This window comes from Eptesicus fuscus, chromosome 6 (genome assembly GCF_027574615.1).
Source record: "Eptesicus fuscus isolate TK198812 chromosome 6, DD_ASM_mEF_20220401, whole genome shotgun sequence".
NCBI classification, from domain to species: Eukaryota; Metazoa; Chordata; class Mammalia; order Chiroptera; family Vespertilionidae; genus Eptesicus; species Eptesicus fuscus.
Genome location: NC_072478.1, coordinates 75167260 through 75310458, shown reverse-complemented (window position 1 = coordinate 75310458; position 143199 = coordinate 75167260). Strand labels below are relative to the sequence as shown.

The 143199-nt window shown below is 48.4% G+C and overlaps 3 protein-coding genes and 1 pseudogene across 10 annotated transcripts; 2 read left to right on the top strand and 2 right to left on the bottom strand.

The window, feature by feature from the left end:
• Window positions 1-36560: 36560 nt before the first annotated feature.
• Window positions 36561-48181, top strand: PITX1 (paired like homeodomain 1). Of its 2 annotated transcripts, XM_028148215.2 has the most exons (4): window positions 36561-36619; window positions 42108-42344; window positions 44555-44787; window positions 46720-48181. In XM_028148215.2, the coding sequence occupies exons 2-4, from the start codon at window positions 42176-42178 to the stop codon at window positions 47260-47262; spliced, it is 945 nt and encodes a 314-aa protein (XP_028004016.1). In that variant the 5' UTR covers window positions 36561-36619; window positions 42108-42175; the 3' UTR covers window positions 47263-48181. The 2 variants fall into 2 exon arrangements, with proteins under 2 accessions (XP_028004016.1, XP_054572972.1); XM_054716997.1 differs by lacking the exon at window positions 36561-36619 and having other exon boundaries at window positions 41755-42344.
• Window positions 48182-61507: 13326 nt separating this feature from the next.
• CATSPER3 (cation channel sperm associated 3) lies at window positions 61508-79770 on the bottom strand. 2 transcript variants are annotated; one of them, XM_008142142.3, is made up of 8 exons: window positions 79555-79770; window positions 77679-77832; window positions 68722-68961; window positions 64785-64967; window positions 64002-64142; window positions 63572-63691; window positions 62576-62733; window positions 61508-61682 (listed from the first exon to the last, which is right to left on the bottom strand). In XM_008142142.3, exons 1-8 carry the CDS (start codon window positions 79650-79652, stop codon window positions 61577-61579), a joined length of 1200 nt encoding a protein of 399 aa, XP_008140364.2. In that variant the 5' UTR covers window positions 79653-79770; the 3' UTR covers window positions 61508-61576. The 2 variants fall into 2 exon arrangements, with proteins under 2 accessions (XP_008140364.2, XP_054572971.1); XM_054716996.1 differs by lacking the exon at window positions 79555-79770 and adding an exon at window positions 79410-79427.
• Window positions 79771-83649: 3879 nt separating this feature from the next.
• Window positions 83650-142244, bottom strand: PCBD2 (pterin-4 alpha-carbinolamine dehydratase 2). 6 transcript variants are annotated; one of them, XM_028148331.2, is made up of 5 exons: window positions 131238-131298; window positions 127551-127565; window positions 110360-110463; window positions 86355-86435; window positions 83650-85167 (listed from the first exon to the last, which is right to left on the bottom strand). In XM_028148331.2, exons 1-5 carry the CDS (start codon window positions 131281-131283, stop codon window positions 85072-85074), a joined length of 342 nt encoding a protein of 113 aa, XP_028004132.2. In that variant the 5' UTR covers window positions 131284-131298; the 3' UTR covers window positions 83650-85071. The 6 variants fall into 6 exon arrangements, with proteins under 6 accessions (XP_028004132.2, XP_054573837.1, XP_028004121.1 ...); XM_054717862.1 differs by lacking the exons at window positions 110360-110463; window positions 127551-127565; window positions 131238-131298 and adding exons at window positions 138546-138677; window positions 142099-142244; XM_028148320.2 differs by lacking the exons at window positions 110360-110463; window positions 131238-131298 and adding an exon at window positions 138546-138611.
• On the top strand, window positions 129583-130435 carry LOC103290012 (60S ribosomal protein L6-like; annotated as a pseudogene).
• Window positions 142245-143199: the final 955 nt, after the last annotated feature.

The following is a 143199-nucleotide window of genomic DNA, read 5'->3' as shown; positions in this document are numbered from 1 at the left end:
AGCTGCAGTGCTGATGTACAAGGTTGTCCAGGATACATTAGTAGAACAATCACTCTTCATATTTTCATGAAAATTATGAATCAACTTGTATTAAAATGATAGCACCCACATCTGTTCTAGAAAAATACCTAAGAAGTTGTTCATGGTGGTCATTTTTAAGTTTTCACTATATCCCCTCCTGCACTCTTTAAACGTTTTACCATGAATGTGGTAACTTTAAAAGCATTCATATAATTTAACCCAGAAAATCCACTTCTAAGAATTTCCCACAACAAAAATGTGCCTTGCACTCGACAAATATTTGTTGAATGATAAATGTGGGCGGAGACTGAGCTCTGAGGATGCTCGCTCATGCCGAAGCGAACACAAAGGTGGAAGCAGCCGTACATCCGTCCGCAGAGAACAGTTCCAACCAGGGCAGGACGATCTGCAGCCCCAGAGAAGATGTCTCTGGATTGGCCAGCGACAGCCACAGGCATTCACAATAAAATCAGAGGAAAACTGGGTTACGAAAATGTCGTGGCGATAGCATGGTCCCATCTTGCTTTATATGCCGAGGGGTGAGATGATTAAACTGTTTTCCTCCTTTGTAATTTATGACTTCCTTCAATAATTATGTACTGCTTTTTAATTAGAAAAAAAAACTTTTATCTTATAAATAAATACTAAATCTAGGACAAAAGCTTGGATGGGATGCTCACCTCTGTAGAACCCTAATGGTTTCCATAATCTCAGTAGTGATGAAAGACTTAATCCTGGAACGCAATCAGATTTGAATCACTACCGACATGTTCCACAGCACCGAGGGAGTGACGGATGCCCTAGCTTTGACAATGGGGCGTGCCCGCACTTGGATGTGGCCTCGAAATACAGGCTCCACATCTCAGGAGTCCCTGCCTCCCTGCCCCTTGAGCTTCCCGGTGGCCAGCCCTCCTCTGGCACATGGGAGGGCCTGGTGGGGCCACATCCCCTCGCTGACTCTTTACGTGTGACCATCACTCCTGCCCCGCTGATGGAAAGAGCAAATGAGAGGCCTACTATGTGCCAGGAGCTGGTGGAGTGCTACGTGAGTGTGAAGTTACACCTTGTCCATGTCACACCCCACTCTCACAGAGTCAGGATGGACATCTGACGATGACCCCAGGAACGTGATGGGGTGGGTTTCCAGCCAGCCCCACACTCCCAGCCCTGCACCCCTCGCCCTGCCCCGCCCCCTCCCGAGCACTCAGCCACACACACCTGCCGTCCCCTCCCCGATGTGTCTTTCAAGGAAGTCAGAGTCCCAAAGAAAAGCAAACCCCTTGGGCGGCTGCTGGAAGCAACAGTAGCCCTACTGTCCCAGTTAGAAGAATCCCTTTGCAAAGAAAGTTTTTACAAAGAGAAAGGCAAAGAGAAAAGGGGGGGTTATGACAACAGAAGGGCAGAGCAAACCATTTCAAGTCCTGACACAGGCAAACTGGTTCTTAAAGTCACCTGTTTCTGAGCAGGAACACAAAGCTCTGCCCTGTCATGCCACACAGCTGGGGTGCTGTGCACTGCCAACTGACTTATATAAGCTCGTGAAAACCCCATTCGTTTGAGTTCCCTGGTTGTGCAAATAGTGTCAGGGGCGCATCCGAGCACCCTGGCCATCCATCATCGCCAGTGCGTTTCCCAGGCTGGCGATGACTCACCTGGGCCCGAGCCCACGCTGTGTACACACCACCGCGCGGTGCGCTCTGCAGGCAGTTTCTGTCACCACCAGGCCTGGCAGCCTGGCGATGCCTCTTCCCCATTTATCAGACCCACAATAGCCGTATTAATGGTGATGAAACCCCAAGCATTCCGTGGGAGAGGAAAAGGGCCCTGGTGACAAGAGCATGTGCTGTGTGTTCATTCTGATTGATCAGCCCAGCCAAGGGTCTTGAGATATCTTTGCAGGAAGCCCCCCACCAGCCCAGACCAAGAACCTTGAAGGGGGAGAAGGCTTGGGGGCCTTAAGTCTGCTCTCAGGGTACATGGGGCAGTGGGACCCCAAAAACCCAGGGCCAGAGCTCCCAACTAGCTTTGAGCTGCCCTCCTGGTGAGTGCGAGGGTGGAGGAGCCTGGTTCAAAGCCTCCCAGAAACTCCCATGTCCAGACCTAGGGTCAGCCACACCCACAGGAGACCTCGTCTGCCCCGACCGATCGATGCCAAGCCAGTTGTTTAACCCTCAAACAGGAATTCTTCTCTAGAAGTCCATTTAAAAAAGAAAATACACACACACACACCCATTTGCAACCTCAGAGCACAAATCCCATGGGACAAGCAGGGTTCAACCGCTTGCATGCCCCATAGCCCGTATTCAGGAGTTTGATTTACGGCCGTATGATTCAATGCCTTGACTTTACACAGCAACGAACAACAGGCAAGGCCCATTTGCGTTCCTGAAAACGAGGTACATTCACTTAGTTACATATTTGACATGAGCTCAGATGAGCAAACAGTACAATACATCCCCCTATGATGCTTAGAAAAATGTATGCTTTAAATGCACAGCGTGTATTGATCGCTGCTATTTATGTACATAAACAAATACAGACACATTGAGACATACATGACTAGCATACAAACTCTGGCTAATGTTAACATTAACCAACTGATGCTAACACTACCCAGAGACTGGAAAGTACTAAACCAAAATCTACAACACGGTTCCCACTAAATCGGCCCCTGAAAATCACCGCAGGCTGCTCTGCGAGTTCCTGAGCAACAAGCCTCCTTAGCCTCCTTGGTAAGGACAGGCACTGTGGGTCTCTTTTCCCCAAAAGGAAGTCTTTCCCAGGAGGCCTTGGACCCTAACCACCTGTCCATCACATCCCATTCTGGCAGGAGAGACTTAAGGAAGCCCAGGCATTCTTGAGGAGAGCCTTTCTGACTAAGCATTTATATGATTTAAATCCTGTTGGACCATCCTTAATCCCATGGAACTCACATTCTAGTAAGGAATTTTGCTTTTGCTGATATGTTTCTTAATCGAGGTGACAAAGCCCTTTAAAATTCACACTTTTATCAGGAGTTTTGTTTTTCTTGAATATTTAAACCTCGGCTCCAATCAATATTTCTACTGGAAGGGCCACATGATGCTGAAGCTGGTGCTGTTGAGAAAAAAGACCCATGAATGATAGCACTGGGTTCTCACTTCTCTGAGTCACCCCACACAGGTCAGTCAGTCTATGCTCAGTCTTTCTGAATTCCTTACCATCCAGCTGTGGGAAAACCGAGCATCAGACCACCCACCAAGAATTCAGAGAGTTCTCAAAACCTCTAGCAAGTCCTGAGCTGTTTCCGTGGCGCCCTCCAGAACGTCGTACCCAAGAGTTAAAAGTGTCTCTTAGATAAACACAGCACTGGATAGAGAGAACGCATTTCATGAGATCTGTCTGTGGGTTCCAGAGTACGTTCCAGGGACCATACCACAAGAAGGAAGCGTGTGCTCACCTGGGCCCGTAGCACCCGCAGGAGACCTGGAGCCCAACGGAGGCTCCAAATGTGGGGCCGCTCCAGACCCTCAAAGACAGAACTCGGCCGGTTCAACGGGGACGGGTGCAGGCTACACACCGCCCCTCCCGAGGGGCACAGGTGGAGGAGGGGGAAAGGAGGGCACCACCTGAGCCCCTCACTTGCCTGACTTCCGAGGGAGCGCCCTGCCCACGAGGAGGTCAGGGTCAGCCTCGGCAGGCCAGGTGGGTGGGAGCTTCCAGGTGTTTAATCTTGCTCGGATTCACCTCCCTGAGGGACAGGAGGCCCAGCACAGTTTGCTCAAAACTGAGACCAGAAAATACACCTCAGCTAGTTACCACCTCATTCACTTTTCCAGGGTGGTTATAATTATAGTATTTGTTCCATAATTGCTGCCTACTTGCACATACAAAATCCCTGAATCTTAGAATAAATTACAGCTCCCTTTTTCATTTAACAGCCATTGTGCTGCTGGTTTACAAAGAGGAGGAGATACCTCCGAGTATTATTGTAATAACAAGCCTACGGTGAGCAAAGCGTGCGTTTTCAGCAGGTGACGTGACTTATTAGTACAAAAGAGAATTATTGAAAATAATTTTTATTGAACAGCTTAATTATGGATTTCTCAATTCTAGGCTCAGGGGCCGGCGAGAACAGACTTTGATCTGCCCTTTTTCTGGCTTGCTGCTGACCTCGGCACAAATGATGAGGAACTGCAAGCTGCGGCGGTCAGTGGCCCCCAGGGCGCATTCGGTGTAATGACTTCACCCGGTGATGCTCCTTCCTCAAGTCCTATGCAAAGAGGACTTCTCTGGAGAAAAGGATGTGTGCGGGGTGTTCGTCTGTGTCTGGAGATATCCAGGAACTGATGAGCTGGGCTTGGGCCCTGGCGCTGAGGCGAGCCGAGAGGACAGACGTGCAGCTGGGGCCGGGGCAGTGGGACCTGGACAGGCAGGAAGGCAGCAGGCAACAGGTTTCAACCTCATTGTCAACGTGCCTTTTGCCTCTGAGTGAGGCCAGAAGCTGACACAGCTGTCAGAGCCCCAAAGAGGAGGTTTGAAATGGCTCCGTGCTGCTATGCAGGGAGGAGGGACTGACAGAGTCACTCCCATCCCCTGAGATGTTTGAGCCAGGTGTGCGCAACAAAAGGCCACACCACCGCCCTGCTACCTGCAGAGCCTGTGTTTGTTCACCGCGGCGGGAGGGGCCTCCAGGCCCGTGAGGAGCCCACAAACGGCTCTTCACTCCAGACTGCAGGGAAAACAAAACCTTTCCCCTGAGACAGGCGCCTCCTCTCCTTTCCCGCCGGGGCTGCCATGGAAGTCCCCAGCCCCAGATCCCAGAGGCCGTTCCCAGACAGAGCTGCTCTCACACCAAGGTGAGCTCAGGCCCCATCAGAAGGAAAGCCCCCACAGGCCGGAAACAAACAGGAGCGTGGGTCTTCCCTCTACCTCCCCCCTCCTCTCAACACACACACACACACACACACACACACACACACACACACTGCTGCCCTGCCTGCAAGGCCCTAGCTATCTGAGAGCCATCAACCCAAACACCTGTTTGCAGAGGCTCCTGGTTGGGAGGCCCAGGTCCCGGTGCTGGGAGGGGGGATGTGCTGTGGCAGGTGACAGAAAACTCACGGGACGTCACTCCTGGAGATGAGTACCTTCTACGCCCGAGGCTCCAAGTCAGAAGCTGGTGACACACAGAAGAGCGAAGTGGCCAGTCTCTGCCCTCAAGGAGCTGTGGTCTAGCGTGGACTGAAGCCGCCCACTTCCTGCCACGGGACCTTAGCCAAGCCCCTTCACCCTGTAGCCTCAGCCCTTACGGCGAAGGGGGCTGACTATTTTGTAAAATGAGACAATACTGATCAAACACGTCCAGATGCCGCCCATGGGAGGCAGCCTGCACCGTGGTTAAGAGTAGCCCAGACCGCAGACTGCCAGGGCTGGGATCCCAGCTCCAGCCCTTACTACCTATATAACCGCCCTTTGTGCCTGATGGCACCTGCCCCCGGGGCTGACATGAGAAGTAAATCAGTAAACCTGTCAAATGCCGTGAACTGTGCCTGGCACGGAGCTGACGTTTATTGGGGCTTATTACCACCAGTACCGTTACTGTCACTCATTATTATGATCACACGGGACAGGCCGGGGCTCAACAGTGAAGACAAGACACTTGGCACTGAGGAAGCTGTAACTGCCCACTTGCCTGTGACATTGGTTCCTTGAGAGCCCAGAGGAGGGTCCCTATCCACACGTGGTGGGGATCAGAGAAAGCCCTGGGAGGAGGAGTCATCCCATTTGAGACCTGAAGGCCCAGTAGGTGTTAGCCAGGCCAGGCCAAGGAGGGGGCAGGGGGCAGTCCAGGCAGAGGCAACAGCATGTGCAAAGGTGCAGAGGCCAGAAGAGCAGCATGGGCCGGCGAGGGACATGTGATCAGGGAACTCTTGCTGGACCACTGTGACGATGAAGGGGATCTGCCCCCCAAAGGGCACTGAGAACTTAGGCCCTATACAAGTATAGGGGTTGTGCATAGGTGTGTGTGTTTTCCATTAACCCCAAAATAAACATCTAGAAACAAGTGTTTACTGCGGTCCAAGGAGGCTCTGGGATGGGTCCTGTGGGCAGATGGACTGAGTAAGATGCTCTGCCTGGCTCAGCGATACCAGGGCCCCACCCAGAACCAGGATGCGGGCAGAGCCTGCCTGCTTCAGCACAGATGTTCAGGGATGCAGGCCCAGAGCTCTTGGGGCTGCCTGTGGGGCCTGCCCTGTGCCCGTGACCGCTCTTCTCTGAGACACAACAGCAGCCCCCTGTCCCGGTGTCATCCGCAGGCAGGTTGCTGACACCCCATAAAAAGGAAAACCTATAAGGGCCCAACCACTCTCGGTTGGATTGAAGTTTGGGGTTTATAATTTTAAAACAGGATAGTTTCTCCTCTAAAGCCCTTTCTCCGAATAGGTGAACTGCCCTACCGCACCTGATTTTGCAGGAGGCAGACGGCCAGGGGACGGGGCAGGAGAGCTGGGCCTGGTTGGCAGGCGGATCGCAGGGTAAAGAGGTTGTGGAGACGACAAGGGGGTCTGCTTGGCAGATATGGCCCCGGGCCATGCCCTGTGTGACTCAGAAAACAGGACAAGCCAGTGGGGATGCCGGGCAGCCCTTCCCGTGGAGAGGCTGTGGCAGCTGGCAGCCCACCTCCCAGTCCTGGACCATCACCCTCACTGTGCTCGGAGGCGTGCCATTACCCGCTCTGTGCCTCAGCCGCCTCACCTATAAACAGGTTTCCTAACAGCCCCTGACCCAAGAGGTTGTCTGAGGATTAAAATAATGAACATCGAGGGCCCGGGAGACCTGGCACAGTCTGGCTCTCAGCAATGGCAGCTGTGATTACTCCAGTGCTTTCCTGGAGGGAAAGGGCCAAGGGAGAAGCTGCCATTGGCCTCGCCAAGCCGCGTTTCCTACCCCCCACCACTCCGGCCACGCTCAGAACCGCAGCTGGGAGCCAGGGAGCTGTTCCTGGTGGCATGTGTGCACTTGTCGTCCCGGGGCCCAGGGTAGACCCACAGTGAGTGTGGGCAGTGGGTCCGCGCTCCACTGTGAAGCTGGGCTCCACCTCTGACTCTGTAATTCACCGTGACGGGGGCTTGGTGGGCTTTTCCTCCATGATGTGAGGTTGATCAAGGGCCTAATGTTTGACCCCTCAGCGTTGGCCTCTGGGGAAGAACGAAGTCCCCTCCGCAGCCTGCGCACCGGGACACAAAGCCCCAAGCAGACCAGCTCAGCATGGCCACCAGGCCCCCAACCGCCCCAGAGCCCACACCTTATCATTAGTCCACGGGCCTGGGCCGGGGACAATGGCCTGGAAAAGCCAGCACATGGGATACGTGCCTTCAAACCAGGTCTCCGTGCCAAGTGTGCAACTTAATTACATAGCCCAGGTTCTCTCCTCTCGGGTGAACTCTCACCCCAGCCTGTGACGACACAAAGGAGGGGCTGAAGACTGCCTGCCCCTGCCCGCGCGGCCAGGTCCGCATCCTGAAAGCAGGGAGCACCACAAGCAAGACCCAGAGCTCAGAGGCAGGACAAGTGGAGGCGGCAGGAATTCAGCACCATGACTGCGGGAAGTCCTGAGTCTACAACCCCTCGTCACGACGAGGCTGCGAGCACAGGGAAGAAGCCGGGCCCCGGGATGGCCCCCGCACCCTCGCCCCCCTCTTGCTTGGCTCAGGCCTCCTTGCATGATGACCATGGCCCCAGAAGATGGCCACACACCTCACCTGCATCCTCTCTGCAGCCAAGGCCAGGTCATGGGGACAGAGTAAGTCACCAGGCTGACACAGGGGGGCAGGGCCAGGCCTGGTGACCAAACGGGGCTCAGCTGGGCCTCTGCCCTGAGACGCACCTGACAGGGTGGTTCTCACCCTAAGCTGATCACTGTGCCTCGCGCTCCCGCTCTGGGTGGGTCATGGCCCTCCCAAACCACAACTGGAAGAACCCTGGTCGAGCCCTGAAGATATTGAGTAACAAGCCTCCGAGCCACCCAGGCATGCCGGAGTGTGCCTCTCCGGAGCCCCTCTGCCCAGGTGTGCCGGCTCCAGGAGCTGACGGGGGCTGTCACTGTGGACTGGTATTCTGAGCAATTTCACCCCAACGCTCTAGAATGCCGCCCAACCCCAGCCCATGTGCCTAGAAGGAAACACTGGGGTCCCAGGCTCTGGCCCCGGTGGGAGTTGTAGAAGTCCAATGCTCCAACGCACAGCAATAGCAGCACAGTTTCTCAAACAGAGATGGGTGGTCCCAACAGTCTGTGTTAGCAGAGGGGCGGGATCAGGCCAGACCAGTCAACGAAGGTCCTGCCAAGGGGAAGGGCCTGCCAGCCTGGCTCCTGCCCTGCCAAGAAGCAGCAGGCTGGGCCAGGAGGACAGGAGAGGCAGCATCAGACGCACGCCTCACCCCTCCACCCTGCAGCCCCACAAACCTGGTGCGCCTGCACACCCGCCAGCCTCGAGGATGGACAGCCGCAGAGCCTGGTCTCCAGATCTGAGCAAGAGGCATCTGGACCAACAGCAGGGTCCCTGGAGTGGGGAGAACCCCCACGTTGAGGGGGCTCAGACCCCTTAGTCCCTAAGCCCTCCTTGAGGCCCTCGCCCATGCTGCCTTTGATGTGCCTGCCAACGCAGCCGCCTGCAGACCCTCTCCGAATTCCTGGCCCCGCTGCGGTCCCAGCACCACACCTGTTCTGTCTGTCACCGTGGTCAGGGCCTGGTGCCCCCAGTCAGACCCCCTCAGGCTGTGATGGACATAAGCCCGAGGGGCCGAGACTGGCCAGGGCCACACAGCCAGCACGTCTCACGGCCCCAAACACCCACAGCTGGCCCTGCTGGCGGACACCACAGCAGGGAGGGGAGCTCTGGGCTGGCGGCCTCTTGCCTGTGGTCCAGGCCACTGTGAGAGCCAAGGGAACACCAGAAACACCAAGTAACTCCATCCGCTGGAGAGTGTGGCAAAGCATCATTGTAACCATAGCAATAAGCAGCCTCCTCGGGGCCTCAGTTTTCTCCTCTGTGAAGGTCACTGCTGTCACCCCCACCTCAAAGGGAAAGGAGGAGGCTGTGCGGGGAGGGCACAGCACCCCCCAGAACCCACACGTGGCTTTCTCTCTAGGCACCTTTGAATCAGTAGGCTCTGGTTCTCCTATATGTGTCTTCCAATCTGTAACTAAGATTAAGTACCAAAAGTTGAGCACAACTTACCATTTCTATAGATTGAGAGGTTTAAGGAGGCTCCCGCAACGGCATCCCTTTCATCGCTGGCTTTCCGATTTGCCTTCCTGGGTGGCGAGGAAAAGGCAGGGCATCGAGGGAGCAGGGATGGTGGGAGTACCAGGGGAACCAGCCCGGAGCTGCACGGCCAGCACGCAGCCTCCAGCTCCCCGCAGCAGCAGGGCGGCCCCGTGGTGAGGAGCTGGCCTGGGCTCAGGCCACCCTGGCTGTAAACTCCAGTCCCACGGCATCCTCGTTGCCAGCTGCTAAACCTCCCTGCCTCGGTGCTCCCGTTTCTAAAATGGGAATCACAATAGCACCTGTCTCTTGGGGATGTATATGTATAAAGAGAGAGAGTGTGTAGAGCCCATGGCCCAGAGTCTGGCTCACACTCAGCCCAGTGAATGCTGCCTGTCAATCAGCCTCCCCATCACCATCGTCACCACACCACCCACAGTGGGGTCTGTGCTGGAGCAGCCGGTCCCCGGGGGCGGGGGGGGGGGGGTGGCCATAGGAAGGCTCCTGGGATGTAGGCCTACTGTCAGGTGAGGATGAAGATGCTGCCTCCACTCTGCCACCCCATTCCCTAAACATGCCGTAGCTCACCAAATGCCACAGACTTCGTTTAACAAAGGTTCAAACACGCACTTGCTGTAACTCCCTGGGTCTGTTCTTCCCCACAACCAGAAGAGGGAAGGAGCAAGACGGGCCCTCGCCATCTCTCCGGGACCTGAAGAGGCATGTGTCTCGAGTTGCGGAGCAGTTGCCTCCACACAGCTGTGAGGTTTCAGGGAGGCCGTGCCCTCTCCAGCTTGGGTCTCCCTCTCTGTAAAACAGCGGCCGGCTGTGCCAGGGGCACGGGAGCCCAAGGGCTTCCGGCCTGCCCTTCCCAGAGGAAGGCGGAGCTGTCCAACTAAAATATAATGCAGGCCACCAATGTAAGCCACATGTGTAATTTTAAGTTTCCTAGTAGCCACATTAAAAAAGTAGTAAAAAGAAACATGTGAAACTAAATTTAATAATGTATTTTATTTAATCCAAGATATAGAGAATATCATTTCAACATGTAATCAATATTTTTAAAATTATTAATGAGATATTTTAGAGCCTTTTGTGCATACTAAGTATTTGAAATCCCAGGTGTGTCTCACGGTACAACTCAGTTCAATAGCCATTGTGTGGCTAGTGGCTCCCAAACTGGATAGTCCAGGCCCGACAGAAGCCATGGGAGTCCTTTACCCTGCACCTAATTTTCCAAGGTTGGAATTATGAATGCCTTGCTCTTTATTAAAAATACTTATAATTATTGAGCATTAGATAATAATTATGACCCTTTATTGAGTCCTTCCAATGTGCTGGGCACACGCTTCCTGGCAATCATATGAGATAGAAGCTTACAAAGGAGACAGCTAAAGCACAGAGAGGGCAAGTCATGTGCCCAAGGTCACACAGCTACTAAGTGGCAGATGTGGGAATAGAACCCAGGCAGTCTGACCTCGGAACCCTCGCTCTAAATCACTGCTCTACACTGTCTTCTCAACACCACCCTTTCTGCCCACCACCTTGGCCGCACCTCGAACTATCCAGGAGAGCAGGGAGGTGCCGGGGGAACAGCTTCAGCCTGCTCCCTTCCTGCTTCCCCTGGCTCCCCAGACATCCGCAGGCTCCACTCCAGCCCACTCTCACCCACCACTGGCTGGGAGAGCTGGCAGGCTCAGGCCTGGGATGAACGACTTCATCCAGAGGCTGGTAAAGGGGCTAATTAAATACCGGCCCACGCCCCCTCCGTGACTGGGGAACCCAGCCACCTCACCGCCCTGCTGCCAGCCAACAGGCCCAGAGGAATGCCACACAGAATTCGGCAGCGGGCAGAGCCAGGCGAAATCCCTCTTTATAGAGTTATTTTTGCTGTGGAATTTTCACTGGCCTGTAAAATATTTTTATATTTATTACACGTTTAATGGGAGCTCCTAGAATCAACAGGGTGTAAATAATGAAAACTAGGGCAGTAAAGGTCTCAATAAACCTCGCACCAGCCCTTTGATGCTCCCTGTGAGCTCCAGTTTCTCCTTCCTCCCAGACCTCATCCCCTTGTCCCAAAGCAAGCCCAGAAGGCCCGGGGACCCTCCACAAGCCCATCTTTGGCTCCCAGAAATCAGGCTAACCGTTGGCAGCCAGGGCTGTGCCATTAGCAGATCCCACTGAACATGCTGACCGAGAAAGGGCCTACTATGTGCTCGGCCAATGCCAGCACTCATGGGAGCTAGGCCAGGAGAAGGCCTGATTGGGGGCGGGGGGGGGTCCCTCTCCCCCTCTCCTTTCCTATAGGCCCCAGATCACTCCTATGCCTAGGTCCCGACACCGCAGCACAGACTGGTGTGAAATGTCCCATTCCCAAGGCCACAGCATCCAAGTCTCAGGAGAAAGTGCTCCATCCACAAATACTAACCCCCACGAGTCCCACCGCACCCTGGCCCAGCGTGCCTGTGTCCCGGCCCACAGGACAAGATCGAGAGGAATCAGGACCTTACATCCTGTCCCAGGTGGGAACACAGAGACACAAAGAAGGAACGAGACGGACCCACAAGTGGATGCCAGTCGGACCCACAGGGTGGATGCCAGTTAGTGGCAGAGCCAAGACTAGCCTCAGGGCCAAAGACCCTGTGCCCAGGGAAAGAGACCCAGCCTGAGCCCCTCCCCAGGCGGGAACGGTTCTCTCCACAGGTCATAGGTCAACTACCCTACCTCTGCCTGTCAGAGACCACGACAACTGGGGACTCAGTCCTGACAATCGCCCTCTCCATTCTGAATCATCTGATTGTCAGCAGCTGGGCAATCCATACTGAGCCCAAATCTTTTTCCCCAGAGCTAAGCCATGTTATCTGCTGCCTCCTCCTCACACATGCCCTCAGACACCAAGACGCAGGTAAGCACCCCTTCCCAATGCATTCCCAGATCTCAGAGCATCCCCGTATGACCAGGTACCCAACTCCTCATGATCCCAGGGTGCCCAAGCCTCTTACAATGAGGCACCCACCCCCACGAGGACACACGGTCCCCTCACCCAACCGGGACACTAAACATCTATTCGTGCGTTTGGAGGTGGCTTTCCTAGATGTTTATTAAGCAACCATAGCATGTGACGGGTAGACTCCAACTCTGTAGGCAGAATCCCTGCCACTGAGTCTGGTCTGTCCTACCACCAACAGAAACCAGGGTCCTGCCTCTAACTGCAGCACCGCATCTACCCTGAGAGAGCCCCGCGCCCTGGCCTGGCCACCCGGCGGGCGCCCAGGCTCCTCGGGTTGTGGCCACAGGCTGCCCCTTCCCAGCTCTGCAGCCTCGCAGGCCGTCGGCAAGACCACACAAGGTGCCTATCCTGCTCAGACACTCACGGTGACGCCCAGCCACACTCCGTCTGAGTAACATCCACGGGTCTGCCCCACTGAGGGGGCAGTACCCTCGGGGCTACGGCCAGACTAACTCCGGGTGAAGGGTCTGAACCCGGCGGCTCTTCAGACACAAGTCGGACTGGAGCGCTCCTCTCTGGGGACAGATCCGTGGTGGCTCCGGCGGCAGCTGCGACCACCGGGAGAGTCTTGTCTCTCAACCCTGATAATTACAGTCCCTGGTGCTCGGTTAACACCCGTGTCATTGCAGGGCGTGGAACAAGCAGAGTCTGAGCGAGGAAAATTAAACAACAGCATTTGACAGTGGCCCATCCCCTGGGACTCCGTGCTGAGCCCGGCCGAAGGGACGTGGCAAGGCCTTGCTGGCCCACTCGGGAGGAGCCCTCGCCTCCGGGCAAGAGGCACATGATGAGTAGGACAACAGCCTACTTGGGGGAAGCCAGGAGTGGGTGAAGGGAAACGACAAGGGCCCCAGAAAGGGGGGCAGGGCCTGAGCAGGCCACAGGGGAGGTTCAGGGGCACAGCATCCCCGAGGGGCCTGAGCGAGTAAGGAACACCCTCACTGGGGGGAAGAAGCACCCCACTTCCCCCATGCTTCTACAGGGAGTCTGTAGGCCAGGGAGACAATGAGGACCACAGAGGACTGCCCCCAAGGGCTTCCCAAGCCTCAGTGTCTCAACCCCTCAGCTTTCCCACATCCCAGGGAGCTGCAACCCAAGATATCGGTGCTGAGCCCCACATGCACAGGCTGCCGAGGGGACCTCGCCCAGGCCACCGCGTCCCCAACAGGCCTCAACACCTCGCACCCAGCCTCCATCCGCTGCCCAGGAAAGCTCCCAGTGTCATAGTCAGTCCGCACAGTAATGGGTGCCAGAGCCCTGGGCAACTTGCCGCGGGCAGAGGGTCTGCAGAATCCTGGCACCAGATACCCGTGGGGCCTGCTCCTCACCATCCCCCACCCCACAGGACCACACTCAGGCCTCACCCTGAGGACAGAGGCACGGCGGGCGACCGAGCTGCACCACCAGCAGTGTCCTCTCTCCTCGGTTCCAGCCCCTCTGTGCCCACGTGTGGCTGCTCTCATTTAAGCCTGCCTAACAGCTACTACAACTGTCCCATTTCATCCGTGAGGAAACCGAGGAGGCCCCGAGAGGCTCAGTGACTTGTCTGAAGTGGTAGATTCAGGATTTAAAGCCAAGTCTGAATATCTCCAAATCCCAGAGGACATCTGAGGACAGTCTGGCTTTTTGTTTTTAAGGGCAGTGCAAGGAGACCCCCGGACAGCTCTCCCCGAGCCTCAGTTCCCAGGGCAGGCCCCAGCTGCTTGCTTATCCCAGCCAAGCTGGGGGAAGGGGGGTGGCTCCCCCAAATCCCACCCAAAGAGAGGTGCTAAACAGACTTCAGCTTCCGGGCACCCGCCATGAGACAGAACACATGTTTTCTGAGTGCCTCCCTCCCGGGGCTCCCCCAACATGCTGGAGATATTATTATTATTTATTATTTGCTGAGTGCTGACAGCGTGCTGAGCATCAGGCCTGGGAGCCCAGGCCCTGCCCACACGGCTTGCAGTCACACAGCCGGCGACATGGCTGCTCAGAGACACAGATACACCGCCAGCTGCGGCCTGGGTGCTCGGGACCCAGCCTCCCTGGGCCTCCTCTCTTGTCCTCGGCCCCAGCCGCCCTCGCCCTGGGCCTCTCGCACGCCCCAGGAGGAAGATGTCTTTGGTCCAGGCAGCGGATGTTCCAGAGGCTGGGCCTCCAACCCCACAGGAAGTGGGACGGTTCGCTCGGTGCCAAGCTGGGGAGGACCCAAGAGAAACCCCTGCCATCCTTGGCTCAGCCCACATTCATGCCTGCTGGTGGCCATGGCAGATCCTAAGACTAGCCGAGATGGCCATGTTCCAGCACCCCCTCTCCTGGGCACCCCGCTCATGCTCGCCTTCTTCCTCGGAGAGAAGACTCGAGGTTTCTGTGGATTCAGAGAGCAGCAGGACCCCATCCTGGAGGCTGGGTGATGGAGGCACAACATTTAAGGGGCATAAAACGTAAGGAGAAAGGGGGTAAAAACCTAGGGATCAAATGAACAATATTCCCATGCAATATTTTTAAAAAGCAAAATTGAGGCAAAACTTCATCCTGTATAATAAAGAGGTGATATGCAAATTGACCCTCATACCCTCACACAAGATGGCCGCCCCCATGTGGTCAAAGATGGCTGCCACAAGATGGCCAGCAGGGGAGGCTAGTTGTGGGCGACCAGGCTTTCAGGGGAGGGCAGTTGTGGGGGACTGGGCCTGCAGGGGAGGGAAGGCAGTTGTGGGGGACCGGGCCGGCAGAGGAGGGCAGTTGGGGGCGATCAGGCCAGCAGGAGAGGGCAGTTGAGGGGGACCAGGCCTGCAGGGGAGGGCAGTTGGGGGCAATTGGGCCAGCAGGGGAGCAGTTAGGCATCGATCAGGCTGGCAGGGGAGTGGTTAGGGGGTGATCAGGCTGGCAGGCAGGCAAGCGGTTGGGAGCCAGCAGTCCTGGATTGTGAGAGGGATGTCCCAGATTAGAGAGGGTGCAGGCTGGGCTGAGGGACACCCCTCCCCCTCCCCCAGTGCATGAATTTCGTGCACTTGGGCCTCTAGTGATGAATAAAATAACAAAATTTTAAGTAAAAACAGAACTGGTTTTATTTATTTTTCCTTTGCCTCCAGCTGTAATATGGCTGGAAATGGCATTGCTAGGAAGGCCACTCAGCCCAGGGATGGGGCACGGGGCTCCCCCAGCCCAACCTCTGCATTGGAGGAGCTTCCATCACCCCGCGGCAGTGTCTCCCTGTGAGAGAACTCACAGAGAAGGGCCACCCCTGGGGGCCTTCCTGGAGAAGGAAGCAGCCAGAGGTCTGGGAGCCGGCAGCATCTGGGAGCAGGACAGGGAGAAGATGGGCCTTGGAGCACCTGTGCTGCTCTGCCCTCTCAGATATGGGTTCCCAGCCCAGAAGCTCAGAAGCCACTGTCCCCTGTTCCTCAGTGCCTATGTCATTTAGCTTCCTCCCCACTGGTGTCTGGCCCCACGCTCAGACATGCTGCAGAGAAAGCCTGAGGAGAAGTCTGCTCTCGAGGGTGGGACAAGCCCAGGAAAGGCAGGCCTCACACTCAGGATGCCCTCACCAGACCCCTGAGCGCGGGGCCATGTTCAAGCTGCCCAAAGCCCCCAGCATGCATACCATGTCACTGAGGCCGCATGGACCCAGGCCCGAGGGAGACCTCCCAGCCCACCTCTCCTGCTGCCCCGCCTACCCATGCACCTCATGCAGCTGGAAGGGCCACAGGTGAACCAGCCACAGTCCCCACCCTGGGCAGCAGTGGGGACCCACCCCACCCACCTGTCATCATCATTCCTGATATCCCCAGCCTCATTTCTTTCTTTCTTCCCCTTCTGCTGAATCGTTCTCTTATTCATTTCCTTCACAAAGCTCCTCCGTCACAGGCTCAGGGCCAGGGCCAGTCTGGCCTGAGACGGAACAGTCCTGCGTCCCCCCAGGAGCCCCCAGTCAGAAGGGGAGGTGAAGACAAGCTGAGACCTGGACAACACAGGGAGGGGACATGGGAGCCGCCTAACCCAGCCAGACACAGAGGTGGGGAAGCAAGGAGGCAGGGTGGCTTTCCAGGGGGTCAGCCATGGGGACACAGGTTTTCACCAGTGTGGGTGAGGACAGAGTGGAAGGAAGAGGGGGTTCCAGGCAGGGCAAACATGTGTAAAGTCCAGAAGCAAAAGGAAGCCTGGCGCATGCGGGGAACAGCAGGCAGCAGAGTCTGGGCGTGGGAGGAGAGGCGGGTGAGGTGTGGTGGAGTGGCCATCTGGGAAGAGGATCCACCATGGTTGTGGGGTTTGTGAGGACTCCCACCTTGGAAGCCAAAGAGAAGTCACATGCTTCCTTGTTCCTGGCTGTGGAGATCCCTGAGTCTCTGTGGAGGGAGCAATGATGCCCACTCCCCCAAAAATGTGCTGACCCCCAGAACCTGCGATTCCATCACTTCCGTGGCAAAGGGGGCTCCCACAGAGGTGATTAAGATGAAGGGTCTTGAAATGTGGGGAAATCATCCTGGATTGCCAGGGTGGCCCCGATCTAACCAGGAGCGCTTAAAAGTGGGAAACATGCCCTGGCCCGTGTGGCTCAGTTGGTTGGAGCGTCGTCCTGTGCACTGAAAAGTCGGGGTTCAATTCCCAGTCAGTGCACATGCTCAGGTTGTGGGCTCAGTCCTTGGTGAGAGTGCATGCAGGAGGCAGCCAATGACTGTTTCTCTCTCTCTCACCAATGTTTCTCTCTCCCTCCTCCTCCCTCTTCCTTCTCTCTCCAAAAAAAAAAAAAAAAATCAATAAAAGCATATTAAAAAAAAAAAAAACACGTGGGAGACATTTCCCAGCTGTGCTCAGAGAGAGGAATGACCATGGAAGGGGGGCCAGAGAAACGTGATGTTGCTGGCTCTGCAGATACAGGAAGGGGCCACGAGCCAAGAAATGCCGGCGGCGGCGACCTCTAGAAGCTGGAAAAGGCGAGAAAACAGATCCTCCCCTGGAGCCTCCCGATGGAATGAGGCCTGCTGACACCTTGATCTTAACCCAGAGAGACCTCATCCACTCCTGACTTGCAGAATTGTAAGATGATAAATTTGTGTTGTTTTAAGCCCCTAAATCCGCAGTAATTTGTTACAGCAGCCGTAGAAAACTCATACAGCCCAGAGCCCTCCCCCGCCCTGCCTGTCCACCTCCCACGCCCCTCCGAGGAGGGCCAGCTCCTGGGAGGCTGCTTGAGGAGCTCAGCTCTGTGACTGCCGCGGCCGCTCCATAGCATACCCTTCTCCCATCAGCCGGCTCAGTCTCCTCACATCCCGCACGAGGCTGCCGGGGCCTGGGCGACCCAACCTGTCATCACTGCCACAGTCCGTCTCAGATGGCCCTGCCATGTGCATCTTCCTGAAACAGCATTCCAACGCCTCATTGCCCTGCTGCTCCCCAATGCCTACAGCAGTGATGTCCGAACTGTGTTCCCGGAGGCCACTGAAGACTGGGCAAGTGGATGGGGATCTGGAATGCCCCTTGTTAGTCACTTTAACAATGGGGGTTTCATACAACTGAGAAGCGTGAATGTTCTGGTATGAAAGAAAGTCACCAACCAGTGACAAAACTCAGCATAGAGGCCCCTCCCCGCAGCAGCATCAGTACTGTTGTGTCTATTGGTGTGGCTGTTGAGGGCACATCTGTCTCCCTCCGTAGACTGTGAGCTCCATGAGCGTAGGGACCATGTCAGTTTTGTTCCCACCTTGGAACCCAGAGTCAAACATGGTGGCTGGAACTTCTGACTGAATAATTGGATGAATGACTCCATGAATTAGTGAATACTCTCTACCTACACACACACACACACACACACACACACACACACACACACACAGTGTAGCCCCAAGTCACCTCCCCGGCCTCAGCACACTGCCCAGAGCACGCATCCCAGAGGTGCACTTTCTGGGGCCCCGCCACACCCACACTGGACATGTTCTGGGGAATCCTGGAATGGGGAGGACTCACTCATCTCCTCTCCTCAGATCCTACCAGCTCGAGGCTGAACTTGGCCTAGGGGCTAACAACACCTACCAGGCATCCACCATCAGAGCCAATGTGCAGGGTGGAGGTGGGGGCTCCCCAGAGTCTGTGTGTCCGTAAGCCCCTGCTCAGCAGCCTCTCTGCTCGCTGCTGCCTGCCTGCTCTCACAGCCCACAGGTCTGGCCAGGGGAGGGGATCCACATGCACTTCCACAGCATGAGGCCATGGGCATTTCCACGCACCCAGCACCATCCTGGGCAGAGGAGCCCCGTGAGCTCTGAGCACCTCGCGCCCTGTAAGCCACTGTGAGGGGATGAGGGAAGCACTGGGGCCTCACATGGGTTTGGGCAAAACATCTGAGGCTCCTCCCCTGAGCCTTCACGCTCCCACTCAACAGACATCTACCAAACACCTACTATGCACCAGCCACTCTCTGTCCAGCCCCTAGAGGGTGCCTGTGCACAGTAGGCACTCAATTCTCCTGCCAGCGGCAGCAGCTGCTCCCCAGAAACCTTCCGTGGGCCAGAAAAGTGCACCTGGGCACCCTGACAACCAGCTCAGCTCAAGTCTTTGCACACATGAGCGTCTTCGTGCGCCAGCGAGAGGCTCGGAGGGCCTGGGAGATAGCATCAGGGAGACACTCCAATCTGTGTAGTGCACAGTGATTCACAGCCAGAGACATCCCTCCCGGGGCTACCGCGGAATTATCAGCCCCACCATCTTCAATTAAGAGGCTTGTCACTCATCCCCAGCCATCAGAAGGAAGTGCGTGAGGAGATTAATGTCTTTTTAAAAACTGCTTTCATCCCTTAAAAGGATTCCTCCACAGATGCTATTGGCATTTCTCAGAGGAAGGGCTCCCATCCCCTGGGCCATCTTTGATCATTTTGTCTCTCCCATGGCCTTCCCAGGGTGTGAGGTGGGAAACCCTTCAGCTGAGGCCCGGGTGGGCTCTGGACCAGCACCCGCTGCCCCAGGTCCCCAGCAGCCCCGCAAGCATCAGACCTCTGGATGCCCCTCAGGAAAAGGGGGTGCCCCCACACAGTGCTCAAGTCCAGCAACTCCACACAGCAGCTCCCAAGTATTTCACTCGGGGAGTCTGTTATAAATTGAATTGTGTTTTCCAAAAAGACATGCTGAAACCCTAACCCCGTGTACCTGAGAACGTGACCTTATTTGGAAATGGGGTCACTGCAAATGTAATTAGTTAAGATGAGGTCACACTGAAGTAGGTGGGCCCTGAATCCAAAATGACTGGTGGCCTTGTAGGAAGAGGGAAGTCTGGACACAGACACAGGGAGGATGCCACGTGAAGACAGAAGCACAGACTGGCATGATGCAAATACCAGCCAGGCAATGCCCGTCGTCACCAGAAGCTCAGAGAAAGGCCTGGAACAGATTCTCCCTCAAAGCCGCTAAAACGAGCCAACCCTGGCAACACCCTAACTTCGGACTTCTGGCCTCCTGCACTATGAGAGAATGAAATTCTGTTGTGTTAAGCCAACCCGTTTGTGGTACTTTGTTATAGCTGCCCTAGTCCACAGCCACTGCCAACTCCTTCATCTAAGGCGTCTCCACTCTGGCTCAGGTCAGGGAGTGAGTATGGAGGACTGGGCACAGAGAAGCTAATGGCTGGTCTCAATGACCAGAAAGGTCCCTCCTCTCACCAACATGCTCCCAACTACTCAGGCTAACTCGCTAAAGAATTGCCGTCACCCGCTGTGCCCTCCACCACAGTATTAGAATATGTCCTCCGGATAGTTAATGCTGAGTATGTCACCAAGCTAGAAGTCCGACCTCCTGGTCGGTCTGTCCAGACACCATGCAAACAGAAGCCTGGACAGATAGAAGATGAGGATGGTGTGGGGTCCTCAGAAATGCCCTAGGCCATCCCAGGGCTCAAGGTAAATGCAAGTAGGGGTGGGCACCACCTGGGACTTGTGCCTGCAATGGAGGACTAGACATGAAAACCATGCCAGTTGACTTGACCATGCTCCATTGGGGCAGGGACTGCTATACCCCCCGTGCCTAGCAGGAGCCTGACAGGCAGTAAGAGCTGCATAAATGTATAGACGATGAATGTCATTTGCTGAAGGACAGGCAGAGAAGAAAGCGCTCCTGTCCCCTTACATGCAAGACAGTGGGGGAGAGGGAAGGAGACAAAAAACACCTGCCCAGATGTGTCACTACGAAAGTTGGGAGAGCCCTCGCCCACCAGCCATGCATCCATACGAGGTTGCCAACAGCCATCAGCACCAGGACCCAACAGGTATGGAGCTGCCCTTCCCTTCCCAGCGGGCAAACAGTACTTCCAGGCCTGGGAAGAAAAAAGCAATAATGTGCTAGTGTGATGTTCATGTCTCCATGCAAGTCCCCAACGGACAGATGGCATTGGACTGACAAGACACGTTCCAGCCATACATTGGAAACCCCTGATGGCAGGCTGGCTTCCGGAATTCCCGAGAACTGACTTTTCGGCACTTGGGGCCTGCAGCTCTTTCATCGCCCTCTCTGTATACTAGTAGGGTCAAACCCCACCTCATCTTGCTTACTTGCTGTGTGATCCTGAACAAGTGACTTGCCTTTTCTGTGCTTCAGTTTTCTCACCAGTAACATGAGAGGGTGACCGCTTCTATCTCATGTGTTGTGGGAGGATTCGGTGGGCTAGCACAGGGGAGGCACTCAGTTCAGTACCTGGCACATGGTACGTGCTTGGTAAGTGTAAGCTGACACTATTTGCTATCATCACCTCCAGGGAATAGATCCTCCCACTTGCTTTGTTGGCATTCACTAATGGCTCCTCTCTGTATGACAACACCCAACAACTATTTACAGAGAAGTATGCCTTGTGCCAGGGACACAGAGGAAAGTCACCAAGGCCCAGTGGGGAAAGTGGACACAGCACTCTGAGAATACGGGACCCAAGACATCATCATCGGTGGAGAGAGAGTGACCTGAGAGGTCATGCTGGTGAAGGTATATCAGACCATAAGACATTTGGGTTTTGAGGGTTGAATAGGAGTTTATCAGGTGACCCTTACCCAGCCCATAGCAGGTGTTCTATAAATAACTAGTAATTAAATGAGGCAGAGTAAAATAAGAGCATCACAGCCCGCAGGAACTGAGGATTTGTAGTGTGTTCAAGGCTAGAGAAGGGACATACATGGTTTACCTAAGTAAAGAAGGAAGTGTGTGGGCATAAAAGCAGAAAAATAAGTTGAGACCAAGTTGGGGAAAGGTCTTGAAAGTCATACTCAGGGGTCTGGGCTTTCTTCACAGACTCCACAGAACCCAGTCAGGAAGAGTGACAAACCAGAGCTGGGTTTAGAAAGATGGCTTGACTTACAAAGCAGGTGGCACAAGACCAGGGAGGTCACGGCAGCCCCGTCTTCCCTCATCAACTGAGCCCTGCTCTCCCTTTGCCCTTGAACTTTCTTCCTGGAGGAGATATTTTCAAGTTCACACCCCCAGAGACCCCACACTCCCAGCTATTCTGGTTAAGGTCACAGAACCACAGCTGCCTGCTATAAGAAGAGGCCCTGAGCCAAGGCCTTTTGGGGCAATGTTCGTGTCTCCATGCAAGTCCCCAACTGACAGATGGCGTTGGGCTGAGAGACAATTTCTAGCCATACATTGGAAACCCCTGATGGCAGGCTGGCCTCCGGAACTCCAGAGAACTGACTTTCCAGCACGTGGGGCCTGCAGCCCTCTCTTCTCCCTCACCCCTTCCCCTCCGCTCAGTCCAGGGATCCTGGCTAGTGGGTTTCTTCCAAAACAAAGGTGGCGATGTTCTGTGTCATGGACACTCGAGAATCCCCTGTGACTCTGACTTACCCGGCCCAGGTCTCAAGCTGTGCTCTGACCTTACCCGCCTGGCAGAGATGCTGCCAACACGGCCGACACCACCCTGACCATCTGCCTGGCAACTGGGGCCACACTTAGGCAGCTGCCCCAGCGGGCACTAAAATTAGGTGCCCCGTCAGACCTAGGACACAGTGATCACGGCAGGCTGCCACAGCCGCCCGGTGGGCCATTCCTCCCAGCCCAGGACTCAAGTCAGCAGCCCTTTCATGTGCAGGGAAACTGAGGCCTGGAGAAGGGCAGGCGTTGCCAACGGGGTGAAAACTTGGGATTTTGTTTATTCTCTTGGTAATTGTCCCTGAGGATAAAAATCAATCCATAACCTTTAATAGAAACGTAAAGCATATCCCTTGAGGAGATAAGAGAGTTTTAAAAATCACCTGAGCTAACCTCCACGTACATTCTGGTGTATTTCCCTTCTTTGCAGACTGTTTTACAAACAGAAAACACAACTTTACAGTCTATTGTAAAATGTTCCCTTCCGCTGCTTAGACTTATTTTGACAAATCATTAAAAATTCTTCATAACTCTTTGGAAACATATATCATCAATTGGAAGCAATGTACAATATTCCATTGTATGAACACGCCATAATTAGTAAAATAGCATCCCCTACGGCTGAAGTTGTTTCCCCTGTGTGCTATGATGAGTGACACCGCAGTGACCATCGAAGACACCGCATGAATGCTCGCCCCATCGATGACCACCTCCTCAGAATGGATTCCCAGCAGCGGAATAAATGGGTCACGTGAGAAGCACGTTAGGGTCCTTGACACAGGCTGCCTCCTCTTTCCCAGAAGGCCACCCACCCATAGCTCTGCCAGCTCTGGCCACGGCGCCTTCCACGCGCAGTTTGCTCATTCCTGGGATAATTTCTCTCCAAGGGAATTTTGTGTCTGCAAGGCATGCCTGTGTAGCATCGCAGACAAACGCATCTCTTCATCGCCACACTCACCCACGGTCCCTTTCTCCAAAACTAACCATCCAGGGGACACAGGATGTTATCAAGGCCCCAGACACAGAGACTCAGAGTTGCTACTCCTGAATATGTGAGCCTTAACTTAGGGGTCAAAGTGAAACCCATGGATCAGGTCCTTCCAAGGGCCTCTCCTGGCCCAGCTGACCCGCTGCACACACCCAGGAAATGACTGCCCTCAGCGGTCTGTCCTTCCCCCACAAGGTTAACTGACGCCCCAAATTATGACACCAGACCTAAGCCAGAACCCATAAAGCAACGTGGCCAAGAATCGAATTGCCTTCGCATTTCCCAGCAGAGAAACTAAACTCCAGCTCTGTGTAAATAGGCTGTCTCGGGCCCGACGTCAGCCTCGCGGCCGGCGAGTTATGGATGGCGCTGCCGTTTCGCTCATCATAAATACAGGCCCTCGGCTAAACAAAGTCGACAGTTTTGCACCAATAACCTTTGAACCACTCAAGCCCAGTGTCAATTGTATTTGTCTTCAAGCTGAGGTTTACTCTAGACCGTTTGGTAAATCAGGGCTCATCTGCGGAGATAACTCAAATATATTACAGGCACCGGGCAGATAGGGGGGCCTCCCCCACATGGCCTCCCAGGGGTTCCCACCACGGCAGCCTTCACGCTGCCTGTCCCCCCCGAACACTCAGCATGTTTTTCATTCTATAATGGTAAGCCTCCCAGGGGCTGAGGCAGGGACTGCACCACCATCACCACCACCACCACCACCCCCGAACTTGCCAGGATTATATGATGGTCCAGGAAAGAACAAGACCCGGGGACAACAAGTGACACTGAGGTCAGGACTGTTACCCTGGCTCTGCCGCCGGCCCTCTGTGCCACCCAGCAAAGCCACCCAGCCTAGGAGGCCTGTTCCCTCCTGAACAAAGGGCGTACCTTCTCTCCTGAAACATGGCGTGCCTATTTTTGGACGGCTGTTTATGTATCAACTCAGACCACAGAATCAGCTCCAGGAAGTGACAACCAGCAAGTGCACAGATGCAGGGTGCTCCCATGTAAGACATGGACAGGGGACAGCAACACCCCCCCCCCCCGCCCCCCAGTCCCGCTGAGCTGAGGAGCAGCCAATGTGGGAAAACTCTAACCTGACTGGGATGGGGGCGGGGTGTTCTAAACAGATACAATATAATGCACAGATCTGTAATAATACAGAGACACATTTCAACAGAAACAGATATAACAGAAAGAAAGCCACTCTGGTCAAGGCAGGTGCGGCTCCCTGGGCCATGCCAGGCTGGGCTAATTTGTGCAATTAGCATTTCCTGAGTGCATGCGTTCGGTATGCTAAGCCCTGGGCTGCTGCCAGGGAAACAGGAACGCCAGCAGGGCTCCCACTCCCACAGCCAGGGCCCCTCCCACCCCCACTCGGACCACCCCCACCACCCACTTTTGAAATCTGGGGCCCTCTCGGCCATGCCCCGGAGTCCCCAATGCCCCTCACCATTTGGGGGGCTGTGCCCAGCCCCAGCCACAAGCCTCCCGGCTGGCAGGAACCAGGTCACCCCAGGGGAGAAGGGGGAAGGCCCGGGCCTACCTCATTCTGCTTCATCTCGTGGCTGCGAAGCTGGAAGCCTGACAGGCCGAGAGGCCGGACGGGAGGTCTGGGAAGTGGAGGGCTGTGTTTAGATGATCTCCCGTGAACTTCTCTTGAAATTGAATGAGAAGACGCTCAACAAGGAAACCTCTGTGAGGGATGGAAGGGGCAAAGAGAGAACACAGCTGTGTTGTCATTAGCAGAGCCCCCACCCAGCCTGCCGCTGTGAGCACCCATTCCCTAATCTGAAAAATGCAAATACTACCCTCTGCCCAGAGTCACTGCAAGGATCAGACACCCGGGCCCTGGCAGCCCCTCGCATCCCGAAACAGGCTCCACGGGGAGAAGGGGCTGTTGCTGACGTGGTTGGAGGGGAGAAGGCGGTGCCCCCTCCACCCCGCGGAGGAGGCAGAGATGCCCGCCGCTCCTGGCCCTCCTGGCCCTCCTGGCCCCGCCGCAGTCTTGCTGGGAGGCCTCCGGCACTTAGGAGAGCCTGGACCAGGCACTCTCCAGAGTCCTCTCAGCTCTGGCCAAGGATTGCCTCCGTGTGAGGCTCGGCCACCGCGGCCAGCCCGTGGCCAGGAGCCCCTTCCCCAGCAGAACCTCAGCATCAGGGGAGTCCAGGAGAGGCTGCTGGCAGGACCCGGGTCAAAGATGTCACCATCACTCACTTTTAGGAGCCTCGCCCCTAGGTGGCCATGCGGGGAGCCCTCCGCTGCCACTTCTCTCTGCCGGCACCGCACCAGGAGGAGGGCGTGCCGGCACCATCTCCTGACCATCTCTGGGCGCAGGACCAGGAAGAGCAAGCGGCAGCGCCTGTGCGGAGGGGAAGGCAGAGACATTTATAAATGACCCTCTTAGCTGTTTACGAGACACCTTCTGAGAGAAAGCAGAGGAGAAATAAACTTGAAGTAGGGAGACCTGGCTGGTGTCCGAGATGTGCTTTGATAAGCCAGCTGCGCCAGCATTTCTTCTGCTTTTATGACCACCTTTACGGCCCTGTGTTTGGGACTCTTTATCAGGGGCCGGAAGGAGAGAGCAAGATCCAAGGCAGAGAGCCTCCCCAGCGCCTCCACGCGCAGACACACCTCATCTGGAGATCAAGATAACCCCGGTTTCCCTCCCCGTCCAGGCAGCTGTCCCTCAGACGCCCAGACCTGGCGGACAAGGGCTTCCTGAGCACGGCAGTACGTTTGCCGAGCCAGGCGCTCCCGGCAGCCCTGACGGGGCTACAGGGACACAAAAGCAGGGCCGGGCCTGGGGTTCTCCTGCGACCAGTAAGCAACCCCCATCGAGACACTCTGGACCCCTTGTCCCAAAACCCACCGACGTGGGCAGGGTGTCTCCGGGCTCCCTCCCCCAGTATAACCTGGTGCTGCCTGCTGGGCCTGGGGCCAGGGTAGCCTCCTGGGGGCTAAGGCTGGGACTGTACCACCTCCCCTCCCCCCCCAAACATGCCAGGATTATATAATGGTCAAAAGCATGGGGGGGGACTCAGGGGAAGGGGGAGCTCTTCCGCCAAGCAACCTAGGTCTGAATCCCAGCTTCTCCCTCGCTGCCCGCGGCAGTAACATCCTCTGGGCCTCGGTTTTCTCATGTGGAAAATGGCCCATGCAAACAGTCCCTACCCTTGCCAGATGGGACACACGGAAGGAGCATAGCAAATGCGAAATTTCATATTGGTGACTGGGCATCCCAGCAGCAAAAGGACCTGAGATGCCAGTATTCGCTGCTCATTTTTCCAGACTGGCGGTGCCCTGGGCGCCTGACACCTTCCTGCCAGCCTCACCTGCAGGATGGTGGTCCTGTCCCAGCCCCACAGTGTGCCAAACCTTCCTGCGCTCCTAACCCGGGCCCCTGTGCTTGAGGGGAAGGGCAGTTACAGACATGGTCCTGGTCCCCAAGGAGCCCCATGGTCTGCGGCCAAAAATAAACCTAAATGCAACACTTGGGGATTGTGCCAAAGCAGCAGGACCGTGGATACAAGCGTGGTCAGAGGAGGCGGCTGCAGAAGCTGCTCAGAAGAGGGGTTTCTGGGCTGGGCCTGGAAGGGTGAGTAGGAGTTGGCCAAAAGAAAGAGGGGGAGGGGGCCATTCCCTGCAGTCAGGTAACGGCTGGCGGTGGGTAGCTGGTGAGCCCTGGGAGGGGCTGAGAGGGCAGCGGAGGGTGAGAGGCATCAGTGGACAGGCATCCAGTTAGCAATGAGTGGAGGCTGAGCAGCCCCTGCCTGGTGCTGAGGATGCTGCACATGGGATCCAGGGCAGGGAAGGGGGGCGGGGCAAGACGGCATCAGTTTAGTCCAGTGATGGCGAACCTATGACACGCGTGTCAGCACTGACACGCGTAGCCATTTCTGATGACACACGGCCGCTGAGGCAGCCGCATGCCGAGGATGAAACATTTGCTGCTCCTGAGGATGAAACATTTGCTGCTCCTGAGGATGAAACATTTGCGAAATAATGTTTTTTCCTCAAAGTGACACACTACCCAAGTTATGCTCAGTTTTTTGGCGAAGTTGGACACACCAAGCTCAAAAGGTTGCCCATCACTGGTTTAGTCAGTGGTCGCCAACCGGTGGTCCGCAGATCACTGGTGGTCCGTGAGGTCCGAAAGGTTGGCGACCGCTGGTTTAGATGACTTGGCGGGAATTTCTCTTGGGCCACAGTGGAGGGTGACAGGTAGGGGAGGGTCCCTGGAGAGGAGACAAGGAAGCAGGTGACGAGCCCGCCGCTGTGGGAATGCCCAGGGATCTGTCCTGGGTGTCAGCGGTGTGGAGCCAGAGACTCCGCCCTCCAGGACACGCATGTGGCCAGATCATGGTACCCCTGCCTGTGCTTCCTCCAGCAGACCTACTTCTCAGCCTGCTTCTCAGTGGCAACGGAAAGACGGACTCCGAGACGCACCACACAGGCCCCGTAGCAGCCACCTGCGGCTGGGTGACCCAGACGCCCGCACGTGCCTCTCCTCGGCTCGGACAACACCTACAGCCTGGGCTTTTGGGGTGCCTGCTCCTCCCTGGGCACAGCTCATCCCAGCTGCAATGCTCCCCCTCGGGTCCATCCCATCGGCCACAACCTGGAAGGGCTCCTGTACAATTGATTCAGAACGCGCTCCTAGCTCCTCGCCCCAGCAACCGCCCTGGCCCCTCACTCGCCTTCCTTTCCAAGGGCCCCCCAACAGCTCCTATTGTTCTTTGTGAGGACATGCTCCCCACCCCCAAGCAGAACCCCAAAATGACTTCTTTATTTTAACATTTTATTTTGAAATAATATAGATTGACAGGAAGTTGCTAAGATAGTACAGACAGGCCTGGCCACCCTTCCCCAGTCTCTCCCAAGGGTTACATCTTACATGACTGCAGTACCATTTCCAGGAAACTGACAGGGGTATAAAGTGTGCATATAATGCTGTCACCGTTCTATCAACCCGATATTTGAGATGGCCTTTTTTTTAAATTACGTATAGTAACACTAAAATAAAAATTAAATCGGGATAGAAAATGGACACTGTACTCAAGAGACAACATCAGGAGCACTGGCCAACCCGTCCACACACCTGCACAAAGAGGCGGGTGAGGGAACCTTGCTTCCCTCGTCCCACTCTCCCACCACCCAGCCCCACCCCAGGCTGACCAGAGAATGGGGAGCAAAACAGAAGGGGAACCCAGGCACATGGGCCCAGAACCCAGCTCCACGTAAGCCAGAGCCCTGCATTTCTCTATCCCCCAAACAGGGTGAGCCACCAGCCTTCTGGGTGGCCCCCACCCCACCCTTCCCCATGAAGCAGTTCCCCCCATATGTGCGCTCAGCTCCTACCCAAGTCCCTTCTTCCCCTCCTTGAAGACTGAGGAAACTGAGGCCCAAAGAGGGGAAGCGTCTCACCCTGCCATCCTCTACCTCTTCTATTCTGTCCCCTTCCCGAGTAGAAGCGGGGGGCCATGTCTGTCTGGACTGTAGGCAGAGACAGGGAGGTCACCTTGCACCCTTGGGTGGAGGGGGTTCACCTGGGTGTACCCAGGGCCACAGGTCCCAGGGCCTAGTGCCAGGAGCTCTGCCTCTTCGGAAGCTTTGCCACTGTTGACTAGAGCCAAACGTCCTTTTTCCTACAGAAAGAGGGACCTTGGGATGGACTGGTCACACTGACCCTCCAGCCTCCCAGGCCCTCCAGATGACCCAGCACCCAAGGGCTCCCAGGGAGATGAGGCTCAAGGTCCAGGCCCGCGGCCAGCCAGTCCAAAGCATGCGGAGGAGGGGGAATCCTTCAACAGAGGACGCGAGCCTAGGACAGGGCCCGTGGAGCCTCCGGCTGCTCCTCCTTCCTGGCTGTTTGCGGCCGGCCCTCCGGAGGCTGCTCTCCCCTTTGTTCTGCCAAACAAGCTGGCTCCTGACTTCCAAGTCAGCCAGGGACTTGGCAAACATTTGTCAAGACTCGTCCCCTCACTCTGTGTTTGTCTACTCAGCAGGGCTCTGGGCTCTGTGCAGAGACAGGCGTTGCCCCCGAGGCTCATGGGAGCCCCCTTCCACTGCAGCCCCGAGGCCCCACCTGCAGGTACACCAGGGTGGGAGTCTCTCCATCCACCCGAAGTCCAGCCTCCCTCTACCCTGCGACCTCAGGCACACAGTCCCTCCAGGGCCAGAATCCCCTTGCAGGCACTGTCAGTCAGCAGACACACCATGGATAAGGGAGGCAGGGGGACCTGTGAGGACTCAAGATTTGTGGTGTGGGGCTGAGGGTGAGGAGGAGAGGGAAGGGAGGCAGGAGCAGCCACCACTGGCTCACCAGCACCCCCCGATCTGGCCTCCAGGTGTCCCGAACTCCTCAGGATGGTGCCGCCCAGTGCCCAGCCAGCCGAGGTCAGTGTGCCCTGATCAACGCTGCCGGATGGGCGGGTAGTCTGCCAGACTCTGACTTCATCGTCAATGCCAGGGAGCAGACAGCTGGAGGCCTGTGCCAGATGGAGGCCCCAGAGGGTGGAGATGTTCTGAGGGAGTGCGTCTCTGAGCCTCAGTTTCCCTCCATGCACAGTGGGAACAGGGGAGGCAGCTCATCCGCCTGTAGCTGCCTCAGACCCCTCAGCACAGGGCAGGACCAGGACAGAGGGAGGGGCCCTGGCAGATACAGGGCCAGGGGCCCAGCCGACTGCACCTCTCTGGACCTGTACTCCTTTGATCCTTGGGGATGGAAATGGCGACCACTTTACAGGTTTGCACTGAGAACTAAAGGAGCTCATGCACAGGAGGATATCAGCCAAGGCCTGTAGGAGCTGGTGTTGTTACTATTATTCGTGATCTTGGCCATGTCCCTGAGCCCCCCCCTCCCCCACCCCACCCCCCCCCCACCTCGCCGCCCCAGCTCTCCTCTCCCTCATCTGTAAAATGGGCTGGCAGCTGGTTGTGATGAGGAAATGGCCTGATACAAAGAGCCGGCACAGACCCAACATACAGCTGGTGCTCAGAACACCTCAGCCCCTGCGCATGCATCCATGGGTATGTATTAGTGCTTGTGAACTTGAATCACAAGTGGTACCGAGAAGCGTAAAAAAGAACAAGCAGCAGCAAGCCATAGGGGTCCTTCCATAGGATGGAAGGGGACACTTTGTCCATCCCTTGGGGACTGGGGCTGGACCGCCTACGGAGAAGCTCCTTCCCCTGCAGCTTTCAAACTGTGGCCCAGGGAGCCCTGGGGCTCCTCGGGGGACCTGTAGGGCCAGAAGGGATGTGGGGGAAGGGCAGATGAGCTCACATCTGCACCCTCAGCCACAGTAGCGCTGCATTTAACGAGTTAGGGGTCCTGGTAAAGTTCCATTTGAAAAACATGCCCTGCTGCTAGAAGTAACCCAACTTCTGGTTTCTCAAGTGAAGAATATGAAGCCCAGAGAGGCCCAGGGCGAGGAAGCCAGCCTGGGAGCTGCAGAGGCCCTTCATTCCTCTTTAGGGTGCTCCCCAAGGCGTCGGGTGAGGAGGCCACGGTGGGAGGGGGTGCTCCATCTTCCAGAATAAGAACATCCAGACTGAACTTCACTACCTTTGTCATGATGCTGCCCCCACCCCAGCTGCAGGGCAAACTCCTGCTATCCCCACAGCTCAGGGGGAAGGTCACTTCCTCCGGGAAGTCTGCCCTGACCCCCAGCTTAAGTTTGCTGCCCCTGTTCTGTCTCCCACATCTCCTAACCTGCCCCACGTTTAAAATATGCATCATCTTTAGATCCAATCACTCATGAAGGATTGCCCTGGAACTGTCCATCATCCCTGAGTCCCTGGCACCCCACCCAGTGCCAGCACACAGAGTGAATGCTTGATAACTGCCTGTTAAAAGAAGGAATGAAGTACCGCCTCCATTTTCCTCATCTGTAAAATGGGTAAATACCACCTCCCAGGATCAGAAAAGTAAGCCACTCACTATGGCTAGCAAGTCAAGGACTCACAGAGCAGGGTCCCTTTCCTGCTGTCCAGGGCAGGTTCTGAAGGCAGCCAGCCAGCCAGCCATTACCCACCAGCTTCCTCAGCCATGGCAGAGCCTCATCTCAATGGCCAGAGACCTGGGCGGGCGATGTGGGGTCCCAAGACCCCCAGGCACCTCACCCAGCAGAGGTGACTCCCAGGCAGCATACTTTCCCAGCACTAACATTTACTTAGGATTTGCAGAGAAGGGGGAAGCACAAAGCACTCTGAGGGGCAGAAGGGACCTCGAAGCCCTGGGGATGCGGTCAGGCTTCCCATAGCTGGCCCTGAGCTGGCCCAGGACCTACCACGGGCTGCTACTATGGCTGAGGCCAGGCCCGGCACATGTGGGCACCCAGGTAGAGGGGAGGTAGGAACTCTCGGACCACCCCCCCCCCCCATTGGAGCAGCTGAGAGCACGAGGTTCACGATGACAGGGGGCAGAGCTGGGGTTCCCACCCAGCGTGACTCCAGAGCAGCCCTGAGTGCCAACAAGAACCTGAGCCAAATGTGAACACACATGTCAAGTCCCCCAGTTCTGTCCCGCTCAGCCCTGCTAGTGGGCTGGAGTGCGGGAGAGCACAGCTTGGAGGGAGGCACGAGGGGTGCAGGTCCCCAAACCATCTTCACAGCTCTGCTCAGGAACACACCGTCCTACAGGGCAGCCAGCCGAGGGCCCGGGAGAAGCCACAGTCCCTGTGCGGCCACCAGCCCTGTGCACCAGGGCTCCCTGCTGGGCGGGGGGTGGGGGGGGGGCACCGCCACACACGACACGAAGGAAACATCAATATTTCATGGGCAGCTCCCTCCTGGCCTCCAATTTTGTTCTCAATTGTCATGAAACAATTCAGAATTTCCAACTCAGGGCTAATAGGCTGCTGTCAGCCAGTCAGCCAGAGCAGGCGGGGTAATTATTTTAAAAGCTTCCGACGGGGCTGTTCACTGCACTGGCTCCCCAAACTGTCCGTCTGCGGTAGCGGCTGTGCTTCTTCAGGCTCTGAGCACCCTGTCTCCCCGCACAGCAAGCGGACATCTGGAAGGCTGCTGAGGCACCCACCCGAGAACCTGAGAGGATGGGAGGGACACACCAGGCTCACCGAAGGGTAAACTGAGGCCCTCTGCGGGGCACCTCTAGAAAGGCGGGGGCCGTAACTTCTCACGTTCGTATTTCCCATGCTAAATGTGGCCTCCTGTGCTCATGGTGGATGGGTGCACTCACAGACAAAGAACAGGATGGGTGCAGTGGCTGAGTAATGATGTCACAACAATCTGCTCCTCTCTCACCTCCTCAAATCCATCCTCCACTATCCAGGCAGAGGGTCTTTCTAAAATATACATATGAGCAGACCCCTCACTGTTTAAACCCTCCGCCTGCTCCTCTCTGCCTTCAGGACAATGTCCCACGCTCCTAACCAGGATTGTGAAGCCCTGTAGTATCTGGTTCCCACTTAGTTCGCCACCTTCCTCTGCCCCCGTTCTCTGCCTTTCCCACCTGTCCCAGTGCTATCCCAGGGAGCGGGGTGGGGTTCCAGGCAAACTTAAGGCCTGTCTGTGACTCAAGGCCCTTCAGCACCAGGTTTCAGATTTCCTCTTCAACACTGTGCTCCACATATGTGTATGGGTTGGTGTGTCTGCCTCCCTGACTCAACCTAAATGAGCAGGAGCCAACCACTGTTGTCTATCTGCCATCACAGGCACAGAATATGTTCTGTCTTTTTCCTGACCTGATAGAGGCCAGTCCAACAAGGCCCCAGACCAGGGCTCTTTCCACTATTTCAATGAAAAAAATACTTGCGATACTCGACTGGTTTCTATTTTTGCTTTGGCTGCTGGGAAGCTCAGAGTACAATACAAAAATTATGAAATACATTAACTCCTTACCTGATCCTGCGGGTTCCTCTCTAACCTTAGGGCCTCTAACTCCCTCCTCACAGGTGAAAGAGGGAGTACAAACAGAAGCCCTCCCTTGCTCTGTGAGTCCATCCCTATCTGTGAGTCAACAGACTCCGGACCACCCCTCAGACTTTCTAGCAGCCCTTCTCCCCACAGAGGGGGCAGGAACAGTCCTGAAGGACTTCAGGCTCTCCCCGCAGAACCAATGCTTCCCCATCACTGTGGAGTGGCCTCTCTGCCAACACCTTCAGGACCTGTTGTTCTGAGAACCGTCACAGGGCAGGGACTTCTCTGCAGCTCGCAGACCTGGTTCCAGGGCAGCAGCCAGTATTCCTGAGGAGGTGCGGTGAGTATTCCTGAGAACGGTGAAGCTGCCGCTTTCACCCTTCGGGGGGTGGAGCCTGTGACTCTGGCCCGTCCAACCGTAGCCCTGAGTCACTCTTCCCCACAAAGTGAGGGTCAGCAGGGGGGCATGTGAGCTGCACCCAGCCAATCAGCGTAACCAAGTCCCTTTGCCCACCCTAGAGAGGGTCCTATGGTTGGCAAGAGAGGCTGGAGGCCCTGCTATCAAGCTTACAAGTGATGGGGTAACAGGTTTTAATCAATCATTACACAAATATTGATTTCAATGCTATTGCAATAAGAGCTATAAAGGGAAAGGACAATCTCCCTCCCTACTTTTACTGGATATTGAGATTTTTTTTTAAATGCTGCTTGAAGAATTGATAACAATGCCTTTCTGCGTAACTATAGCTGAGGACATGTGTCCATTCATTATGTTTTGTGTGAACTCATGGTACAAATTCATCTCAGAGTTCTGTACCCGGGAGAGCAACTTCTAATTAGAGGAAGGATGGCCGTTTGGAAGGAATGATAAAGCAAATGTAACACCCAACTTTGCTGACCTTTTCTGATCAGTAACCTGGAAGCCAAAGTGATATTCCAGAACTGCGTTACTTCTGTTCCTGGGAGATTCAGCTCCAACCTTCCTCCTTCTGATGCCTGATCTCACTCACTGCCTTCCACGTGGGAATGTATGCGCCCCAAGATGTCAAAATCTAAAGGGAAATTGTAAAAATTCTTTTTGAAAGGAGCAAAAATAAGATCATAAAAAGTTTGTTTGACCCACCTCAGTTCACCAAGAACTTCCAGGCCTTGGGCCCTGGTCCCACCCCACTGGCCTGCCCAGCTTCCCTGGTCTGAAACTTCCTAGCAGCCAAGCAGGAGATGAGGGGCAGATCCATGAATCAGAGGAGGGGCCTGCTCCTACTTGACCAAACCACTGCGACCCCCCTGGAGAAAGCAGGAAACAAAACTGAGAGCAAATTGTTTTAAAGAACAAAGCAGCCTGGCAGGTATCACCATGAACATTCAGCCCAGCGGCCCACCCCCACACCGGGCCACACCCCTCACCTCCAACATCTCATAGCTTTCCCAATGCTTACAAACTCTTACTATTTTCCCATTTCCCAGGCAGGGAAGCTGAGGCTGGGAGAGCTCATGTGATCTACCCAAGGCCACACAGCTAGTAAAAGACACAGACCAGATTCTAACTCTGTCAACCGGGTCTCAGAGGCAGCTCTGTGGTACCAAGGGCTCTGCCTGGGAATAAGCACATGTCAGGAATCACAGGCACATGACCAGTCACCCTCGGGAACAAAACCCGGGAAATTGCTGGTGTTCAGGGATAGGACGGTGCAATTTCCTAATGCAGACGCCAGAGTGAAAGCCACCCCTGCACATATAGTAAGGTCCGAGCAGTTGCTTTTATGCGGGAAGAGGCCTGGGCACCTGGGGTGGGGAGGGAAGGCTGCCTGAGACAAGGTCAGAAGCTTCTCAGTTTAGCAGCGCTCGGGGCCAGACCAACCAACAAACCAGTTTCACACATAAAACAGAGCTTGTGGCAGCGGGAGAAGCAGAGGATAGAATTCCTGAAGCACAGGGTCCAAGCCTGCATTTTTTGCCAGCTCTGAAATGGCAGGCCTCAAGGACTTGGTTCTTAACCCTTTTGATCCTGTGTGCACCGAGCCACATACACCCGCCAGAAGGTGTTCCTCTGTGGAGGGCAGAGGGGAAGTTGTGGAATCCCCCAATATCAGGACAGGGTGCAGAGGCTACCCCTCAGGGCCTGAGCACTGCAGCCTCTACAGGCTTGGATCAGGCCAACTTCCGAATCTGGGTGTTTGGAGGAGGTTCCAGGTTCGGAGGGGTTTCTCCGTGTTTTTGGCCAGGTGGCCCTGGGCTGTGAGGGAGCCTGCCGTCTAGCTCCGCGGCAGCTGTCAGGAGAAACAGGCAGGGAGGCGCCGCCAGCGAGGCACCTCATGAAACATTGATGCCTGGCCATCGCACTGCCATCTCCTGGCACCTTGGGCCGGAGCCGCAGCCCCAGAGCCCTGCGGCTGTCCAGCTGTCCGGCTGTCGGGCTGTCCGTGGGCAGTGCCAGTTCCTGACACTGAGGCTGGACCCTGACGGACCCACCCACCAGACTGGAGTCCCATCGCATTGCACCAGGAGCGGCAGGCTCAGCCTGGGCGCTTTGGGGAAGCAAGAGCCTGTTCTGCCTGCCACTTGATTTCCCCACAAAGGCTTCCTGCCCAGGCTTCCTGCCGTGGACAACACTAGAGAACAGTCGCCTGCAGGTGGAACCCAGTCCCCCTCGGACCTGCCAATGGCCCCCAGTCTTCCAATGGCCCCCAGTCAGGGACAGGCCAATGGAGCCAGGTTGACCATGTCCTCCCCTGTGCCCAGGCCAGAAGGGCGACCGCAGGAGGGTGTACAGGTGGGGCGCTGGACAAGGGGTCATAGAGGCATTTGTCCTTGTGGAATGGTCTCCCCTTTCCTCATCAGCCCACCCCTGGGAGGAGGATTGGGGGGAGGGGGGTTCCTCCAAGCGGGAAAGGTCGGGTGGTGGCCCCTCCCCAATCTCACACACACACACACACACACACACACACACACACACACACACCCTAGGGTCTGTCCTCAAACCTCCCTGGCTGCCAGGCTCTGCTCCACGGACTCTTTCTGCCAACATGCAAGTCCAGCTCCCTCCCGCAGGCTGAGCAGAAAGGGGGAAAGGCCTAATCGCAGAACGGGGGGCTTGACTGCCACCTGGCAGGACCCAAGGAAATTCTGACCAGACTCCGACTGGGACCCTCGGGCGCCAGGTGGGAAACTGAGCCCAAAGGAGAGAACTTGCACCCGCCTCGGCTCCATCCGCATGCGGCCGGGCCCCTCCTCCGAGCGCGAAGTCCGGGGCACTCTCCCCGGCCTCAGGCCCTGGCCGCCAGCCCCGTGGACCCCCGCCTGCGCCCCGAGGGAGGCCTGGACCCCTAGCCTGCGGGACTGCGCGCTGCCCCCTCCCCGTTAGTCCGGGCTAGCGCCCCGCTTCCCCTCCCCTCTTCCCGCCTCCCCAGCCCTGTCCCCGCCTTCCCCGCGGGCGACGGGCGGCGGTGGCGGGAGGAGCGGGCCGGCCGCGGCAGCCCGGACCGTGCGCGCTGGGATGTAGCGAACAAGCGGGGGCGAAACTGCGCGGAGCTGGAGACGCAGCTGGAGCGCGGCCCCGGCCACAGTCGAAACCTAAGCCCCGGCCGGAGTGGCGGCGAGAGAGCGCGTAGCCGACGGGCCGCACCGCGCAGCCCGGGTGGGGTAAGAGTCGCTGGGCGAGGGGCATGGGTCTCCGCGGTGCTGGGGCGCAGGGGGTGGTGGCCGGGTTCAGCGCTGTTTGCCCAGGGCATTCGTGGGGTCCTGCCAGTGGCGAGGGACTGAGCGCGTTGCGCGGAAGGCCGGGCGCCATCGAGGCAGCGCGAGGAGCCCCTCTCTGCGCCCAGCGGCGGTCACGGCGGCCGGCGCCCATGCTGCCTCACCTAGCTGGTGGGCCTGCCCCCCGCCTCGGCCCCGGGCACCCCAAGAGGGCAGCAGATTCGAAGGCGCGGGCCCCAGCCCTGCGCAGGGCAGAGCCTGAACGCGCCCCTCGTGGTGCCGGCCTCCGGGACCTCTGTGGGAAAGGCAGCGAGGGCCGCCCGCAGCTCCCGCCGCTCCCGCTGCTCCCGGGAATGGGGGCGCGGCACTAGCCGAAGCGAGGGCCCCTCGGCCCTCCAGGGGACTTCGGCCTTAGCTTCGCGTCAAGAGGGTATTTTTCCTAAACGAAACCGCTTCATTCGTACGCTTGTTCGTTGGGACAGCTACGCCACGGAAAAGCCACAGCCGTGGGCCCGGCCCGCAGCCCCGGCGCTGTGCGCCGAGGACCCGACGTCCCGCGCAGCGCAGGGCGCACCCCAGCCCCGCGGCCGCCTCGCTGGCGCGGGCCGGGCTTTTCCTTACCCTAAGAGAAACCCCAAATGCTCATCGCAAACTCCGATACAGACATCCCCGCGGCTTCCTCGGGTGTAGTTGTTGGCGCGGGGCTCCCCACCACGCGGCGCTTCTCTAGACCCGGGTCTGGAGCTCTGAAACTGACCGGCCTCCTGAATCTGCGCGGATTCAGCGGCGGGAAAGCGAGGGCACCGAGGTCGGCATCGCAGAAATCGGAACCCCAGGCTGGAATCCTGGCTCCGAGGTTTTCCTATTTTAGAGATTCCCTTAATTCAAAAAGATTTAAATTCACTTTCCTAAGAAACTGAGGCTCGGTGTTCTCTTGGCATCCCAGTGGTCTGCCAGCCAGGGTCAGAGGAGAGCAACCCCAGGCTGCTGTCCACTTGGTGGAGGGTAGGGTCTCCCGGTAATGGCAAAAGCTACAGGCAGCGGCGGGGCGGCGGCTCAGGAGGGACTTGCTGGCCTCCTGCCCTTCCTTCAGACTGCTTTGGGGCTCCTGATCGCTACTGGGAAAAGGAAAAGAAGTGGACTGGGACATGGCGACCAGGCTGCCTGGACTCTTAGGACACAGAGGCAGCATTTGCTGACCTTCGAGCCAGGCTCAGAGTGCCCTTCTCTCAGCAAATTGGCTGCTGGGGAGAGGAGACTGTGATACTGCAAAAGCTGACCCCAGTTGTGTGACCAGCCACTGCCAGTTTCCTAGCCTTCTCTTCCGCTTGGCTCAGCCGCTCTTGGGAATCAGATAGCGAGCAGTGCACTGGGGTGAGCAGGGCGATCCATGGGCTCTTACCAGCTGCTGCCAGAGCGTTCTGAGTTCCACGGTCCCATCAGCCACCCCACCTAGCCATCCTGCCTGAACACACCCAGCTCTCTCCCCACCAGGGCAGGCTGGGGAGCCCCGATTGACAGGAAGCTTCGGGCTGTGGTCGGTCCTCTGAAGCCTAAAGAATCCAGTGAGATTGTTCCCATTGCCTACCTGAGTACCCCTTTTCCCTTCACCCAGTAATTACTTGCATTCAAAGAAATAAAAGCTTTTATTGGGGAGGGGGTCTTAGACCAGGCGGAAGGCAGTAGGTGGTCCCGGCTGCACTCCCCAAACTGGGTTTTCTAGTTTGAACTTCTCCACGGCCTAAGAGGCTTAGGGCTGGAATGTCCCAGAGAGTCATGGATGGCCCTGGGGGCAAGCCATGGCACATTCCTCCCCTTTTCCTAAAATCTCTTGATTCTTATTTGAAGATTAGGGCAGGGTTCCCCCCCCCCCCCCCGTAAGTAGGTGGAAGGATGCCCCCCATGAGGACCCTCCAACCACCCTTCCCAAATAAAATAACTAAACCATTGTTGGGTGCAGAGTTGTTTTGAGTGAGCCCAGTCTCAGGCAGAGTCCTTGGAGGGACTACTTCAACCCCCACAGCAGCCCAGACTGCTCTCTGCTCAGCCCAGCCAGGACTCTAAGCCCCCTGAAAGTCGCTGAAAGTCTCAAAATCATTGCTAGCTCTGTGTGGCCTGGAGGGAGGAAGAATCGGGCACATGGTTCCTACTCCACTAAGCCCCCCTCCTTCCTTTTCTCATGCCCCATTGTCAAGTGGGCTGAAGGCTGAAGCAGCAGCAGGCGGTGCTGTGTCCCATGTCAGACGTGGGAACTGAGGTACAGTGCGGGTCAGACCTTATCCAAGGCACACGGCAAAGCCAAAGCCGGGCCACTGGGCCACTACACTTCCTCCTGAGAGAGAGCTGCCTCCTGGCCTGTTCCGCCTGTGAGGTACCTGTGAGAGTGCAAGAAGCCCCTGCCCTGCCTGGGATAGTGGCCAGCAGAGGGTGTGGCTGGAGAAAAAGAGAGAGAGCGCCCAGGTCCCTTCTCCAGTCAACACCCAGGATCAGGCCAGGGGCCCCTCCTTACTCAGCGCTGCCTGGGCCCAGCGGAATAGATTCTCCAGGGCAGCCCCCAATAGTCTCAGCCCCTCTCTGGGGCTCAGAGCCCTGGAGATAGGGAGCATCACCCACAATAGTCTGAGGGCCTTTCCATCCACAAAGCAGGCGTTAATATTTCCAAATATAGGGAGTATTGTGACTGCCTAGAGCTCTGCCAGAGGCTTGGGTCCAGAGGGGCACAATAACTACAGGTGAACAATAACTACATTAAATCCATCAACGGAGAGAGGCAAGCCCTTCAGACTCAATAGCTAAAGCTGCAGAGTCACAACACAGTTCTTATCCATGGAAGGCCTGACTCTTCTGACCCTCTGGGAAGCGGGAGGACTGTGACCCTCAGCCCTGGATAACCATCGGCAGACCATTCATTCCATGTTCCCACCCAGATAGGCACCGTGCTTCACACCTTGGCCTGACACTGGGCATGCTTAGAACACACCTCCTTTCCCCTCCTAGTCAGATTTTGTGCCAAACATCAGCAGCGTTCTGGGAGTCAGAGGCCTGGCTGTGTGTACCCATATGTGACTCCTGTGTGTGGATGCAGCGAGTATGTGTGTCTGTGTGTGTACACAGCACACCTGTGTGGGTATGCAGTATGTATGTGTGCATGCACGCTCCCATGCCCTGTCTGTACCCAGGCATGCAGGGTGGCACGTTGTCCTGTCAGGGTAAAAGCAACTACAAGGTGGTAGGTGAAGGGGCACTTCTGGCATGCTATAGCATCTGGATACCTCCTTGAAAGGAGACTCAGCCAAGAACTGTGATAAAAGACGGGGCTGATGGCAAATGCAGCAAATGCTGAGCAACCATACCTCACCATGTCTCCCTCCTAGGCCGTCCCCCCCACACACGTGCACACACACCCCAAGACTGTTTTCACCCTGGGAGTCTCAACTTAGAGAAACATCCCTTTGGAAGAAAAGAGCGGGAATATCTGGACTCCCCAACCCCAACTCCTAGATGCATCTGGCCTCAGCCTCAGGCCCTGCCCCCTGTGTTGAGGGGCATCCAGTGAGAGTGGAACAGGCCCTAAGGAACTGTGCCTTCTCCCCAGGGCCCAGAGCTGCGGGCCTTGGGGTGAGGCTGAGGGAGTGAGAGGCAGGCCTGGTTCCACACTATACCTGCCCCTGCAATCCTCACCAAGGAGCTCAGCCTGGGGCAACTCTCTGATGGGGAGCCAGGGTGAGGGCTCAAGGCAGTGCTTGCAGAGCACCCCAGACACGGACAACCTCCATGTTCAGTCCCAAGCAGAGGAGGAGATGAGGATGCACTCGGCCCTGGGGGAGGCTCTGGGCCTGGAAAGTAGGGCAGTGCTTCTCCCCCAGGCCACTGTCCTGCCCTCGGCAGGTAAGAAGCAGAGGGCAGCCTGGGGTCCAGCTTCGTCCAGAAAAACAGGTCAGGGCCCCACCCTATCACCCCAGCTGTCACCTATTTACTCAAGACTCGGAGGTCTCCAGACCAGTTAACAATTGCTGAGCAAAATCCTTCAACAAACTTCACTGAAGTAGGACTCAAGGAGGGGGTCGTTCGTAGGGGTGGGGAGGGGAGTGTCTTTGCCTGTGCCCAGGAGAGAGGCTCCACTGCGGGCTTCCTGGGCTGCAGGCCCAGCGTTGGGAAACGGCAGTCACCTGGCCTGCCAGGCCTGTGCCTGCAGCTCTGGGAATCCCAAGTGGAGGCCCCAGGCGGCTACAAACCTGCCCTGAAGGGGGCAGAGACCCACCCTGTGGCTGCCAAGTGGATTTGGCCGGATGGTTAAAGGTGCAAAACAAGGGGAGCCAGCCCTATAGAAGAGGCCGTGGGGCCTGGCGGGGCTCTTGGGGTCTCCCGCTGCACTCGCCAGCGGACTGGAGCCAACAGAAACGTTTCGTCTGATTAGAAGCCATCAGTTCTCTCCCAATCCCGGAAAATTGACTGCGGTGCAGAGGCGGGGGCCTAAGAAGCAGCCTTGGGGGAGAGGGTCCAAGCTAATTAGGAGGCAGCATCCGGGGGCCCATTAGAGCACAGGCTGCTGTCACTCAGTCTGGGCGCAGGTCCCGGGAGAAGAGGCCGAGGAAGGAGGGGCCGGCGGCCCCTCGACGAGGACGCTGCTGGGAGCTGACGGACCGACCCTGGGCTCTGCCCCTGCCCTGGCTGGCTCGGAGGCGCCCGCTCGGTGCGCTCCTGCTCGGTGAACAGTCACTCATCCTGAGCTGTTCTCGCCCAGGGGCTGGGGACCTCTGGGCCCAGACAGCAGTTGGTTCTGAGCGAAACAAGTCATTTGGGGATCGAGGTGGGCACAAGCCGCGCGGGACTTGCAGGCCAGACGCGTTTCTTTTGTGCGGCCCAGGGAGAACTCGGTGTGTCACCGGGGAAGGAGGGAGAGGCCCGGTGAGGCCGCGGGGGGTGGGGGGAGGGGCGGGAGGCGGCGGGAAGGTGCCTGGGAGGAGGAGGGCGCGGGCGAGGCCGGGAGGGAGGGAGGGCGGCAGAGAGGGCGCGCCGGCAGCGCGGGCGGCTCGGGGCTGGATTCCGCCCGCGCTCCCCAGCTCCCTCGCTCGCTCGCTCCCTCCTCCCCAGCCCCCTCCCACCCGGGCCCACCCCACCCACCACCCCTGGCGCAGGGACTGCTGGAACCTGGCGGTGCGCACTGTCGCTTTAAGACAGATTCTGCCGGCGCCGTCCGGAGCCTTAGAAACCGGCCCGGGATCGGGAGCCCTAGCCGGGGCCGGGCGGGCGGCTGAGGCCCGAGCGGCGGGAGCGGAGCGCGAAGCCGGGCGCCCGGTCGCGAGAAACCGCTGCTGCTGCCGCCCGCCTGGCCCCGCAGCCCCAGGCGGTCCATGGGGCAGGCGCGGCGATATTGCGGGCGCGGGCAGCCCCGGGGGGCGGCCGCTTAGGCACTGCGCTCTTGTCCCCGCAGGTCGCAGCCAGGGCGGCCGGGCGCGCCCTGCCCCGGCCCCTGGAGCGTCCGCCACGGTCCCCGCCTCCATGGACGCCTTCAAGGGGGGCATGAGCCTGGAGCGGCTGCCGGAGGGGCTCCGGCCGCCGCAGCCACCGCCGCACGACATGGGGCCCGCCTTCCACTTGGCCCGCGCCGCGGACCCTCGGGAGCCGCTCGAGAACTCCGCCAGCGAGTCGTCGGACACGGAGCTGCCAGGTAAGCTCGGCTCCCCGCGAGGCGCACGCGGAGCCTGCCCCGCGCACGGAGCCGGGAGCAGGGCCTGGCCTCCGCGCCTCGCTTCGGGACCTGTCCGTTTCCCATTCTCCATTTGACCGTGAACGCGGAAATTTGCACGCTTTAGGAAGCGGACACTTAGTGCTCCCCGGAGGCATTTCCACGAGGTCCCCACGCGCCCTGAGACCGGCAGATGCACGAACCTACAACCCGAGGCGCGGACTGCCCCTCTTGATAAGGAGTGACTAGAACGGGGGAAAGTTAGGTTTTCGCAATCGGGTGCCATGGGGCCAATCGGCCAAATGAAAGGAGCAGATCGAGGAGGGTGGTGAGAGGAAGGTATCCAGAGAGACCGAGAAGGGGACAGACACGCCGACAGTGGGTGACAGATTGAGAAGGAGATCCCAAAGAGAAGGGGGGCGATAAAAGAAAAGCAAACTGGGGTCGAGGTGGAGACAACCTCAAGGAAAAGGAGAACAGACGGAGGACAGCGAGGGAGAGCGGTCCAAGGGATGCGGCCGGACTCCAGGCAAGACCCCCTGAACTTGGGGTCCCGGCCCCACGCGCGCCACGGGAGCGGGGAGCCCGCTTGGCCGCCTGGCCAGGGCTTGGACTCCGCTCGGGCCGCGTCTCTCTCGGCGCTGCCGCACTCTTCCACCTCAAGCCTTTCCTCCCGGGCCGAGCAGTGGCGCGGCCGGCCGACCCCGTCCTGGTCCTGGTCCTGGTCCTGGCCCGACCTCCTGGGTCCGCAATCAGCTCCCACACTCGCCATCCCAACGGGGCGGCGTTGGCGAGCTCCCCACTCCCCGGCCAGGGGGGTCGGTCCTCTTCTGCGTTCATTTTTTAATCCTTCGCCGAGGGTTTCTCTGCGCGTTTTTAATCTCTATTTATTTCTGTTTTGCATCCCTAAGTGACTTTCTGAGAGGTTCTGTTTGCTTGGTTAAAAAAAAAAGTCAACGCTGGACTGTACTTTTGTTTTCAAAAGTTTTAAGCATGGCCTTTGCTTGGCTTTTATTTTTAAGACCCAGAGAAATATGTCGTTATAGGTTGCTTTTTAAAACCAAATCTATGAGCATAAATTTAAATTTTAACTCTGTTTTCTGATACAGAAAGAAGTACTATAGTAGGTATATTTCTCTGGAATTTAAAATATCTACATGCAACATTATTCTTCGGGAGATTTTTAAAAGTCAGTCCAAAATGGCGCGTTTCTCGGGTAGTTTTTTAAAATCTATTTACAGGAGTGTTATTTGGGGGATTTAAGTTATCTAACTATATAGTGTTGTATTTCCCTGGGATTTAAAAATCACCTCGGACGGACATTACTGAGAAGGGTTAAAAAGCTATCTACAACAGTACATTGATTTTTAAACCCCAGAGAAGTGAGTGCCTGTGTCTCCTGGAGTTTATACAGGCACAGCACTGCATTCAGTTAGGGGTGTGATTGTGGCTTCTTACTTTACATCTGCTCTGTGTTCCTACCTGACTATTTTTAAGAGTTTCTGACCCTTTCTGTGCTTGTAGGCTTTGAGCTGTGAACTTTTTTGGGCTTCTGTGTTTTGCTTCTAAGTTCTTTTTTTATGCTTCAGTGTTTCTATGACTGCGTGTGTTTTGTAGCTGCAAGGGAGAGAGGCTAGAGCTCCAGGTCACCTAGACAGTCCGTCAGTCTGGGCTGCGGCTGGGCCTCGGGACTTGAGGCCTGGAGCTGAGGCCGAGAGCAAGACTGTGTCTGCCCGGAGGGGCTCCCAGGCAGCCCTGGGGAGAAGAAAGTGGAGGGTTGCAGGCCATACCACCTCGCTCCTGCTCCACGGACCGGCTAGCTTCAGGCTAGAATAATGTGATCCTAGCTCAGAAAAGCAGAGACCTCCCTCAAATTTAGACAGACTCTTGAAAGTCGTACAATGGCCGCTGACATTAGCAGCTGGGCTCAAGCCTAAACCAGGCTAGGAGAGCGGGCCCTGCCCTGCCAGGAGCCTAGGCCCGCGGCTCGGCTCCTCTGCTCCACGCACCCAGACCGGGGACGACTACTGACGACCAGGCGCCGGCGGGCTCTTCCCAAAGGGGGACGACAGCAGGGCCCCTGGCGGGAGGGAGGGCCGCCAGCGCCGATGGCGGGTTCTTCGGTGGAGCCGGGACGGGTACAGAAGGGCACAGGCCCGAGGTGACGGGGCGTCCCGTCCTGCCCGCTTCAGAGAAGGAGCGCAGCGGGGAGCCCAAGGGGCCGGAGGACGGCGGCGCGGGCGGCGCGGGCTGCGGAGGCGCGGAGGACCCCGCTAAGAAAAAGAAGCAGCGGCGGCAACGCACGCACTTCACGAGCCAGCAGCTGCAGGAGCTGGAGGCCACGTTCCAGAGGAACCGCTACCCCGACATGAGCATGCGGGAGGAGATCGCCGTGTGGACCAACCTCACGGAGCCGCGCGTGAGGGTGAGTCAGGGCGCACGCAGGCGGCCTCCGCCGCAGCCCTCCAAAGCTCAGACGCGCGCTCAGACTTTCACTTTCCCACCACTCAGACCTGCTCCCTCTCTCCACCACAGCAGATTCCACCCGAAGCCCAGCCTGCCCAGCCGCCGCCAAGCCCCTTGGCCGCTAGCACCCTCCGCGGTCCGGGCCTTCGATCCCTCTGACCCGCATCCTACCTGACCCTCGGGCTCGACTGCAGCCCAGTCCAAAGACATGTGGCCCCAGGAAACTCTCCACGCCCTGGAGGGCCCAGGGCCCACTCGGGTGGGACCACCCTAGACAGCGCAGAGGGTTCCCCCGCCGCCGGGGACCTCAGAGTGGCCGGCGCCTTCCCGGGAAAACGAAAGGGAAAGGCGGGTCCTTCCTGGTGGCCTGCGAGAGGCCCAAAAGGTGCCTAAACTCCGGGTCCCAAAAATTCCTGGGATGGTGGACCCATTCTCACCGGCTTCTCCAAAATTTCTGAAATTCTCCACCTGACTCCTCCCCAGCTATCCAACCAGTCAGTATCTGGGCCCTTTCCCTAATTCCCTTTCCTGTAGGGTTGGGGTCAGGGGGGTTGGGCGGGGGAGGGGGGAGCAGCTCTGGTGGATGAGTGACCATCAGGTCGAGTCCCTTTGGAGATATAAGGTTTCTGACCAAGACCAGACGGCACCCTTCTCCTCACCGTTTTGTTCCCAGTAAAAGCAAGGCTTTCCTGCCAGTGCAGCCAGAGAATCATTTCTTCTTTGGTGCGCAAATATTTAATCATATTGGGAGCACGTCCCTAGCCAGACCAAAGTCCCACCTGGACTCTTGCTATAACCCCAGCCCTCACTCCTCCCTAGCCAGGGCGCCGGCCCGGTGGGACAGGAGTGCAGACAGCACTCAGTAATCCTGAACTCACTAATCCTGCCCAGGGTTTATGGTGGGCTGGGGGGTGGAATCAGGCCGTGTCAGTGCTGGAGCCGGGAGAAGGCTGAGAGACAGGGTCTAGCAAGGAGCTGGGGAAACTCAGCTCCGGGCTGTGGGAGGGAAGGGAGGGCAGAGGGAAGATAGGTGAGGATCCGAAAGGACCAGGAGTGGGGGGAGAAGAAGAGGTTCTTACTAACTTCTGTGGGAGAGAGTGGAGGGGAGGTTAGAGAAACTAGTGTGAAGTGAAAGGAAATTAAACATTTGTAGAGAAACGTATTTGGCATATACTTAGGCGGCAGAGAAGAAATTAAATATTTAAGGGAGAAGCAAAAGATCAAGGATTTGAGAAAATAATCAACTATTAAGAGAAAGTGAAGGTCAGATATTTGGAAAGGAAAAAACTATTTGGAGGAATCAAAAGGGTCAAAATGGGGGACAACAAAGAAAATGGACTGTTTGAAAGAGAAGAGAGTTGTTCAGAGAGTAGCGTGGACCAAACGAAAATAAACGTTTGGGACAGAAATGAGAGTATCAAATATTGCCAAAAAAAGATGGAAACAAACTATATGAGGAATGAAAGACAGATTGAAGAATGGGGGGAGGAGGAATATTCTAAGTTTCAGGTAAGAAAAATACTTTTTGTATTCAAGGGAGAAGAAAAACGACGGGCTGTCTAGGAGAAAGAATAGGGATCCGTTTGGGGAAGAAAGCAGACGATAGCCTGGTTGAGAAAGGAGGGGGGGGGGAACGAATATTTGTTAAAACAGAAGATCTGTATATTAGAAGGAGAAAACGGATTTAATTTGGGAAAGAGGATAAAGATGAGAAAAAGGAAAAGACTAATTTTTTCTGGGGACAGGAAAGCGGCCATTATGGAGAAAAGGCAGGAAATATCGAAGAAGCGAAGCGAAATTCGGGGGAGAGAAAGCGGCGAAGCGACGGCCGGGAAGGAGGGGGTGGTCCCGCCCTCGGCAGCCCTGACCCTGTCCTGCCCCCTTCCCCCAGGTCTGGTTCAAGAACCGGCGAGCCAAGTGGCGGAAGCGCGAGCGCAACCAGCAGCTGGACCTGTGCAAGGGCGGCTACGTGCCGCAGTTCAGCGGCTTGGTGCAGCCCTACGAGGACGTGTATGCCGCCGGCTACTCCTACAACAACTGGGCCGCCAAGAGCCTGGCGCCAGCCCCGCTCTCCACCAAGAGCTTCACCTTCTTCAACTCCATGAGCCCGCTGTCGTCGCAGTCCATGTTCTCGGCGCCCAGCTCCATCTCCTCCATGACCATGCCGTCGAGCATGGGCCCGGGCGCCGTGCCCGGCATGCCCAACTCCGGCCTCAACAACATCAACAACCTCACCGGCTCCTCGCTTAACTCGGCCATGTCCCCGGGCGCCTGCCCTTACGGCACCCCCGCCTCGCCCTACAGCGTCTACCGGGACACGTGCAACTCGAGCCTAGCCAGCCTGCGGCTCAAGTCCAAGCAGCACTCGTCGTTCGGCTACGGTGGCCTGCAGGGCCCGGCCTCCGGCCTCAACGCCTGCCAGTACAACAGCTGACCGCCCGGCCGGCCACGAGGGCCGCACGGGGCGGGCGGGGGCGGGGGACGCGCGCGGGGCCTCGCTCTCTGCGCCCGGCCTCGTGCCCGCGCAGCCCCTCCTCCCCCACCCCCCTCCGGGTTGGTTTTGTGTTTGCTTTTCCGGACCCCACTCTGCCCTCCAAAACCAGACAAAACAAAAAGACGTCGGAGCGAAGTGCCGCGAAAAAAACGGATGAGTTGCAATTTCCCTCGGGATGGCGCGGGCGGTGTGTGCGCGCTTTCTCGGGCCTCGGCGGGCGGCCAGGCCCGGCGGCACCGGGAGGACGCCCTCGTTGCCCGTGTTCCCGCCGCGCCGACCCGGACCGCGCCGCCGCCGCGCCTGTGAACTGGACGCGCGCGGGAGCCTGGCCTCGGCCCCAGCGAACCAAGACGCCCCCTCCGAGCTGGGCCCGGCCGAGCGAACCTTAGCTCGATCCGGATCCGAGTTGGAGCGGGCGTTGGGCCGGGGGTGACGGTGTCTAGCCTGGAACCAGGGACTCGCTGAGGAGCCGCACCCGGCCCCGGCGCGCCCCCGGGGCCCTCGCCGGCCTGGCGCCCGGGAAAACTATTTAAAGGCTACGGAGCCGCAGATGCGGCGCGAGGATGGGCTGGGCTCGTCTCTGAGCACCCCAGCTTCCCCGCAGGCCCAGGTCCTCTGCTCCGCTCCGGGCTAGGAGGTGACCCCCTGGTCCCGGCGCAGAGCTGCGGTGCAAGAAGAATCGAGCCGAGCCGGGGAGCTCCGGGCCTGGCCACGGCCTCTCGCCGCGCCCACTTTGCACACCCGCTCTCCGGCCCGCGCCCCTGTTTACAGCGTCCCTGTGTATGTCGGACTGACTGTATAGAATTATAAATCTGTCTATATCGACTTGTCCATGTACGTCTATTAAAACCATAGTACGAGCGTGCTAACCGCTGCGGAGCCCTGACTGCTTCATTCGGCTGAGGAGGGAGGCGGGTAGAAAGGGAACCTCGCCACCGAGGGCCTGAGGGCAGGAGGGAAGAGCAGAGGCAGACCCCGCCAGGGCCCATTCCCCCACTTCCCCACCACCATTCCCGACCTTCCTGCCGGCTCCTGTGAGGGCGCTGCCGGGCGTTCTCGGCTCCCAATCTCTGCTTGGGGCGCTCACCATCTGGGCTGCTCAGCCTAGGCGTAGCGCGCACGGGCTGCCCTAACCGGAGCTTCCTCCCCGCCCCCCTCAACACCCGGCGCCCGACTCTGCAGGCTCTCGGCAGGCTCTCGGGGTTTGCGCCATCCCTGTCTGCCCAGGGCGTTGGGATGGGACCGCTGAGAGCCTCTTTAGTTCTAGGGTTGCCTTTTCTCCTGTGGGCCCGGTATCCCCACTTTGGAGCCCTGCCCTAGCCATTCCAGGAGGGTGCTGGGTCTACCAGGGTCTAGTCAGGGCTCCCCTCTTTTCTCCCTGTCCTCCAATCCCACCCAGGGGCATGTGGCTTGCCGTCACACAGAACTCACTTCTCACTTCCCTTCCATCCCAACCTGTTGGAGGCTCCCGGCTGCCTCCACCTTTCCCCACGTTTGCAAACTGCTGAGCAAGACCAGCCTGTAAACTGCCTGTGAAATTCTGCTTTCCTTAAGTCCGTCGCGTCTAATGGCGATACAGAATGTTTGTAGCTGCAGCGGGGAGGAAGGAAGGGTTGGTAATTCTGCTTTAGAATCACCTTGAGACAGGGATCGGCACTGCCCTGGAGCTGGACCCAGGCAAGCCCTAGCTGGGAATGGGGCACATCCATGGGCTTAGTCATGAGCTATAGCTGCAGAGCCCTGTGCACACATTCTCAAACCAGGTCAACACTGTGTTGTCCCTATTGTACAGAGGACGCAACCGAGGCCCCACCACATGATGTAATTGGGCCAAGGTCACACAGAGACAGTAGTCTTTAGATTCCAAAGCCAGGCATCCTGCCGCTGGTCTTCTCACCTTCAGATGAGGTGTGAGGAAGGGTCCTTCCCAGAAGATGGCCCAGCCTGATGCTGTAGGATTTGGAGTGTGGGGTTCTAAAAGGGACAGGGACAAATACACAGACTGAAGGAGGGAGGTGGGGGGAGGGAAGGCTGGGGCAGGGGGGTGGAGCTAGACCACCCCTCCCCCAAGGGCTCCAGTCCAGAGCTCTGACCCCTCACTCCCTGGAAACATAAACACAATCACATCTGGACTCAGAGTGCCTTCCCCAGCCTCACACATCTGCCAAGGCCAAGGGACCCTGGTCTCAGTTGAAGGCAGAAGGCAAAGGAGACCTAGTAGGAGGTGTGACTGGAGGGAAGTGGGAAGCAGAAAACCTTCTTCTGAAAGTCAGGCCCAGCTCCAGGTGAGAGAGGGGCCAAAGCGGGGCTCCGGTGGAGACTCAGAGTGTCTGTGGGGCCACAAGCCAAACAGCTGCAGGTGGGTGGGAGGTTAGAAGCAACCCACAATGACCCCACCATTCATCAAGGACCATGGCCAACATGGTGAGTATAAGACCCAGCCTCAGGCTCCACTAGCTATTCTGACCCAGCTGTTATGCGGCGGGTACAGCAGAGAGTATCCAGCCCTTTCCAGCTGCACCAGCTGCAAGATCGTCTCTGGAGGAGGGGTTGAGGAATATATAGCGCTCTGAAAACCAAATCCTCTGAGAAAAGGCGGAAAGTCCTGCTCCTGCTCTGGCTGAAGAAGAGCAGGGAGGGGGTGTCATTCATTCGGCCAGCATTTACTATGTTTCTGCCCTTGGTGCTAACGGTTGAGCAGTGGAAAACAGACACGGTCCCTGCTCTCAGGGACAAGTAAACAAACGTGTATAATTACAAACGGGGCTGAGTGCTTTTGAAGAAAAAGTGCTGTAAGAAAAAATGAGAGTCCTGCTTTAAACAGGGTGATCATGGAAGGCTGTTCTAGGGGGGAAGTTCTGTCTTCAGAAGCAAATGCTATCGTTTATTGAGCCGGTTTGGGGCCCAGGGTCCTGTGCTAAGGGTGCACTCCTCATCGATGAGCCCCTTTACCTGCACAACAACCCTATAAACAAGGGTTTTCATTATCCCCTTTCCCTGATGAGGCCCCAAGGCTTAAAGAAGTCAGGTCACTTGCCCAAGTTAACACAGTCGGAAGTGACAAAGTGGATTCAAACCTGGGTAACGCCCATTCTCTGCACTGGGCTGCCCCATGCCAAGCACATGGGCAACATGGGCTGGGGAAGGGGGCGGGGGAGGGGAATGACCTTGAAGAGATCACAATTTCAGCTGGCAACACAGGACTAGCCCCAGGATATAGAAGAGCAGATTTGTTGTTACCTGGTCCTGACAAAGTGACCCCCAAAGGGCTGCTGCAGGTTTAGGGGGGACAGGAATTAGGGGTAGAAGGGCAAGAGGCTGGTACCCAGCACTGTCTGCAGGCACTGTGGGACACCAGAGGAAAATGGGATTGGCCACTGTGTGCAACCCCCAAGAGCCTGGCCATTGAGGGAGAGGTACTGAGTTACCTCCCCTGGATTTATGGCCCCAGCATCCAAGTGGAAGTCACAGCTAGAAGATCCGCCGTGGAGGGGGCATTGCCCAGGGAGCCCAGGCCCTGGAGGGGGCTCTGTGATGCCCTTCAGCTTCCCCTGAGATAGGCAGCAGGGCCTCAGTCCCTAAAGGGCCAGTCAGGGAAATGAGAATCAGGGTGGCTTCATGCCCCTTGACCTCCCCATTTCCTGGGCCAGTCACTTGGCTCTGATATCCATAGGAACCTCTTAAGAGCGAGGGTTTGAGTTCTGGATCCACCTCTGAGTTGCCTTGGGCAAGAGACTTAATTAAGATCTCTGAGCCTCTGTTTCCTCTTCCATAAAAGGGAATAACAACAGTCACTTCACACAGTTGTTTAAAGGATTAAAGAGATAATGCACATAGTGTTAATTGGGGTGCTGGTATTGTAAGTGCTCAATAAATGGTTATTATTGATGGCGGTGTTGTTGTTACTAAATATTATTTGGGGTCCAACTTCATTTTCCCTCCAGCTTTTCTGGGAGTCATGAATGTGAGTCATAATTGCCAGTCCTGCTGACTTCCCCACCCCACCTTCCCTCCATCCAACTCCTGGAACCGTCCTAGACTTGGCCTCAGTCACCCAGCCTGGGAGACCCAGAGGAATGGGGCCCAGTCCCTGCTGTGCGCTGGGTCTGGGGACAGGCAGGTGAGCAGTCAGTACTCTGCAAGGGCTCCCGGCAACATGGGATGAAGATGCCTGGACACTTCTTTTTGTGTTAATCATTTCATCAATAGCTAACATCAGGCCTTTACTAAGCGAGCCCCAAGCCTCATACTAGCACTTTAGAAGAATTACAGCCTTTTCTCCTCACAGGAGGGAGGGGATTGTTACTCTTACACCGGGAAAAAGGGAGGCTCTGAGAGCACAGCTAATTTGGGAGAGTCACTCTTCCTCCGTGCTGCCTCAGAGGTGGCAGCCATCTCCTACTCAGCGCCCTTGTGGAACCTAAGATCATCAACAAAACCACAGTGAGATACACTACACACCCATTAGAATGGCTACTCTCAGACCCTTGTGAAACCCAAGATCATCAAAAAGAGGACCAGGAAGTCCATCCGGCACCAGTCACACCGATATGTCATAATTAAGCCTAACGGGTGGAAACCCAGAGGCATTGACAACAGTGCACAAAAGATTCAAGGGCCAGATCTCCATGCCCAGCGCTGATTATGGGAGCAACAAGAACACGAAGCACATGCTGCCCCGTGGCTTTCGGAAGTTCCTAGTCCGCAGCATCAGGAGCTTGAAGTGCTGCTGATGTGCACCAACTCCCACTGGGCTGAGACTGCTCCCAGCTTCCCTCAAAGAACCGCAACGCCACTGTGGGGAGCAGCCCGGCTGGCCGTCAGTGCCCAAGCCCAACCCCAGGCTGCGCAGGGAAGAAAATGCACACACAGATTGTGTGCCCATTGTGTTTGTGTGGATAAAACCATAACATTCTGCCACCTGGCAAAATAAAATAAAATAAAAAATGTGGGAGTCAGGACCTGACCGTGCTCCCATCCGCTGTACTACACACCCTCCTGGAGAGAATCACGTTAGTGCGGGGTGGTGGGCGGGGTGGGGGTGGGGGGGGAGGGGGAATGAATAATTATAATTCATGTCAACAGGCTGGGCACAGCTGGGCTCTGGGAGAGAGAACAAAAAGGCACCGGGCCTTGAGACGTGCCTTCATGGAGCTCACTCCACTGGCTGAGAGAGAGCCGCAGGGGGCATGGGTGACAACAGGGTCTGAGGAAGCCCTGAGGGGGCGGGCAGCAGAATGGGAGTGGAACATGAAGGGCCCTGGAATGACGACCATTAAATCCGAACTCCCATCTCCTTCGCTCTGACAAGCTTCTCATTTCCTAGATGGGTGCTTCCAGTCTGCCTCCCTTTGGAAGCCCTCCCAGGCTTCCTCCCGCCCTTGCCAGCCTGCCTCTTGGCCCTCTCACTAAGGGAACCCCAGGTTTCACAAACCTGTGTTGACTTTGCAGGGCCCTGGACCGGTCTCCCGGTTGGCTGGTGTGGTCCAGAGCAGGTGTTGCCCACTATCAAGTGGCTGGAGGGCACCCAGCACAGTCGCCAGAGCCTAGCCAGGTTGGAGGGGCTGCGATCCTGTGGATGAGGACGCTGCAGAGGAGCAGGTCAGGGAGCTGGAAGCTGCACTTGGAGTGGGGTGGGCCCAGGGCAGGATGGCCGCAGGGAAGAGGAGGGCTGCTCCGGCTGTCCCAGTCACGCGGTCGTATGTCTCACTCTGCACCATCCCCTGTTGTGCATTTACCTGTTTAATTTCTCTTGTGAGCCTCATTTTATAGATGAGGAAGCTAAGGCTCAGGAACGTCAGGCATCCTGCCCAAAGGCAGCTTTAGGGGCTCGGATCAAGCCCGCCTGCCTGCCCGCAGAGCCTGTGGCAGGGCACTGGCATGGGGCAGGGTTGCTGCAGTCACAATGAGCCGGGATGTAGAGACAGTTGCAGACAGCGACACTTAAAGAAGTGTCTGCACACAGTTGGTGCTCAATAAGTATTTGCTGGCCCGGCTGGTGTGGCTCAGTGGTTGAGCATCAACGTATAACCCAGAAGCTCATGGTTCGATTCCCAGTCAGGGCACATGCCTGGGTTGCAGGCTTGATCCCCCAGTGTGGGGCGTGCAGGAGGCAGCCGATCACTGATTCTTTCTCATCATTGATGTTTGTCTCTCTCTCTCCCTCTCCCTTCCTCTCTGAAATCAATAAAAATATATTTAATACATAAATATTTGCTGAATGAAGTATTGAATAAAGGGGCTGTCTCCCCTTCCCCCTCACTCCACAAAATATATCTTGGCTCTCTCTTTCCATTCCTTTCTCTCCTCTCACTTGCATTTTCCTTCCTCCACTCACTCACTCCTCCCTCTCAGCACAGCCAGCTCTTGGCACTGCCTTTGAAAGTGTATCTGGCCCTGGCCTGGCGGCTCAGTTGCTTGGAGGGTACTCTGTGCACCCAGAGGGTTTGGGGTTTGATTCCCAGTCAGGGCACATACCTAGGTTGCAGCTTCAGTCCCTGGTCGGGGTGCAGGCGATTTCCCTCTCTCTCTCACTCCCTTCCTCTCTATAAAATCAATAAAAATATATCCTTATGTAGGGATTTTTTTTTAAGTTTACTAATATCTGAACACGAAAAAAACAAACAACCCAATTCAAAAATGGGCAAATGACTTGAATATACATTTCTCCAAAGAAGATACACAAATAGCCAATAAAAACATGAAAAGATGTTCAACATCACTAATCATTAGGAAAATGCAAAGCAAAACCACAGTGAGATACATTACATATCCATTAGGATGACTGTTACCAAAACAAACAAACAAACAAACAAACACAACACAACACAAAAAAGTCCCAGAAAATAACTAGTGTTGGCAAGGATGTGGAGAAACTGGGACTTTTGTGCATTGCTGGTAGGAATGTAAAATGGTGCAGCTGCTGTGGGAAACAGTATGGCGATTCCTAACAAATTAAACATAGAATTGCTATGTGACCCAGAAATCCACTTCTGGATATAGACCCAAAAGAAACAAAAGCAGGGGCTCAAACAGATATGTGTACACCACGTTCACAGCAGCATGATTCACAACAGCCAAAGGTAGGAGCAACCCAAGTGTCCAACAGGTGAATTAACAAAATGTGTAGATACATACAGTGGAATACTATTTAGCCTTAAAACGGAAGGGAATTTTAGTACATGCTACAACATGGATGAGCCTTGAAAACATCATAAGTGAAAGAAGCCTGTCACAAAAGGCCAGCTATTGTGATTCACTTATATAAGGGACCTAGAGTAGGAAAATTCAGACAGACAGAAACAGGATTGTGGGTGCCAGCGGCAGGGAGTCGGGGGAGTGGGGTTGCTGTTTAATGTGTACAGAGCTGCGTTTGGGGGTGAAACAAAGTTCCGGAGCTGGATGGTGGTGATGGTTGCACAACCATCTATTGAATGTCACTGAACTGTATACTTTTCAGGGCGCTTTAAAAAGGTTAAAGTGGCACATTTCACCTTGCGTGTATTTTTCCTTTTTTAAAGCCTATCAGTGTTTATGCCCTTACCGGATGGAGAGGCACCCAGAAGCTGGTGCCAGAGTGCCCGAGGCTGCGTCCATCGGAGCTGGTCTGTGCTGTCGGAAAGCCTTTCCTTGCAGCCCTCGCTGGCAGCCCTTGGCAGGACCCGTGACAGCTGACCTGCACGTGGCCCTCTCCTCATTCTCCATCCCTCTGTTCAGGGTGCAGCGGGACCTCATCAAGGACACTTCCCCTACTGAGCACAGTGTGGGCAAGAGAGAGTAACTGGGGTGGATGACTTTTCTCTACGTTTAGCATAAAATTAAATAATAGGTTTGCCAATGCCTTCCCCCCGCCCCCCACCCCGACCACCTCTGCCTAAAAACCAAACAAGGCAGGCTGCAACACAGTATATAAGCGCAGTAACGTTTTTGTTCTTATCTATGCACAGAGAAATTTCTGGATGTGCACAAAGTGTTAACACCAGCTATCTTTGTGGTGGGAAATAGGTTTTATTTCATTTGTCTTTTCCAAGTTTTTTTGCACTGATCACATATTACTTTTATAATGATGAAATGAAACACTATTATTTTAAAAATACAAAGACCTGTGTGATCTGTAGGACAGGCAGGGGGCTGCTGCCCAAAGTCCCTTCCTCGCCCCAGAGGTGTTGGTCATCAGGTCATCACGTTCCTGGGATGATGTATCAACTCTCGGGATTCAGCCTCGTTTGGGGAGAGGGCAATGTGACAGGTGTAAACGCTTACAGATTTTTACAGAAATGGAATTTTTGTTTTCAAATACATTCTCCTTTAAACAGATGTCAAATTAATAGGTGCCAGAGGAATATTCAAAGAGTAATTTGTAATGATCTTCTATTGCTAAGCAAAGAAGGCTCGGAGTTTAAAACAGTTGTCATAAGCTGGGAGCCCATTTCTCTCCTCTTTCCTCACTGTACTCCCCCATCCTGCAACTCAGCAACATCTTTGCACACACACCCCCACCTTACACACACACACACACACACACACACACACACACACACACACACACACACAGTGTGTGCCTGCCAGCCAGCATGATCATGGAATAGTCATTAAAGAGGTCCAAATCACCAAGGTTTTACTACACTACTAAAAATAGTCATGCTTACTTAGCCTTACTTAGTGCTTAATAAGCACACCATTTCTAATTTTTCTGCCTGAATAAACGAAAACATCATTCCAGAAATGCATTTTTACTGAAACAGGAAGGCGTGTTCTTTTCTTCTCTGTTCATACACTTTTCTCCTCTTCCCCCTTCTTCCTCCACCCTCCATCCCGTGTCCCCATCAGCGGCCCACCCCTACCCTTCTGAAAATTTCAAAACACAAAGGGGAAAGTAACAGTAATTTGGACTTGGCTTCCATGCAAAATGGACCAATTTTTTTAAGTGTCGGTAATTTGTCCTGAAAATGGATATAGGGAGTTGGGCTGGAAAAGCTTTGAAGAGTGGGGTTTTATGAGTGGAAAATGAGGCCTGAGTGTGTGAGAATGTGCGCTGCACTCCCCTCCGTGCCTGGAACAGTGCGGCACGCGCGATAACCACAGCTAATAGCACCATTACTGCCATTATCACATTACATTATTATTACTCATCAGAATCAGACAAAGCATATTAACCCATTTAATTGAACCAAGAGCTTAAGGTCCCAGTGACTTCGGGGAAAGTGCTTAGCAAGCCCTCCCAGCCATCACAGTCATAAAGCACCAGCCGCTCTGCCGCTTGCCAGCTGTGCCCTCTCTGGGCATTTACTTTCCAGGGCACACTGGGTGATGCTTATTCCCACCCGACTGCAGCCTTCCAGGCACACACCTCCCTCCCTTTGTGTAAACCCCATCTAACCAAGGAAGCATTTACACAAAAGACACACACACACACACACACACACACACACACCAAGAACCCCTATTCTACCCCCCAAGCTGGAACCCCTATTGAGTCACCAAGGCTGGTACTGAATACTGACACCCACAATTTGTGGTGAACTCCTGGCTCCTCCTGAGCTTGGTACCCACTCCTCCAAAGCTTCTCAACTCTCCCACAGTGCAGAGCGCAGGTTCACAGAGACCTGCGCAGCCTCTCGGGGCAGCGGCCAGGGCCCCTCTGATCTAGCCCCTGGGCTGGGCTCCTCCTGGGACACAGCCGCCCTCCCAGAGCCCAAGTTCCCTCCGTCGATGGGCACTGGGTCTACTTGCTGCCCCTCAGAGTTTGCCGTCAGGCTTCGAAGAGGCCCCGGGTGTGACCAGTACGGAGGTTCCCAGGTGGGCTGTTGCTTCAGACATACACACCTGCCCTTGATCATTGCACTGACCTATCACTGGAGAAGCTCTGAGTGGAGAAGCTTTTGGTGCCCACCCCTCCCTTCCACATCCCAGCCAGCTGGCCCCACAGGGAAATACCTTGCTTTACTTCCTGGAGGATAATGGCACTTGGGGATGCTGCTCTGCCCCCAGATTCCCCCTGGGGTCAGGAGCTACCAGTTGAGTGAGATGGCATCACCCTCCACCTTGAAGTCCATTTCCTGGGCCCGAGGCAGCAAATAGGTCCTGCCTCGGGCTCAGCCCAGCCAACCTCTAGGCGGGTGACAGCCTGAGACAGGCGGACCAGCGGTTAAGAGAATGGGCTGTGCAGTTAGAGCCTGGGTTCAACTCACAGTGCTACCACTTACTGCCACAGAACCTCTCCGAGCCTCAGTTTCCTCATCTGCAAAATGGAGAAATGTGAAAACATAAGTACAGTGTCTGACAATGCTGCCTGTGACCTAAAGGCTCCAAATAACTCCTGTGTCTCTGCCTACTTTCCCCCTCCCCCATCATGACTCTAAAGCTGGCGTGTCTCGGGGAGTCCATCACTGCCATCCACGTGTTAGGGTTAGCCCTCCTACGGGCACTGGGAGAAGAAATATCTATGGGCGGAGGAACTGAGGTACGATTGAAAGTCAGGTCTGAAGTCAAGGGTGAGCGTATGGGAAAGGAGAAATCAAGGCTAACTGGAGCAATCTGGGAAGGCTTGCTATTAGAGGGGGCCTGGTGCAGTGTTGAAAGATAGGATTAGAATGGGTGTGCAAGAGTGGAGGTGACTGAGACAGGCAAAGGGGGTCCCTGGGAAACATAGGGAGAGGAAAGCAAATTAGGGGAGCCTTAAATGCCAGGTGAGGGGGATACGGCCACTCTCAGAGGCAGCGGGAATCAAACCTGGCCAGGTTGCTGCCCTGCTTCCAACTGCCAAGCTGAGCACTCAAGGTCCCCAGTTCCCCACCCCACCCCACCCCAACTTCCCAGCACTCCCTTCCCCTCTTTCCCATGTGCCTGAGGTTCCTTCTGCCTGGAATGGCTTCCATCCACACACACACACACACACACACACACACACACACAGGCCCCAGCTCCTCACTGCATACGCCCATCCAGCCTTGCTGGTATCCGGTAGATTTCTCTGTTCCTCCCATTTCTCTCATTCTCCACCGAGGAGGAGAACCAGGAGCCAACTTCCCTGCCAGCTCTCCAGTCCTGGCTCTCCCATTCACCAGGGGCTGCATCACACCAAGCTGAAAGCACAATCAACTAGAACCTGGGAAAGTGAGGCATGTGGCCGACCAAGCACGGATAAATCTCCTGGTGGAGAGTGTGGGAAGAGCGGGCACTCGTGTGTTACTAAACCTCTGTCACATCTCGCTCCTTTCTCCCCAGTCCCCACCCCTGCGACTGGAATCAGCAGCCATCACCTCTCCTTTCTGAGGAGCCTGTTAGGAACTCTTCTTTCTTGAGCCTGTGGGACAGTGGAGCAGGCCCAGGCCATTTGGGGCTAGGGACAGACACCAGAACAGGTGGAGACACCAAAACAGGTGGAGACACCCCGAGCGCAAAGCCGGGCGGGGTGAAGGGCAGTTTGTTTAGGAGTCCTGTCTCACCCACACCTACAGAGCACAGGAGGGTACAGCGCCTAGCGTCTCAGGATTGGACTTCCAGGGGCTGCTGGGATGAACAGGAGAGCATATTCTCAGACACGGCCTGGGTCTCCATAACAAGGCACTGCTTCCTGCTGGTGGAATCAACAGCGATTTTTTAAAAATCTGGTCCCTTTCCAAATACCTCCAGATCCTTCTCACTGGGGGAGGGCCTGGGTGTGACCAGAAGACTCGGGCCCAGGTCCCCCCTGCATCCCACTGCAGCCCCCAAACCACCAGGCTGGCAGGATGGAGATGAGCGGGCCATTTGGGGACAGCTCTGTGGGACCCCAGGGCCGCGAGTGGGGAGGAAGGTCCTACTTTCCACCACCAGGCCTGGACAAGCAGAGCCACTCTGCCCCAAGCAAATCAACTGAAAGCCTTGGCCAAGCCTGTTTGCGTTGGTGAGAGCCCAAGTGGGAATTCCAATCTGCCCGTGTTTGCTCTACAGGCAAATAGAGCCAAACAGAAATGCTGCTTTGGGACTCGGAGCCAAATATCCGCCGGCCTGCCCTGCCAGCAGTGTTGGGCCAGCCCTCCGCATGTCACCTCTCACAGTTCTCTGCTCTGGGACAGCCTTCTGCCTTTGCCCTTGAAAGCAGCTCACCCCACCCAGTGGCCCAGGCTCATGACTTCCCTGCTGGGCCTGGGACCCAGACCTTCCCGCCAGGCCCGTCTTGCGTGTGCCCATTCTGCACCCAGTCACCCCCACCCCCGCAGGTGCCTGACCGCTGTTCCCTGCTCTCACTTCTTACTCTCTTGCCACCGCGACTCAGCCCCTGACTGGCATAGCCCACTCTGCATCCGGCCACCAAGCAGAGGCAGAGCTGACAGCCAGAAAGCACAAACCATAAGTTGACTACGTCTTTTTTCACACTCTCATGCGTATTTTATTTGATCTTTATAGCTGGTCAGTTTATCGGCCCATTTCTCAGAGGAAACCGCTGAGACATATTGCCTAAGGTCACCAGATGAAGGAATCCAGGTCTCTGACTCCAAAACCTCGGTGCTTTCTAACTTGCCTCCCTGAAGGAAGTTTTGAGATGCCTGGGGCATTGCCCAGTGAGAGCGGGTGGATGTGTTTTCATATCCCCCTGAACGAGGTTGGCACAGCCAGTGTGAGCACTTGGCAATGTCTGCTTTCGCCCCTTTCCCGTAAATGGAGCCATTGCCTAAGGCCCACCTGCCCTGTGCCGGCCCACCAGAGCACCCCTGGAAGCCACCGGCCCTCCTGGTCAGGCATTGAACGCATAGGCCCTGAGCCCCTACCTGCCCTCCGAGGGCACAGACACCCTGCTAACTTCAGGCCCACCTCCCCAGGCATTGGCACAAAGTTCTCGCCACCCCAGGGAGCAGCTAGGTTACAATCCCAGCCCCAGAGGGCTCCCCAGAGCATGGCCACAGGCTGCACTCTCCAGAGCTATCCTTGGCATTGTTCACACAATTCTCAATTTGGTCCTGAGAATGTGAACATTTGCAAATGGAAATGACTTGAGTATCTTACAAGATGCGTGCTCTCTGCAAACAAACATTGTCACTTCCTCAGGGAAACTTTCTTTCAGTCTGACTGGACTTCTGTCTCCCCTACACAACCGTAGGCACCAGGGGGCCAGGACTAGATTGTGGGCTTCTCTTCACAGAACCCCCAGCACCCAACACAGCTCAGTAAACAGTCAATGTATAAACGAAACCATGAATATAGGTTTCCACCTGCCCCTGTCATGTGGCCTCAGGGGTGCTGTCACCCAGGCCTGGAGCCCATGGGACCCTTTTGTGCAGTCACTCTCAACTCTACCCGACGTGTTTTCTGCTGACCTGACTCCCCAGTGTGGGTCTGGGATCCTTCCGCACTCAGCTATGGGTGCTGGTCTCCCCCACCAGGTCTACCCAGAACCCGCCCTCCCTCTGTCTGAGATGTAACTGCCAAGGTGACAGGCCTCAAGAATGCTCCCCAGCAATGGAGCAGAGGGAAACAGCCAGACCTCTGGCCTGGCCCATTGGGAACAGGGGGTACCAGCCGCCCTGCCCTACCTGGGCCTTCGGATGGCCCCGTCATGACCAGAGCAGTTGGGACCAGGCCCTGGGCAGCTCTGGCAGTCATGTGGCTAGAAATGTTGCAGAAAATCGCACCTTTTCCGTGGGGAGTCCTAACCAGCCACACGAGGGGAAGCAGCCCAAAGTGCCTGTTGCTGGCCAGCCAGACCCGCCCACCCTGAGCTCCATGGCCGCACAACAGAGTCCCGCCAGTCACAGTCGCACGCCTGGCGCACCATGACCACTGTGAGCCTAGGAGAAAGCAGAGACGACTCCAAAGAGGGGTCCCCAGAGCACTGGGCCCACAGAGAGATGCAGCTCTCCAGGTGTGGGGCGGCCCGTAGCTGAGCCCAGCAGAGGTTCCGAGGGAAGAGGCCACATCAGCTCAAAGGGGCCAGGCACTCGGGGCGGCTAGGCCTGGGGTCCTCAGGGGGCTTCCCCAGGAACACAGTGGGTTCTTGCTGCTGGGGTCAAGGAGGAGAGACCCAGCGTGGCCCTGGAAGTGGCCACAGGCCAGGATGAGTCTTGAGCCTCCTCCTCTCACTCCCAAGGCCTGGCTGTGTCTTGAGGTGGGTGGTGTCAGAGGATCAGGCTTCATGGGCACCCGTCCAGACCCAACCCCCAAAGGTGGGGAAACGCCATGCTCACAGCAACCGTGAAGAGGCGGGTTCAGAAAGCCTGTGTTTAATGGGGGCTGCCCCAGCCTGGGAGCCCTCGGCGCCGGGTGCCCAGCCACACTACTTCTCGTCAATCTTTGCTGAGGAAAGCGACTGCTTCTTCTGGGGCATGTCTTCGAGCATCAGGTTCAGCACGTGCACAATCTCGTAATACAGCTCTTGGAGCCTGCAAGTGGGGCAGGAGAGGGCCTGAGCGCGGGGGCGGGCTCTGTGCCACTGGGCTCCCCCATCGCAGGCCTGCACCTGGCACCCACCACCCCTAGCAGGTGTGGGGTCAGGAAAGAGCAAGGACTTCAGAGCCCAGTCAGGGGCCAGAACCCAGGTCTGCCATTCCATTCCACCTGTGGCCTGGAGGGAGTCATTTCACTGCATGAGTCAGGTTGGGGACAACAAACTCCTGGGCTGTGTGTGGTGACTGCAGAGAAGACCAGACCCTGCCTGGTCCACTCTGGGCCAAGGTGGGTGTTCCCTGATGCCCTCCTTCCAGTTCCTCCTGTCCACAAAGCCCTCCAGGAGACGTCTGTCAAGAAGCTAAGCTAATCCTGTCCCTCCTTGTTCAAGAGCCCAAGGTGGCTCCTTAATGCCCATGCCCAGGTCCCCTTCCTGGCAGTAATGGCCAGTAAAACCCCAGCTAACTTGCACGGAGCACGACGCTGGGCCAGGCCAAGCTCTCATTTCCATAGAATCGGCCCAGCAGCCCCTCATGAGGCAGAGGGGAAGGGGCAGAGACTTGCCCAGAGTCACAGAGAAAGGGCCCTAGCAGAACCAGGCCAGAAGCCTCAGCTCTTTCCTCTGCCCCTGAGAAAGGGTTAGTGAGGAAGGGCCCGGGGAGTCTGAGGAGCCAGCATTTAAATGCAGGCCATGGTAGGCTGGGGAGGGGCAGGGGGCAGAGTCCAGGCCCTGTGCATACATGGAACCCTGTACCCCTTGAAGGGCCTGGCTCTGCCCAGCCATTGCCCCCTTGCTTTCCCAGGGCACCTGGCATGGCCCTGCCCTCAAGAAAGTGAGGCCAGGAAAGTCCTGGCACCCTAGGGCTAGGTCAGTGGTGCTGGGACTGACTTGTAAATCGTAGTGTCCTGGTTGTCCAGAGTGGACAAATAGATGTCGATGAAGGGCAGGCTAGTGGCAAAATCATCCAAGACCATGGGGTCAGTGTGCTGCAGGGTGTTCTTGAAGTTCTCCACCAGCTCACCAAAACTTTTGTAGTCAACATTTGCCTAGAGAGGGAGGCACAGAGAGATCAGTGACAAGAAGGAGGTGATTCTCAAAATGTACAGAAACCTGGGGACCCTCCACAAGGGGCCCAGGCGGAGGGCTGACCCTGGCCCTGTCTGAACTTGGACTCTCTGACCGAGGGAGCCTCCTGAGCTACCATCACTGAGAACAGGTGACACAGAAAGGGACCGGTGAGAGCCAGAGTGGGATTCAGCATGGCCTCACCTGCTCTGAACTAACCTTGAACACAGTCAAGAAAGGCAGATGTCTCTGCCTCAGGGCAGAGGCTGAGGAGGGAGGTGCTAACCACGTGGGGAGAGAGGGGCAGAGTCCGGCTCAGGACCTGGCAGAGCACCAGGGCTCCACGTAGGGAGCTCAGAGCACTTGGGCTGCAAAGAGAAGACGCCCAGCCCTTTACAGCTGTGTCCTGCCTGACAAAATCTCCAGCCTGTTGTGCTCATTCTTGTTCGGTTTAGAAAACCAGGTTAGGAACACCTGTCAGGGCCTCCGTGGCCTCACCCACGCAGAGGACGGGGGCCGTGCCCACCTGGCGCCCAGTGAGGCCTCGGTAACAAGAGCACTCCAGGCCAAGGCCCAGCAGAACAGCCCTGCCGGGAAGGAGGGAAATACTATTGTAACCACAGCACTCCACATTCACAGGTCCAGAGAAATACAAGCGTACAGGAAATAAAGCTTGATTCTGGGAAATACAGGAGGTATTACCTGCCTCACCTAAGGCCGCAGATGCCTGAGGCCACCTTCCACTCCCGTTTTTTGGCCATTGCTTCCGCCCTGACTGTCCATGCAGGTGCTGCCCACCTGCCTGTGGAGATCACCTACCTGTGTCTTCATCAGCCTGCTGACCTCCTCCTGCTGCCGCTTCACGATCACCTGCTTCTCTTTCATGAGCGTCATGTGCCTCTCCAGCATCAGCTCCCGCTCAAACTTTTTGATGGAGTTCTGGAGAGTGGGGTGACGAGGGAAAGTGAGGGCTCCCACTGCACACCACCACCGCCCCCCACCCCCGTCTTTCTTCTTCCCTAGCCTTGCACTGCTGCTCAGACCCTTTAGCAGGAGGAACCCTCCATACAGGGCCAGCCCCCAACTCAAGCTGCCAGTGCAGCTGCAGTGACTTCCCACGCTCCTGCCCACCTGGCCACCTCCCCTCCGCTTTAGGATGGAGAGAGCTCAGGTCCTCCCTGGAGACTTGGCCCACAGCCCCGCCTGTCACACCAAAGCCGACCCCCAATCCTTACGCTTGCAGCCTCACCTCGGTGTGGATGATCATCACACCCACGAACATGCTGAGGAAGACGAAGGAGCCAAGCAAGATGAAGATGATGGTGAATGCTCGGCTCAGAATAAAATTCCTGTCGTCCAGCTGCTGCTGCAGGTCTGTCCAGCCATCGACCTGCTCGGGCAGGGGAAGGCATGCCAAGTGTCAAGGCCCAGTGGTGTAAGCCTCCTGCTCACCTACCTTAGGGGAGCCCTCACCCCACTAGATGGAGGTTGTCACTTCCTCCATATCAGCCCTTGCACACATCCCCAGTCCACTGAGTCCAGTGCAGACGGGTGGCCTGGTGGTACAGGGCACCACTCACTGGGTGGGGGCACTTCTGGCCAAGGTGCCCTGGGGGTCTGCTCCAAAAGGCGTCCCATCCTTCCCAGAAGACACGGCCTTTCTCTGCCAAGGCCTTCTTCGGATAGACTCCAGTCTTTCCAGAGCCCAATAGAGTCCAGACTTCTAGACTTGGGTAGATTTGTGACATGGGTTTCACTTTTAAATTAAACTTAATCCAAATGAATCATCTTTTGAGAACTCTGAAATTTTTACAACCCTGTGAGACGAATGCGAATGCTCTAGGGAGTCACAAGATTAGAGACAGAGAGGGACCCCTGGCCAGGACACTAGTTTCTGCCTCAGCTTCCCCAGCCCAGCGAAGTGTCCAAACATGGGGAAGGCCCCCCGGGAAGCCCAGAATGTCCACACTCACACCAGCTGACAGTCCCTTCTCAAGGCCCCTTCCCCCACCACTGTTCCCAAACACAGTACCGTCGCCAAGCTGAAGAGGGTAAAGAAGGCCACAGCCAGGTTCCCCCAGTTTTTCAGGTCACCCTTATCTGGATCTCCAAACAGGCAGAAGCCCAGGATAGCGAAGATGTACATCAGGATGAAGAACAGGATGAGCACAGAGGCCACAGTGTAGAATGTCTGCCCAATGGCGGTGATGAGCGTCTGCAAGGCAGAGGCACGGGACTAGGCAAGGCTGCAGGCGGGGTAGGGCTCAGGTCCAGTCTGCCCAGACCACAGCTCTCCCCAGCATCCAGTGTCCTGTCTGCATGTAGTAGATGCTCCACCAATGGTTGGATGGAGAGATGGAGGGGAAAGGGAGGGAGGGAGGGAGAAAGGGAGGAATGGAGAGAGGGAGGGAGGGAGGAAGGGAGGAGGGAGGGAAGAAGGTAAAAGGAGTGGAAGAGGGAGGGGAGCTCTGCCCAGATTGAGGGCTGGACCAATGCCTGGCCTCCACTCTCTGTCATCTGTGGGCAGATCGTGTGCTGTCTCAGGTCTGGGTAGTCCCCCATCAGCCACTTGAACCCCTTCCTGGATTCATGGTCATCCCAAGGTGTTCTGCTTCTCCCTGAGGGCCAGCCCTGAATGCTCTTTCAGGCCCAGGAAGAAGAGGGAGCCACTCAGGTAGTGGGAATAAAGAGGGCTGAGAGGAAGGTGGCTTCCCATTCTTTCTGGGCCCCATTTCCCAGGCAAGTCTCTGTCTTGTGAACTTCGTCTCACCTCCCACTACATTGCCCCTGCTGGGGAGCACCGTGCATAGCTCCTCATCATTCATTCTTCATGACCCAGGGTCTTGCATGTAGTAGGTGCTCAATACATGTTCACCTACATAGACGCTGTCACAGACATCATTTCAAGATAGGTAGGTGTTATCATTCTTCCCACATCAAGATGAGGGGTCAGAGGCTCAGCGAAGGAAAGGGGTTGGCCAGGGTCACACTCCAATACAGTGGCAGAACATGGGCCCAACTATCAAGACCTTTGCCTCGTGCCACCACCTTCACTCCACGGCCTCCCCAGAGGACCCTCTCTTGCCTGAGGACATCACTCCTCAGCAGCCCTCTCAAGGGAGTCTGCCTGTCCCCTACGGCCTGATCAGGAGGCCACCCTCTGCCCTATCCTCGGAGCCTCCGCCTCCGTGGACAAAGCCCCTGCTTCTGAGCAGGGCAAACCTTCCAGCTTCCCTCTCCACCCCGTGTCTCAAAATCTCTCCCCCAGGCTCCACCCCATCCTGCTGCCATCCTGGGGGCCTTCAGCATCTCTATGGATACCCACCATCCCCCAGGTCTCCTCCTCGCTTGACTTCCTCATCTCCAGTGACCCTTGCACCACTTTAGACCCTCCTCCCTTGGTGCCCCCGACCTGGCACTTACCTCCCAGTTTTCTCTCCTGGCCACCCACCTTACTCTTGAACCTACACTTCGACTCCAATGCCCAGCACCTTAGATACTCCCATCCCCACTTCCAGGTCTATTACTGGGTCTGTCTCTAGCCTACAAGCAAGGGGAGCCAGGCTCAGGTTTACAAAGGAAGGGCGTCCTGACATGACGTGCACGTTAGAGATTCCCCCAGCTGCTGGGACATTTCTGATCCAAAACTCTCCGTAGCGTGGGAAGTCATTGCAGGAATTCAGGTAAAGGTGAATGGATAGTGATGGAGAAAAAATGACTATGGGGATGAAAATAGTCAATAACTATTTAGGAGGCCATACAGCAGGACTTTGGGTGAGAGGAATCAAAGCGAACATTCAAATTTATTACTTGGAAGTTGAATAGGGTTGGAGGGGTGCTTTTCAGCAAAAGATAAAATAGAGGAGGAGGCGCCAAGGTTTGGGATCTGAGCGTGGGGATGGGGGAGAGTGATAACTTCTAGTTTAGACACGTTGAGTTTGAGGAGCATGCAAGATGCCCAGGAGGCAGTTGGGTCTGAAGGTCAAAGAGAGAGATGTGGGCAGGTAAAGACTCCTGAAAAGTGGAAAAGATCACCCAAAAAGAATATGCAAAGAGGAGAACTCAGGACATAGCCCTTAGAAAACAACACTTAGGAGCCGGGCGAAGGACACATGTACCCAAAGAGTCATGCCCGAGCGGCAGGAGGAAAACCAAGAAGAGGCAGGGACAAGGCTGCCAAGGGAGATGGCCAGTGGGCTTGGAACAAGGAGGTTGTGGGTAACCTCAGAGAGACTAGCTACTTCGAGTGGAGGGAAGAAGCCAGGGCATAAATGCCAGAAAAGGAAGTGGGGTCTGGGGTTATAGACACCTCTTCCCAAAAGCTTCACAAGAGGAGGGCTGGACTACATTGTTTGGGAGGGAACACATACACGTGTGTGACTCTGTGAGGGCAAAGAATGAATGACTGGGGCCCTGTGGCCGGGGGAGCCCTTTAACATTCTCCTTCTCTTCTCCACCTAGGACTGGGGTCCCTGAGTGTCAGGCCTAGGCCCTGGATAGACACACAGGCTAGGCTGGAAGTGATTTCTCAGCCAAACAGGCTAACACACCCTAACTGGTCAAGTAGGTCCAAACCAGCCCCTTCCTGGAGAAGCGTGGACACTGGGGGCCGAGCCAGGGCAAACATCCTGCATCCAGGCGGAATACTAAGGGTATGCTTGGGTCAGCTCTGAGATTTGTTCTGAAACCTTCTGAGCCAAGGAAAGGCCGGTCACCCCTTCTCAGCAGGAGCAGCACTGCCGGAGCCACCTGAACCAAGTAATGAGACTGTTCCCATCAAAAGCAGCAGCAGATTTTTAGCTGTTTGGGGAAAGCAGGCCACCAGAAAGCTGGAGCCCACCCCCCCCCCCCGCCCGGGGCATGTAGTTTGAAGAGTCTGTGCCATGAGAAGATGGTCCACCTTGCAGCACGGGGAGAGGGAAAGGCCAGGTGGCCTCTAGAGCGAGACACACCTTTCCAGTCTCTGGCATCACCGACTGAGTGACCTGGGGCCTCGATTTCTTTATCGATAAAATGGGGCTCATAATACTTTTCCTACAATTGTTTTAAGATTAACTGAGGTAACCATCTCACACCTGTCAGAATGGCTATCATCAACAAATCAACAAACAACAAGTGTTGGCGAGGATGCGGAGAAAAAGGAACCCTCGTGCACTGCTGGTGGGAATGCAGACTGGTGCAGCCACTGTGGAGAACAGTATGGAGTTTCCTCAAAAAACTGAAAATGGAACTCCCATTTGACCCAGTAATCCCACTCCTGGGAATATATCCGAAGAAACTAGAAACACCAATCAGAAAGGATATATGCACCACTATGTTCATAGCAGCACAATTTACAATAGCTAAGATTTGGAAACAGCCTAGGTGCCCATCAGCAGATGACTGGATCGGAAAACTGTGGTACATCTACACAATGGAATACTATGCTGCCATAAAAAAGAAGGAATTCTCATCATTTGCAGCAACCTGGATGGAATTGGAGAACATTATGCTAAGTGAAATAAGCCAGTCAATGAAAGAAAAATACCACATGATCTCACTCATTTAGGGATAGTAAAGAACATTATAAAGTGGTGAACAAAAAGATAGATACAGAGACAGTAAAGCATCAGACTTTCAAAGTACAGGGGGAAAGTTTGGGAAAGGTGGGGGAGTTATGAAATCAAACGAAGGACTTGTATGCATGCATATAAGCATAAACAATGGACGCAAAACTCTGGGGGGGGAGGGCATGTGTGGGTGTGGGGTGGGGGGGGTAATAGTAAGATATGTACACATATAATACCTCAATAAAAATAGTTAAAAAAAAAAAAAGATTAACTGAGGTAATCTCAGTAATGATCAACCTGCTATATAGTAGGACTCAATAACTGGATGATAGGAGCACAATTATTATTTCATCAGGGGCTGGTGGGCAGCTAGACCCTGTCACCTGCACTCCCAGAACCACACACTCCTAGGTCACTCACCCGGATGCCCCGGCTGTAGGTGATAAGCTTGAGGATGCGCAGAGACTGCATGCCATTAGCAATCTTGAGGTGAGGGTAGTGCTTGCCCTTGATCTTGCGGAGGGCATAGGGGATTGAGATAACGATGATGATGGTCAAGTCTAGCAGATTGTAGCCGTCCTTCCAGAAGTCAATGGGGTCCACGTAGAGCTTCATATAGAACTCGGCGCTATATATGGCCACAAAGAAGATCTCTGAGACCTGCAGAAGTGGCAAGGTTTGGGGGGTCAGATCTATAGTCCTGGCCCTCTCCTTGCTTGGACCACCCAACCAGGTGTGTGCTGGCTGGGGGTAGGGGCTCCTGAGTCACCCATATGAGAGAGAGAGATCCAGGCAGAGTCCCTGACACACAGTACACACACAATGTGCCTGGTTCCCTTCTCCTTATCTTTTCCCTGCCCCTCAGTCTGAAGCCTGGTGCTAGGTTTGACCCAGGACACTTGGGAATGACTGACTGACCGACAGGCTGAATGTCTAGATAAGCACCAGGATGAGGCAACACAACATGATGAGCACCCTGAATGTAAGGTTTCCCAAAGAAAAGGTCTCAAGAGTCTCCTGGCCACCCTGAATATCCAAACTTCTATATACAGATGAAATGCACATCTCCTCATATTTACTCTATTTAATCACATACTTACACACCAGTTAACTAATCTGTTTCTAAAGAATATTCTGCCTTCCTTCCATGTTTATACTTTATGAAATAATCTTTTTCAAGTTCTTATGCATCTACAATTCCAGTGGCTTTATATTTACTAAAAAGGCACTTCTCTTTCATTCTTTCTTTCGTTCTTTCTTTGTCTTTGCGTATCTCAACTTTTATTTATTTTTTTAAATAATTATTGTTGAAAGTATTACATATGTCCCCTTTTTACCCCCATTAACCCCCTTTCGCCTGCCCCTGCCCCCTCCCCTCCGCCCCTGGACTTCAGCACCCTATTATCTGTGTCCATGGGTTATGCATATATGCATACAAGATCTTTGGTTGATTACCTCCCACCCTCCCCCAAATTCCCTCTAAGATTCCACACTCTGTTCCATGCTTCGAGTCTCTGGATCCACTCTGTTCGTTCATCAGTTTATTTTGTTACTTAGATTCTACATATGAGTGCGATCATGTGATACTTATCTTTCTCTGACTGGCTTATTTCACTTAGCATGATACTCTCCAGGTCCCTCCATGCTGTCTCAAAGGGTAAGAGAGTCTTCCGTTTTACTGCTGCATAGTATTCCATGGTATAAATGTACCACAGCTTTTCTATCCACTCATCTACTAAGGGGCACTTGGGCTGTTTCCAGATGTTAGCTATTGTAAAATGTACTGCTATGAACATAAGGGTGCATACATTCTTTCTGATTGGTATTTCGGGTTTCTTAGGATATATTCCTAGAAGAGGGATCACTGGGTCAAATGGCAGATCCATATTTAATTTTTTTATGAAACTCCATACTGTTTTCCATAATGACTGCACCAGTCTGCATTCCCACCAGCAGTGCACGAGGGTTCCCTTTTCTCCACATCCTCACCAGCATTTGTCATTTGTTAGTTTGTTAATGGTAGCCATTCTGACAGGTGTGGGATGGTACCTCATTGTCATTTTGATTTGCATCTCTCAGATGATTAGTGACTTGGAGCATTTTTGCATATATCTCTTGGCCATCTGTATGTCCTTTTTGGAGAAGTATCTATTTAGGTCCTTTGCCCATTTTTCAGTTGGATTGTTTGTCTTCCTTTTGTTAAGTTGTGTGAGTTCTTTATATATTTTGGATATTAATCCTTTATCAGATGTATCATTGCCAAATATGTTCTCCCATACAGCGGGCTCTCTTTTCGTTTTGTTGATAGTTTCTTTTGCTGTGCTATATTTACTAAAAGGCACGTTTTTTTGTATTCATTTTAGAGAGAAAGAGAAACATCAATGTGAGAGAGAAACATCGATTGGCTGCCTCCTATATACTCCCCGACTGGGGATTGAACACACAGCCTAGGTATGTGCCCTGACCAGGAATCAAACCTGCAACTTTTTGGTGTATGGACAACACTCCAACCAATCAAGCCACCTAGCCAGGGACCAAAAGGTACTTTTTGAAGTCATCTAAGTTTTTCCCTATCATCAATGCATTCATTCATTCATTGAAGCAGCTTTGATTGAGCATGTGCCAAGCAAGTACCATTCAGGCACTAGAAAATGCAACAATGAATAAGAAAGAAAATGTCTAGCCCCCACGAAGCTTACAGTCTGGTAGTGAAGACAGAAACAAATGCTTAAACAAATTCTACAGCAGATAGGAAGGAAAATGAAACAGCCAAAGGGGATAGAGGGACTGGTCCGGTGGGGGAGGGGCAGTTGTGGCAACCATTTTAGAAAAGGTGGTGAGTGGAGGCCCCACTGAAGCTCACCAAATGGTGAGCATGAGAGCCCTAAGGTGAGGAAGGGGTTGTTACAGGAACGGCAAAGTGAGCATGGCTGGAATGGAAAGGGCGAGCAGGGCAGGAGATGCAGGCCATGGAGGGAGGGCCTTGCAGGCTGGTGAGGGCTCTGAATTTTAATCTCAGCCTTGGAGGATTTTGAGCAAGAGAGTGATATGATCTGATTTACATTTTTAGGAGATCTCAGTTGAAAAGAGACTGTGGGGGAGCTGGCAAACCTGGAGACTGGGAGGCAAGTTAGGGAAAAGGTAACTTTTATTTTACCTTAGAATTATTTCTAGCCGTCATATAGGCAAGAGAGGAGGTTTGGTGGATTTGATGAGGGACAGTGTGGAGTGTGGAGAAGATGATAGATTCTGTATGTCTTCTGTAGGCGGTGATGAGGGGACTTGCTGATGGACTCAAGGATGCATAGGGAAGAGAATAGGCAAGGAAGACCAGTGTTTCAGGCAGAGATACTGGGGTGCCTTCAACTGAGATGAGTTTGGGTTGGATTGGGTTGAAAGGGGTTACAGAATGTCTGAAAGGAAATAGAAATATTTCTGAGATATACCACCTTTTACACATATGTCAGATGCTGTCAGATGCTGTAACTCTAGCCACAACTACCCATTTGGATAACATTAAGGCAGCTGGTGTTTTTACTTGTCCTGCATACTTATATTTGTGGTCTCCACATTGTGATCATTGCTTTTTAAAAAAATATTACGTAATATTTAAGATACACAAAAAGGTATAAAGAGTAATATAATGAACAACCATATACTACCACCCAGCTTAAGAAACAAAGCCTTGTCCTAACCAGTTTGGCTCAGTGGATAGAGCGTCGGCCTGTGGACTGAAAGGTCCCAGGTTTGATTCCGGTCAAGGGCATGTACCTGGGTTGCGGGCACATCCCCAGTGGGAGGTGTGCAGGAGGCAGCTGATCGATGTTTCTCTCTCATCGATGTTTCTAGCTCTCTATCCCTCTCCCTTCCTCTCTGTAAAAAATCAATAAAATACATTAAAAAAAAAAAAAAAAAAAGAAACAAAGCCTTACCTTTCATTGTTCAGATCTCCTGCCCTTTCCACAAAGGTAATCCTATTGAAAATCTGGAGTGTGTCATGCTTGTGCATTTTGTATTTTAAGAATACCTTTCCTGCCGAAACCGGTTTGGCTCAGTGGATGGAGCGTCGGCCTGCGGACTGAAGGGTCCCAGGTTCGATTCCGGTCAAGGGCATGTACCTTGGTTGCGGGCACATCCCCAGTGGGGGGTGTGCAAGAGGCAGCTGATCGATGTTTCTCTCTCATGGATGTTTCTAACTCTCTATCCCTCTCTCTTCCTCTCTGTAATAAAATCAATAAAATATATTTTTTTAAAAAGAATACCTTCCCTCACCCAGCCGGTGTGGCTTAGTGGTTGAGCATTGACCTATGAACTAGGAGGTCATGGTTTGATTCCTGGCCAGGGCACATGCCTGGGTTGTGGGCTCAATCCCCAGTAGGGGACATACAAGAGGCAGCCGATCAATGATTCTCTCTTATCACTGATGTTTCTCTCTCTCACTCCCTCTCCTTTCCTCTTTCTGAAATAAATAAAAACATTTATTTTTTTAAAAAGAACACCTTTCGTCCTCAGGTCCTGTGTGTGTGTGTGTGTGTGTGTGTGTGTGTGTGTGTGTGTGTGTGTTTTATATGTTCTCCTGGGCATTTTAAAGTTGCACTTTTCAAGTTAGGTCTTTAATCCAGTCTTGTGTGCTGTGAGGTAGGGATTCAATTGTATTTTTCCTCCATATGCACAATCAATCATCCTAATACCACTTAATGAAGTCTATCCTTGCACTGCTCATCTACAGTGCCATCTGAGGATACCTGGTCTCCATAAAGGCCAGGGTCTGTTTTGTGTACTCTCTCCTATTCTATTGGTCTATTTGTCTATCCCTGCATCTTTATCCTGCCTTAATTACTAAAGCTTTACCTTTAAAAAATCTAATCTACCAAGCCTCCCTTTTACCTTTCAAAATCACCTTGGTTTTCCTTTGCCTTTCATTCTTTTATCTAAATTCTACCATCAACTTTTGACATCCCATAAAAAAATCCTGCCAGGCCGAAACCGGTTTGGCTCAGTGGATGGAGCGTCGGTCTGCGGACTTGGGGGTCCTGGGTTCGGTTCCGGTCAGGGGCATGTGCATTGGTTGCGGGCACATCTCCGGTGGGGGGTGTGCAGGAGGCAGCTGGTCAATGTTTCTCTCTCATCGATGTTTCTGGCTCTCTATCCCTCTCCCTTCCTCTCTGTAAAAAATCAATAAAAATATATTTTTTTAAAAATCCTGCCAGACTTCTTAATCTTATTTTATAGATTAATTGGGGGAAATTACATCTTTAAGAAACTGAGCCTTATTCATGATCTGATATATCTTTCCATTTCTTTGTGTCTTCTTTAACAACCTTTATATGTTTTTATTTTTTTCTCCTTAAAGATCACTCTAATCTTTTATTAGATTTGCCTCTAAATACTTTTTATATTTTGTTATTAGGAGTGCTATTTCTTTTGCTGATATATTAAATATATTTAATTTTGTTTAATAATCATATATCCAGCAAACTAGCTAGACTCATTTACTTATTAACTTTATTAATAATTTTTCAGTTTTTTTAGGATTTCTATGAGAAATCATATCACCTGTAAATAATGATAACTTTTTTAAAACTTTCTAATCCTTAATGCTTTTTACTTTTTCTTATATTATTCACTAGAGGCCCGGTACACGAAATTCATGCACTGGGGGAGGGGGTCCCCTCAGCCCAGCCAGCACCCTCTCCAATCCAGGACCCCTCGGGGGATGTCTGACTGCCGGTTTAGGCCCTAGGATCGGGCCTAAACCGGCAGTCAGACATCCCTCTTATAATCATGGACCACTGGCTCCTAATCGCTCACCTGCCTGCCTGCATGGTCGCCCCTAACTGCCGCCGCCCCCCCCCACCTCGCCGGCCTGATTGCCCCTCACTGCCTCTGTGTGCTGGCCTGATTGCCCCTACCTGCCCCCCCCTTGCCAGCCTGGGCCTGGCACCTGCCCCCCCCTTGCCAGCCTGGTTGCCCCCAACTGCCTCCCCCAACTGCCTCCCCCACCAGCCTAGTCAGCCCTTACTGCCCCACCTGCCAGTCTGGTCACCCCCAACTGCCCCCCTCTGCCAGCCTGGTCACCCCTAACTGGCCCCCCTGCCGACCTGGTCGCCCCCAACTGCCCCGCTGCTGGCCTAGTCACCCCTAACTGGCCCCCCTGCCGACCTGGTTGCCCCCAACTGCCCCCCCACTGGCCTAGTTGCTCCTCACTGCCCCCCTGCCAGCCTAATCACCCCCAACTGCCCCTCATGCCGGCCTGATTGCCCCCAACTGCACCCCCCCCACTGGCCTGGTCGCCCCTAACTGCCCCACCTGTCTGGTCATCCCCAACTGCCCCCACTGCTGGCCTGGTTGCCCCAAACTGCCCCCCTTGCCAGCCTGGTCGCCCCTCAAGGCCCCCCCACCGGCCTGGTCGCCTCACACAGCCTGCTGTTCAGTCATTTGGTCATCCCTCACTAACCCCCCCTGCCAACTTGGTCACCCCACACAGCCTGCTGTTCAGTCGTTTGGTTGTCCCTCACTAACCTCCTGCTGGCCTGGTCGTAAGCAGCCATCTTGTGAGGGCATAAGGATCCATTTGCATATTACCTCTTTATTATATAGGATTGGCTAAAAGTCTAATACAAATCTTATCAATAGTTACTGAATACACCTTTAAAGGGAATACTGCTGAAGTTTCACCACTGAGGCCTAGTCAGTGTGCTCAGTGGTTAGAGCACCAGCCCGCACACTGAAGGGTCTCACGTTTGATTCCTGGGCAAAGCCATGTACCTGGGTTGCAGGTTCAATCCCCAGCCTGGTCAGAGCACGTGTCTCCTGCCACATGCCCCAACCAGATTCAGAGATCATACCTGTAACCCAGGTATGTGCTGTTGATGCAGAATCACTCGGGCCAATGCTCTAACCACTAAACCACACAGGCCAGGCTCCATGTCCATTTTCTGAATTGGGTTGTTTAGATTGTTGAATTGTAGAAGTTCATTATATATTATGGATATTAATCCCTTATGAAATATATGATTTGCAAGTATTTTCTCCTATTCTGTGGGTTATCTTTTCACTCTTGATAGTGTCCTTAGATTCACAAATGTTTTCAGTTTTGATGAAGTCTAAATTATCTTTTTTTGTTGTTACCTATACTCTTGGTGTGTAAGAATCCATTGCCAAATTCAAGGTCATGAAGATTTACCCCCTATGTTGTTTTTTAAAGAGTGCTAGCTTTTATATTTAGGATGTTGATCCATTTTGAGATAATTTTTATATAGGGTGTGAGATAGAGCTTCAACTTTACTCTTTTGTATGTGGATATCAAGTTGTCCCAGCACTATTTGATGAAGAGGCTATTTTTCCTCCCAGTGAATGGTCTTGGCAAAGACCATTGTAAAAAATCAATTGGCCATAGGTAGTTGACTTATGTCTAGAATCACAATTCTATTCCAAAGGTCTTGGTCTATCCTATGCCTGTACCACACTGGTCTAGACTGAATAATTCCCAATATGTACTTGAGAAAACATATCTTCTTGATGAACTGGGTAGGGGAATGTCCCTCAGCCCGGCCTGCACTCTCTCACAATCCGGGACCCCTCAGGGATGTCTGACTGTAAACCAGGACATTCCTCTCACAATCCGGAACCCCTCACTCCTAACTGCCCACCTACTCGCTCCTTACCTCCCACCTGCCCGCTCCTTACTGCTTGGCTCGCCACTCTAAAGTCTATTTTGTCTGTTATTATAGCCAACTCGGCTCTCTTTTGGTTTCCTTTTGCATGAGATATTTTTCGTTCTTTCACTTTAAACCTATTTATATAGTTGGATCTCAAGTGAATCTCTTGTAGACAGCGTATATGTGGACTTTTTAATTTCAGAGTTTAATTTACATTTAAGGTAATTACTAATAAGAAAGAAAATATTTCTGCCATTTTGCTATTTGTTTTATATATGTCACATCTTTTTTGTTCCTCAGTTCCTCCATTATGGCTTTCTTTTGTGTTTGATTTTTTTTTTTTTTGTAGTATATCATTTCATTTCTTTCTCATTTGTTTTTCTGTATATTTTTATTTTTTGGCGATTACCCTCAGGATTATAATTAACCTCTTAAATTTATAACCAATCTATTTTTAATTAATACAATCTTAGCTTCAATAATATATAATAACAAGAGGCCTGATGCACGAAATTCATGCATGGGGGTAGGAGGATGTCCCTCAGCCCGGCCTGCACTCTCTCGCAATCCGGGACCCCTCAGGGATGTCTGACTGTAAACCAGGACATTCCTCTCACAATCCAGAACCCCTCACTCCTAACTGCCCACCTACTCGCTCCTTACCTCCCACCTGCCCGCTCCTTACTGCTTGGCTCGCCACTCCTTACTGCCCGCCTGCTCCCTCCTTACCACTTGGCTCGCTGCTCCTTACCACTTGGCTCGCCGCTCCTTAGCATTGGAGAGACTCCCACCAACACCGCTGCGCTCACCAGCTATGAGCTCAGCTTCTGGCTGAACGGTGCTTCTGCTGTGGGAGTGCACTGACCACCAGGGGGCAGCTCCTGCGTTGAGCATCTGTCCCCTGGTAGTCAGTGTGCATCCCAGAGACCAATCGTTCCACAAAATACATCTTTATAATTGTGAGCCCATTAATCTATAACCATTGTTTTATGCATTTATATTTTAAACCACGTAGAAAAGAAGTTATAAACCCAAAATACAATAATACTGGCTTTTATATTTACCTGTAGAATTACTCTTAGTGTTCTTTATTTCTTCATACGGCTTAAGTTACTGTCTAGTTACATTTCAACCTAGAGAGCTATCTTTACCATTTCTTGTAGAACAGGTCTACTAGCAGCAAACTCCTTCAGCTTTTATTTATCTAGGAATGTCCTGATTTTTCCCCTCATTTTTTGAAGGACAGTTTTGCTGGATATAAAATTCTTAATTGATAATATTTTCCTTCAGAATTTTAAATACATCATTGCATTGCCTTCTGACCTCCAGAGTTTCTGAGAATTCAGTTACTAATCTCATTGAGGATGCCCTGTATGTCACGAGTTGGTTCTTACTGCTTCCTCTGCCACCAAGGCTAATCATACAATTGTGGCTCTTTGTAAGGACACCTTGTTAACTAGTTTTGATGCAAATGCTGCCCATGGGTTTTTGCTTTTGCTATTTGGTTGCTCTGTTTTTTAAGAGGGGATTCAAGGAAATTAAAAAACCATGGTACCACTGTCACCATCTTCCTAGATTTTAGAGCATATTTTAAAAGCCCTTAGAATTTTTCTACAGAAAATTTTCATAAACAAAATACCTTAAAAACTGTATAAGATTTTCAGAATTAAAACAGGTGAAATAGAAAGAAAAAAAAGGATCATCTGGTCTGCTTACCTCAAAAAGTGTGAACAAGTTGTATCTTGTTTTATAATCAGTCCACAAGACCACCAAAAAGGCATTAAGTGAGATGGTGCTAATCATAATTATCTTAAACAGTTTACTCCTTAAGAATCTCTTCACAAATGCCTGACATTGAACATCTTTCCTCCTGTCAAAAAGTTGAATAAGAGGTGTGATTACCTCACAACACAGCGAGATCCCCAAAGAATAAATAGCTTTTTGCAGGGACTAGAGTCTGCTTTCCCCCTTCTATGAATATAAGTTTATATATACTTTAAAACTGCAATGAAATACTGAGTGAATGACCACTGAAATATGTATGATGATCACTATCCTCACTCAGTTTCCCAGTTCTTTCTCTCTGGACCTCTGAAACAGAATGGTAACCACTCCTTCTCAAACAAACATAGCATCATCTTTATTTACTCATCTGACCAGTTTTTATTGAGTTCCTACTACATGCCAGACATTACAGTGGGCACTGGAGGTATAAAATGAGCAAAGCTAAATACTGTCAGTCTTGTAAGGAAAACAGGTAATAATCAAATAATCACCTAGACAGGTGCTTAAAAGTCAATGATGAAAATACAAATGCCAATGAACTTTCCCCAAAATGTTCAGCAGCACTACTAATTAGGAAGATGGAAATTAAGTAAAACTATTATTTTTGCTTATAAAATTGGCAAAGTCTTAAACATGATAATATTTAATGCTGGCAAGAGTATATAGTGTGTTGGAGCATTCTCATAAACTGCCAGGGGGAATGTAAATTCACACTTTTCTGAAAAGCCTTAGAACTGTTCCTATCCTCTGACCCAAGGAATCTACCCCAAAAGAATATAATCTAAAATGCAAACAGTTGACGTGGACCAAGTGTGTTTATCCCAGCATTATTTTACAGTAGTGAGAACTTAGAAATGATTTAAAAGTCTAAGAAAAAGAACTGGATATGTAAATTACAGCATATCAATCTCAGGAAATATACAGATACTAAAATATGTCTATCCATTTTCCGTGATTTAGAAAAATGTTTATGATCCATTGGATAGCAAAACACACTAACAGTCCTTGCTGGGTAGCTCAACTGGTTAGAGTGTTGTCCCAATACACCAAGGTTGCAGGTTTGATCCCCGGTCAGGGCACACACAAGAATCAACCAATGAATGCATAAATAAGTAGAACAAGTCAATTTCATCTCTCTCTCTCTCAAATCAATAAAAAAAATTTTAACATGAAAACAAAACAAGTTATAAAATTCTCTACTCAAAATTATCACAACTGTACAAAAATGGGTAGAAGAAAACTTGACAGGAAATCTGCCAAAATGTTGATAGTGGTGAGGTTGTAGGTGATTCTTTTTCCTGTTTGTTTATATTTACCTGTGCTTTGCAATTTTTCTCTGAGTATAACTTTTTTTCCCATTATATATAACAAATGAACACATTCTCACAACAGTAAAAAAAATACACAATGTATATACTTTTATACTGTATAAAAACAAGACATTCAATTTATCTGATTTGAGATAGGGTCAATTACCCAAAAAAAAAAAAGCATTCAAATTATCTAACACAGTAGCTAACAAAAAAAGACAAAATGAAGTCAAACTACTCATTCCGTCTACAGGCCAAATAAAAGCGTGACTGAATATTTGACTTAACCAGCCAGTCGTGATACTAAAGCCAAAGAAGTAAGATGTTTGGCTGAGCATTCATAAAACCTCACCCGTCAGAGAAACCAGCTCATCGAGGACGTGCACCTCAATCTGAGAAGTGGGTGAGTGCCTGTGGGGAAAGGCTGAGAGCACCGGCACCCTGCTACCACTGCTATTGCACATTCCTAATAAGCAACAGAAAGAGAGAATATTTACTTAATTGTCCTGAGTCTTGCACAGAACATCGATACATTACCCAACAGGGTACTGGAAATGGCCCTTGGGCGGGTATGATGATATACATGTTGAGACATTTTCCAAAGGTTCAATTTTTATTCCTCGCTTTTATCATCTAACAGAAAATCTCTGCTTAGGGATTTCCTTGGCGTCTAGATTGCAGAGACCTCAGAGAAGGATCCATGAGGAGAATCCTTGCTTTATGAGGTCATTCTTGGGCATTCCAGTACATGACTAGTCCGCAGGCCCCTGGAGGGGCAAGTTCCGCAGCCCATCTATCCACAGATCCTCTCTTCCCAAGGACACTGTGCACCTCAGCTCAGCAAAAACAGTTGTGAGCACACTGCAATTGTGAAGTTCCGGGCTAAAACTGGGAACCGGAGATAGGCCAGATGAAAACCTCTTCTTCACAAAGTACTCTGATCTGACAGACGGAGGTCCTTAGTATTATGTTACAATAAAGAAGGGTGATAGAAGAGGGGAAAGCAAGGGATTCTAAGAGCAAGTGCACAGCACTGGATACACCTGGAAGGGCAAGGAAAGGTTTTGGTAGAACCTACGAAACAGAGGCTAATTGGGGGCATGGAATGTACGCATATGAACCACCTAGAGTGTAAGGGATGAGCCTATGGGGAGATGTTTTAAGTACAAGAGCAACAGAATTTTTTGCTCTGTTCAGTTCGTGGGATTAATATATTTCCCTTGTTTGCCTTCTCCTATCCTCTTTGGTTTTTAAGGCAAATCAAGACAAAGGGATCTGGATAGCCCTGTTGTATTAAATCTTCAGTGGCTAAATTAGTCAAATTCTTGGAAACCTAAGTTCTTAGGCCACAAGAAAAGGAGGTGACCACCCACCGCTCTGCTGTCCCGGGTGTTCTAAAACAAGTGTATATGACCATTTCTTGTAGAAAAGTATTCTTGTAGACAACCCATATACTAAACTGGGAAATAACATCCTATATACTCAATATTTCCATTTAAAATCATCAACAGTCAGCCCTAGTTGGTTTAGCTCAGTGAATAGAGCATCAGCCTGTGGACCAAAGGGTCCTGGGTTTTATTCCAATCAAGGTCACATACCTTGTCTGGGCCCTGGTTGGGGCACATGCGGGAGGCAACCAATCAATGTGTTTCTCTCACATCGATGCTTCTGCCTTTCCCTCTCTTTTACACTCTAAAAGATCAGTGGGAAAATATCCTCGGGTGAAGATTAACAAAACAACAACAAAAAACCATCAACAATCAAGGTTTAAGACTCATTTTTATTAATGTCCCAAGATTCAAACTTTAGTCTCATCTTTTCAGTTTACATTCTCTCCCTCAGGGATCAGCTATTCCTTTTACTGCCTCCTTTAGTCATATGCCCCCTAATGCCTTCTGGGCTCCTGCCTAACATCCCCTACAGTGGATTCCTAGAGCAGTTGCTCAGAGAGAGCCTGAATCAGGTCTGTCTCCACCTGCCCCAATATATCAATGTGCCACATCCCATTGGGGGCAAACAGAAGGCCCTCAGTAAGTGTGAGCTATATGAATATACAAATGAATGGCACCAGAGATCCTATGCTCACTCAAGTAGCTGAGCATAGTGGAATTCCATCTCCAGGAACCCCAACAGTACATTTTATGCCTTTTTCAGCACCAAAGCAATGGAGAAACGAAGAAGAGAACAAGAATGTAAAGAATTCTTCATGATGCTTGGAGGGGTGAGGAATGATGGCCAGCTGAGAGCAGCAGAGAAGAGCCCAGTTGTCCTTAGTGCACTGCTTCCAACAGAAAAATCTCTGCTTAGGGATTTCCTCGGCACCCACAGCTAAATGTGGTTCTGCAGTCACTGATGAAGGCATCTCATCTGGGAATGGAACTCCAGCTGGCGAATGGAGTCAGAGGTGACAGGTTTATCAGGGTTTACTGAAACCAACCAGACCTTCTCATGGACACATGGGCATCCTGGGATGAGAAGCCAAAGGGGGGCCTCTTCTGCCCTTCAGCAGCAACTCACACTCTGCCCGACTTGGGCAGCACCACCCCAGCTGCACACAGCAGGGAAAGTCAGCAGGTAGCAGGCATGGCAGCTTGGTGACTCAAGTCTCCTGGCCAAGGGTCATTCCTTTACTAGTCCCAGTAACTGCCATTGAAACACAAATCTCACATATTAAAGTCAAGCCCTATTTCAGCTCTTGCTGCTCTACAGAAAATTTTACAAAACTGGAAGTTACAGAGTTCAACCAGTATATTTTTGAATGCTAAATTAGACAGTATAAAGACTGCTTCAGCCAAAACCAGTTTGGCTCAGTGGATAGAGCGTCGGCCTGTGGACTGAAAGGTCCCAGGTTCGATTCCGGTCAAGGGCATGTACCTTGGTTGCGGGCACAACCCCAGTAGGGGGTGTGCAGGAGGCAGCTGATCGATGTTTCTCTCTCATCGATGTTTCTAGCTTTCTATCCCTCTCCCTTCCTCTCTGTAAAAAAAAAAAAAAAAAAAAAAGACTGCTTCATACCAACATTAGTAGCCCCAATCCTATATAATAAAATCCTAATATGCAAATCGACCAAAAGGTGAAACAACTGGTCGCTATGGTGCACCCTGACCACCAGGGGGCAAACATTCAATGCAGGAGCTGCCCCCTGGTGGTCAGTGTGCTCCCACAGGGGAAGCACTGCTCAGCCAGAACCCAGGCTCACGGCTGGCGAGCGCAGCAGTGGTGGCAGGAGCCTCTCCAGCCTCTGCAGCAGCACTAAGGAGCAGCAAGCTGAGCAGTAAGGAGCAGCAAGCAGGCAAGCGGTAAGGAGCAAGGGGTCCTGGACTGCGAGAGGGCACAGGCTGGGCTGAAGGACCCCTGCTCCCAGTGCATGAATTTCATGCACCGGGCCCCAAGTGCTTTAATAAAAGTTCAGGTTTGTGTTAAAAAATATACATGCTGCTGCTTTTTGTCTAGAACAAAAACATAAAAACCATGCCTAGTCTATGTATCCAAATATTTCCTAAACCTTTTTAACGTCAGAAAGTAACCATTATGAAAAGAACTTTCATTTCAGGCTGGCCCTGCTTTGTTATCTATGGAGGTCATTGAAGGGGTCATAGGTCATGTCTATTTAACTCCTCTCCACTCTAGTGATCATTTAGAAAGAAAATGGAAGAAAACCAAAACTTACCACATCAGAGACACCAGTGCCAACACACAAAGATTTGGAACAGAAGGAAACTTGGGGGCCTCCAACCTTGCCAATGTCTCTTTCAAGTTGAAATGTCAGTTACTTGAAGCAAGTCTGGGGATTCATTCTGTTAGAATTTACCACAATGAGTATTTCCATAGACTTAATGTGGGACCTTTGATTCTCTATAGTAAAGTTTGTGAGTTCAAGCAGATGTGTCACCCTTAACATGAACCTTATGTCAACCCTCCATGTAGATGCTAATTAGTAGCTGCATTCTCAGCTCTTCACCATTGCAATTATGAGCCATATCCTGCTTTCTCTAGTGTGCTATATAGGTATAACATCCAATGAGTTTAGCATCTCAGACTTACATTCAAAATAGGAAAAGGTTTCCATTCAGGGTACAGTGAAACAAGTTCAATTATAGCACAAGGGAACAAACAAATCCAGAAGGTGGAATATTCTATAGGATCCCTGACCCAGTTTTTGCAATAAGTCAATGACATGGGGAAAGGGTTTGGGGGAAAGGGAGGGGAATTTGCTTGCTCTAGATTGAAAGATTAAGAAAACACAACAACCAGATGTGATGGGTGGACTTCATGTGGATCCTGATTAGAACAAAATTATTGTCCAACCACATTTTTTACCTTCAGGGCAATTAATTTTGCCCGGGTATTAGGTAATACCAAGAAATCATGGTTTATTTAGTTAGGTGTGATAATGGCATTCTGGTTTATACAAGAAAATTGCTGTCTTTTTTTTAGAGATATTTACTGAAGGACGTAGGGGTAAAATGAAATGCCATCAGGGAAATACTTTAGCAAAGAAAAAGGAAATGGGGGATTATATGAAGTAACTGGGACAAAATACTGGTAATTGCTAAATCTACGTGATCAGTACATAAGAGTTCAATTTACTATTCACTTCTTAAAAATTAAGTTTATTAGGGTAACATTGGTTAGTATGATCATGTAGGTTTCAGGTATGGGTTTCTAAGTTACAAATTTTGTATATTGCATTGTGTGCCCACCACCCAAAGTCAAATCTTCTCCCATCACCATATATTAGGCAGTATTATTCACTCTTAAAATATTTTTTCATGTTTAAAAACTCATGTAAAAAAATTGAAGTACTGAACTAAAATATTTGGTAATAAAACATATAAGAGTTCCTCAAAATCTATAAATAAAAGTTTATAAAAACACATAGCTTTGCCTTTTCCTCTGAAAGAATTTTAAGAATCATAAGTTCTAGCACCCAGACTCTGGATCTCCCGGCAGCACAGAGTCTGGGTGGCCTTCTTTTTCTCCCCTCCTTGCACACTCCATATCCACAGGGCAAACTGTACCTGCCTCTCCCGGGCCAACAGAACCAGCCAAGAATTAGCTTCAGAGAGCTCAGCCTCCTTGTCATGTTCCTATAGAGTTTCTCAAATTGGAGGCTGGGGAAGGTTTGCTTATTGTAATGCAGAGTGAATTTTCTGGCCTCTAAAGTGAGGTGGGTTTCAAAGATGATCCCTATTAAATCCTCCCACAGTAATGCTTCAAGAGATTAACACGTGTTCCTTGGATGAATACTTATGTATACATCTAAGCTCATTAATAAGTACATTTCTGAGTTCCTTCAAAGATGCTGTTATTGTAATTTTTAAGTAATAAATTATTTATATTCCATTTTACTCCTGTCATTAACACAAGGAGTAAATACAGTTCGTTACTGGATAATACCCAAGTAGTTTCTAGCTCAACAGCTATAGACCTTCAGTTCAGAGGTCAGAGGTTCTGGAAGCTATGGACAAAACACTTGTCCTCTTCCTTCAACTGCCTGCCTGAAAAGTAAGAATAAAACACAAGACAGCCCACCCAATTTTTGTGACTTTGTAATCTAATAACAGCAGCTAAAGAATCAATTTTAACTTCATAAGAATTGTTATAGATGGTTACAACCCTTTACCTACAGAGTTTATCATTCTTTTTGTACCTTACAACTACTCTCTAACACAATGCATTTGTAAAGTCAACATAATCATTTGAATTTCTGGGTTATAAAATGTGTGAATGCTCCTCCAACCCAACTTCTGGTCTTTAAAAATGCTACTTCTCTTTTTCAATACTGTATTATTAATACAATTATCTCGGTTGGCTTGCCTTATATATGTGACTTAGGTATAATGAAAAATACCTCAGGCTCAAATTTAAATCATTTTGTATTTAAACACTGATTTTACAAAATGTGGTATATAGGTGAACTAAATTTTCAGCGTAATTTGTTCATGTAAATCACCCTCAAAGTACATTACACCTAAGATGTGTATAAGATTTTACAAACATTTTGAAAGAAATCACAAAGAAGCAGCTGCTTTTTCAATGAACTTGGCCAGTTTCACGTCTCTTTTGGTCAGCTGACCACAGTCATGCGAGGTGAGAGTTATCTGGACCTAAGAAAGAAAGAAGCAGTTTTTAAAACCCTGACCTGCGATTCGTGGTATTCTTCTTTCGTGGTTCAGAAATCAATCTATTATGCAATGTTCTTATTTAAGAACTGGTCAGAGTAAATTATTTAGAAAACATGAATAAACAGGACATTTCCAAAACCCAGTAAACTCCAGGGGCACAGTCAGCTTCAGGCTGGCCCCAGCAGCTGCCCAAGGATGAAAAGGTTCTCTCATATGAAGGGCAATTCAGCTGCCAGAATCTCAAATTTTGTCTCTTGAAAAAAAAAAAAAGAGAGAGAGAGAGAGAGAGAGACGAAGATTTCATTTGAACTCCCATTACTTTAATTATACCCACTATTTTCAGGACATTGAGAAAAACCAAGCTATCAAAGGTAATATCTTAGCAACATTAAAAAAGCCCATTTCCAAATTAGGAAAGTGAGGTGGGGGTGGGATGAAAGAATACACTCTTGCTTCTTTGCAAATAAATTTAAAAGGCAAAAGCAAAGTTATGGGCAAGGAGAGGCAACTGTGAAAGGAAAGTTTATCCTGGTTCCTGCATGCTCTGAATTATTCTAATAAATCACAAAAATATGAAATTTTCTCTTTATTCAAAGAGAAAAAAGAACCCCAGAGAAAACTAGATAAATTCTAAATGGTATGACCATAGGCAAGGTCATTTTTTGAGGGGTATTCTTCTCACTATGCCCCTTTAAAATTAATTGATGAAATCTTTTCAGTCTGCTGTTTGTCTTAAGGAGGTCAGTTCCTACTGCAGAAACAGCATTTAATAAATAGTTATTATTTAAAGAATAGTTCTTGAGCAAATTTACCTCGAGATATTTACTTCCAATCTTTTCAATAATTTACCTTAAGAGGGTTTAACATTTTATCTGCATGGCTGATATTCAAGTTTAATTCAGGCGCCTAATATGGCCCAACTTTCATATTAGTTTCAATAGAAGACAAACATGAAAATGAAGGGCTTGGTCACGGTTCTCTTGAGCAGATCTGAAAATCTGTTACTATATTGCAATAATACACAGGGGTTCTGAGAAGAAAAAAAAAAAAGAAGAAGAAGAATGCTTTCCTAAACACAATGACACTTAGCTGTACTGGATGACAAGGAAGAAAGAGGTTTCCTAAACTCCATAAATTAAGGTGATCCCAAAATAAGGCAATTTCATTACCTTGTTGTAGACATTGAACCATTCCGGGTGATGATTCATCTTCTCTGCTTGTAGAGCAACTCGGGACATAAAGCCAAAGGCCTGCGTAAGATGAAGTCGAAAGTGATTACTGCACTGCCCTCTGCCCTGGACCTGAGAGAGACCCCAGAGCAATCCAACCAGATAAAGACACGGCTAGGGTCCTTAGGGAAGCCTGGAGAAACCAAATACGAAAGCGACTGCTCTCCGCAGAGCTGGGTAACGGCGTAGCAGGACCGTGACCTGCTGCTCGATGGTGAAAACAATCAGGCTCAAATAAACAAAGCAGGAAATTGGTCTCACCCACTGACCTGTCTGGACTGTTTAATTGTCCTCAGGACTAGACTCTCCAAAATAGCTGGGGAATAACTTCCCTTTAACCAGTGCCCTGGACCCCGACTCTCTGGAGCAACTCTGGGAGCACCGCTCTTTTGTGTTTAGTGACCGGGTTGCCAACAAGGTATCAACCACAGGACTATGGCAGAATGTCTCGTGAGTGTGTCTTAAACCAAAGCACTGACTGAAATGAACAACTTCCCTATTCCGTTTCTCAGGCACGTCAGGAGGGGATGAAAGACTTTTTATTGACATCCAGAATGAAACAGAAAAGTTTGGCTTGCCTGCTGGGGGTCTTTTTGCCGCTGCCCAGCATTGGCAATTCAAGCAGAAAGTGCCCCACCTTTAGGCAGAGGGCTGCAGGCCCAGCCACAGGTGGAAGTGTGGACCTGGAGGGCTCTGTCTTCATACCACAGGGAAAGTGCAAACTTAATTTTAAAAAGCAGAAGGCAGCCCGGGCCAGCGTGGCTCGGTGGTTGAGCATCAACCTGTGAACCAGAAGGTCAGGGTTCAATTCCCAGTCAGAGCACATGCCTGGGTTGTGGACTTGATCCCGTGTGGGGCGTGCAGAGGCACCCGATCAACAATTCTCTCTCATGATTGATGTTTCTCTCTCTCTTTCTCTCTTCCCTCCTCTCTGAAATCGATTAAAAAAATACACATTTTTTAAAAATGAATGCAAACTTGTCCTGAGAGGGGAAAAACTTTTTTTCTTGCTTTCAAATTTTTATGAGGGTAATTGCAAACAATAGGAGAGTCTGTCTCTATTGTGCCCAGAAGGCAGAAATACTTGGAAAGACTCTGAGGTAAGGTCACATTCATCACAAAGGTACAGTGGAATTCACAGAGCAGTCCCCATTACAGCCACAGAAATAAATATTTAACTTCATTACCCCATCCAGAAAAACCAATCTGATGTTAGTTGCACTGTTTTTGGATCACCAAAAGGCAAAAGAGCACATTTCTAAGTTAAAAGTGAGAAATATGGAAGATGCCATTTAAAATAATTTCATTCACAATAGTTCCTAGCTCAGAAGTCACTTTATTAAGGATAAATTTCCATTTTGACATTTAAGGTCTAAATGAAGGAAATTCAAGCAAAATCCATTTAACCAAGTATGGAATTATCAGTGGGAAAGCACTCTTCACTCTTTACCCCTTCTCATTGCAGCAGTTCTCCCCACCCCATCCACAGTTTCGCTCTCCATGGTTTCAATTACAGCGGTCAACCACGGTCTGAAAATATTAAATGGAAAATTACAGAAATAAACAATTCATAAGTTTTAAATTGTGCACTGTTCTCAGTAGTGTGATGAAACCTTGCACCGTCCCCCTCATCCTGCCCAGGACATGAATCATCCCTTTGTCCGTATCCACACTGTATACACTACCCGCCCATTAGTCACTTAGTAGCTGTCTCAGTTATCAGATCAGTCATCAAAGAAAGAGACCACAGTCACATAACTTTTATTATAATATACTAGAGGCCTGGTGCACGAAATTTGTGCCTGGGTAGGGTCCCTAGGCCTGGCCGGCAATCAGGGCCAATCTGTGGGGCGACCAGTGGGGCAATCAGGGGCCCCCGCTGGCACCCACCTTGGCTGGCCTGGGGCCTGTGGGCTGGGGAAAGCTCCTGCATTGAGCATCTGCCCCCTGGTGGTCAGTGCGCATCATAACAACTGGTTGTTCCGCCAGTCATTCTGCCGTTCAGTCGATTTGCATATTAAGCTTTTATTATATAGGATTGTTATAACTGTTCTATTTTATTATTAGTTATTGTTGTTAATCTCTTACTGTGCCTAACTTATAAATTAAACTTTATCAGAGCTGCGTATGTATAGGAAAACATAGTGTATATATATATATATATAGGGTTCAGTACTATCTACAGATTTAGGCATCTATAGGGGTCCTAGAATGTATTGTCCACAGATAAAGAATAATACTGTAATCTGATTTTCTAGACTATGTGAGGGGAAGGGACAAGTCAAATGTGAAAGTCAGTTTTAATTATTCAAACACAGAGTTAACTTGTATTAAATGATGTATGAGAAGTTCTACTGTTTATCTAGAATGCTTTATTCTTGTTTAGCTTTAGCTTACAAGATTAACCACCTCTGAGAGACAGCAATATAGTCGTTAAGGATATGTGCTTTTGAGCTAGTGAGTTCTGGATTCAAATCCCAACTCTACTACTTAACTGCCATGCAATTTAACTCCAAGCCTTTGTTTTCTCATCAGTAAAATGGGGATAATAATAAAAAGCTCATGTAATCATTCTAATAAAAAATGAGATAGGGGATATCAATGCACTTGGCACAGCACCAGGCACAGAGTAAAAGGTCAATAATGGCACGTACTGCTACCACTGCTGCTTCTGGCCGAACTTGACAAAACGTAATGATGAATGACAAGCCTTCCCAAGCCCTGAGAATCTAAGATTCCAGTTGCCCTTTCCCTTTTCCATTTGCCAGGACTAGAGATTGATACACATATACCTGACAATAGATAATATACTGTAGGGTAACACTACGATGAACATTTACTGGGGAAAACAGCTTAATGACAATAAGTGAGATGGGCTTTCAGTCACTGCCCAACTTCTTAAACCTTTGTAGCCACCATTTCTTTGAACCATGTTATCCTAAAAGGTCCAAAGTGATACTTAGAATCCCTTACCATTTCCCAAGAGCCAAATGGATCAAATGGATGATTTTAACATGGTCAGAAGTGCACTTCCAATCTTGGACTACAAGTAAGCATACTAGCAAAATCTATTTCATCACAGATATGACTTAAAACAGAACACCCATATACAATATAAACAGGGAGGCACATCCAAAGACCCTCTAACTTTGTATTTTCCTAAGCTTTATATAATTCCCTCAACCATCACCTAATACTTGCATTTAATAAAATATCAAAAAAACATTTACACAAGATTTACTCCTAATAAACCATTTACACAAGATTTACTCCTAATTCTTGCTTAGGGAAAAAACACACACTCTTGGAGCAAGGAGGCTATTCCATAACGCTTCTTCCATATAACAAAAGCAAATAATCCCCAAAATATTTATTTTAAATCCACAAATTAAAAACATCCTGAACAATGCACATTCAAATTAAAGTAAAAGAATTTCTGTAAAAAAATGAGTGGATAGGAGAGGAGAAAAGCAAAACCTCAAAGGGGAATTCTGATTATCTGAAACATAAAGAAAGAATAAGACTCAAAAGCAAGCTTAGCAGATGGTGAACAGCATCTGTCCCTTCTTCTAAGATTTTTTACAGTCCTAGCTACTTATTATCAAGATGCCAGTTGGAATCTAAAGGCCCTGAACTAGCTAAAAGTACAGGCTCTCTAAAACCATTCCATAAAGTTCTAATCACTATGTTATACACCTGAAACTAATATAATATTGTATATCAACTATAATCAAAAAATGAAAAATTATTTTTTAAAAAGGAAGCTGAAAACAGCCCAAGGCAGAACAGAAATCACTATCTAGTAAGAACTTACAGAAGAGGACTGAAAAAATGGGCAAAATAAAGTAGAAATCAATAACAGTTTATAAGAATTCAAAAATCTAGAAAACAAAGTAGATTTAATATATAGACAATTATTATCAATAAGAGAACCAAAATTCCCAGAAAAATTAGAAATGTAAGACAAGAAAATTTTCCAAAAATAAAAGATTTAAATCTATAGATGGTAAGAATTCAACCATGTATATACAACCATTAAAGAAGAAAAAAAAATCCTTTGAAGAAAAAAAAAGATCAATTAACCTCTAAGGATAAAAAGAATCTGATTGACTTCAACCTTCCACACAGCAACTTCAAAATAGAAGTCAGATGAGCAATGCTTATCAAGATTTTAGGAAACGAAAATGCAAAAATAAATTTATACCTAGCTAAATTGAAATGTTGTTCAAAATTAATGCAAGAGACATAAAATTTTTAATACAGTAATTCATGGAATAATTCCCATTCATCCTTCTTGAGGAAACTTTTTTTTTAAAGGGTTAAATATAAGTAACTAAGAGATGAATGGAGAAACCATACCAAAGGTATTGGCAGTGGGCAATAAATTCACTCAGCTCTAGAAATACATTTAAAACAATTGTGGGGGTTATAGTCACAGAATGAAATGCAAGTGTTATAAACTACTAAAAGTGTTGAAGGAAAAAGGGGAAGAAATAGGGAAGGTAGATGAAAGTTTTGAAAAATCTTGAAAACTGAGATCAAATGTTACAGACGTATGTATATTTAAAGGTATAAAATATAAGTGCTAAAAATATGAACTAAAATTGTCTGGTGAAGGGAAACAAGAAGTATAATTCTGATATTGCTTAGTGGGAGACCACTATATAAAGAAATGTTATCTAAATACCATCTAAAGAAATAGAGGATTAGCCCTAACTGGTTTGGCTCAGTGGATAGAGCGTTGGCCTTCGGACTGAAGGGTCCCAGGTTCTATTCCAGTCAAGGGCATGTACCTTGGTTGCGGGCACATCCCCAGTAGGAGGTGTGCAGGAGGCAGCTGATCAATGTTTCTCTCCCATCGATGTTTCTAACTCTCTATCCCTCTCCCTTCCACTCTGTAAAAAATCAATAAGACATATTTTTTTAAAAAAAGAAATAGAGGATTAAATTTGCTATGTAAAATTATAGGTATAATAGTATCCACTAGAAGAACTAAAACAAAAATAAAAACATTCACAATTAAGTAAAGAAAAATACAATTAAAATGAAGTAAAAGAAAATACAATTCATATTCTGATTTAAATTACAGAAGGAAAAAGTATATTGGTTCTGTCATGTTTTATAAGACCAAACATCTTTCCAATCAATAAACTAAAGAACCTAAAGCCAACCAATTAAAAGAAAAGAAAACTTTACAATGCATCTCAAAGCAAACCTCAACCAGTGGAAATAAAAGGACACAGGCAAATGTGGGGGAAAATTTTTTTAAGAAATCATAAGGGTGCCGAAACTGGTTTGGCTCAGTGGATAGAGCGTCGGCCTGCGGACTGAAAGGTCCCAGGTTCGATTCCGGTCAAGGGCATGTACCTTGGTTGGGGGCACATCCCCAGTAGGGAGTGTGCAAGAGGCAGCTGATCGATGTTTCTCTATCATCGATGTTTCTAACTCTCTATCCCTCTCTCTTCCTCTCTGTAAAAAATCAATAAAATATATTTTTAAAAAAAGAAGAAAGAAATCATAAGGGTAATTTACAATTATAAAGTATATCCACAATGAAAACTAAATAATTGTGAATATCTATACTACAAATAGCATCAAAAATCAATAAGGCAGGCCCTGGTCGGTATGGTTCAGCTGGTTGGAGCATCTCCTGTACACCAAAACGTGAAGGGTTCAATTCCTGGTCAGGACACATATCCAGGTTACAGGTTCTATCCTCAGTTCAGGCAAGTGCAAGAAGCAACTGATAGATGCTTCTCTCTCCCCCCCTCCCTTCCTCTCTCTAAGATCAATAAAATAGTAATAATAATAAATAAAGTACAGCAGTTCTTCTTCTTTAAAAAATCAATGAGGCAGAAATGACAGGAAATATAGGACAAATAGAAACATGTGTAGTTAGATACTGTAATTCACATCTTAATCCATGACAGATTAAGCAAACAAAAGTAAGGATATAGACTACTTAAACACATAGTTTAAATGGTAGAACTAATTGATATATTTTAAACTCTAAAAATTAAGAATATAGCTTTTATTTATTTTACATCATCTGTCCCTCATCCTTTATTCAGTACTAGAGGCCCAGTGCACAAAATTCATGCACTTGGGGGGTCCCTCAGCCCGGCCTGCACCCTCTCACAGTCCAGAAGCCCTCAGGGGATGGCCAACTGACGGCTTAGGCCCGCTCCACACCTGAGCTGTCAGTCAGACATCCTTAGCGCTGCGGAGGCAGGAGAGGCTCCCACAACGGCTGCTGCACTCACCTGCCGTGAGCCTGGCTTCTGGCTTAGCGGTGTTCCCCCTGTAGGAGCGTACTGACCAGCAGGGGGCAGCTCCTGTGTTGAGCATTTGCCCCCTGGTGGTCAGTGCGTGTCATAGCAACCGGTCATTATGCCGTTTGTTCGATTTGCATATTAGCCTTTTATTATACAGGACTAGAGGCCCAGTGCACAAAAATTTGTGCACTTGGGGGGGGGGTCCCTCAATCCTGCCTGCGCCCTCTCGCAGCCCAGGACCCCTCAGGGGATGTCCACCTGCTGGCTTACACCTGCTCCCCAAAGGATTGGGCCTCAGTTGGCACAGACATCCCTCTGGCAGCCTGGGAGCCCTTGGGGGGATGTCCACCTGCCAGCTTAGGCCCGCTCCCTGGGGGATCAGGCCTAAGCTGACAGTCAGACATCCCTCTGGAAGCCCGGGAGCCCTCGGGGGATGTCCACCTGCCAGCGTAGGCCTGCTCCTCCCGCAGTTGGACATCCTTAGTGCTGCTGAGGCAGGAGAGGCTCCCGCCACTGCCGCTGCACTCATAGCCGTCAGCCTGGCTTGTGGCTGAGCGAAGCTCCCCCTGTGGAAGTGCACTGACCACCGGGGGCAGCTCCTGCATTGAGCATCTCCCCCTGGTGATCAGTGCGCGTCATAGCGACCAGTCTTTCCTGGTCCTTCTGTCATTAGGGTCAATTACATATTACCCTTTTATTGTATAGGATTATTATATAGGATTATGTAATAACTAGAGGCCCAATGCACAAAATTTGTGCATGGGGGGGGGATGGGTCCCTCAGCCTGGCTTGTGACCTCTCTCAATCCAGGCCACCTCGCTCCTAACTGCCCGCCTGCTCACTTCTTACCGCTTGGCTCACTGCCCCGAAGGTGGGAGAGGCTCCCGCCACTGCTGCTGTGCTTGCCAGCCGAGAGCCCAGCTTCTGGCTGAGCGGAGCTCCAGCTATGGGAGCTCACTGACCACCAGGAGGCAGCTCCTGCATTGAGCGTCTGCCCTCTGGTGGTAAGTGCGCATCATAGCAATTGGTCATTCTGGTCGTTCCAGTTGTTCCACCATAACAGTTGCTGGGCTTTTATATAGAGAGATTGTCATGTTACTTAACAAGTAATTATTTTCATACTATACTTTCATACTTAACAAGTAATTATTTTCATACTGATTTTAAAGATTCTTCTCTCCTTCTATTATATACTCTCTCTCACTCTTATCTTATTTTTTTTTCTTTCTTTTCCTTTTTTTTTTTTTACAAACCCTTGTGTCGAGGGCTGACTTTCAATAGATCACAGCGAGGGAGCTGCTCTGCTACATACGAAACCCCGACCCAGAAGCAGGTCGTCTAGGAATGGTTCAGTGCCAGGTTCCCCACGAACTCGCTCTTATTTTTAATCCTCACCTGAGAACATGCTTATTGATTTTAGAAAGAGAGGAAGGGGGAGAGAAACATCAATGTGAGAGACAAACATTGATCGGTCGCCTCCAGCAAGTGCCCCAACCGGGTATCAAACCGACAACCTTTCAGAGTACAGGACGATGCTCCAACCAACTGAGCCAACCAGCCAGGGCTATATACTTTTCCAATTAAGTATTTTTGTTAATGAGGCGCCTGATGAACAAAATGGAATCCAGAATTGCTGGGCCAGCCAGGGAACTGACTTTGCTTGAATTCCAATCACTCAAAAAATGCCCGTCAACTTGATTGAGGATACCAGACAGTGGGAGCACTTCTACTGTCTGCTCTTTCTTCTCATAACGTGCTACTTTCATATCCTGGATTCAAACTGTTTGTTATGACATTCCAGATAAAATAACCACTGAATGGTGTGTTCTTAGTCCTAAAAGGGTTAGATGTTTGGTCAAGTTACATTTAGTTCTGGTAGATTATCTTGGTTACATGGTACATACTTATTGGAGCTCACAAAACAGGCCTATACCTAGCTTGGTGAAGCATAATTGCTCCTTCCAAAAATTTTCCAGGGGTTTCATCAGCAAGTCACTAGCATCGTGCACCATCATCATCCTTTCATTTTCAACTTCATTGAGTAATTCAGCAAATTCCTTGAAGGATTCAGAGTACTGAAAACTGAAAGTCTAAGAACAGGGTATGAGCATCGGTAGGTGCTGGTGAGAACCCTATTCCAGATTGCATACAGCCAACTTCTTGTTGTATCCCCACATGACAGAAAAAAATAATATAGCTTTTAAAATATCCATATGATGGATAATATCCATTTACAGTAAGTGAACATATATTAGCCCACAAAAAAAATCCCAATAAATTCCAAAAAGTAGAAATAGTACTGATAACATTCTCTAATAAAATTTTAAATAGCCCTGGCAAGTGTGGCTCAGTTGGTTAGAGCATCATCGCCTGCACTAAAAGGTCATAGGTTTAATTCGTGGTCAGGACACATACCCAGGTTGTAGGTTTAATCCCCAGTCGGGGCATGTACAGGAGGCAACTGATCGATGTTTCCTTCTCTTTCTCTCTCTCTCTCTCTCTCTCTCTCTCTCTCCCACTCTCTCTCTCTCTCTCTCTTCCCCTCCCCCTCCCTCTCCCTCTCCCTCTTCCTCATCTCCCTCTCTCTCCCCCTCTCCCTCTTTCTCTCTCTCTCCCTCTCTGCCTCCCTCCCTTCCTCTGTCTCTAAAATTAATGAAAAATATATCCTCAGGTGAGAATGAACAAACAAACTACAACCCAAAAGTTACAAAAAGTACTACATGGAAATTTTTTTTAAATCCTTCTTTTAAAAATCTTGAGTCAAAAAATAAAAAAACAAAAATCTTAAGTCAAAGAAGACATTAAAACTAAAGTAAAAATTAATGTCATAAGTACTACATATAGGATATATCTAAAGCAATAATCAGAGTAAATATTTTAAATACTTAAATGCCTTAATAAACACAATAGAATAAAAATAAATATATTGCCCCACCAGTATGAGTCAGTGGTTGAATGTCGACCCATGAATCAGGAGGTCATTGGTTCAATTCCCAGTCAGAGCACATGCCCGGGTTTCCGGCTCGGGCTCAGTCCCCAGTGGGGGGTAGGCAGGAGGTGGCCGACTGATGATTCTTACTCATCATTGATGTTTCTCTCTCTCTCCCTCTCCCTTCTTCTCTCTCTAAAATCAATAAAAACATATTTTTTAAAATATATAAATAAAAATTATCAAAACTGACCCCAGAAGAGAAAAATATCTAAACAATTAAACAACTATAAAAAAAGAAATGTGTCTAAGAGTAACACCAAAAAGTTACAGTTCCCAATCATTTCACAGAGGAACTCTATAAAACCTTAAATCAAGTTATCTCTAATACTAAACTGTTCCAGAGTATAGAAAAAGAACATTTCCAAGTTATTTTTATAAACTATCATAACATTGTCTCCAAATTCCCACAGAGATAGCATATAATAATGAAAATGTAGATTGATCTCATATTTATTAAAATCTTAATAAACAAAACCTAGCAAAACACTGAAAGAACAAAACACCATGTACTGATAGGATTTATTCTGAAATGCAAGGATGGTTCAATATTAGGTAATATATTGACATAATTTATCATAGTAATAAAAAATTCATATGACTTCTGAAGATAATAAATTCAATATTTATTATATATTAAAATTCTTTAAAAATTTTTTTGTTTGAGAGAGAAAGAAGGGGGGGTGAAGGGAGAGAGAAACATCAATTTGTTGTTTCAGTTATTTATGCATCATTGGTTGCTTCTTGTATATTTTTATTGATTTTTTACAGAGAGGAAGAGAGAGGGATAGAGAGTTAGAAACATCGATGAGAGAGAAACATCGATCAGCTGCCTCCTGCACACCCCCCACTGGGGATGTGCCCGCAACCAAAGTACATGCCCTTGACCGGAATCGAACCTGGGACCCTTGAGTCCGCAGGCCGACGCTCTATCCACTGAGCCAAACCAGTTTCGGCTGGTTGCTTCTTGTATGTGCCCTGACCAGAGATTGAACCCACAACCTTGGTGTATCAGGACAACACTCTAACCAACCCAGCCAGGCCCTACATTAAAATTCTTAATAAAATAAGAATATATGAACCCCTCTTTAAATGATTAGAATATCTATACTAATAAAAGGGTAATATGAAAATTGGTTGAGACGCCCTCACACAATGACCAAACACCAGGCTGTGTGGGCAACCAGGCTGGCAGGGTGGGTAGTGAGGGGCAACCAGGCTGGTGGGGGGGCAGTTAGGGACAACCAGGCCGGCAGGCAGAGGCGGTTAGGGATGATCAGGCTGACAGGCAGAGGCCGTTAGGGGCAATCAGGCTGACAAGCAGGTGAGTGGTTAGGAGTCAGCGGTCCAGGATTGTGAGAGGGATGTCCAACTGCCGGTTTACACCCGATCCCTGGAATCAGGCCTAAACCGGCAGTCAGACATCCCCCAAGGGGTCCTAGATTGGAGAGGGTGCAGGCTGGGCTGAGGGGAGCCCCCCTGCCATGCATGAATTTCATGCACCGGGCCTCTAGTATTCTTAATATCATTCTTAATAAGAAAACACTAGAAGAATTCCCATTAAAGTCAAGAATAAAACAAAGAAGTCAAAATAAGTCAACAGCAGTTTTATATAATTAACTAATTAGAAAAAAAATTGGAAGAAAACATCCCATCTACAATGGAACCAAAATTTATCTAGGAGTAAACTTAATAAGAAATGTATAAATTCCATATGCAGAAAACTTTAAACCAATACTAAAACATAGACAAATCTTACATTAAAAATTTTCCCCTGTATGGGAATAAAAACCAAACAACAAACAAATTAAAAGACACACAACAAATTGTATCTGCAGTACTTATTTCCTTAACATATAAAGCATGCCTACAAATTAATAAGAAAAAGATCAACCACTCAATTTTTTTAAATGGATAAAGGACATAATAAACATAACAGAAAAGAATTGTTCTTAAACATAAAAACTGCTCAATTTCATACATGATAAAGGAAGCATAAATTTAAACTACGCTTTATGTCCATTATATCTCAATAAAGCTGAGGGGGGAACTAAGTCAAACCTGTTTGGTAAAGATCAAAGATTTCGATAATATTCTGTTGATGAAGATAGAGAAGAGACACTCGCGTGCATTCTTGGTGAATATAAAATGATAATAATCACTATAGAAGAGAATATGACAATATCTTATCAAAATTGTAAATGCCTATGCCCTTAGGAAAAAAAATGTCCATGCCTTTCGACCAAACAATTCCACTTCTAGGAATTTGTCTGCAAACATACGAAAACATAAATTACAAGAATGGTCACTGCAGCACAGCTGCAGTGGTTACAGCCATGGACTTGAGAGAGCCAAATGTCCATCAATAGGGACCTGATTAAATGTATTATGGTACATTTATACACTGGAATACTACGCAGCCATTAATAAGAATGAGGAAACTATTTATCCTCTAGCATCGAAATACCTCCTAGATATATTACTAAATGAAAAAAAATGTGTAAAAATAGTTTATGAATTATATAAAAATGAAAGAATAAAATATATGCATTAATATCTCTGGAGCTAGTTATAATGTGAATGATGGGGGGCATGGAGGAGGGAACCGGGTGATTGAGAATCAGGAACAGGAAGAGACTTCTATATTCTTTGGTACCTTTTAAATTTTGTAACACATATATACATGATCTATGTTTAAAAATTAGTTTGGGGGAAAAATGAAGAAGCCATGCAAATGAAGATCTCACTGTAAAGGCAGCTGAGATCCTGTATGTAACCTGGTTCATATTAAAATATTTTGGCTCATGTTAACTTCTTAACATATGCCTACCTGTTTAGGTGGGTTTTTAGTGCCAATTTACAGCATAGTTTGTCTATGAGCCATGTTCTGTTGAGCCTCGGCCATTTCAAACAAACATATGGCCAACAAATAACATATAATGGCTGATAATAGTTTCAGTCTTTCCTCTATTGCAAATTACAAACATTTTATGAACAAGTCAATGAATGCATGATGAAGTATGACTTTTTAAGTCACTCTGCCATTTTAAGGAATGTAAGCATTACAATCACAGTAAATTGGGCCAATGAAGTTTGTCATTTGGAAATCTCCAAACCAGCAGCAATTAAAAGATTTTTCCATGAACCCCAAATCAAGTATTCTTTGGGAACTTTAATTTTTCTTAAAGTTCCTTTTGTTTCATTTTATTCCATGAAAATATGAAAGGCTATCAGATGCACAAAACCAAAATAAAAATCCTGTATCAATCTGTGAAATGTTTAACAGCACCCTGAATTTAAAATGCGGCTTCAGCCAAATAACATGTATAATTTATTAAAGTTCTAAGACTTTAACTTCTAGCACATATTTACAATACAAATCTTTCATTACTCAGAGCAGTTCTCTTTGAAATGTTCTTTAAATCAGCTGCCTTTTATATTTTGATTGTAGACTATTTTAATTATGCACTAAAAAAGAACATATCTCCCACTAAGAAAATGAGCACCAGCGACTCCAAAGTAATTTCCCCAGTACAATCTCCATTAAGCTTCTAAATACTTCCTTTACTAATTCAATGAATTAGAACTCTATTGTTTACGAATCACCTTTATGTTTGTAGGCCCATAACCCTTCTTTTATAAAACACAATTGCCATGGAAGGAAATGATATTTATATCTGATTAGAAATGAAAACACTATTACATAAATCAGTTTGGGCATTTCTTCACGTCTTGAAACATGATCGGCAATTTAGTCTAATTGGTGATCAAGGAAACTATCTTGTGATCAATTAAAGTAATTACCAGATTCCGGCAACACAACCTACCTTAATTTCAGCTAGAGTCTGCACTTCTTCAACTTTAATTAAAAATAATGAAAATTATTAAGCAAAATGCATGGCAAGATCATTGCCAAGCACGCACATGTCATAGGACAGGACCTTCCCTGGGTGTTGGTGACGGATCAATCACAAAAACAGTGCTTGGTCCACCAAGGAAAGGCCTTCTTTGCCCCAGAATATGATTATGTGTCTCAACATGACTTTTTCATGGAAAACATTGTTAACTGTTCCAGCCACTGCAAATAGAACATCAGATCTTAATTTGTGGGCAACAGAATATTCTCGACTAGCAACATGAGAATTGTGAGGAACAGGCCCAACCAAGGATGCATTTGATCCATGCTTTTTTCCTCCAAACTGTTACCCTTATTTTGAACACCACAGTCAATTGCAAAGACTTCAGAGTCAAAGATGTAGGCTCAAATCCTAGCTCTGCTATTCACTAGCTATGTGACCTCAGAGGAATTCTTAACCTTTTAAATGAGCCTCAGTTTCCTCAGACGTAAAAGGGGGCTAATTCATGTAAAATATTTTACAGTATGCCAGTCATTCTAGTAGGCACTCAGGTAATGCTAGTTATTTATTATCATCACTAACACTTTAACATTATACACACACACACACACATATAGTGTCTATGACCTGGGGAGGAAGAATTCCTTTGCAAACCTAGTACAAGAACAACTGAAAGGCCAAAAAAATTCACCTTTGCAGGGCTGAGAAACCCAGAAACATATTTAAAACTATTTCTCTAAGTGGGTGTCCACATAGGAAGATTTCTGGTGGAACTGGCAATCTGTCAGTGAGCATCTTAGCCAAGCAGGTGACATGTCTCCCTGAGAAGCCAGACTAAAGGCCTCACTTGATGACCTTTACTTAGGCAGTCATGTGCGGGGCAGACACAACCCCACTGACCCTGAGCCACTAGTCTACCTGCATTCTATTTAATCCACTACAGAATTCAACATTTCCAATAACTCAGGCCAAGAATACCCAACTCTTGAATTGAAACTGGCTTCCCCAGGCACTTGAGACAATGTCCACAAGCTCCTGAGAGCGCAGCCTGCTCTACTGTGCCCTCAGCTGAATTAGTGCCCCTTCAGCTATTGCTAAGTACACCACCTATGCGAGAGTACGCTCACCTCTAAACACTACCTTCAAAAGCTATACTCACAGACCTGTAACATTTTAGAGCCTTTTTTTAAAAGTTCTTAAGTCAACATTTCTGGAAATTACCCTAAAAAGCCATTTGGGAAAATAAGGCAGCTCTTTTAGCTAATTACACGGAGCACCTACAAGATATGCTGTTAAATGAAAAGGCAAGGTGCAAAACAGTTTTCCTTTGCAGAATTAGGATTTCTAATTACATTAGTAAATTCCTCCTGAATTCCTAGGCTGGGAAGACTACCCTTTGAGAGAGGTCTACTCTTCTCCAGGCAGCAGTTTAACGAACATAAACACCTCTACACACAACTTTACCTAAGAGCTCTTGGTTTCTTTTCCATTTCAGTGAAAGTTCTCGAGATAGATTTCACACAGCTGATGCGTGCCAAAAAGGCATTCTGGCCAAGATGGTCACAAGGTGAGAATATCTTTTCCCTGAAAAGATACTACTCATTTCCAAATTCCTCTGCCCATAAGTTTAAATTACAGTTCCCCATATCATCATCAGCTACTATGAGCAGACCAACAGCTCAGTCTGATTAGCTCCTTCTAGAATTTCTCACAATCCAGTTTTGCTCTCTTGATCAGCACATTTCCCAGTTTTCTATCCATCCTTTCCCCTAAAGCAGACTGAAACACTGGTTTCAAAATCACGTCAAGAGAAACCATTTACCCAGAGTTCCCTAACATCTAAATAACTCCCTAGGCCTCGCTGTTCATTAGGGCTATTATTCGTGCCAATCAGTTGCTTCAGAAAAGTCCCGCTGGAGGTTTTCATTCCCGATCGGTTGATAATCCATATTTGTTGCCTTTCAGGAGTCTGATGAGGTGAGAGGCATTGCAAAGTTCTTTGTTTTGTTTTAGCAACCTTTTATGAATTAGAATTTACACTGCTTGGTTTTATCATTATAAAATTTCAACTTATATACTGGTAGAAAAAAATATCTTTAGGTTTCAACTTCATGTATCCAAACCATTAAGATATATGGAGTATATGGACAAATACATTTTTTAAAATTGAGATGCAAAATGGCCATCTACTCCTTACCTTTTCTTCTTTATAATCAATTGGCTCCTTTTAAGAGATGCAACTACTACTTACACTATATAATTCGTTTATATCTGATATGAAATTGTCCTGCCTTATTATCGTAATAAAAATATCTATATGCATCTAATTTTAAAAAGAGAGAGAAAGAAAGAAAAGGCAAAAAGGCTTCTATTCAAATTGGGACACATTAAATTAAACTGAAAGTCAAACCCCAGCAATAATAACCAAAAGGGTAGAGGAAGAGAATGAAGGCTCAGGGCAGAAACGAGGGCTCAGAGGAGCTGGGGGGCACTCAAAAATATTTTAAAGAAACAGCCAATACCTAATTTGGCTCGATGGTAGAGTAAATACACCTTCTACAAGCAGTATACATTTTTTAAAACAGTCTCATCCTTCTGCACAAAATATATGATGGTATAAAAAGGCCTGCACAATATCAACAAATTCATACTTATCCTTTCTTTTACTTACTTTTAAAATGAAATCAATTGTACTTTTAAGAGTTTTTAAGTACAGTTTTGGCAACACTGCTGATATTTCCTGTAAGAAAATACATCACTCAAATATTCGAGCCCGATCAGACATCCTGGTGTTTCCACAGAGGACCTCCAGTGATAGCTGCAATGCGTCTCTAGGAGAAAACAGCCTGCCAGACCCACTTCTCAGAAAACGGTGCCAATTCAGAAGAAGCCTGGTGAGGAAAGAGACCATCTCATAGGCATCTGTATTTATTTGTTTCAAAGGGCACATCCAGGTTGTGAACTTGGAAAGGCCCCTGAACCTGTCAGTCTTCAGACACTGAGCTGAAGCAAACCACAATATATTCAGAATTTGTCCCCAACCTGCTATGATGAGGCTTAAGGAAAGATCTACTATCACCCTTATAGACTGAAACAAGGTACTTCTTGTTTTTGTGTTTTAAAGATTATTACTAAAGAAAAAAGAAAACTCAGGGCTGGAGGCTTTTAGAATAAAATAAGCTTAGCACTTACCCTGTCTGTGAGTCAAAAGACTCACAAAGTCTAGTGAGTGGCATCATCACCCACCAGAAAAGTTCTACTCCCATCTCTGTCTCATTCTATGGCCTTAAGCAAATCCTAAACCTCTCTCATCACTCCTAGTCTCTGGAAATCGGAGGCTCTTAACTTCATTGTATGAGAAGGTCTCATAAAAACATGCAGAGTGCTCTGTACAGAAAACGTGCTACTGCGGAACACTCGGGGTTCCAATTTGCCTGAATCTTGCATAAAGTAATTTTATGCCATTGTTTTAATCTAGAAATTTTACTCTGTGTGGCAAAATAAACTTAGTTGCATCCTGAATACAAATGAATAAGTCTCTGTGTTAAAAATTCACAAATAAGGCCAATAACTCAGAAAATCATAATGAATAGAGGAAACATTTAAAAGAATAAATGCTTACTTAAGTCAATTCTTTTTGCAATAGTCCAATATAAATTACCTTATCTTGAGCTGTTGATCAGGTAGGGTATTGGGGGTTTGGGTGGGTGTTTTTTTTTAATAATTTACAAAATCCTGAAAGAAAAACAAATGGTTTTCCTGAATGGCTATAAATGGGATCATTTGTTTTTCTTCTCCTTAGAGAAGGCTCCCATTCAGTTCCCCCCCACAGAGAAGTCGCCTTCTCTGTGCAGGTGAGGGCTGATGGGCAGGCAGCACACAGCAAAGCTCCATCTCCACACCACAACCTGCACAGATCGTTCATGATCCCATCAGAGGAGAACACACACAACTGGCTCTAAAACACTGGGACAAAGAAAGAACATAGGTATTGATGGAGTGGGAGTGCGAGGCCATTTGATGCAGTTACTAAAGAGAAAGTCTTCCCCTTTTGTTTTTAAAAGTTTATTATTTCATACCTTATGCAAATCATACTTTATCTATTAGGCAATAATATTTGAGAAATACTCAAGTCAAATTAAAGGCTTCAATAGCCTTGCCAAAAGCACTGTGATTTTCCTATAAAAAAATTATTCCAATTTGTTGATCTTACATAGGATGAAACATACTGTAACAATCTTCGTAATTTATGTCCTGTTGGGACACAATGATTTAAAGTAACATAATACAGAGCCGCATCACGGCTAATCTAAACCACCTGACCAGATAAACACCAGCTTCCCTTCTCTCTTCAGCAAGGGCATTTCTGTTTATTGTCATATCATTTCCTCATTCTAGGAACATGCAGAATAAATGCAGCCAACCTGCATTTCAGTGGGAGGCTGAGCTGGCCTTTCCCATGTCAGGAGGTTTGTGTGCACACAGGTACCAGTACAATGTCAAGGGCTTACAAGACAGAAAACAATCCAAGAATTCCACCCTCAAAATCATTTACAATGAAGCAAATATGGATTCATCCAGTACAATCTGGACCAGGTGTGGTGTTATAAACCACAATCTTTTGGAGATATTTTAAAATGTCACTGAAATGGTAATTCTTTAAAACAAATTATGGGGCTTACTATGAGCCAAATTTTTATAAATGCTTCAATCATGCCTCTTGCCGTGGTCACAGGCACTCATGATCTGATTAACCAAGCTGAAACGCCCAAATTAACCAACGTCTTTGGGGGAAAGGAATTCTGGTAGAAGAGAAAGACAAAGAGTCCATGCGGCACTAACCATGGTCATTTCTGGGACACAACTGCAGAGGCACATTTCAAACTGCGAGGTTTCTCCAGGGTCCAAATCCCTTCTCCCTCCTCATATATGCAAACCTTACTGGCCAAGGAGGTTTTTAGGGAGACTTAAGGGAAGGGTTTAAAGTTTCAATTGTGGGGGGGAAAAAAAGTGCAGAAACACATGTGCATTCAGCAGATAACAATTCACTGAAAATATTCTAAATCACAACAAAATGCCTGTCTGACCAAATTTCTATAAACTTGGTTGGACAAGAGGAAAACAAACAATTGTTTAAGGGTGGTTTCAAATACTGTTTCTGCTATTACGGAGAATTTTCAAAGCTCTTCATGCTCCATTGGAAACCGCTCTGCTTCACCAAGTTCTTCTGGTCAGTCCTGCCAAAGAAATGGTCTGATACACTTTATTACAAGTTTATCGATTTGCTTACCCAGACAAATATATGTAATTATCTTTGCCCATAAAGACCAGCGTGAAACAGGATTCCTCCACTGAAAGCAATGAGATTACTCAAACACAATGAAAAGAGACGGGACTAGGCATTTGCATCCCACCTCCAGCTCCACTGAGGTCCCCACTGCAACATCCTAACTCAAGCCTACTGGCCTCGGAATGTGCAGAACCTAAGCCAACTTGACCAGCACCATTTTCAGTCTCACAGGTATCTGTCAGTTCAGGAAGGGAGACAGCAAGTATTACATTTCTGTCACAACGTGGAGCCTTTTCATTTGGAAAATTAAAGGGGAAATATCATTTTGAAATATTTTTTTCAGACAACCGACATTCAGTAACTTGGGTTTTAACATAACACTATACACAATTGTAAAAATTTTAGGTACTAGATTACAAATCTGCAGTATTACTGGTGACATAACAAGTTAGTGCTATCAACAGTGAATTTTGGGCCCTAGCCAGTTTGGCTCAGTGGCTAAAGCGTCGGCCTGAGGACTGAAGGGTCCCCGGTTCAATTCCAGTCATGGGTTCGATTCTGGTCAAGGGCACATGCCCAGGTTTTGGGCTTGATCCCCAGTAAGGGGTATGCAGGAGGCAGCCAATCAATGATTCTCTCTCATCATTGCTGTTTCTATCTTTCTCTCCCTCCCCCTTCCTCTCTGAAATCAATTAAATATGTCTTTTTTAAAAACAGTGAATTTTGGTAAAAAGTGTATAAAAGGGTCTTTTTTGCCCTAAAGCACCTACAATCTGGACTGAGGCCCTACTGTTTCCATGATCTTTGTACTTTACATGTATCTTCCCAGATTTCTAGAACCACTTCAAAATCAACTCATGTTGCTCTGAATTCACAAGGCCTTAAGTCACCTTGAGTTACACTGGCCTCATGCATGGGTAAGGATTCTCTGATGACAATGAGCCTTGTCATCACTGGGTTACAATGTGACTGTCCCGAATCTCTGACCTTCTCATAATCCTGAACCTTCATTTTTTATTAATCTGTATACCAGAGGGTTATCCCACAATCCCATTTTTGGATCTATACCTTAAGGAAACTCTCACACCTGTACTCAAGGAGACTCAATGATGCTTGTTATAGAACTGATGTAATAATGAACATCTTAAAGAAGCTAAATGTCCATCAACAGGGCAATGGCTAAACTGTGGTTAACATTTAAATTTTTACTTGATTTGCAGAGGACTAGAACATTTTAAAAACACACCTACTGTACCAGAAGCAGTGCGATGAGATGGAAAGACTATCTAGTTAGGAATCCACGGTCGACACCCAGACCTTGAGCAAGTTACATGACTTGGCCCAGCTGAGATTCCCATCGGGTACAAGGAGATGATGTGTAGCAATCGCACAGCACAGTGCCCTCACATACACAGTAACGTTCAAGAAAAGACAATATTAGCTAATAACAGCTGCAGTAGGATCTAGTAGGCACAAGGAACAGGCTATCTCTGATTATCTCAGCATTAACCATTAATTATTTTATCATTTACATGGAGACACCTGAATAGACTCTTTTCTGATCAAGTAGCACCTTCTAAACATAATTGATTCTTGATGACTATGGATCGTAGTGTATCTCAAGGCCTGAGATACCAGTGATTCTCACTGCTTAGTTCTGTGGACAGAGGAGGAAAGGGAAAACATGATGGCCATTTGTAAAATCACAAGTCCAGGGCAGGCACTCGCACCACCCGTGAACAGGTTGATCGTGCCTGTTTTACAGAGGAGAGAACTGAGGCTCCGGCAGGTAAGTCACGTGCCCAGAGTCACACACCTCATAAAAAGTGAGGCTGGAATTCGAATACAACTATGTCCAACTCCAAAGTCCCCATGTGTGAATTCAGGACAAAGCCCTGATGTCAGGATATACTTTTTTCTATTTACTTACCTAAATGTTAATTATAGCAAAAATAAGTTTCCTGTCGTTTTCATTTCAAAAGTTTGATTGCAAGAGAAAAATAAAGTATTACAGAGGTTTAGAAAAAAACTATTATATATCTTTTTATTTTTTCCCTGTGCCCTATTTTCCATTGTCATGATAATATTTATTTATTTATTGTGTATCCTGAACCTTTCTTATAACATGAAAACATCCTACTCATTTTCCATGAGGCTCCTGGTCTTCTTTATTTTTAGAAGCTGCACAATCTCACATAGAATGGGTAATTTTCTCTTTTAGGAATTATTTCATGTAAATAGTTTAATCATGTAGAAGAGACGGCATGTATACCAAACGTATCTTTTTTAAATTTTCCCATGACATTTTAGTAAAATATTTTCTTTAATTTATCTTTATTGCTGAAAATATTACAGATGTCTCTTTTTCCCCATTGACTCCTTCCATCCACCCCGCTTCCTCCAGAAGCATGGAACAGACAGACAAAGCTTAGAGGGAAGGAGAGAGGGGGTAGGAAGAGATTAACAAAGAACTTATATGCGTATATGCATAACCCATGGATCCAAATATATCTTTTTAAACCAGGCCTTCTAAACAACCATTCTTTGAATTCTCTACCAATACACATTGCAGAGTTTCAGGGGCAAAATTAGAAGAACAACAGTATAATTGGGGGCTTATGGAATAAATGATAAGACTTTTTAAAATTCTCTTTTAAATGTCCAGTGAAAACATTAGACAACATGATAAAATCCTCTTTAACTCAGTACCTATTAAAGCAACCAATTCGTTTAGGTATTAACAATCTGCTGTGACAAAACCATAACAATTAACCTGTTAGAACCTCCACCCACCAAACTTGAAACAATAGAGACACTGTCATAAAATTATCCCATGTGCAGGCAGCATGCCTTGTGGAAAGATCCCCAGAGTAGACGTCTCTGAGACCCAAGTTCTTACCCTCAAATACTTCTCCTGCTACATGTGCGACTGTGGGCATGCCACCCATCTGTCACACTCACCTACTCTATTTGTCCAGGAGAGGACCAATGAAGGACTATGAGAGCACGTCAAGGAGCCAGAATGAGCTACCTCATTCACTGCTGGTGGGAACATAAATCGGTACAGGCACTGTACTAAACAGTATGGAGCTACCTCAAAAAATTAAAAATAGAAATACTATATAACCTAGCAATCCCTCTTCTGGGTATCTACCCGAAAAATCTGAAAACATTTACTCATAAAGATATATGTTCACTGCAGCATTATTCACAGTGGCCAAAACATGACAACAACCGAAGTGTTGATAGATAGATGATTGCATAAAGAAAATGGAATCCTACTTAGCCAGTAAAAAAAAAAAAAAAATACTATTTTTGACATGGATGAATCTTGATATGTTAAACAAAATAAGTCAGATGGAAAAAGATAAGAACCATATGATTTCACTCATGTGGGATATAAAACAGAAATCGACAAATTAAAACTCATAGACATGTCCTTACCAATGTATCTCAGTGGCGAGAACATCGGCCTGAGCACCAAAGAGATGTGGGTTCCATTCTGGGTCAAGAGCATGTACCTGAGTTGCCAGTTTGACACCTGGTTCTAGTCAGGGCACGTGCAGGAGGCAACCAATCAATGTCTCTCTCACATTGATCTCTCTTTCTCTCACTCTCTCTCCACCCCACTTCTTCCCTCCCTCCCCAGTATACTCTCCCTTCTAGTCTCTCTAAAAATCAATGGAAAAATATTCTCAAGTGAGGATTAACTAACAATAACAAACACATACACACACACACAAAAGCCTCAAAGACACAAGAGTATGGTGGTTACCAGAGAAAAAGAGGGGTGGGGGAAGTAGAAGAGGCTAAAGGGGTCAATGGTGACTGGAAGGGGATTTAACTTTGGGTAGTGAACACACAATGCAATATACAGATGATTCATTATAGAATTATACACTTGAAACCTATATAATCTTATTAATCACTGTCACCCCAATACATTTAATAATTTAAAAACAAAAAACAAAAACAACAACTTCATGCCCAGCTGGTGTGGCTTAGTGGTTGAGCATCGGCCTATGAACCAGGAGGTCATGATTCAGTTCCCAGTCAGGGCACATGCCTGGATTGTGGGCTTGATCCCCAGTGTGGGGCATGTAGGAGGCAGCCAATCAATGATTCTCTCTCATCATTAATGTTTCTATCTCTCTCTCCCTCTCCCTTCCTCTCTGAAATCAATAAAAATATATTTAAAAAATAAAATAAAGTAAAATAAACCAGAAAGTTTCAAAAGGCAAAATCTGAATTCGCACTCACCAAGCACTACCCTGAATCCACATGAATGATGTGTAGGCGTACTCTGCTATAGCCTCCTGACATTTCACAGATCCTCCATCTCTCTCCAGCACTCATTTGAGTATTGTTCACCTCACGTCTTGTTCATAGGCCATCTATATATATAAAAGCCTAAGCGACCGAATGACCGGTCAACTGGTCGCTATGATGCAATGACCACCAGGGGGAAGGCGCTCAACGCAGGAGCTGCCCCCTGGTGGTCAGTGCGCTCCCACAGCGGGAATGCTGCTCAGCTGACCATCGGGCGCCAGACACAGGGCTCACAGCTGGCCGCCACAGCCCGGATACCACAGCGGAGTGGCAGCGAGCCTACCGAGTGGTGGTGGCGGCAGGCGCAGTGGGACCGGGATGAGCAGGAGCAGCAGGCAGGAGCGGCAGGCAGTGTTGGACTGCCGGTTTTGGCCCGATCCCCACAGGCTATGCCAAGGGGCCTCTAGTTTTATATAAGGAACTTCAGCATCCACCATTTTAGTACCCAGTAGGGGTCCTGAAAGCAATCCCCTACAATACCAAGGGACAACTGTACCTTGAAGTGATCTTCACTTTAATTTCTCCAAATTATGATACTGGTGGAGTTTCATAATGAGGCCAAAGTCCCCATTACCCGATAGCCTGCCTAATCTCTTCCTCAAGTACCCAGTGCAAACCTGGGGCCATGCCTCCCCTGGTGTCTGAGATGCATTCTTCATTGCAACCTTGAGAATTATGACCAGTTGCAAATCTAAAAACAAAAAATAAGTCGAGCTGTGAATACAGGGAGTGGCATGAGGTCAGAAATAATTTGGGGGTGTCTCTGAAAGCATGGTCTAGACCAGCGGTCGCCAACCAGTGGTCTGCGGACCACTGGTAGTCCATGAGGTCCGAAAGGTTGGCGACCACTGGTTTAAGGAAACCTTTGGAGCAGTGGTCGCCAACTGGTGGTCCGCAGACCACTAATGGTCTGTGAGGTCCAAAAGGTTGGCGACTGCTGGTCTCGACAGCCATGCTTCCTGAGACCAACAGGGCTGGGACTGGCAGGAGCTGTAGCAGTTACCTGACCCAAATCCCCTGGCTCAGAAAAATCCCCTGGCTTACAATTTTTAATCTTAATTTTCTGTACAAAAGAGGTGTTCTGCCTTGACATTAAATCTCTCCGGGCCCATGCAGAATGTTACAGAAAAGTGCTCAAATAGTCCTGTGATACAGAAAGACCGAGAAGGGAGAGTGTATTTGATATACAGGCCTAGCACTCCTACCCTGCATAGTTCATCTTCTGTCAGCCTTGGCTTCCTCAATGATAGCAGGGTTCCTCCCACTGTGTGACTTGATGACCAGCACAAAGAGGTAAGTGCTATATTCCCTGGTGATTAAAAAAGAAGAAGATTATTCTCATAGCACAGACTGGGGTCTCCCTTAGCCAGCAACCAGACTGTTTAAAAAGTGAGGGTTTTTATTTTCCTGGTAGTTAGGGAAGAATCTAGAGCTCTGTCTGGCATCAATGACCTATTTAGGACCTCAGAAGTGTTTTTACAAGCTCAGTAAAACTTTAAGGTAGTTAAGTGTCCGATTTATCTTTCAGTTTCACATATTGTTAAGAGCAGACCCCAAGTCACAAATGTCAGTCTCAGCCTTTCGGAAAGCACCTTTGAACCTTCATATGTGTTTCATCTGTTGCCTTCCTTAGACACATTGACGATTTTAGGCCTGGAGATTGTGTCCACACATGGTAGGTGCTGCACAGGATTTTAGTGGTCTCTGATTTTTTGCACAGACTGGGGCATTCTGGGTCACTCTTTCTCCTGACTGCCTCAGATTTCAGTAAAACTTGCTTCAACAATGATGGAGGTTCCTATGACCCAGGAGATGTCCCATACATAACACATGAGCATAACAAGTTACGAGTACAAAGTTCTAAAAATTTCAAAATCTCAAAAAAACAACAAAAACAATAAAATCTGAATATAAGAAAATCAACAACTACATTAACACAAACTTGTAATAAAGATACAAATTCTGTCCAGCCACCTTCTGTGTGTGTACCACTTTCCAACAGGCAGGGTAGTACTGAATAATGACAGCTAAAAGAAACTCACATATGCCCATTTTTAGAAGGTTTCAGGTTGGTGTTTTCTCTCAAAATTCAATATTATTCAGTATTTTCTTTAAATACATTTCCTTTAAACAGGGGGGTGGGGGCATACATGGGGAGGGGTTTGGAGTGGGAATGGGGGATGAGGACAATTATGTGGTACCATAATAAAAATAAAATAAAAATTATAAAAAAATAAATAAATAAATAAATACATTTCCTTTAAATGGTAAATATGGTTAGGTATATTCCAAATATAATATTTTTAAAGGCTAAAAAATTACAGTAATGGATTTAATTATTTTTAAATCTGCTCACAAATCTGAAATAGAGAAAATGAAGGTTAAATTAACATAGACAGTATTTATATTATTTATTTAAGGAAAGCCTTTGGATTTTAGAAGTATGGGTAAGCCCTACTTTATTAAAAAGCTTAAAAATTATAGCTAAATAGCCCTGGCCGATTTGGCTCAGTGGATAGAGCATTGGCCTGCAGACTGAAGGGTCCCAGGTTCCAGGTTCGATTCCAGTGTGGGGCACATGCCTGGGTTGCCGGCTTGAACCCCAAAAGGGGGCTTGCAGGAGGCAGCCGATCAATGATTCTCTCTCATCATTGATGTTTCTATCTCTCTCTCCCTCTCCTTTCCTCTCTGAAATAAATGGGGATTTTTTTTAAAAAAAAATTATAGCTAAATAAATATTTTTTTTTTGTTGTGGCATCTTTCTTTTGCCACTTGTAATTCTGTGAGTTAGCAATAAATGACTTTGATTACTTCAAAATAAACGGGAAATGATTTGAGTTTTAATGTAATTTTTTAAAAGGGTAATAAATTTCTTTAATAGCAATATATATATATATATATATATAGATATATATATATAATTAAAATTTCTAGACTTAATGTTTGAATTTCAGACAGCATTCAAGCATTCCTAACTTCACAACCTCCTAACTGTATTCCTTCCCTCCTACCCCCCTAGCACTACCTCAGCACCAGCCTCCCAGCCTCTACTCTCACACAAAATTAAGCCAAAGGCTAATTTCTATTTTGTCATACTCTAATCTTGTGCTCCCAAAGTATCCCCCAACACACAACACAACCATGTCAACAGTCTCTTCTTCTCCAAAGTCAGAGGGTTCACAAAAGTGTGATGGCACTCGACAGATAGTGAAAATCGGTTATAAAACTAAAAAGTCCCACTGATCCCACCATATTATAGACAAAATGGTTAGTCAACCACAAAGCTATTTCAGTATATTTCTGCTGCCATTCCTTAGTAAGAAAATGACTTTTAAAAGTTAGTCAAAGAACCATGAAAGGCAAGGCTAATAAAGCCGCTGCTGGTTTCAGTTCTGGTACCCAAAGTCAATGGCAATAGTGATGGATCCTGAGACGTGCATTATGATAAATACTGAAAAACAGCAACATTGTAGGCATGGAGACTACAGGAACTACAGACCAAAAACCAAACCTCGAACCCCCATACTCACAAAGCTAAAACGTTTCCTCGTGTGAGAAACAGAACCACCACTAACAATTTTTGAAAATAATATTTGAGTCTTGGCTCAACTGGATAATTTCATTCTGCACTGAAAACCATTCCATTCAAATTCCCAAAGTCTACGAGCAGATTCGTACTACTTTTGAGACATAGTTTCCTTCCAAACCCAATGAAATGAAAGGCAGAAACCAGCAAAAGAAAAATATTAAATAACATATATAAGATGGTTTACCATTTTATGAAAAACAAATGAAGAATTAAACTCACATCACACTGATAAACTGAGAGGCTGCCAGTGGCTTTCAGGGCAGATGTAACATTTTAACAAATGTGATTGTTTGTGAACAAAATAATTCTGATCAAAAACTTAATTGCAGCCAAAGTGAGCCCTGGGCTGTGTCAGCATAATCCATTCTGACAGGAAGCAGTGAGTGGAGATTCCTACTGTGAAAGGAGCACATGTGAAAGGTCAGCTTTGGCTAGAACTTCAAAACCGTTAACGTGTAAAACAGTGTGCATTAGAGCCCGGAACGGCTAACCACTGGATTAGCGGATGTCCGTTGTGTGGGTCTGATGTGCTTTTGGCAGGTAATGGTTAATTTGTAAATAGGCAATGTATTGTAACTTTCTTCTCTGCCTCTTCCCAACATTTACCAGCAGAACCCATTCTTAATTACAGTCCAGAATAAATGCAGTCTTAGAGTTATGACATGGTCTCATTATAAGTTTCTTATTTTTTAAATAAAACTTAAGTTTTTTATTTAAATTCTTTATTGTTGAAAGTATTACATATGTCTCCTTTTTCAAAACCTATTTTAATAATTTAATGAAGGAGAATCTGCATGTATTTAAAAAATAAATGTGTGTTGATATAATGAATTTTTTTATGTAAAATTAATGTATGTTTATCCAATAGCAACTATAATAGCCAAATGAGGATTTCATTAGAAGAAATACTTTACTCAAATACCATAATCTGAAAAACCAATTACATAATACTATGTTACATGGGATAATACAAAATCTAAATAAAAATGCAGTTAATATCAGTTTCCATTTTTCAGCAAGATGTTACTTATGAAAGAACCAAGCTAAATATTATCTTACAAGCAAAGGAATATAAAAATACTTTATACATATTTAGTGCCATAAAATTGGTCCATTTGGCTTTAAAGTAACAATTTCTCCTATATCTAAACCAGTTAAGGTAATATGGCATTAATGAGTGATAAAAGCTGGTACTAGGTACTTCAAGTCAATGATTATTTTAGGGTTAACGCATTTCTGAGTTGAGGAGAAATAATATTTCTCTGGAAATGAGTAGGTCTTCCAAAATAAGTCTTAAAAAAAATAAGTCTTATTTCTGTTCTCAAAATCATCCTTCTAAGGTTGTGTCTTTGGCTATTGGACAGATGCCGCTCCTTGACCCTGTGGAGGCTAAATCCAGGGATCATGAAGATGCTTACATGGCAAGGATAGCCTCATCACCAGCAAACTCATGATTCCTATTCCCTTCAGAATGTCAACTGACATCTTTAGAAACAAAATCACACATGAGCTAACAAATGGAATGAAAGACTGAGAAGAATCTGGTCAGCAAAACAAAGTATCAATTTCTTATGTTTCTGCTTTCCATACTATAAAGGACCTGAAACCTTTCATGTATTTGGAAGATTCAGAATCTTCCTAATTGTCTGTTTCTGAAAGTATGGGATACATTTACCAATCTGCTGCTTTTCCTGGGCTCCAGGCCCTGGCACACAGTCCCTGCCCCCCAAGGAGTTTATAATGTAGAGAGGGCAGAAAGGTCATCCATGAAAACCAGGTAAGAAGTAAAGGAGATAGAGTAGGAAGCAATCAAGAAAGGCTAGAAACAGCCCAAGTGCCAATCAGTAGATGAGTGGTTTAAAAAAAAGTGGTACATTTACACAATGGAATACTATGCAGCTGTAAAAAAGGATCTCTTACCCTTTGATGAGTATTATACTAAGTGAAATAAGTCAATCAGAAAAAGACAAGTATCACATGTTATATGTTGAATCTAATGAACAAAATAAACTGACAAACAAAATAGATCCAGAGACATGGAAGCATGGAATAGACTGAGGATCCTCATAGGGAAGCAGGGTGTGGAGGGGGGTAGCCGGGGGGGGGGGGGGGTAAGAGATCAACCAGGAAACTTATGTGCATATACTGTATGTATAACCCATAGACACAGACAATAGTGGAGTGAAGACCTGGGGAGGAGGAGGGTCAATGGGGAGAAAAAGGGGACACCTGGCCCTAGCCGGTTTGGCTCAGTGGTTAGAGCTTTGGCCGGCAGACTGAAGGTTGGCGGGTTCCATTCCAGTCAAGGGCATGTACCTCAGTTGCAGGCTCGGTCCTCAGCCCTGGTTGGGGCGTGTGCAGGAGGCAACCAATTGATGTTTCTCTCTCTGTCTTTTCCCCTTCCTTTCACTCTCTCTAAAAATCAACAGAAAAAATACCTTAGGGTGAGGGTTAAACAAAAATAGGGAGAGGGGGAGACATCTGTAATACTTTCAACAATAAAAATAAATTTAAAAAAAAGAAAGAAAGGCTGTGAGAGGCTGGTGCTGGGCACATCCATAGAGTAGAAACTGCAATAGATTCACAGTAGGACACCTATGTTCCCCAGGAGCTGAATTTATCCTATGTACACAAATGCAAAAGAGATGTCATAATTCAGAAAAAAAATATTTTACAAGGCTCCAAATTGGTCATTAATAGGTATTTTCTTGTACCGTTAAGTGATTAATTACACCTGGTAACACACTAAGTACATATAACTATAATTTTGGCCTCACTCCTAATCGTTTTTTCCGTCACCACAACCCTTTCAACATAGTAATTCTTGGCTACTGTTCCACTTCCTTGGTGAGCCTCGGGCTCAAAGAAGCTTATGAACTTAACTCCAGAAAGATGGTCAACAGAGAGAAAGTGCCTCCACACAGAGTTCCACCTTAAAGCAGATATGCCCACGCAGGGTCCTGGGCCCCAAGCTAAGACACTGCATGCTGTCCTACCCTCAGTGCCAACACTTACGATTTTCTCTCTCAGGAGCAAGATTATTGCTAAGGCAGTTACAACTACTGATTATGAAAAAGATGTTGCTTGCTTCTTAGTTGGCTTATATTTGTTTACATGTCTTAAAATACTAAATGTCCTGAAGGTTGAACTTATACTTTAATTCACTTCTGGACTGTAAGTTACTTTTCACAAATATGTTACCAGTTTCTTTTTAAGGACCAATGTTCAAATGGGAGGACACCAAAGAAATTAATCATTCAATTCTTATTTGTAGGAGCAGATTCCCTATAACTTGTAAATTATCTTGATTTACGATGAATCATTATTATATTCATAAATGCTGGAAAGTTGGTGAACAACATGATATAATGACACCCTGGAATAATTTTATAACTGCAGGTGTGCAAATCATAACATGTGGGAGATGACTCAAAGGATAATGGGGAATAAAACAGTTTAGGAAGGGTCACATAAAGGAGAGAAAGGGACGAGGGCACGTACCCCATTTTCCAAGATGTCTTTAATACCAACTACTCGTTTATAGGCAGATGCAATGGAACAGTCAGGCATGGGCAGCACAGTCAACAGTTAGGTTTAAACAAGCAAAGGCAAAATGCTCCATAATTTACAACAACCCAATCACATTGCTCATTCTTTTGAGGTTAAATGCTACTGACATAAGCTACACCTGAATCCAATCAGTGCAGAGACGTTGAGAAGATTCACACAAAAGGACTAAATTTGTCACAAATGGGTTGGTTTCCGATCTTAATGTAGCCAAGTTGCTTTACTCTGACCTCCATTGAACAAATCAACTTAATGGGCACTAGGAGTGCTATAAAACTTAACAATGGAGTGATTTTTAACTTTTAAAATATAGTTATGAAGCAAAATGTTGGATAGCTTCTACAATACTGGAAATCAAATTAAATCTAGATGTTTTTTAACAGTCTTGACAGATATAATCCTAGTTACCATGTAAATTTATGGTAAGCTGCTGTGATATTAGCCACAGGTGCTACTTTTAATATATGAGCCGCATCTGGCTGGGAATAGAATTTCTCAGAGGACTGAAAATGACCTCACTATCAGACAATGGAAGGGGGGGAAACAAGACCACTGTGGCATATAAAGAGTTGAAGATGTAGTCCACAACTAAATATTTCATATAAAATTTATTTTAACTCTGCAGTTATAGATTAAAGGATATTATGCTTTCAATATTTAAGAGGCGTAGATATATTTCAACCAAATATCCAAAAGATTAAGAATGTAAGACAGTTACGAATACCCTGGGTACATATATAATACTAGTTTTCCGACCTTTGATCAAGGTTGGAAAAAATGATGCACTGAGACTTGAAAAGAAAATTCTTTCATGGTTCCCAAGCACACGACAAGATTAGACACCATCAAGCATACCAAACCAAGATGTAACAATTACTGGTCTCTAAGCAGCAGCAACTCTCCAGCGCCTGGCCACATCACTGGCTATGTTTTTAAAGTTCTTTGGAGTCATTCATCACATCCAAGACAACATTCTCACAAAGTGAAAATTTTTTAAGTCACTACAAGTAATTAGCATTCAGAGTTTCAGAACCAGCAATATCACCCAGAACAAATACAAAAAGAAAATACAAGTTTCTCTTACCTAATTCAAAAATATGTATAAAACACAAAAGTGTTTCCTTTTAGGAAACCCTTCCTGAACCATTCGTAAGCCATCATTTGCCAGAGAACTGGCAAGTGTGGAAATGTGATCGAGGATTTACAAAGATTTAATTTCCTATGAAGTAACTCTTCCCAAATTAAACCAGCTTTCTTTATCTGAAGAAAAAAAAAATCTCTAAAAGAGAAGCATTTCTATGAAACTATTCCCTACACTACTGCACTAAGCTGTAAGAATAGTAGCTACAAAGCCCTATAGCATAACATTTTCCTTCTGACCTTTTCAAGTAACTGGAAGGGCTTGATTTTTTTAACTTCAACAAATCAATCTAGGCATCGATTTCTATTTACATTGTTTTTAAACAAGTAACTGGATCTATGCCTGATTTCAATGGGCAACAAGATCCTGAGTGTCTTTAGCAAGAAGAATGTGGTGTGACTCCCTCTGTGATAATCAACAGCATTTACCCGGAGCATTTAGAAAAGGTGGACTCGCCCAGCCGGTGTGGGTCAGTGGTTGAGCGTCGACTTGTGAACCGGGACTTCACGGTGCGATTCTTAGTCAGGCACATGCTGGGGTTGCAGGCTCGATCCCCAGGGTGGGGCGTGCAGGAGGCAGCCAATCAATGATTCTTCTCATCACTGATGTTTCTATCTCTCTCTCCCTCTCCCTTCCTCTCTGAAATCAATAAACACATATTTTTTAAAAAGGTGGGCTCATAAAGCTTCATCTGTGAAGATGGTTAGTTACTATAGAAGGGTATTGGCTAAATTAAATATGAGCTTTCCATTAAATGGAATACTATGGTGTCCAAATGAAATGTAGGGTGTCCAAAAAATGTATACACACACTTTGAATAATTTAAAAGCAGTGTTTATTAAAATACATTTCCTTTTCGAAACTGAGCTATCAGCTGTTAAAGTGTGTATACATTTTTGGGGGGACACCTTGTACATCCTACCATTAAAAATCATGAAGTAAAATATTTCACTGACAGGGGAAAATGTTTACCATACATCATGTGAAAAAGTAACTGAGCAAAAGACATCTACGATATGACCCCAAATATATAATTATATACATATTCACAAAATACATATTCACACATATTATTTTTAACTGAGCAGAAAGATTACAGGTATATTTTTCTTTTTTGTACTTTTCTGTTTTCCATATTATAAGACATAATGCAATCAGAAAAAAAATGTTGTATTTATTAACAAGCTAAACATACCATATAAATGTAACACAGTGATGTCATTCCTGTAAGATGGAGAGGCCTGGCTGATCTCTGTGGTGCATGAGTAATCCATAAATGTTAAAACCCTTCTATTTAAAGCTTGCAGTTTTAAACAACTAGGAAGATGGAGAAGACTCATTCTCAAGCTCACATACCAAAATCATACTTTAAGACACTCAGAATTACAATGGCCCTCTCTTTCACACATCTGTATCCCCAGCTGTATGGTCAGTAGCTCAGAAAGCTGGGGTCTCTCAATATAGGACAAGTTTATCTTCTCTCTGTCGAGTTCTGACTCACAGAGTAAAGTTTCCAGCTGGTCTCTGCAGACCTAACTGGTAGTGACTTTCCATTCTAGATAGAGGCTGAACTCCAATCTGTAATCAATGTAGGACAAATAATTGATCAACCAAGTAGTATAAACTAACGCTTTCAAGGCAGGGCCTGGGGAAGACAACATGTAGCAATTTACAAGTCAAATTCCTATCAGTAGCTGGCTACCCTTTTCTTCAAAATATGCTAAGAACACATAGCCCTCTTTAAAACCTCCAAAATAAACATTTTTTTTCTAAACATAACAAAGAAACAGACTTAATTTTGAACACAGAGTTGTTCATTCAAAGGGTTAGGACATTGCAAAAACAATTGCAATCCACATCCTGAAGTATTCACAGCCTTTTAAAATACAGATTTGAGTTAGAGAAGAAGAGCTGTGGTCTTTGGATAGGAAGCCTGGCCTTGGAAGGATGGCCACTGCCTGCTTCCTCTGTAAGTTTGAGAAGGTTCCTTAACATCCCTCAGTTTCCACCATCAGCAGAATGGGGTTACTAACCCCTAACCTTGCAAGGCTTCTGTTATTTCATAGGTCATATAACAAAGAGCTACTAATGCCTAGTAGACACTCACTCATCAATTCAAAAAATACTTTGTGACTCTCCAAACACTCATGAAGTAAACTGATTTGGCTACAATATTAAGAGTTACTTGTACAGAAGAACAGAGTTGGAGGGATCACAATACCAGATATCACACTATATTACAAAGCCACTGTTCTCAAAACTGCCTGGTACTGGCACAAGAACAGACATATAGACCAATGGAACAGAACAGAGAACCCAGAAATTGACCCAAGCCATTATGCTCAATTAATATTTGACAAAGGAGGCAACAGCATACAATGGAGTCAAGACAGTCTCCTCAATAAATGGTGTTGGGAAAATTGGACAGATACATACACACAAAAAATGAAACTAAACCACCAACTCAGACCATACACAAAAATAAACTCAAAATGGATAAAGGACTTAAATGTAAGATGGGAAACCATAAAAATCTTAGAAGAATCCATAGGCAGCAAAATATCAGACAGATGTCGAAGCAATATCTTTACCAATACAGCTCTTAAGGACAATGGAAACTAAGGAGAAAATTAAAAATTTGGGACTACATCAAAATAAAAAGCTTCTGCACAGCAAAAGAAACCATCAACAAAACAAGAGAGCCCACAGCATGGGTTCATATTTGCAAACATGAGAACATATTTGCCAATGTTATATCAGATAAGGGTTTAATCTCCAAAATTTATAGGGAATTCATACAATTTAACAAAAAGAAGATAAACAATCCAATCAAAAAATGGGCAAAAGACCTAATAGACACTTTTCGAAAGAGGACATAAGGAAGGCCAAAAGACATGTGAAAACATGCTCAAAGACACTAATCAACCAAGAGATGCAAATCAAAATGGCAATTAGGTACCATCTCCCACCTGTCAGAATGGCTATCATCATCAAATCAACAAACGACAAGTGCTGGCGAGGATGTGGAGAAAAAGGAACCCTCGTGCACTGCTGGTGGGAATGCAGACTGGTGCAGCCACTGTGGAGAATAGTATGGAGTTTCCTCAAAAAGTCAAAAATGGAACTCCCATTTGACCCACTTCTAGGACTATATCCCAAGAAACTAGAAACACCAATCAGAAAGGATATATGCACCCCTATGTTCACAGCAGCACAATTTACAATAGCTAAGATCTGGAAACAGCCTAAGTGCCCATCAGCAGATGAATGGATTTAAAAAACTGGTACATCTACACAATGGATTTAAAAAACTGGTACATCTACTACACTGCTGTAAAAAAGAGGGAACTCTTATCATTTGCAACAGCATGGATGGACCTGGAGAGCATTATGCTATGCAAAATAAGCCATTCAGAGAAAGAAAAATCACATGATCTCACTCATTTGTGGAATATAATGAACAACATAAACTGATGAACAAAAATAGATATAGAGACATAGAAGCATCGAACAGACCATCCAACCTCAGAGGGGAGGTGGGGGTGGAGGAGAAGTAAGAGATCAACCAAAGGACTCGTATGCATGCATATAAGCATAACCCATGGACACAGACAGTAGGGGGGTGAGGGCATGTGCTGGGGGTGGTAATGGCTGGGGAGAGGTCAATGAGGGAAAAAGGAGACATATGTAATACTTTAAACAATAAAGAATTTTTTTTAAAGATTTTTTTTAAAAGTTACTTGTACACAGAATGACCTTAAAGCAACATTTTCATACCGAAATTTCTAAAAGTAATTTTTAAAAATGTATTCAAATGTAGACTTTCTACCTAGAATGCACCAAGTTATGATTTAAAAACAAAACAGACAAACAAACAAAATCATTGAAGAGTCCTGGACCAGTTGTCACAGAAAAGAGAGGGGAAAAAAGGATCTAAAATTAAAAGAATTGTCTTAAAACAAACAAGTGCCTAATCGACAAGGCCTGTAGCAGTCTCCCAGTGTGATATTTTGTGGAGTCTTGGAAGACTCTGCTGTGGGCCCTTAGGACACCTAGATTCTTTTAAAACAAAACAAAACAAAACAAAACAAAAAAACTGTTTGTGGGTAGCTGAAGCTGTGAATGCAAAATACTGAGTAAGTGCCAATCTCAGGCTCTCATCATTGGAGGCAATTTACTAGAGATGCCACAAGTGGCTCATTTCTCTGATACTTCAAAACTGCCTGCAGAACAAAAGCACAATCAATGCTGCTCTTCTGGGAAGTGTGCCATTGCACTGCCCTTGCATTGCAGATCATCTCATCACACACAGCAACTTAGCGGCCAAATAAGCTGGTCACCTTTAGGAACCATCTGTGTCTAGGAGTAAGGAAATGAGGGAGAGGAAAAGTCCCTGCTGAAAAAGGGGTTTGGGTAGTAACCAGTAAGAGACAAAAAGATGAAAACAACTATGTTCCCCGGGGCTAAGGACACCGAATAGTATCACCAAAGAGTAGAACACAATCAAGGGACCTCATGTACTAAAAACGCACCTAGGTAACACTGGGCTGGGTACTTGGGAGACATACACAAACGCAAGCCAAGTCTCTGATCTCAAAAAGCTTCTATCTTAGCTGGAGAGAAATACAGGTGAGTAATCACTTTTCTCTATTGCATGCTCGAAGCTGCACTTAGTCACATCCTAATTCTGCCACTGGTTGTCAACTTAAGCAAACCACTTCACCCCTAGACCTCAGCTGCCTCATCCCTTCCAGCTCTAATGTTCACAGGATCATTATCAAAACAAGGCTGAAGGAACACCATAAACAAGTAAGATAATCCACAGGCTGAAGGATCTGTAGAAGGACATGAGCTCCACTTCTTCTCCAGGCTGGCCTGCACCTCCACCACCCAAACCATCCTTGCTCTGTTCATTGATGATCTCCATGCTGCTTAATCCAGTGGTCATCTTTTGCTACTCCACTTAGCTGAAGTCTCAGAATTGATTCCTCCCTTTTTAAAATACCATCTTCTTTGGAATTCTGTGATACAACACTGACCTGATTTTCTTCCCATTTCACTAATAAGTTTTTCTAGTCTTCTGCCAGTAACTCCTTTTATATCCAACCCCTAAATGAACTGAATTCTGAGTCCTCCTCTCTTCTCACAGGACAATTTATGTCTGAGTGATCTCATCTATTATGTTGGCTATTTTCCATACACACCTATGACTCTCCAATTATCTACAACCCACATCTCTACTCTGAGTTCCTAACTCAGACATAAAACTACCTTCTTGAAGTTCACATTTAAATATCTCACAGCAAATCACACTTAGCAATGTCCAAATCAGAAATCTTGATCCTTACCTACCAATCCTGTCCCTCTCCCACAATTCCCCAGTTCAGTAAATATCACTTCCTACCACCCATTCCTCCAGGTCCTAAATCTGGGAGTCATTGGTAACAAACCCCTGCTCTTCTTCCTCACAACCCATTATCACTCCTCCCTAGAGAAATGAGTTTTCTCTTAATATTTGCATTTTCTATGGTTCCACTCGCTTAAACCCCAAAATATAGCTCCAACCTATACATTTCTTTGCTTCCCCTCTGTCACTGTCCCAGTCTACAACCTCCTAGTGATGACATCTCACCTGAATGAATGCAACAGGCTCCTTACTATTTATTCTCTACATCTGACTTTTGCCCCCTTCACTTCCACTCTGCCCTCTGATTGGTCTTTTTAAGAAAATGCATCATCCTTCATCTGCCTTCTTCCACTAGGCAGTCTTTTTTTGGAGGGATTGATCCTTTGAGTCTGACAGCAGTCTGCCCACTTCCCATATCACTGCATGCTTGCCCCTCCTGTTCTCTTTCCTCCATCCTTCTGTGCCGCCATGATGGTGCATGAACGTCCTGACTGATGCTTTCAGAGCATCAACAATGCTGAAAGGAGAGGCACACACCAGGTTCCTATGAAACCATGCTCCAACGTCACCAGGTCCGGTTTCTAATTGTGATGACAAAGCCTGGTTACATTGATAAATTTGAAATAATTGATGACCACAGAGCTGGGAAATTTGTTGTGAACCTCACGGGCAGGTTAAACAAATATAGAGTGATCAGCTCCAGATTTGATGTGCAACTCAAAGATCTAGAAAAAATGCAGAAAAATCTGCTCCCACCCATTTTACTGACAACCTCAGCTGGCATCATGGACCAGGAAAAAGCAAGGCAAAAAACACCCAGGACAGAAAATCCCGGGATCCTCTTCTTAGGATGTAATACATACGTGCAAATAAAATGCCTCAACGGGGGAAACAAAAAGCATCAGCTTACTGCTTCCTTAGAAAGGCCTCCCTGACCGCTCTCCTCAAACTGAATTTGATCTTCCCATTATTCCCCTCCCGTTCTTAGTTGGAGAGGCCGTAAACATGCAGGCAAATGAGAGGGACTGCCTGGGGTCAAATCCCAACTCCACTGCTTATTAGCAGTGGGGCCGTGGGCAAGTCGCTAAATCTAAAACTCGGTTTCCTCATCTGTAAAATGAGGGAAACATTACCTACTTGACAGGATTTTGTGAGAATTAAATTAATAAATACATGTAAAGTCCTTACAATAGGCCTGGCCCATAAATGTTCTATATATATATATATATTTTTTTAATTGATTTCAGAGAGGAAGGGAGAGGGAGAGAGAGATAGAAACATCAATGATGAGAATCATTGACCAGCTGCCTCTTGCACGCCCCCTACTGGGGATAGAGCCCACAACCCAGGCATGTGCCCTTGACCAGAATCAAACCCGGACCCTTCAGTCTACAGGCTCTATCCACTGAGCCAAACCAGTTAGGGCCATAAATGTTCTTTAAACATTAGCTATTAGGATTTTCCTTCATGACACTTACCACACTTTCCAATTATATATTCACTAGAGACCTGGTGCACGAAATTAGTGCATGGGTAGGGTCCCTAGGCCTGGCAGGAGATCAGGGTCAACCTGTGGGGTGACCAGCGGAGTGATCGGGGGCTCCCACTGGCACCCGCCTTGGCCAGCCTGGCACTGCCCGCTAGCCAGCCCCGCCCCCCACCACCGCTGCCAGTCGCCTCCCTCTGCAGGGCAACCAGTGAGGCAATTGAGGGGCCCCTGCTGGCACCCACCTTGGCTGGCCTGGGGCCTGCAGGCTGGGGGTAGCTCCTGCATTAAGCATCTGCCCCCTGGTGGCCAATGTGCACCATAGCAACCAGTCGTTTGGCTGGTTGTTCTGCCGTTTGGTCGATTTGCATATTAGGCTTTTATTATATAGGTTTGTTTTCTTTGTTTAAGCTCTCCCTCCCCTACTATGCTGTGAACACCATGAAAATGGGGCAATATCTGCTTTGCTCACCACTGCATCCGCCGTGTCTAGCAGGGTGCCAAGCCCACAGTAAGTATGCAAAGTGCATAAGAGTCAGGAAAAACTTTCTAGAAGTGGGTGGAATGTGGAAAGATGGGAGATGGAGTATAGGAAGATGAAGAACAGCTGGCATAACGGTAGAAAAGAACTGAACTGAGGTGCTGAGGGTCTTGGCTGCAGTTCCATGATGGCCACTAATGTTTTGTGCTAACCCTGTCTGAGCTGTGGTTTCCCCACTTCTCAGTAAGGGGAAGGACCAGGCGACCTTTCGGGTATTTTACAGTTCTAATCTCTCACACAGTAAAGAGGCCTCTTGTAGAGAAGTAATGAGAGGTAGGATTAGGGCCAGACTGTGGGCAGTTTTGAAAACCTCTGAGAAGAGGATTTTTGTAAAATAAAATAGAAAGAACTGGGATTTTCTGAGCAGAGACCCACTTGGTCACCATAAAGCAGCTTGCAGGCCTCTGGAGGCAGACAAGACCTAGAGGTGAAAGAAAGGCTGTCAGGAAGCTCCTACAGCTACTCTAGGGGAGGGGAGGTGCACACGGACCAGAAGCACAGTCTTAGAGAAGGACACTAAGTGAAGACGGATCATTTCTTGATGACTGGTGACCAAGATAAGTGTTCAGTTCCAGGTCTGGGTGCTTGAGAGGATGGTGGTGCTGCTGAGAGAAACAAGCAAGTTGGAGGAAAAACAGAAAGACAAGAGTTGGCTCTCAGACAGCCTAAACCTGACAACACTAAACCCAGGGAGAGCACAGGGACCCGTGCTGCCAGTCTTCAGCCTAGTCACTGAACCAATCTGAGGGCCCTCACTCACCAGCATATACAAATCTGATGTGCCCTCTTTCTCCCTTAGCTCCTGTCCTCAAAAAAAAACTTATCAGACCTTTGAGGACCAACTCTAAACTCCCCTTTCTCCAGACAGCCATCTTGAATGCAGTACACCTCTCTCAGCTTATTAGTACTTCACATGTTAGTGCCTGGTTAACATGGCAATTTTAAAAATCAACTATCCTGTACAATTCAGATGGGCCACCTCCCCAGCAAAAGTGGAAGCTCTTCTGGGCAGAAACAGAATCATGTACTTATTTTGCATCTTCCTCCTTCTGTGCCGTGGGCCCAGATCGGTGCTAGCCCCTCAGTGGTTGCCAGCTCAGGGACCTCACTACCTACTGATCCCAACAGAGCTAGGGTTGCTGGCCCTCAGTGAAGAGACCACGTGGCTCCCAGCCCAACCCCGACTGGGTCTGCTCCAGGCACCTAGTGCATTTCCACAGCCAGGGTTGCAATGGCAAGGACAGGGCATGTGAATTCAGCTTGATGAACGATATGGGAGAATGCCACAATCCCACCTTCCCAACTGAAACAGAGCAAACAGATTCATTAGCGGTACTTGCTGTTTTGATTATATTGATTTTAATGATATAATTAAATGATCTCTGGTTGCTCAATAATGATACCTGGGTTACTCCTAAACAAGTACAGCTTTATTTGTTTTAGCTGGTGAATAATCCCTTTCTCAGGGAAGTATGGTCAAACCCATTTAAAGTAGAAAAGTAATCCAACAGGTAGCCCTTGGAAAATAAGGTATCTCCTAGAAAAGAAATAAAAATACCTTTCTGTATCAAAGTAGGACCTAAAAATATTGCTGTAGGAACCAGAGATGTGAGTCTGGCACCTACTAACTGTGCCATGACCAGTGTGACCACAAGCAATTCCATGATCTCAGTTTTGTTCAGTGTCCTCCAGTAAAATTCAGTGACTTAGTTAGAATGGCCTGTTCCAGCCTGGATCAGAAGGGCAATGTGATGGTAAATTATCTGCAAAACAGGTGAGAGGATGTACTGCTTTGTTTTGTGTAAAAGGATGTAGAAAAAGAGCAGAACACAGAGAGCTCAGAAACTGGTCACGATCCCGCCACTGAAAGGTAGTACAGCGTTGCATTTGCTGCTAGGAAGAACTGACTAGCTGCTAAGGCCACTCCATCAGGACCCAACATCCAATATTATAAAACAGCTGAATGCAAGTTTTATGTCACGGCCATAATGCACCAAAACTCTCCTGACAAAACTTGCTGTGCAAACCTGAACGCTATTGATAATGGCTGTACTAAAGCAATGGGCTGGCATACCAAAGAAAAACAGAAACAGAACAGAAAAAAGCAAGACTAAAATACTTTTAAGTTATTATTTAAGGTCTCCTTTAAATTACTCTCTGTAATTATTGAGCTAGCAGTCCACTGTTATTAATTCATATTCAACCTATTTAAGCGGTACCAGCAATTCAGGCTGAAAACAAATGCCTCAGTAATTTCCTAACCTTTGAGTGTTATTTTCTTGTCAGTTAAATTTAAAGCAACCCATTTGTGACCACATTATACCAAGTTAATCTCATCTAAAGTGCTTCACAAACCCTAACAGCTCCACTAAGGTTTTATACTAATAAAGGCAATTTACATAAATGAAATTTATGTCAATGCATCTCATGACAAATTTTTTATGTTATAATGATTATAATACTTATTTGATAACATCTGTTGATATTCATACTCTAAACCTGGCAAAGATTTAAACCCACAACATTTTCCATGCATCATGTACATTATCTGTGAAAAGCAATAAAAAAAGCAATGAATGCATTAATCATACCAATATCATCTGCAAAGCATAAATCTGAAATACCTTTCACGTCAGCTCAAACTGCTTTTTATTTTTTTACACACCTGATTTTACGCCATCTGTAAAAGGGTAAGACAAAAACTGTTGAGGAAATTATATTTCTTGGCTGTTGGACTTTTACAAAATACTTAGGCTAAGTTCTGTAAACAGAAGATTTACTACACGACTAAGAAAAAAATGATGCAGTTAAAAATCCATTTTTATTAAAGGACGGTGTAATGACCACAGCATTTTCACACTGCTGTGTGGTGTCATATTTGCATTTTTGACACCTGTTTTACATTTCCCCTCGTCTATCTATTGCATGTGTTTTTACAAATACACATCAGGTCTAAACCTGTTCTATAACCTAAACAGCAGAAACAAAACTCCAAATGATAGCATTTTGGACTCTAATTTCTCTACCCGGGTGAACACCCACATTGATGTCCCTGCCATCACCTGGCAAGGTCAGCCTGGGCGTGGCCAGGCCTCCCTGGGACTCTAGAGTAACTCCAAAGTAAACACCAACATGAATACACCACCCAGGTATTTTTAGAAGCTTCTCAAATCTTAAGTTTGCTAGTGTGAGTGTCTCCACTCTCCATTAACATGACAACCAAGGACACTTTCTCAGGTTTCTAGGTGGCCGTGGTTACAGTGGGCACAAGCTACTGTATGTGATAACAATGCTAGTTTTCACTTTTCCTAGCTCCCAGATACACAGACATCAGCACATACTTTCAAAGCAAAATGAGCCTGGCTGATGTGGCTTAGTTGGTTGAGCATCAGTCCTGTGCACCAGGAGGTCGTCAGTTCAATTCCTGATCAGGGCACATACCAGCACATTCTGGGTTGTGAGCTCGATCCCAAGTGGGGGGTGTACGGGAGGCAGCAAATCACTGTTTTCTCTCTCTCTCTCTCTCTCTCTCTTTGAAATCAATAAAAAATACATTTTAAAAAATTTTAAATAAAAGCAAAACGACACTTCTAATCTATACAATGCCTAAGCCTTGGGACCATCCTCTCTGGTAGTGCTTCCCTAACCTCACCAGGCTGAGTTCGTGCTTTCAAGAGTGTTCAAATGTGACATTTATATTATTGCATAACTATGATGTGCATCAAGCTTTGGTGCACAACAATAAACAATAAAATCTAAAGTAATTCATTCCCAAAAAGAGCTGTGGAAACTCCACCACGTCCTGCAGAGAACTGAAGTTTTCATTGACGCTGTCTTTCTTCTGATACCATCAAACTTTTTTTTCAGTTTTTTTTTCCCAAGAAAGACGACTTTAAATATAATGTTACATGTAATAAACATTAATATCTCAAGAAAAAAGATTTTAAATATGATGTTACATGCAATAAACACCAATTATTCAAGAAAAAATATCTTACATATAATAATATTATATGCAGTAAACAGTAATATTTCAAGAATAAAAGTATTTAAGTATAATAATATTACCAAAACTGTACTAACATAATATGATATCACAAAAGTTGTACGAAATATTAAAATCTGCAAGTAACAGGATTACTTCTATTATATTCTAGTATATTTTCCCCCCTCTGGCTCTATTTTTGTTCATCAGTTTATGTTGTTCATTATATTCCACAAATGAGGTGGCCGTGGTTACAGTGGGCACAAGCTACTGTATGTGATAGTAGCAAGGTGTACTGCCTCCCGTACACCCCCCACTTGGGATCGAGCTCACAACAAATGAGTGAGATCATAGTTATAGCCATTTTAATTCTGTATGGCTAGATTTCTCTCTTTCTTCTTCTCAGCAACCCCTTACAGCAATCCCTTTAGCATTTCTTGTAATGCTGGCTTGGTGGCGATGAACTCCTTCAGCCTTTTTTGTCTGGGAAGCTCTTTATTTGACCATGTATTTTGAATGACAGCCTTGCTGGATATAGTAATCTTGGTCTCAGATCCTTGCTTTCCATTACCTTGAGTACTTCATGCCATTCCTTTCTGGCCTGTAGAGTTTCTGATGAGAAATCAGGTGTCAGCCTTATGGGAACTCCTTTGTAGGTACCAGTTTTCTTTTCTCTTGCTGCCTTTAAGATTCTCTGTCTTTGATTTTGCAAGATGGCGGGTGAAAAGACAACTGAGAAGCTGGATACTAAGGAGAAGAAGCCTGATACTAAGGAGAAGAAACCTGAAGCCAAGAAGAAGGCTGATGCTGGCGGCAAGGTTAAGGCGCCTAAGAAGGGGAAGCCCCGGTCGGCTCTGTACTCGAGAAAGGCCATGTTATAGAGGAAGTACTCGGCAGCTAAGTCCAGGATTGAAAAGAAAAAGGAGAAAGTTCTTGCTACTGTCACAAAACCAGTTGGTGGCGACAAGAACAGTGGTACCCGAGTGGTTAAACTCTGCAAAATGCCTAGATATTATCCTACTGAAGATGTGCCTCGAAAGCTGTTGGGCCATGGCAAGAAACCCTTCAGCATGTGAGGAAACTGCGGGCCAGCATCACCCCTGGGGCCACTTTGATCATCCTCACTGGGCATCACAAAGGCAAGAGGGTGGTTTTCCTGAAGCAGCTAAGCAGTGGCTTGCTACTTGTGACTGGACCTCTGTCCCTCAATCGAGCTCCTCTTCGTAGAACACACCAGAAATTTGTCATCGCCACCTCCACCAAAATTGATACCAGGGGTGTGAAAATCCCCAAACATATCACTGATGCTTACTTCAAGAAGAAGCTGCGCAAGCCCCAGACACCAGGAGGGTAAGATCTTCGACACAGAGAAAGAGAAATACGAGATTACAGAACAGTGCAAGGTAGACCAGAAAGCTGTGGACTCACAAATTCTGCCAAAAATCAAAGCTGTTCCTCAGCTCCAGGGCTACCTCTGCTCTGTTTGCTCTCACCAATGGGCTTTATCCTCACAAACTGGTGTTCTGAATTTCTTATAAGAACCTGATTAAATAACTGATATGTTTAAAAAAAAAAGATTCTCTATCTTTAATTTTTGGCATTTTAATTATGATGTGTCTGGGTGTGGGCCTGTTTGGGTTCTTCTTCTTTGGGGTTTTCTGTGCCTCCTGAACTTGTGTGAGTTTTTCCTTTACCAGGTTAGGGAAGTTTTCTACCATTACTTCTTCAAACACCTTCTCTATTCCTTTCTCCCTTTCTGCCTCTTCTGGCACACCTACTATTCTAATATTGTTACATTTCACATTGTCCCACAGCTCCCTTAAGCTATCCTCCTGTTTTTTGTTTTTTCTTTTTGGTTCTCTAATTGAGTGATATTTTCAACTCTGTCTTCTAATTCACTGATTCGATCCTCAGCTTCCCCTAATCTGCTGTGTATTCCTTCTAATGTGTTCTTAATTTGTGTTGTCATTCTTTATCGCAGACTGTTCTTTTTTTCATAGTTACTATATCATTTTTCATGCTGTTGAGCATCTTTATCATCATTACTCTGAACTGTTTCAGATAAATTTCTTATCTCTGCTTCATTTATCTCTTCTTCTGGAGAATTCACTAGTTCTTTCATTTGGGAGTTGTTTCTTTGTTTCCTCATTTTGGTTGTCTATTTTGGTTTGTGACTATGTTTTAGGTAGATCCTCTATCTGATATCATCAAACTTTAACTTCACTAAATGCTTCAAAGTGTTAAACCATAAGCCTATTATCAAATTCCTCATTTTCATAAAGTAAGTCAGCAATAGTAACTTTCAACTGCTCTACAGCAGAAGCTCTGGGCACAGGAAGAAAAATAGTTTTCAAACCCCAAACTCACCTATGGTGCTACTGCTGCTAGATGCATAGACCACCATCACTACCATGGCCTAGGCCATTCAGAAGTCCCCTTCCCACTCCAGCTCCAGAAATCTTTTAACGGCAGCTATTACGATAACCAACATGTGATGAACAAGATATGGAATAAGTAAAGCTTGGACCTTGCTCTGCAACAGATACTACACTCTGATAAGCCATTTTTCTAGGTCAAACTGGCTGAAGATCAGCCAGTTCATATGATTCAATCTAGCAAAACCAAATGCTCTGCAGGCAGGCCCACCTAAAAAGGTACAGACAAGGTACAGGAGCTCCTCTAGAAGGCATAGAATCATAGTTCTTTCTCATAAAACTCAGTCCCGCCCTAACCGGTTTGGCTCAGTGGATAGAGCGTCGGCCTGCAGACTCTTAAGGGTCCCAGGTTCGATTCCGGTCAAGGGCATGTACCTTGATTGCGGGCACATACCCAGTGGGGAGTGTGCAGGAGGCGGCTGATAGATGTTTCTCTCTCATCGATGTTTCTAGCTCTCTGTCCCTTTCCCTTCCTCTCTGTAAAAAATCAATAAAATATATATTTTTTAAACAAACAAACAAACTCAGTCCCTTTCTCCTGAATCACAAGTGTTCTCCATTACCAAATGGAAACTCCTCATGTCCTCCCTCCATCCACAGAATTCTTCATTCACCCAAAAGGTACCAAGCCAGGACAGGTGCACCAACACCACTGCTATTCCTGAGACTAAGTTTATTTCCATGCTGAACAATGGTGGACCCAGTACCCAAGAGTAAGGGAATGGGGACAGCCTTCCAAGGAAAGTTGTGTTGCCTGGCCAGGCTGGACTCCTGACCTAGAGGGCGCCACCTGCTGGCATATGCACTAGCTGTTTCCTGGGTTCCTAAGCCTCCCCTTCTGCACCCACTTGTATAGCTTAAAATTTCCTCTGCTTATTCATACATGACAATGCATAACATTTATCTTTATGGAATACTCACACTCAACATTTCTAACATGTTCTTTCAATACAGGCACCAAAGTTATAAGAATAAGTTTTTATGTCACTTAGAAACCTCTCCCTCCTTATGTCCACATGAAAAGAAAAAAAGCAAAACTCCTTTACAAATGCCAACCCCACCCTGAGTCCAAGCACTCCAAGTAGGGAAACTTCCTGCCTCGAGTCCTGGTACTGCCATGCTCTGACTGCTCACCGAGTCTCACCATCACCATTCCACCCCACCACATACTGCAGGTGCAGCACCACCAAGGAGAGGCAGTGGACAAACAGCCACTGAAACCTATGGCCACTTCACCCACCTACACTATTAGAATCCCTGGGGAATTTTCACATTTATATTCTCTAAGTATATGCACCCATCTGAGCTATCAAATGCATGTGGACTATTTGGAACCAATTATATCCTAGAATAAAACCTCAAAGAGAAAAAAGTCCAAATATTACTTTGCTGGCCATTTACCTTTTTTTTTTTTTTTTTTTAATGAATCTTTATTGTTCAGATTACAATTGTTTCTCCTTTTTCCCCACATATCTCCCCACCACCCCCCCTCTTCCCTTACCTCCCCCCACGCTGTCCTTATCCATAGGTGTATGATTTTTGTCCAGTCTCTTCCCATACTCCCCACACAGACACCCCTTTCCCCCTGAGAATTATCAATCCACTCCCATTCTAGGCCTCTGATTCTATTAAGTTCACCAGTTTATTCTGTTCCTCAGATTTTTAATTCACTTGACTTTTAGATTCACTTGTTGATAGATATGTATTTGTTGTTCATAATTTTTATCTTTCTTCTTCTTTTTCCTCTTTTTAAAGAATACCTTTCAGCATTTCATATAATGCTGGTTTGGTGGTGATGAACTCCTTTAGCTTTTTCTTATCTGTGAAGCTCTTTATCTGCCCTTCAATTCTGAATGATAACTTTGCTGGGTAGAGTAGTCTTGGTTGTAGGTTCTTGCTATTCATCACTTTGAATATTTCTTGCCACTCCCGTCTGGCCTGCATGGTTTCTGTTGAGAAATTAGCTGATAATCGTATGGGAGCTCCCTTGTAGGTAACTAACTGTTTTTCTCTTGCTGCTCGTAAGATTCTCTCTTTGTCTTTTGCTCTTGGCATTTTAATTATGATGTGTCTTGGTGTGGTCCTCTTTGGATCCCTTTTGTTTGGGGTTCTGTGCGCTTCCTGGACTCGTAAGTCTATTTCTTTCATCAGGTGGGGGAAGTTTTCGTTCATTATTTCTTCAAATAGGTTTTCAGCATCTTGCTCTCTCTCTTCTTCTGGTACCCCCATAATTCTGATGTTGGTTCGCTTGAAGTTGTCCCAGAGACTTCTTACACTATCTTCAACTTTCTGAATTCTCTTCTCTTCATGCTTCTCTGGAGGAGTGTCCTTGGCCTCTTTGTATTCCAAATCTTTGAGTTAATTCTTGCAATCCTCTAGTCTGCTTTTGGGTCTCTGTATAATATTTTTTATCTCAGTCAGTGTATGTTTAATTTCTAGTTGGTCCTTTTTCATATCCTCAAGGGTCTCATTGAATTTATCGGCCTTTTCCATGAAATTCTTGAAAAACCTTATAACCGTGGTTTTGAACTCTATGTCCAGTCGCTTATTCTCCTCCATTTCTTTGGTTTGTGATCTGTTTCCTTGCCTTCTCATATTCTCTGCTTCCCTGAGTTGGTAGGGTAGTTTTGTCTACTAGGTGTCCTATTGGTTCAACGGGTCAGCCTCCCAGTTACTTGAGGTGGACACTCTTGGTGTACCCTTGTGTACTGTGTGTTCCCCAGCAGGAGCTACAGCAAGGGCTAGTTTTCTCCTCCTTTGCTTGGGCGGATTTGGAGCAGTCTGACTAGAGCTACAGTTAATTTGGTTGAGCTGCCACAGAACAGGCCATTTATATGCAAAAGCTGCTGTGTGGAGCCTGGGCGGGTTTGTAGAATGTGCGGGCGGGGCCTCAGGGTGGGGCGGGGTCTCAGGGCGTCACTAGGCTGGGGCGTGGCCAACGGCAATGGCTGCCGTCAGCTGTCTTTGCCTTTCCCGTTTCCAAGTCCCTGCGCCCCTCGCACCAGCGCAGTAAACAATGATTGCTGGGCGCACCTCTGCAAAAAAGTCACTCTCACTTTCCGACCCGATGGCCGAGAGTCCAGCTTCTCCCCATAGGTGCCTGGGTCCCCCGAGTGTCCCCAGAAACTGGATTTCAGAGTGATCGGGAGCTTGTCTCCCTGCGGGTTGAAGAAAAGCCGCGCACCCAGCCGCCCGCCGCCGCCGGCCCGATTCGCGTGCCTCCGTACCTCAGCTTTTCAGCGATTGTGCTCCTTTCTCTTCTTAGCTGTAAATCTTCCACTCAGCCAGCTTTCCCGTGGTTCTGGGTGGTAGACGTTTTTGTCTTTTATTTGTATTTTTGAAATTGTTGTGTGAGGCAGCAGATTAGTTGTTTAACTATGCCGCCATCTTGGTTCCTCTGCCCATTTACCTTTTTATAGTAAAACCTAAAATAACCCAAAGCTTTGAGAAATAGGTTTTTCATCCAGATTGAAAATGTTTCTAAAATGTATGGTTCGTTTTCTACAGTAATAAAATAAATAAATTCTAAAGCAAACCTGTGATACAATTTTTATTTTTTTTAGAGAGAGAGGTAGGAAGAGAGAGAAACATCGATTTGTTGTTCCACTTATTTGTGCATTCATTGATTGATTCTTGTATATACCCTAGCCTGGGATCGAGCCCACAACCTTGGTGCAACGGCACAACGCTCTAACCAACTGAGCTACCTGGTCAGGGTTTGTGATACCATTTTACACACACTACATAAGCAAACCACTTAAAAATTGTAATACCCAGGCAAGTGTAATCTTACTCCTAAAGGTAAATGAAAATATTATGTAAAGAAAAATGATCATAACTTATTGAACAAACAAAACAGAACATATTTTTTACCTGTATTGTTCAGCAAAGATTTAAAAACATATATGCTGCCCTGGGCATGTGGCTCAGTTGGCTGGAGCATCATCCCATACAGCAAAAGGTTGCAGGTTCAATTCCCAGTCAGGGCACATGTCTATTTTGTGGATTTGATCCCGGTCAAGCGTGTATGGGAGGCAACCGATTGATGTTTCTCTCTCACGTCAATGTCTCTCTCTCTCTCTCCCTTCCTCTCTCTAAACATATCCTCAGATGAGGATTAAAAAAAATATATATATATACTAGAGGCCTGGTGCACAAAATTCGTGCACTGGGAGGGGGGGTCCTCAGCCCAGCCTGCACCCTCTTGCAATCCAGGAGCCCTTGGGGGATGTCCAACTGATGGCTTAGGCCCGTGGTCGGCAAACAGCGGCTTGCGAGCCACATGCAGCTCTTTGGCCCCTTGAGTGTGGCTCTTCCACAAAATACCACGGCCTGGGCGAGTCTATTTTGAAGACATGGTGTTAGAAGAAGTTTAAGTTTAAAAAATCTGGCTCTCAAAAGAAATTTCAATCGTTGTACTGTTGATATTTGGCTCTGTTGACTAATGAGTTTGCCGACCACTGGCTTAGGCCCACTCCCCGCAGTCAGACATCGTTAGCGCTGCCACAGAGGTGGGAGAGACTCCTGCCACCACCACTGCGCTCACCAGGTAAGCCCGGCTTGTGGCTGAGCAGCGCTCCCCCTGTGGGAGTGCACTGACCACCAGGGGGCAGCTCCTGCATTGAGCGTCTGCCCCCTGGTGGTCAGTGTGCATCATAACGACTGGTAGTTCTGCTGTTCAGTCAATTTGCATATTAGCCTTTCATTATATAGGATGGTAATACCACCAAATGTGGTCTGAACTCTCTTAAGAGACAGGGGCCAGTTCTGACGGTGGCTCCCTCCAGTTTATAGAGTTTAAGCCAGAAACAGTATTGCAGCTGCCAGGAACACAGGAAGCACAGTGGGCCCTGACACCTGGGAACTGGCTTGGGACTGTCAACATGGCCTTGGTGTTGCTTGGAGCTGGCCTGGCAGTCACACCTAGGCCTTGGTGTTGAACATACACATCAACGTCAGACAATGCCACTCTGGAGCATGCACCCACCTCTACCAGAGTCCACCAGGACCCAGAGGACCCCCCACTCAGAGAAAGCTGCAGGAGTCTGGATGGGGGACTTGGGCTACATGTCATCACCAACCTTTACCTCTACCTGATCAATTCCTGTGCTGCACTTGAGGTGACTAGGTTGCCTCTAGGAAACTAAGACAAAAAAAAGACACTCTGCAGTGATATCTGAATACAGACAAACCATGAACAAAATACCAAACACCCCTTCTCCCCAGCTAATGAGTGACTATTGCTTTTTATCAATTTCCACTTGAATCTCTTCTCCCTATAGGTAAAATTTATTAAAATGCTGAATTATATGTATACCTGAAACTAATATAACTAAGATAATATTGCATACCAACTATATTTAAATTTAAAAATTTTTATTAAAGGATTTCTTCTATTTAAAAAAGAAATATTGAATTTTAGAATTACCATTTTCTGATGGCATCCACTCCAGAGCAAAGCCCTAATTCCTTAAAAAACTCTCCCAACTCACTAACACAAGCCCAAATCCTGTAATCCATCCATCACCATCTTCCTGAGATGGCCCACAGTTCCCTATGTTGTGTGTTCTCCCTCGCTTCAACAAGCAATAAACTCAGCCAGTTCAACTAATGGTATGTTCTGGTGGTCTTCGGCTGGTGGGCGCTGACAGTTGTCAGGACATCAGTTGCCATGATAGGCCACTATACATTCAGAAATCATAGGAGCCTGGCTGGGAAAATGATTCTAGGATATAATCTCAGTGCTAGTTCTCTGAATGCATTCCCTGACCAGATGATTTTCTTGTCATCTGCCTCTTTCTCCTAAAAGCTGGATGAAGGGAGAAAAAAAAGTCTAGCTAATTAGATGTCCTGGTGAATAATGTTACAACTAATCAAGGATGCCCTGGACAGCTTCCCTTCCCTCTCATTTCCAAAAGTCACCCCAGCACAAGGTTAGAGTAGGGCTGGACGACTGACTCATGGGCAGAGCCTGAGGCAACACTACTCAAGTACTTTAAGCCACATGTTCAAGCCCAATAAATTAACCCAGGCTTAAAGAAGTCAGGCTGTACACATGTAAGAATTTTAATAAGCTTGGAAAATGCTACCTAGAGCTTATGTACAAGCTTACTGTACCAATGGGATTCCCTGCCACCAGCCACAGAGTGCTAAGCCCCTGACAAGAGCTTTTGAGCACATGGGGCAGCAGTGACAGGGAGTCAGCTTGGTCCAGGTTTCCTCAGGAGTTGGAGACTCACAGCAGAAGGCTGGCAGCCAGATGGATAGAAAGCAAAACAGGGCATGCAGCTCTGTGGAGCCAACGGCATTTACTAAGAAAACATGTCAGAGCTTTCTTTGGTAGAAATCTGGTCCTCACACACCCTTCCAGAAATGAGCAAACACTGTAATCAATATCTGCATTTATCCAATGCCTGTTTGTACACAGAACTGTGTTAGGTACAAAAGAGAGTTGTTTAAGCAAACATGGTCTCTGCCTTCTAGATGCTGAGATCTAATATAAATAAAAACAATAAATCTATCCAGAGGATTACCAAACTAACTGAACAAACATGAAACAGTCAAAAGTAATGACCTTATATAGTAAATGCAATGGAGTAAGAACTGGAGGTAAGTCATGGGAGATGACTCTCCAAACAGGGTGGCGCCCTAATGGGACAGGTACCTTGTTAAGACTGAGCCTCCACCTGGCGATCAGCTTTTAAGAAACGCTTCAAGGGCTGGCTACTGGGCTTGGGGAAAAGGAGCCAATCAAAAAGAGAAGAGGGTGCAGCTTGGGAGATGATTTAGACAGAAATACAACTAGAGGGAGAAAGAAAACTTGATAATCAAGAAAATTAGGAGGAATCAGTCAAGCTAGTGTGTGTTTCTCAACTGCTGTTACTAATGTTCCCTTCTGATAAACATTTTAAAAAACTCACATTCTTTTATCATGTTATTTAAAATTTGAAAGGAAACTAAATCCCCTAATTAACACCAAATCAAAGCAATAGTGGCTTCAGAATTTGATTTTCCAAATGACACTAACCACCCTCTTTAACCTAGAGTTAAATATGAACCATGCAATCAGTTGGGTGGTATCAAATGTCAACAAGGATGGAGTAACTATCAGTGAATTCTTAAAGAAGAGGATTTGGATCCTGGATACACATGGGATCAGACAACTAGTAGTATTAGAAGGAGTAACAGCCTAAGGTGACAAAAACAGACCAGGGTACTAGCAAGAAAATGTAGTAATTACCTGATTAAAATTTTTGAAGGAGAACTCTTTGTAGATGGCATCTCTCTCTCTTAATTCTGACCATCCTGCTGCTTTAAGGTCGAGTATAACTTGGTTCCTCTCCTCTGTTGTCAACAAGTGAGCATCTGCTGACTATGAAAAGAACAAATTTAATATCTGTAATGTACAGGTTTACTTAAACTCAAATAAACTTAAAACTCTTTTCCTCAGATGTAGAAAAAAAGTCTTAAGTACAATAATTTCTAACCACCTTTGGTTCCTTTGTTCTCAAAATGCAAAGTTCTCAAATATAGACAAAACTAAAGCTAGCTCTGTCCAACATAAGCTGCTTCCCTGGTACAATTGGTGTATCATTACCCCTTACCACTATCTTAAACGTCACAATTGAGCTTCTCTGGTTTATTACAGATACAGTTGACACTGACCATTACCCCCGTCCATCTTACTAATGACCATTAATAATGGCCAGCATTCCAGAACTTAGGAAACTGAGTTAAACACACTCACCCAAGGAAACCCTGCAAGTATACTGGCAGGACCAGAATGAGAACTCGGCTATAAACTTGTGGTCTAGTGCTCCTGGGATGGTCCCACACCACCTTAGTAGCCTTCACTGCTTACTGACATGGGACTTAACCGTCTTGGTTCACTATTCCCTTTCAGATATGATAAAAACTAATCCCCAGGGCGGGGGGGCAAGTGCACATTCACACAGGACTTTGATAATAACTTCTGCGATCCACAGACCCTCTGGACTACAGGTGAAAAGCCTTTTGCCTTAGTGAAGTGAGTTTTCTCAGAGTACCGGTAAGACAAACTCCCTCCACAGTCTGGCCAGAGCACTGCCCAGTTCAAAGCACTTGTGTGAATTGTCCACCTTGTTCCTACTCACCCTGGTGATGAAATTCACAACCCAAGACTTCTGTTGGTTAACAGGTCCACACTTTCCATATTTGGTGTGTGTGTGTGTGTGTGTGTGTGTGTGTGTGTGTGTATTTTAAATATATTTTTATTGATTTCAGAGAGGAAAGTAGAGGGAGAGAGAGATAGAAACATCAATGATGAGAGAGAATCATTGATTGGCTGCCTCCTGCATGCCCCACACTGGGGATCGAACCTGCAACCCGGGCATGTGCCCTGACCGGGAATCGAACTGTGACCTCCTGGTTCATAGGTTGACACTAAACCACTGAGCCACTCCGGCCGGGCTCCATACTATTTGTTTTTTTAATTGAAAGAACTGTAATGTAAGCATCATGGCCAGAGAGAGGAGAGAAGGGCACTCTACTAGAAGTCAGAAGAGTTTCATTCCCATTCTGGCATACGTGCCAATCAAAAACTCTTGCCTTACCTATTGTAGGGTTACTGTAGGCTTAAGTGAGAGAGGGACTGTCATCCAGAAAGAATGAGCTAACGTGAGGGTTCCTCATCAAAGGGTAACTGGGGGCTGAGCTGGATTCTCCACTATGAAACTGCAACTCTTCCCACTTCAAAAATCCTAAAACCTTTTCTTACTGACATTAATGTAAGAGAGCGAAGTCAGTAAACTTACTGTAAGACAACTGATTCTAGAGGTTCGGGTCAAGGTGGCGGAGTAGTGAACACTGTTCTCTCCTCTTCCCATGACCACATCAAAATTACAAATTACAGAACAATCAACCTAGAGCAGTGGTCGGCAAACTCATTAGTCAACAGAGCCAAATATCAACTGTACAACGATTGAAATTTCTTTTGAGAGCCACATTTTCTAAACTTAAACTTCTTCTAACGCCACTTCTTCAAAACAGACTCGCCCAGGCCGTGGTATTTTGTGGAAGAGCCACACTCAAGGGGCCAAAGAGCCGCATGTGGCTCGCGAGCCGCAGTTTGCCGACCACGGACCTAGAGAACTATGTGAAGACTAGCTGAATGTAAGTCCTATAACTAAGAAAATTAAAAAGCCACTATGCAACTAGTAGGAGGCGGAGACATGAAATGGGCTGACCCCATGCCCACGTGTGGCAGGTGAGAATTGGGAGAGATATCACAGCTCCAGAGGTTCCCCCTGAGGAGCCAGGGGTCCCAGCCCCACCCTGACCTCCCCACACTGGTTCCTCTGCCAGAAAGAGGAACCCCACAACACACGGCTGTGAAAATCAGTGGGGATTCCATCCACCTGGGTGAGACGGAAGGCCGCTGAAAACGCAGGCATCCTCTGAAAGGGCCGATGCTCAGACTCAGTCTCTTGCAGGCCCTCACCCTGCGCTCCTACGGATGGACAGGGGCTCGGGAGGCACCAGAGACGGACAGGAAGAAACCGAGTTGTGTGGCTTCAGGGCTAGGACCGAAGGGACGGACAGGCGCCATTGTCCCTGTGTGGAGCCTACAACGGGGATATTACAATACCAACCTCATGAGGTTTCTGAAAGGCTTCAATTAAAGAGGTTTTCCATCGGAAGGCACCCAGCATAGCACATGGCAGTCACTCAAATCATGTCTGTTTATTCATTCCTCCCAGAACACCCTAATTTGACTTAATCACCAGTACCTGGATTACTTGTGCCTGGATGGCAGGAAGCACTCACCTTGTGTTCCCACCTTCACGGTCAGGAAGCAAGGTGCCTAGCTTCCTCCATCCCCGAGGAATTTTTAATCTCTTCTATCAAAATACTGCGAACTGCTCTGGCCGGTGTGGCTCAGCTGGCTGGGTGTGGTGGAGTGCTAGGCCAGCTGCCCTTACCCACAACCAAAGAGAAAGGGGCTGCCAGCGTGACTCCTGGTCAGGGCACGTGCCTGGGGTTGGGGGCTCCATTCCCGGTAGTGAGCATGAGGAAGGCAGCCAATGGATGTCTTGCTCTCACATCGATGTTTCTCTCTCTCTCTCTCTCTCTCTCTCTCTCTCTCTCTCTCTCTCTCTCTCTCTCAACAATCAATAAAAAAATTCTTTTTTAATTGCAAACTGCCAAATGGGCTCTAATAAAATCAACTTAAAAATGAGTTTAAATGCAACATTTCCCCCACTAGGTGGTGCTGCACGTTAAAGCTTTCTCTCAAGGCCATTTATCCCCAATATATTAATTTCTAAAGCAGGAAAGCTGACGGACGCCACTCATAAGAAGAAAGAAGAACCGATGTGTCACCAAAAAGATAATTTATTAATAATTCCTCGAAAAGAGTAACACCGAAACAAACTCGTTCATTCAACATTCGGTCCATTTTACCGCGAGCGCGCCCGGAGGGAGCCGGTCCCTGCTCCCACGGAGCGCACAGCCTAGAGGACCGAGCAGCACGGGCAGTCACACCGGGGACCCCGGCCGCCGGGTACAGTTACAACTACTCCCACGTCTTTTAAAGAACAAACGTCCTCGTTAGTCTTCCGGTTCGAAATGTCGTACTGCGACGGGGTTTCTAAGGCAAGGGGAAACCCAGGTGCTGCGGCCGCGCCAGCGCAGCCGCCCCAGTCCGAGCCCGAAAGCCGGGCCCGCGTCGGGCCTGCGCGGTCCCCCCCGCCCCTCCGCCAGCGCCACGGAGCCGCGCCCCCCGCCCGCACCGCGCGCCCTCCGCACCCACTCACCATGGCCGCGAGGCCCGGGTTCCAACCCCGCAGCGCCGCCAACACGCGCCGCGTCGCCCCCCGCGCCCCCAGAGCCGCCGCCATGGCCGCCGGCCGAGAGCTGCCCGGCGCACTGCCTGCCCGCCGTCCACGCCTCGGCGCCCCGCACAGCCGGCCCGCCGGGCAGGCCCAGGCGCGGCCCGCCCCGGAAGGCCCCCGACGGCTTCCACCAGCCCTGCCGGCAGCGGGCGGACGCGCCCCCGCAGGCCCCGCAGGCGCCGCTCGGCACTCCTTCCGCAGCTCCCCTGCCCGGGTCCGAGTTTCCTCTTCTGTGCGGGACGGAGAGCGGCTGGCGGCGCGCTGGGCTTCCCTCGCGCTTAGGTTTGACCTCCGGTTCTGCTCCTCGGCGCCGGGCCTCGGGTCGCCGCACACTCACGGACGCTCCGACGGAGCCGGGCTCCCTCCTGGGCTGTGGGCGAACAGTCTGCGCCGGCGGGAGGGTGTCGGGGCCGGAAGAGACGGGCGGCGGGTGGGTGCTCGGGGACCCCTCCCCTCGGTGCTCGCGGGGGCGGGGGGCGGGGGGTGAACCATCGTGATTCGGGTCCGGGACTTGGAGGTCAGCGCACCGTAGGTTCGAACCTAAGCTTTGGGCTTCCTTAGCTGCCAAGACCCTGGGCAAACTGGCTCACCTGTGTTGGCCTAAATAATCCGGAAAACCTGGCTCTCAGTGCTGTCTAAAGGCGCGGCACACAGTAGGCACTTCAAAGGTCCATGTTGACGGAGTTAGATAAATTTTCTGTATCGTTTTGAAGAGGGGCAATTTTACGTATGTGTGTTATTTTATTCTCATCATTTTTTGCCTTTTGTCTTTCTGAGATGTAATTCACATATAACTTAAAAGTCACCCTTTAAAATGTGTAGTTCAGCGATTCTTAGTAAATTCACTTGTATCTGTTTTTAACTAGTTTAAGCAAATTAATAATATGAGCAATTTTGCCGAGGATATAACAAGACACTCAAGAATTTTTTTAAAGGGTAAGTCCATTTAAGTTCAGCTTAGCAGTTACTAGCATTAGTTTGTGGGGTTTATTTAATATATTTTTATTGATTTTAAAGAGGAAG

Bases quoted from the DNA above. Each gene is read 5' to 3' on its own strand.
- PITX1 (XM_028148215.2), top strand. From the start codon at position 42,176: ATGGACGCCTTCAAGGGGGGCATGAGCCTGGAGCGGCTGCCGGAGGGG. The intron at 42,345-44,554 runs GTAAGCTCGGCT...TGCCCGCTTCAG, and splicing joins GTCGGACACGGAGCTGCCAG to AGAAGGAGCGCAGCGGGGAG. The intron at 44,788-46,719 runs GTGAGTCAGGGC...CCCTTCCCCCAG, and splicing joins TCACGGAGCCGCGCGTGAGG to GTCTGGTTCAAGAACCGGCG.
- CATSPER3 (XM_008142142.3), bottom strand. From the start codon at position 79,652: ATGTCTCAACATGTATATCATCATACCCGCCCAAGGGCCATTTCCAGT. The intron at 68,962-77,678 runs GTAAGCAGACCA...CCACTTCTGCAG, and splicing joins ACTTGTTCACACTTTTTGAG to GTCTCAGAGATCTTCTTTGT. The intron at 64,143-64,784 runs GTACTGTGTTTG...CTGCCCGAGCAG, and splicing joins CCCTCTTCAGCTTGGCGACG to GTCGATGGCTGGACAGACCT.
- PCBD2 (XM_054717862.1), bottom strand. From the start codon at position 142,182: ATGGCGGCGGCTCTGGGGGCGCGGGGGGCGACGCGGCGCGTGTTGGCG. The intron at 86,436-138,545 runs GTAATTACTACA...CATCTTACGCAG, and splicing joins CCTTCAAAAATTTTAATCAG to GCCTTTGGCTTTATGTCCCG. The intron at 85,168-86,354 runs GTAATGAAATTG...TTTCTTTCTTAG, and splicing joins GGTTCAATGTCTACAACAAG to GTCCAGATAACTCTCACCTC.